The sequence below is a fragment of the Malus sylvestris genome, chromosome 11 (genome assembly GCF_916048215.2).
Source record: "Malus sylvestris chromosome 11, drMalSylv7.2, whole genome shotgun sequence".
Taxonomy (NCBI): Eukaryota; Viridiplantae; Streptophyta; class Magnoliopsida; order Rosales; family Rosaceae; genus Malus; species Malus sylvestris.
This window is the reverse complement of record NC_062270.1, coordinates 2,564,779-2,707,760: the sequence shown is the minus strand read 5'-3', so window position 1 is coordinate 2,707,760 and position 142,982 is coordinate 2,564,779. Positions and strand designations below refer to the sequence as shown.

Genomic DNA, 142,982 nt, shown 5'->3' with positions numbered 1-142,982 from the left:
TAGATGTTCAAACTTGAAAGAACCTGTGCACATGCCAGTGGTCAAGATTGCTGACACTCTCTTTGCTGAACGGATGAAGAACACATTCACTGAATGGCGTGATGGTTTGTTAAACTTGAGAAGTAGTAATGGAGGATTCCAATTTCAGCAAAACTCAAATGATTCCCAACAGTTACAAACCATTTTCTTCAAGATGCGTCCAGCTCTTAGTTTGAAGGGATTCACTTCTCATCAGCTTAGGTTGATTCAAATGGTGGGTTTGGTTTTTACATTTTGATCATCTATCATAAGATTCTCACTTGTAACAATTTAATCTTGGACATGTGATCCATGACATGATCCTAGGTATTCTTTAGTAATTGCCTCAAATAATTCAAAAACTTACTCTATGTCTATTCGCCTTTTCCCTGGTTGTTCAAGGAAAAGTAACTCGAAACCGGGTTTTGAAATTTTTGTTATAGTATTGTTTTACTTTTTATAATAATGCAGAGATGTACTCTATATGCGTAAAAAACATTTTTTCTTCTTCTTAGTCATGGTTTTGTTAAGCTGAATATTAAAATTAACGTTTGCAGGTCATGAGAAAGCATTTCCAAGATCTTTCTTATGTTCAGGTAAATGGTGAAAAGTCGTGTCAACAGCAACTAGTTGTGCGGACAGATTCCGAGGATGACAGGGATTTGCTTCTGGTAAGTAATTTGTGTCCTCCAGTTTATATGATGTGAAATTTTCAAATGCTCTTCAACTGTGAAAGACTACTTAGGATGTTTACTTTGTGAAATAGTTTTCAGACTTTCGGTTATTAGAATTTGGTTGTTTTCTTATTGAAAATGATTTACTTTCTAAAGGTCTTGATGGTCCGAGTTTGGGCCTGGAGTTGTTTTTACTTTTTAGTATTCCAATAAGTCAATCAACAAGTTTTCTCTGGATTTCTATCGTAGCCATCGAAACAACCATTAGAGATATTGAAACTCTTCTTTCTCTTCTTCTTCTAAGTCTTAACTAAAATGTCTCAACACTGTTAATTTCTCGTTAATAAACAAACGGTAGTGTGTATGATAATTACTATCTGGGCATAAATTTTGCATAATGCTGTTGGTGCATTAGGGAGAACAGAAATTATCACCGAAGGAAGTCAGTGTATTTGTTATTGTGTGATGATCATCTACACCTCAGGAGGAATTAAAGTTTTCTGTATGCAATCTTTTGCAGAAAGAGGTTAAGGATGAACATCGTAGGGAAGCAGAGGTGAAAGTTCAAGCTGCAGTTGGGTTTCGTCATGTTATTGACCTTCTTTCCTCAGAACAAAAGTTGATTGTTGGTCACAATTGCTTTCTTGGTACGAGTATTGATGTTACTTTCATAAAAAGGTCAATTTGATTTTATATATTACTAAGATGTCTTCTTGTTGTCATACAGATATTGCCCATATATACAACAAATTCTTGGGACCTCTACCTTCGACTGCTGAGGAATTTGTCTCTGCTGTTAACAAGTATTTTCCACACATCATTGACACCAAAGTACTGTTGAATACAGATAATGTGCTCCAACAACGGATGAAGAAGTCCAGAACATCACTTTCGTCAGCATTTGCTTTGTTATGCCCGCAAATTGCTCTTGGGAAGAAAAGCACTGATTCAGAAGTCCAATTGTGTGTCAAAGTTGAAGTTCAGGTGGATGATTTGAGGTTTGCTTTTTCCATTCTCTGTCCATAATGATATCTCGGCCGTGCTCAATTCATTTAGTTGGTCTCAGTGGTTTCCATTGTCACAGTTTGAATGGAAAAAGATATAGAGTTGAAACCCGACAGATGAAGGAGAGCATTTTCATTAACTTTCATTAATGGCGTAGGGCACTTAGAGATCTGTCTGAAAACGACTAGGCTGGCATGACATTTTTGACCGGGGTTAATTACACATTACATTCTTTAGATGCAACCAACTTTAGAAATCTGTCGGATAACAAGTTCGTATAAGTTTGTCAATTTGTTTCTATTTGTACTTGCTTTACGAGATGTATATACTTGTGCATGCCACGTGGCTCTCTCTCATAGAATAACCATTACATATTGGTTAAAAGAATAACCATTACATACGGAGAAAGATAGTTTTAGTAATGTAACTAAAATTGGCAGTGTATATACAAATGAAAGGAAAAGCAAAGGAATAAGTCTTTCATATCACGATTATCTATTTGCAGGTCCTCCAACTGGAATTCTGGAGCCAAACATGAAGCAGGATACGATGCTTTTATGACAGGCTGTGTCTTTGCTCAGACATGCAGTCATCTCGGAATTGATTTTCAGGCTTGTTTGTCATCTGAAAAGTTGCCCCACAATGAGAAGCTCCAGAAGCAGATCAACCTTTTATACCTCAGTTGGAGTAATGGAGACATTATTGATTTAACCACCGGCAAGAAGAAAGCAATGTCTTCGGGGTATAATAATCACAAAAAGAGGTACGCGCAGATTATGTTTGAGAACATTGCTTTAATATGGGGATTCCCATCAAAACTCAAGGCACGAGATATAAGGGAGTGCATCACAAAAGTCTTTGGCCCGACCTCTGTCACGTCTGTCTACCACTTGGATGAAACTGCAGTATTCATTCAGTTTAGCAAGGAAAAATTTGTCTCTGAATTTCTGTCGTTGAAGGAAACATTAGAGAGAAGTGATGGTCCAGTCTCGGTTTTGCATCCCCTCACGGGACTTTTGGAAGGTGGAAGCACCCGAGCTGCTGATTACGAAACTTACAAAGTAATCTGCAGTTCATCCAGCGCAAAAGTCTTGTTTGCAGACCAGGCGGAGGCAGTTGGTATTAACTGGAAAACTAAATTGGTTGGATTATCTAAGGAAGCATCAGAGACCCTAAAACGAGAGATCTTCGGTGAGAAAAGTGATATGAATCCTGCTTCGAAGTCTGAAAAACTGAGAAGTAACACAGATAATGCGCAAGATGATCCGTTGCGTGGGCGTCTCTCACATTACAAGATCATAGACACTTTAATTACTTCTGAAGGCGATCGAATCAGAACTAATTAGTACCCGGATTGGAGGTTTTGCTGACTTAGTGATTCAAACTAATTCATACAGTTTCTACTTATTGTGACATTGTCTTGAAGCAATCTGCAGGTTCTGTACTTTACTGAGATTTTGGTATGCCGTTAGGAACGTGAGATTAGGAAGAAAAGAAATGTAATTATCTGTACTAAAATGGCATTTTTTTAGCCGATGCTTATATGAATTATTGATTTGATTTATTGCCAGTTGTTTCCAAATCTCATTTGCCTTGAATCCATTGTATCAAGACTTTGGCACTTACGATTATTCACTCTTTTTTATGAACACAAATGAGGTTAGCTGGAAATTATACATTACTTGTGATAACGATCAAGCAGATTCACGGTTTAAACGTATGATGAACGGTTAGTTCACTTTTTTAACGTATGAGAAATATCGATTAGACGAGTGACGTCAATGGATATATGTCTCCGGTCGCTCTCAGGCATCAAAATATCTGAATTATTTTCAGCATGCCTTTTCATTTTTCTTCTGTATCGGCGCATGAACTTCACCTGCATCTCTAGGGCATGAACACGTGTCTCATGGCAGAAGGCCCCACATTTCAATCAATGGATCCAACGGTTGTGATCCATTCATCGATTCCTCTCCCCAGGACCATCTGAGATGATGAGGGGAGCTTTCTGATAGCAATATTGCAGGCTTCCTCTTGATTTTTGAATTTTTATGGGAACCATATATTTTACGTGTGGCTGAAAAGGGAAAACATTCATTTTCACATGAGTTTGAGTAATTTTTCAATATATTCGAAACATGGGTGGTACATAATATGTCATTATATATATAAACAAAAGTTTTATTTTAAGTTTTGCAAGTATCTTTTCATTTGTACAGTGCCATGTAATGTACAGTCTCGTATTTCAAATATGTTGAAAAATCTCTCCAATTATAGCTACAAGAATAAGACCTAACGAGTGTTGACCAATCAAAGATGCTCAGAGTCTATTAATCTTTCAAGCTCCTTGTCATGGCTGATGACCCCATTAAATGGACCTCCCTAATGCTGCTAATTTGAATTAGAGGGTGGACAATGACATTACAACGATCGATATTTAAACTATCTGGGTAATTAGTCGGGAAATATAATCAATCATGAGATTCGAACATAATATTTCTCATTTAAATAAAAATAAATAACATGATGAAATAACAAGTTTAGGTGTATTATAGTAGAAGATTAAAATCAGTACCACGAACGTCTGCAAAAGTAGTCTAATGCTACACTTAACTATAATTTTCATATCATATTATTCGTACCACTTTTTAATAGAAGTAGGACCAACCGACACATATAGATCCCCTTTTTATTATAAAGATGGTACAAATATAGTATGAAAATGTGGTAAAAGTAATATGTTTGAATTGTAAATGAAAATTTTGATTTGATTTGGTATATTAATAACAATGTATTACGAAGAGTTTCACTAAATCATAGAGATTAGCATGGCACCGATCTAATAATTAGTACACTGTTGTTTGCATTTTAAAAATTTTTATCGTGCACTTTTGACAAATGTATTATTTTTTTAATATAAAGTTTCGGCGTGGAAAATAAGATAATAAACTAAAGTATGCAAAATTCATGAGAGGAAGGTAGTCACTGTTCATATCCCAAATCACCAGCCTACCACCCGTGCATGTCCTCCACGTGGCACCACTCAACGGTCTCGATATTCTCCACAGTCGCGAAAGCGACGAGTTTATCGGTTATCACGGGTGATGTCAGGTGAGGTGAGAGAGAAACAAAGACCCTTTCTTGGATCCGGCCGACCTGAAATAGCCGGTCAACATCCACCCCCACCATTTTTGGTTACCCATTTATGACGTTGCTTACACCACGGGTCTTATTATTCTTTATCAACGTCATTTTCTCCTTAATTAAATACAATTTTAAATTTTAAATTTTATTGGTGCCATTAACGACTTTGAGTCCTTTGACAGTGAAAAGTTTCATCACGTTTGAAAAGAATCTCCCAAGTCCTAACACCAAATTTGTACAAACGGATAAGCTTGCATACTCGAGAAAAAGGAAGTGTTATTTTATATCTTGTTATGTTAATCAGGTAGCCTGTTTTTAATTAAAATGTAAGTTTAATTCCGGATAATAGTAACGTTTGGGTTTGAATATATTTGAAATCCTATATACTACCTTGTGTTTAAAATATTTACAAATCGTCAATATTTTCGTTGAAATATTAAAAAAAAATTAAGAATCAATATAGAAGGGGTAAAATACAAACTTCATCCTATATCGCCAAGATAAAGAAAATCAATAAATATCTACAATATTTACTAATACACTACATATATTTTGCGGGAACTCATTTCAAATTTCAAACTTTTGAAATTTTATGAATTTTTTTTTAATTTCAACTAAATCTGAATGAGATATATCACACATTGCAAATTTCTTTAATATTTATGAAGGCAACCGATATCGACGTGTCCACCTACATTTTTATAAATTTGCATATTGATATTTTCACGCATATTGATATTTAAAACGGTGGCTATCCATAATGTTTAATACAACATCTAAATCATAAAATAAAAACTAGTGTCGAAACCAGTTTACGCTCACTAGACGGTCATAAATCATACTACAAGTCACCGGTTATAGTCAGCGGCCAGGTCCCTATAAGATGAACACTATTCATCAACAACTGATACATTGAGGTATAGAATTTGTAGCTTATACGTATCTCTCACTCCCACACTTGTTCTCTGCTTTTATCTACTTCTTTATTTCTTCTTTCCTCTTTATCTTTCATGGAAAGTGAAGAGAAACTAGTAGTTTCTGCAGTGAAAATCGTATCTGATGACCAGCTAAGCAAAAGTTGAAGAACCCTAAGAGTAAAACTCTCACTCTCCTCTCTCTCTCTCTCTCTCTCTCTCTCTCTCTCTCTCTCAATTTTTAGCCTGTGTTTTGATTAAACTGTCATGATAAATTATATTTATTTTTATGAAGTAGTTCCTGTGATAAGTAGATATATTGTTTTAATCTGATTTTTTATGCATATGCATACATTAGGTATATATAAATACATATCTGAGCACATTATATATACATATAAATTTTATAAATTCAGTATTGATTTCACTCACAAATTACCCCTTCATGGTGATGGATGTTGATATTGATCAGTTTGTTTCATGATCAGTACATATTTATTGGCTTGATGAAAAAAAAAAATCCCAGATCATGGTTAATTTTTGGCTATATATAGAGGCAAGTTCTTATGTTTAATTATTTATCTGTTAGCAAAAATTATGCTTATAATAATGAATTAACGGATATTTAAAATCATATATCTATACAGAGTATGGTGTGTGAGTAGAAGAGGAGTTTCACGGCACAAACTGTTTGTCCCCCGCAACTCATGGGCCAAAATCTGACTTCGAGACCGAAAGTTGCACTAAACCGGGTTTGTGCCATTAAATACCTCTTCTACAACTGCGCCAGTATCTATACATATGCATATATACAGAGAGCTTAAGGGGAGGGATCCCCATTTTTTGAAAAAAATGGGGATTAGGTGTGGGGCCCACTTCACATCAATTTTCAACGATCCGAACCGTCTATTTTGTTAGTTTCGATTCATAGATCATCCTTGCAAAAATTCAATTCAATCCGAAACCATTTGCCTATTTAATTATCAATATCAAATTTCATATTTTCTTATATAACAAAGTATTCGTTCATTTCCTTGAACCCAATTAGATGTCTTAAACATTTCCAATTTAGCTAATATTTTGCAAGGATGATCTATGAATCGAGACTAACAAAATAGACGGTTTGGATCGTTGAAATTAGATGTGAAGTGGGCCCCACATCTAATCCCCATTTTTTGAAAAAAATGGGGATCCCTCCCCTTAAGCTTTCTGTGCATATATATATATATATATATGTATGCATATGTATGTATGTATGTATGTATGTATGTATGTATGTATGTATGTAAGGGGTAGTAGACATGCTAATATGCATTGTATATAATATATCAGATTTATATGAGCCTGAATGCGTTACCTCACCCTATTAATTGATGGTTTGCACTGCAGGGATGAATGCATGAGTTTTGTGGCATTAAGGGTGTATAGATGAGATGGGGAATGAGGTTAGAGTTCATATATGTTGACAGAAGAGAGAGAGCACAACCCGCCATCGGCTAAGGAGAGTCTTTACCGTTGCTGGGAGTGTGCTTTCTCTTCTTCTGTCATCATCTCTTACATTCCCATCTGTCAGCACCGTCGTCTGATCTACTTCGATCTAACCTCAAAGTAAGATATTCTCTCACAAAATTAAGGAACATTGTTATCTACAAATATATATATATATATATATATATATATATATAGCTCTATTAAACTAAACATGGTAAATACCAATATTAAACTCAACATGGTAAATACAAAAAATATATATGACAATATTTGAGAATTTCTTATATATTCATTAATCTCCAAAGTGGAGTATATATAGGAGTTACAGTTGATATTACATATGTACTTCAACAATGTGGGACAATAAACTACTATTTACACTTTAACTAATGTATAACTCGCAACACTCCCCCTCAAGTTGGTGCAAAGATGTCATGCATGCCCAACTTGTCAAGCGAGTTGGAAAACACACTATTAGACACAGCCTTAGTAAGAGCATCAACAAGTTGATCTTCAGATCTCACAAACGGAAACATAATAATTCCAGCATCCAATTTTTCCTTAATGAAATGTCGATCAATCTCCACATGTTTTGTTCGATCATGTTGCACTAGATTATGAGCAATCTCAATAGCAGCCTTGTTATCACAATGAAGTTTCATAGCACCTTTTGGGTTTAGACCTAAGATCTCTCAACAATTTTTTCAACCACAACAACTCACATACACCATGAGACATACCACAAAACTCAGCTTCTGCACTTGACCTAGCCACCACTTTTTGTTTCTTGCTTCTCCAAGTAACTAAATTACCACCCACAAACATAAAGTATCTAGATGTAGATCGCCGATCAGTGATAAAACCTGCCCAATAGCACTGGATTATGAGCAATCTCAATAGCAGCATTGTTATCACAATGAAGTTTCATAGCAACTTTGGGTTTAGACCCAAGATCTCTCAACAATTTTTTCAACCACAACAACTCACATACACCATGAGACATACCACGAAACTCAGCTTCTGCGCTTGACCTAGCCACCACTTTTTGTTTCTTGTTTCTCCAAGTAACTAAATTACCACCTACAAACGTAAAATATCCAGATGTAGATCGCCGATCAGTGATAGAATCTGCCCAATCTGCATCTGTATACCCTTCGATATTCAAATGACCATTCTTGGAGAAAACCAAGCCTCTGCCAAGAGCCATCTTCAATTACCTCAAAATACGGGTCACTGCATCCATATGAGCTTCACTAGGTGAGTGCATAAACTGATTTACCATACTAATTGCATAAGCAATGTCAGGGCGAGTGTGAGACAAATAAATTAATCTCCCCACAAGCCTCTGATATTGTTCCTTATGAGTAGGAACTTGATCTGGAAATAAGCCCAGACGATGATTCTGCTCAATCAGAGTATCAACAGGTTTGCAATCTAACATACCTGTTTCAGCTAACAAATCAAGAACATACTTTCGTTGAGACAGAAAAATACCATGCTTGGATCGTGCAACCTCGATTCTAAGAAAATACTTCAATTCACCTAATTCTTTCATCTCAAACTCAGTAGCTAGGTACTTTTGAAGGCGTTGTATCTCCTTCTGATCATCACCAGTCATTATCATGTCATCAACATAAATAATCAATGTAGTTAGCTTACCATTTTGTCGCTTTAGAAACAAAGTATGATCTGAATGACTGTGTATATACCCAAACTTCTTCATTGAACTTGTAAACCTCCAAAACCACGCTCTAGGAGATTGTTTCAAACCATATAAGGCCTTTCGTAACCTGTATACAACACCTTTTCCAGGAGATGTTCCAATACCAGGTGGGAGATCCATATACACTTCCTCCTTAAGATCACCATGAAGGAAAGCATTCTTAACATCAAAATGCAACAGAGGCCAATCATGGTTTACTGCTAAGGACAGAAGAACACGCACAATATTAAGTTTGGCAACATGAGTAAAGGTCTCCTGATAGTCCACCCCATAGGTTTAAGTATAACCCTTAGCAACTAATCTGACTTTATACTGGTCAATAGAACCATCTGTTTTGTGCTTAATAGTAAACAACCATCTACATCAAACGACTTTCTTCCCGTTTGGTAACGGAACCAAATCCCAAGTAGAATTCTTTTCCAAAGCTTCCATCTTAACTTTCATGGCATTAACCCACTTAGGGTTAGACAAAGCATCTTGCAATTTTGTTGGAATTGATACACTAGATAGCTGACATATGTAAGATGCATATAGTTTGGACAAACGATGAGTAGACATATAATTGTTGATAGGATATTTGGCTTTGGCATGCATATCAGGCTCATATTGTACTTTAGGTTTTCCACGATTAGCTCGTGGAGGCAACTGATAAGGAGAAGAATCGTCAGAATTTACTTCATGTGTACCAAAGTGTTAGAAGAATCATCACTGGACGAACCATCATTAGGCAACACATTAGACATATCAGCTGTTGATGCACAAAATCAGCGAAGACTTTGGTACAACAGAAAGTGTCAGGTTTTGTGACCTTCGCTTGGTTGCTTCGGTCACTAGTGAGGATAAGTACGTAAATGAATAGAGACAGAGAAGCAAACACAGGATGTACGTGGTTCACCCAGATTGGCTACGTCCACGGAGTAGAGGAGTTCTTATTATTAGTGAAGGGCTTACACAAGTACAAAGGATCAAGCTCTCAATTTAGTGAGTTCTTGTGAATGATTTAACACAAATGGCATTAGGCAATATTGTGGGGGAATGACCCCTATTTATAGAAAAACTTGTAGCTTTGTCACATTGACATGTGTCATGTTATGATTGGTTCTTGATGTCGACACGTGCTGCGCTCTGATTGGCTTCTAATCTTGACACGTGTCGAGTAGTGATTGGCCTCCTGGTCGGAGGGGAACTCTTCTGGGTCCTTGACAGTATAGCGTTGGCCGGTGCTCGGTAGTTTCGGGATTGGTCAAGTATGGTACAAACAGTGCTCCCCTAAGTTCCCGAGTGAGGGAAACTCCTCGGTTGGGGACTTGTAAGATCCAATCCCTTGAGTAATCACGAAACTTCTAAGTACCGAAGTGTGGTCTGATCTTCATCTGCCCTTCTCTGGAAGTACCTTTCCTCCATCCGGGAATGGTGTATTTAGCTGATGTTGACGCACAAGGTAATGTATCAATTTCACTTGAAGCTTAGTTGTAGTTTCGGGCTTAGTCAAGTGTGATACAAACCCTATAGTAGGAGTCCCCCAAGTCGCCGAGCTAGGAGATCTGCCGAAAGAGGTGACAGACAAGGTAAGCAGTCAAACTTCCAAGTAAGCAACCCAGGATCAGAGGTTTGAGTTCGGCTTCCGGTTGATTGGTCTCCTTCTCCTTGTCTCTCATTCAACTGCCAGGATAAGGAGAAGCAAATGGATAAGAGATGATATGAGATACTTTTGCTTTTGAAGAAGTAACTTTCCACAGGCTTATTCTTGAACTGTGCTGGAGGGTTTTCTGGTGCCCTTCAGAGTATAAGGCCGATTCAAAAATTTGAGGGTTAAAACAAGTCCATCAAATCTAGAGTACGTTCGACCTTGATGATATGGGATACTTTTGCTGTTGACGGAATAATGAATGTGGTATGGAAAGGTGTCGTGCTGTAGTGATCTATTTCAGCTCACCGTTGAACCTTCTGCTTCAATCTTTTGCATGGCAGAAGTGGTGTGCAACCTTTGCATTTAAATGGTCCTTCAGAACATTCCTTCATAGTGACTCATCCACGCTTGGCAGCTTCAGTGTAAAGAGCTAATATCTGATCAACTGTCATGAGGTATTTGCCGGTGGAATTCGTGACCTTGACAACAGTTGAGGATGAGTACTCGAGAGCAATGCTAAGTAAGCAAACAGGCAAAGGCTCCAGGCAGTCAGTTCCAAATTGGAGGTTTGATTTCAGGTTCCGACTGACTGCTCTCTTTCTCCTTGTCCTGCAGGTGTGGACAAGGACAAAGACAAAGACAGGGAGAAAGCATGATATGGGATACTCTTGCTTTCGATCCTGATGATATGAGATACTCTTGTTCTTAGTGTGGCTTATTTGCTGAGGTATTATCGGGGGGAAATAAAGCTGAGTATTTCGAGAGGTTATGTTGAGGTTGCCTTTTCGAATGCGAGAAAGGGTTGAGCATTTTTGCAGGTTTGCCTGTCCGTTGAGGAGGGAGGTCAATGTATATAGGGATTTCCCAATAACAAGTAGTAATGCTATTCCTTTACCCTTCTTGGTCACAGCAATGTAGTGGGAGCTGCCAGCTTCACGTGTTTTAATTTTGTCAGAGCACTTTGAAAAAGTGGTATGTGGTATCTGGAAAGCTGATATTACGTGTGAAGATTACAGACAAGCTTTATCTAAGGAAATCTGGCTCTCGAAGTTCTGAGAGTTGTGCCTCTTCGGTTTTCGAACAAGCAATCCCGTCGAGGATCTGACTCTCGAGATTCGGAAAGCGGTGCTACTCCGGTTTTTGAGAAAGTAATTATGTTGGGAGTCTTTTCTCGAATGTGAGTAAAGGTTGGACGTTCTTGCCAACCTGTCTTGCCGCAAAACACGGAGGTCGACACACATAGGGACTTTCCAGTTGTCAAGCAGTGGTGCTGTTCCTTTACCCTTATGGGTAATAGTAGGGTAGCTGGAACTTCGAAATTCTCGTGCCTAAACTTTGTCAGAGATCTTTGACAAAGTTATATGTGGTACCCGAGGAGTTGATGGTGCATATGGAGAGCGGTGATTGAACAGTAAGATTCACGTGCTTTCTACTTCACCAGAAATCTTCGACAGATTGCCCGTAATTTCCGCAAAGCTGATTGTGCATGTGACAGGTGCTGACGAGGCTGAAAAAGCAGGTGCTTCTTCGATTTCTGAGATCGGCCCTCGTGGTCTCTGAGCAGCCCAGCTTTTGAGAAAGCAAACGCCTCTTCGATTTCTGAAGCTCCGTCGAGTGCAGATTTTTATAGAGGCTGGCATTAAGTTCCACAGCACACTTGAATCTCTACCAGTAGAAGCTCATTTCTTGCACTTCTAAGATCTTGATTTGTCTGACCTCTTCCTTCTTCAACACATTTGAAAATGTCTGGACCCTCCGACCGTCGTTTTGACTTGAACCTTGGAGAAGAGACAGCCACGCCTTCTCCAGACAACATATGGCGCCCATCCTTCATATCCCCTACTGGTCCTCTTACCGTTGGGGATTCTGTGATGAAGAATGATATGACCGCTGCAGTGGTGGCCAGGAACCTTCTCACTCCCAAAGATAACAGACTACTTTCCAAACGGTCTGATGAGTTGGCTGTTAAGGACTCTCTGGCTCTTAGTGTTCAGTGTGCAGGTTCTGTGTCTAATATGGCCCAACGCCTATTTGCTAGAACCCGCCAAGTTGAATCATTGGCTGCTGAAGTGATGAGTCTCAAACAGGAGATTAGAGGGCTCAAGCATGAGAATAAGCAGTTGCACCGGCTCGCCCATGACTATGCTACAAACATGAAGAGGAAGCTTGACCAGATGAAGGAATCTGATGGTAAGGTTTTACTTGATCATCAGCGGTTTGTGGGTTTGTTCCAAAGGCATTTATTGCCTTCGTCCTCTGGGGCTGTACCTGGTAATGAAGCTTCAAATGATGAACCTCCAATGCCTCCTCCTTCTGGGGTTTTGTCAAGTACTGAGGCTCCGGATAACCACCCTCCGGTGCTTTCTCTTTCTGGGGCTCTACCGACTGCTGAGACTTCCCCTAAGCAACCTTTGTGAAGGCTCCCTTTTGTTTGCTTATTTTGACTCATGTATATGTACATATTTGTGGCTTATCGAAAATATTAATAAATAAGCTTTGCTTCATTTCAACATATTGTGTTAAATACACCAAAGCCTTCTTCATAAAGTTCTTTGAATTTTTGCTTTTGTTGAAACCTGTATTGTTGAAGCTTTGTGAGTGAAGCATGTAGTTTGAGGTAGTGTTCCCTTAATTTCCCGAGTGAGGAAAACTTCTCGGTTGGAGACTTGAAAAATCCAAGTCACTGAGTGGTTGTGAGACTGCCGAGTATCAAGGTGCAGTAGCATATGGTGGGAGTCCCCCAAGTCTTCAGGCGAAGAGAGTTGCCGAATGAGGTGTCTAGCTAGTAGTCAATGTCATGAGTAGGAAAACTTCACTTGTTTCTTTTCGAAGTGGTAACCCAGGGCTCTTTCTTCATATATTGTTTTTTGTTATGAAGATGTGTTAGGCCCAAAGAAGTGGAGGCCTAGGCCCTTTTTTCTTTTTTTTGTTTTTTTTTTGTTTTTTTTGTTTTTTTTTGTCGACTGAGTGGGATGTTTTCAGCTGAATCCAAATAGGGGGATGTTTTCAGCCGAATCCAAGGAGGGGGGAAAGCATGACTCATCATCATTTGTCATGATGTTGTTCCCACACTTCATCATCATTTACTACTTTTCCTTTTCTTCTTTCATAATATGCCATCAATGTGTTTAATTTTCTTTTGCTTTGCCTTTCCTTTTTGGCTGGAAAGATTGCCATCTTTCCTCACAATCTGATTTGCTGCAGTCTTGTTGAAGGAAATGTGGGTGTTGGAGCTAGGTAAACCAAGGAGGGTGTCTACGTAGAGGGAGTGGTAGCTCTTCAATATAACACCATTTTCTGTGGCTCAAATCGCAAAACCATCTTCATGAAAGTTGTTCCTTAGCTCGTGAACTACAACATATCCGAATTGGAGATCCATCGGAGCGGTACAACTCCAGAAATTCAGGTATGATGAGTGATTGTTCGTCATTTGTATATCAACGCGTCAGACTTGTTGTGAGCTTCAAAAACTCCATTTTCTCTTGCTCAGATCAACATACTTTCTTCATCGAAGTTGTTCCTTAACTTGTGAACTACAACATATCCAAATTTGAGGTCTCTCGGAGCAGTATAACTCCAGAAATCCAGGTATGATGAGTGACTGTTTATCATTTGTCTGTCAACCCGTCAGATTTGTTGTGAGCTTTGAAACTCTATTTTCTGTTGCTCAGATCGGTATGCTTTCTTCATTGAAGTTGTTCCTCAGCTCGTGAACTACAACATATCCAAAATTGAGATCCCTCGGAGCTGTATAACTCAAGAAATTCAGGTATGATGAATGACTGGTTATTATTTTTCTGTCAACCCGTCAGATTTGTTGTGAGCTTCGAAACTCCATTTTCTATTGTTCAGATCAGCATGCTTTCTTCATTGAAGTTGTTCCTCATCGTCTCTTTCATAACATATCAAAAATTCAGAATGAACTAATGGTTAAATATTTCCAGATCTTCGAAACATCACAGCAGCTTCGAAATCTGCAAGAATCCGACTGTCATGTTTGGAGCTTCAACACTTCAATTTCCGTCGCTCAAACAGAAATGGTTCCTTCTTGAAAGTTGTTCATATGCTCAAGAACTATAGGGTGTCCAAAATTCAGCTCCATTGGAGAAGAGCAGAGGTTGCAGAAATTTGATAGATGAAAGGAGGCGGAAGAGGGAGAGAGAGAAAAAGTCTCTTGGGTTGGATTTCTATTTTGGGGCAGATTCCAATTTTTGTAGCACCTTCATTATTGATGAATTGCTTGTACTTTTGTCCATTATGAAACTTGGGACTTTGGCTTGTTGTTGGATCTATTATAATATGTTTGGGAACATATATAAGTGAATAAATAAGAAGGAAAATTTTGGGCCCTTGTGGGTGTAAAACAAAAAATGGTTATGTTTACCCAAGTGTTTTTGTACAAGGTCAAGGGCATCTTGGGTTTTGTGAACAAAATTTGTTTATTTGGAGCAAGGTTTTGTGTTGAAGCTTTGTAGGTGAAGCTGTGGTGTTGAAGCTTTGTAGGTGAGGCTTTGTAGATGAAGCTTTCTAGGTGAAGCTTTGATGGTGAAGCTTTGTAGATGAAGCGTTGTAGATGAAGCTTTCGAGGTGAAGCTTTGATGGTGAAGCTTTGTAGATGAAGCTTTGTAGATGAAGCTTTGTAGATGAAGCTTTCGAGGTGAAGCTTTGATGGTGAAGCTTTGTAGATGAAGCTTTCTGGGTGAAGCTTTGATGGTGAAGCTTTGTAGATGAAGCTTTGTAGATGAAGCTTTCGAGGTGAAGCTTTGATGGTGAAGCTTTGTAGATGAAGCTTTCTGGGTGAAGCTATGTAGGTGAAGCTTTGTAGGTGAAGTTTTTTTTTGCTGTGTATGAATAGATCTATTGTTTGGATATAAGCCATTGTTTGGTTGTTCCTTTCTTTGTATAGTCTTGTCGACACATACTTAGATTTTGTTTCGTTGGATATATCTGCTTTGAGGTTTCAACACTTGAGTGTTCCATTGCTAGGAATGTAAAAGAGTGAGGGCTAAGTTGGCTAAATTACCTCTTTATTGAATTCATTGCCAAATGGCCTTCATTACATAGGATGCCGAACGGCTATAGCTCAACACTTGTACATCGTGAGTCTATTTGTAGTAGTACTTCAAGTGATCAGCGTTCCATGGATGGCCAAGGGTCTTGCCATCGGAGCTTCTAAGTGTGTAAGAGCCAGGGCGACTGATGCCAATGACTTCATACGGTCCATCCCAGTTTGGACTAAGTGTGCCTTCACTCGGGACTCTGTCGCAGAGTAATCTTTTCTTTAAGACCCAGTCTCCTATTTTGAAAGAACGAGGCTTGACCCTAGAGTCATAATAGTTGGAGATGCGCTGCTTGTAGGCAACATTCCTCAAGTGAGCTTGGTTTCTGTGTTCCTCGACTAAATCCAAGTTGAGGGTGAGTTGTTTGTCATTTTCACTTTGAATGTAGTTCTGGACTCGGAATGTTGCTTGCTCGAGCTCAACAGGGACAACCGCCTTTGTGCCAAAGGCAAGTGAGAATGGAGTTTCTCCTGTTGAAGTCCGATATGAAGTGCGATATGACCAAAGAACTTGGGGTACAAATTCTGGCCAACAGCCTTTAGCTTTGTCCAAGCTGGTTTTCAAAGTGCGCTTGATTATTTTGTTGATGGCCTCAACTTGTCCATTAGACTGGGGATGAGCTGGAGAGGCAAAGCATAAGTTGATGTTGAACTTAGAGCAGAACAACCTGAACTTCTTGTTGTCAAACTGTCGCCCATTGTCAGTGACTATCGCATTGGGAATGCCGAATCTACAAAGGATGTTCTTCCACACGAAGTCTTCTATCTTTGCCTCAGTAATGGTTGCCAAGGGTTCTACTTCGGCCCACTTTGTGAAGTAGTCCACTGCAACGACTGCGTAACAGACTTTGCCCTTCCCTGCCGGCATTGGGCCGATCAAATCAAGTCCCCACTGGGCGAAGGGCCAAGGGCTGATCATAGGAGTAAGAGGCTCTGAAGGGGAATGAGGAATAGTCGCATATCGTTGACATTTGTCACATGAGCGGGATACTTTGATGGCATCCTGGTAGAGTGTTGGCCAGTAATATCCTTGGCGAAAAGTCTTGTGTGCTAGGGACCGAGATCCAGCATGATCTCCACAGACTCCCTCATGTATTTCCCGAAGGACGATTTCCGCCTCGGCAGGCGTAAGACACCTTAAGTATGGCAGGCTAAAACCTCGCTTGTAGAGTTGGTCATTAATGATCAGGTAGCGGGCAGACTTGTATCGAATCTGCTTAGCTTGGACTTTGTCAATTGGGAGGGTGCCATGAGCAAGGAATTTATAAATTGGGGTGATCCAACTATCTTCTTGTTGTAAATTGTACACCTCCGCGACCATGGTGCTTGGTTCTGCCAACAATTCGACATGAATTTTTCTCCCAATCTTGTCTTCCACTGCCGAGGCGAGGCGAGCCAAAGCGTCTGCATGACTGTTTGCCGCTCGAGGAACTTGGGTGATCTGGTAGTGGAAGTGCTTGAGCAAAAGTCGCGTTTGCGCAAGATATGCTGCCATGGAGCTGTCCTTAGCATCAAAGTTGTTGGTAACCTGGTTGACCACTAATTGGGAGTCACTGAAAATATCAATTTGTTTAACCCCGAGGTGTTTGGCCAAACGTAATCCTGCTAGAAGGGCTTCATACTCGGCCTCATTGTTTGATGCCTTGAATTTGAAACGAAGAGCATACTCCATTGATACTTTGTCGGGCGTAGTCAAGACTAGTCCCGCTCCACAGCCCTGTTGGTTGGATGAGCCATCAACATACAGACTCCATGCTGGGGTTGTTGGTTCTATCTTCTGAGCTTCCGGGGGTAATGAAGCCACTGCTTCAGGTGTAGAAGCAATGTCAACCGGATATGTGAAGTCGGCAATGAAGTCTGCCACTGCTTGGCCCTTCTCAGCTGGCTTTGGTTGGTAGGAGATGTCAAACTCACCCAATGCTATCGCCCATTTGATCATTCGTCCAGACGTGTCAGGACTCTGGAGTATCTGTCGAAGAGGGTGATTGGTAAGCACGATGATGGCGTGTGCTTGGAAATAAGGGCGAAGTTTCCGAGCAGACATGACCAATGCTAGAGCTAATTTCTCAATGTTGGAGTATCGTGTCTCCGCATCTTGTAGGGCCTTGCTAGCGTAGTAGACGGGCCGTTCGACACCACTGTCCATTCGAATAAGAACAGAACTGACTGCTGAAGCCGAAACCGATAGATAGATGATGAGAGTGTCACCAACTTCTGGTTTGGAGAGCAGAGGGGCTTTACTCATGTACTCTTTGAGGTTCCTGAATGCCTTGGCACATTCCTCCGTCCATGTAATGTACTTCTTATTTCCCTTGAGTGCTTTGAAGAAAGGAGCACATCTGTCTGTGGCCTTAGAGATGAATCTGGTTAAGGCTGCCACCTTGCCAGTAAGGCTTTGGATGTCTTTTGAAGTTATTGGCTCTTTCATGTCGAGGATTGCTTTGATCTTTTCAGGGTTAGCTTCAATGCCTCGTTGGCTAATCATGAAGCCTAAGAATTTGCCAGAGCCCACGCCGAAGGCACATTTGTTGGGGTTCAACCTCATTCGATACCTCTTTAGAATGGTGAAAGTTTCAGATAGGTTGGTGATGTGTTGGTCAGCATGTTTGCTTTTGACTAGCATATCATCAACGTAAACTTCCATGTTCCTCCCAATTTGTTCGGCGAACATTGAATTGACCAGTCTCTGATAAGTTGCTCCTGCATTCTTTAGGCCGAAAGGCATGACTTTATAGCAATATAGTCCCCTGTCAGTAGTGAAGGCCGTGTGTTCTTGGTCTGAGGGGTTCATGAGGATTTGGTTGTATCCTGAATAAGCGTCCATAAAGCTCAAGAGCTCACACCCTGCCGTAGAGTCTATAAGCCTGTCAATAAGAGGAAGAGGGAAACTATCTTTCAGACACCCTTTGTTTAGGTCGGTGTAGTCAACACACATCTTCCACAAGACCTTTTGAAGCGAAAGACTTTCTTTGGTCGGATTTTTCCTAACAAGGACCACATTTGCTACCCATGTCGGGTAATTGACTTCGCGGACAAAGCCTATGCCTTTGAGTTTTTCAACTTCTGCTTTCATTGCCTCGTATCGTTCAGCGTCATAAGATCTTCGCTTCTGTCTCACCGGCTTGATCTTGGGGTCAATACTCAAACGATGACAGATGACATCGGGAGAGATGCCTGGCATGTCCCCGTATGACCAGGCGAAGACTTCAGTGTTCTCTTTAAAAAAAGATATCAATGCTAACCGAAGGGGTGGTGACAATGTGGTGCCAATCTTCACCATGCGATCTGGATAATCTCTTGAGATAGGTACCTTCTCCAACTCTTCAGCAGGTTGGGCTTGCTGGGTGAAAGAGTCATCTCGAGGATCATCGGGTTGATTGTTGCTATCAGGAAGATCCAAGTTCGCTTCATCTAGGCTGGTCTTTGTGACTTGGTCATGTACAGACAGGGTTTCCTTGGGTCCGGGCAAGTGTTGTTGCTTAACTGAAGTGTTGTAACATGATCGTGCAGTAAGCTGATCTCCTCTGATGTAGCCGTTGCCATGGGGGGTTGGAAATTTCATCAACAGCATATGCGTGGATACCATAGCCTTGAGATCATTGATGCCTGTGCGCCCAAAGATGACATTGTATGCCGTTGGGCAGTCAACCACTAGGAAGTTAGTGGTAATGGTAGCCGTGTAAGGGCCTGTACCAATAGTAAAGGGTAAATGTATGCTCCCTAAGGGTTGCACGATATCACCGGAGAAGCTTATCAGAGGAGAAATCGAGCGATCGAGCAAGTGTTCAGCTACACTGAGTGCCCTGAAAGCTTCGGCAAACATGATATTGACCGAAGCCCCTGTGTCTACGAGGATTCGTCGAACATCAAAGTTGGCTATGTGAGCCTCCACGATCAATGGGTCGTTATGAGGGTAGATGATGCCTCTTTCTTCCTCAGGGTAGAAACATATCGGATCCCAGTTAGGCTTTTGATACTTCCCTCCCCTGATGTCTTCCACGTGAAACACTTGGTGACCAGGCCTCAGAATTCGTTCACTGTTTTTCATGGCCCTATTGGAAGATTCAGATATGGGTGTGCCGCCGCTTATGGAATATATGACATTCACCTGGCGTTGGTTACGGTTATCCCTTTGAGGGTGAAGGAGGAATTGATCAATTTTTCCTTCTCGTGCCAAAGCTTCAATACGATCACGGAGGATGATACATTTCTCGCTATCATGGCCGTTATGCTCATGGTAGCAACAAAACATGCCCGCGTTATTCGGGGGCGTGTAATCTGGGTGCCTCGGCTTTGGCTTTGGTATCAGGTGAGCTATGCTGGGGTAAATGGCCGCGCATGTGGCATTCAAGGGCGTGTATGTCTCATACCTTGGGGTAGGGGGTATCTTGACGCGGGTTTGACCCACCGCATTGACTGCCTGGGGGCGAGCGTTATTGTGGCGATACCCTTGGTTATCGGGATAGTGTCCCTTACTCTTTTTACTGAAAGGAGAGTGGTGAGGATGGAAATCCTTCCTCTTGCCTTGAAATTGATATGTCTGTTGATTCGGCGAAGCATTATGCAAGGCATGGGGAGGTGCCACTGCTGTTTGGAAAGTCGAGGTCTTCTCCTTTAGGTGAGTCTGGCTTCCACCTCCCACTTGTTGATAAAGGATGGTTGTAGGGGGTTTCTCCTGATATGTCTTTGCCTCGGCGGAGGCATGGTTATAAGCCTGCGCCATCACCTCAGAGTAAGTCTTCCAAGTATTGGCATTGATCATGTATTTAAAGAAACAATCACGTAGGCCTGCCGTGAAGGCTTTGAGGGCAGTCTTGTCGTCTGCCTCGGCACACCGGGAGTATTCATGGCTGAAGCGGCCAGCATACATACGTAATGACTCGTCTGGCTTCTGGCGGATAGTGTACAGGTCATCTGCAGAGTGCAAGCGATCGGTTTGGAAAATGTGTTGGGAAACAAATAGTTTCCTCAATTCCTCAAATGAGTCTACCGTCTCAGGTGTAAGACGACAATACCAATTTAGAGCTCCGCCAGAGAGGGTGGAGGGGAAGAGAAGACATCGCTCTTCGTCGGTGTGCATCCGGTATGCCATGGTGGACTCAAAGAGGTTAAGGTGCTCAATCGGGTCCTCTTTTCCAGTATAAAGTTGCAAGCCAAGCTTCTGCTTTGTCTTTGCTTGAAGGGGGGTGTTGAGGATCCTCCTTGTAAGAGGGCCAGGCCTGGGTTGGTTCCAGTCAGGTATTTCAGCCTGACGTTCAGCCTTCAACTTGTTTACTTCCTCAAGAAGTTGTAGGACAAGGGGGTCCTGAGCGGAGTTATGTGCCACTGGAGCTTTCTTTCGTAAATCTCCATCTCCTCTTGGAATTAGGAAGGTTTGATCAAGGGCATGTGATTTTTCCCTGGACTCGCTGTACTGGCTTCCAGGGTATGTCTGTCGGAACACCTTTGAGTCCCCTGTACCCTCATGTCTCTCTAGGACTTGTTGCCCCTTCCCCAAATTGGTGGCCGGCTTGGGCCGTGGCAGGGGACCGAGTCTCTCAGAAATCCTTGGGTCATTAATCTTTGAGCTTATATGGATGGAATTCTCTCGACGTTGCTTCAGGAAATCCCGACAATCGCGAAAGACGGCTTTCGATCCTTCTGCCCCTTCAGCAAAAAGGTGTCTCCCTCCACTTCTCATGGTTCGGGTCGAAGCAACTGGGTTAAGAGAAGCCTCATGTTGATTATCAAGTCGAGGGGTAATCTGTTCCCTATTAGGGATATCTATGTCGAATGCATGTGACCCTCCATGTTGGAGGGCACCCAGTTGATGGTTGACTTCCACGGGGGCAACAAGCTCGCGTGTCTGAGCTTGCCTAGCTTCGTGGAGTGTCTCGAAGAGCTTCTCATATTGCTCCTGGAGGACCTCATTCCTCATTGCTATCTTGTTGTTCTGAGCTTCCAACTCATCGACTTTAGCTTGAAGAAGAACTCGTTTTCCTTCCTTCTTTCGTTGTTTCGCACTATGTGCAAGGGGGGTGTCATTCTGTGTGCTGTGGCTTCCTTCGCTTCCCATGTTGGAGAGGGATACCTGGTCAAAAGAAAGTGTACGAATGATAGAAACCAGCTTGACACAGCTGAAGAGAGTAGGAATAAGTGTCGTTTCCCACAGACGGCGCCAAATGTTGATGCACAAAATCAGCGAAGACTTTGGTACAACAGAAAGTGTCAGGTTTTGTGACCTTCGCTTGGTTGCTTCGGTCACTAGTGAGGATAAGTACGTAAATGAATAGAGACAGAGAAGCAAACACAGGATGTACGTGGTTCACCCAGATTGGCTACGTCCACGGAGTAGAGGAGTTCTTATTAGTAGTGAAGGGCTTACACAAGTACAAAGGATCAAGCTCTCAATTTAGTGAGTTCTTGTGAATGATTTAACACAAATGGCATTAGGCAATATTGTGGGGGAATGACCCCTATTTATAGAAAAACTTGTAGCTTTGTCACATTGACATGTGTCATGTTATGATTGGTTCTTGATGTCGACACGTGCTGCGCTCTGATTGGCTTCTAATCTTGACACGTGTCGAGTAGTGATTGGCCTCCTGGTCGGAGGGGAACTCTTCTGGATCCTTGACAGTATAGCGTTGGCCGGTGCTCGGTAGTTTCGGGATTGGTCAAGTATGGTACAAACATCAGCAGCAGATAACCGATCATCAAAATGTAATTCGTCAAACATACTAACAGGCAATTCACTGGGTACATCTGATCTGTCATCAGTAGAAATAGTTCCGGGAATGACAGGTGATCGATCACTATCTGTAGCCAACTAATTAGTATCACGCAACATAATAGGTTCTGTTCCCAACTCTACCTGTAACACATCATCCATACTATCTATTCGAATCTGCACTTCGCTCTTCCTTTCTCCCTGAAGTGGAGAGTCGGAAGAGAGCTTCACAAAATACGAAATTTTCTCATGGAATGTGACATCCATGGTAATATAAGTTTTTTAAGTCGGATGATGATAACACTTATAGCCTTTTTGATTGTTAGCATACCCAATAAAGACACACCGGAGAGCACATGCATCAAGTTTACTCCGCTGATGAGAGTAGACATGCACATACGCAATATATCCAAACACTTTCAGAGGAAGCTTTAATACAGAAACAAGAGAAACATGTTTTTGTAGCACATCAAACGGTGTCTGAAAATGAAGAACCCTACTTGGAACACGATTGATCAAATACACAGCAGCTAAAACAGCATGACCCCACAAATGATTAGGAACACATTTATCCAACATCAAAGAGCGAGCAACCTCTATTATTTGACGATTCTTCCGTTCAGACACACCATTTTGTTGGGGTGTAAACGGAGTAGTCTGGTGAATAATACCATGATCACAAAAAAAAAACATGCCAAAGTGTGATTTACATATTCTCATCCGTTATCAGACCTGAAGACCTTAACTTTGGTCTGAAATTGAGTAGACACCATTGTACAAAATTCTTGAAGAAGTAACGGAACATCACTCTTATTCTTCATCAAGAACACCAAGTTAATCGAGTACAATCATCAATAAAAGTAACAAACCAACGGAATCCATTAGAAGTAACTTTCGCCAGACCCCATATCAGAATGTATAAAATCAAATGACAAAGTAGCTTTAGAATTACATACAAGAAAGGAAGCACGACGACTCTTAGCCATGACACATGTTTCACACTTAAACTCTGAATCACTACAAGTGTGAAATAAAGAAGGAAATAGATGCTTCATATAACTGAATGATGGATGTCCCAATCGTCGATGCCACAACCAAATTTGATGTCTGTCATCCACTTTAGCTGTAAGATCCCACATCGCCCATGGGAGTGATCCTTAAATGTATATTCCTATCGCTACCTAGCACGAAGCATTTTGAGAGCTCACTGGCTTCGGAGTTCATCGGAACTCGGAAGTTAAGCGAGTAGCGCACAAGAGCACTCCTATGATGGGCGACCCACTGGGAAGTTCTCGTGTGAGTTCCCAGAAACAAAACTGTGAGGGCGTGGTCAAGGCCTAAAACGGACAATATCGTGCTACGGCGGTGGAACGAGCCCGGGATGTGGTGGACCCCGGGTCGGGATGTAACAATTTGGTATCAGAGCCTAACCCTGGCTGTGGTGTGCCAACGAGGACGTCGGGCCCTTAAGGGGGATGGATTGTAAGATCCCACATCGCCTAGGTGGTCCTTAAATGTATATTCCCATCCCTACCTAGCACGAGGCATTTTGGGAGCTCACTGGCTTCGGAGTTCATCGGAACTCGGAAGTTAAGCGAGTAGCGCACGAGAGCACTCCCATGATGGGTGACCCACTGGGAAGTTCTCATGTGAGTTCCCAGAAACAAAATCGTGAGGGCGTGGTCGGGGCCTAAAGCGGACAATATCGTGTTATGACGGTGGAGCGGGCCCAGGATGTGGTGGATCCTGGGTTGGGATGTGACATTAGCACTTAAAACTTGATGATTATTTGAACCGGAAACAACAGTATCCTCCATAGTCAAGATGTACAAACACCCTATTTTTTTACCATAACCAATTATCTTCTGAGTTTGAATGTTTTGAAAATAACAATACGTAGGGTAGAAGTAAGCAGAACAATATAAGATATCAAGAAGTTTTCCTACCGACAAAAGATTGCACTTAACATCATGAACAAGTAAAACACGGATCAGTGATAAGGTTGGAGTTAGAGAGATAGTGCCTTCACCTTTCACAGCGGAAAGTGCTCCTTTTGCACTAGTAATATACGGATCACGAATATAGTCACATAACTCATCAAACACTCTAGGGTCACTAGTCACATGATCAGTGGCCCCAGTATCAATTATCCATTTATTTGTTCCACTAAGATGCATAACAATACTATGATTATATTGAGCCATTGAACAAAATTACGAATAATAAAGGCACAAAAGATACGCAGCTGAATGAAAACAATTTACCAGAAGCAATCACTGTTCACAACACTGTAGCAGAGAATATTCACGGCACTGTAGCAATCACTGTTCACGGCAAAATAGAGGACAACTATTCACGCACTGTAACAAAACGTTGTACTGTAGCGCGACACTATTCACTATTTTTTTTTTCACAGAGGAGATCACGAAAAATGTGGGCACAAAATTAAAGCACACAGGTCACCAAGAGCGAATTTCTCTGATACCATATTAAACTAAACATGGTAAATAACAATATTAAACTCAACATGGTAAATACCAAAAATATATATGACAATATTTGTGAATTTATTATATATTCATTAATCTCCAAAATGGAGTATATATAGGAGTTACAATTGATATTACATATGTACTTCATCAATGTGGGACAATAAACTACTATTTACACTTTAACTAATGTATAACTCGCAACAAGCTCAGCATTCTATATAGTGAATCGGGAAATCACTTAATTTGTGGATATCGTTTAATTCCTATGTAAACCGCGAAAGTCTATTTTCCTTGTGGATTTTGTATTTATATTATGCAGATGATTCTTGGAGCAGTATAATCAGTTGAAGCAAGTATATGTCAGTTTTGTACAAATTATTATTTTGTAAGAATGATGAGAAGAAGTTGAAGTCCTTTTAAAAATGATTGAAATGTTTCTTTTAGAAATGTTTTTTTTTAAGTACTTTCGAGGATTTACTTGTATTTTCACAAATAATTGGTTCCAAAAATATTTTCATCATAAGTGTTTTCTTTCAGTGTATTTGCTTTTACATTTTTTTAATATTAGATCTTATGAATTTATGAATTATTTTGAAGCTCTTGATCAAATATATAAGGTTAGTTTAACTTATTTCTGTCACAGTCAATTGATAAGCTACGGCAGTTTGCTGCTAATTTGCAGGTCTTGTACAACATTGAAATGTTCTTCTGAAACTTGATGTTGTAAACCGCTTAGTGATTGATACAGTTATCTGCTTTGTTGTGAGGGATACTTCTTAAGTTCCATACTCCTGGCTCATCCTCGACGTGAAAAGGAACAGTAAAGACCTGTTTCGCAAAACAAAGATCCGAAACCAGGATCGGAGAGGGAGACCACAAAAAGGGCAATCGAGAGTTCACTGATGTTGTGCACAATTCGATTCCAGGGGAGAAGAACGATGTTGCATATTCTGGTTCAGCATTTCTCCAAGCTTGCTGCCTTGAGTCTGGGCCTGGCAGATTACTTGACCAGCACGGAGTTCTTACTTGCAGAACGTTCTGGTTTGGCTTTGCCTGGTACACAGTTTTTATCTGTACATCAAAAAGGAGTTGAACTGGAATAATGTCAATGGTAATTAGACGCAAGGATCCGGTAAATTTCAAAATCTTGTGCTCATAAGAACTCGTCCACTTTCTTAGTTCTGTTTGTGCATAGCAGGTCGAATTCTTCCATAACTGATTGCACGTACTTATCTGCTTAATACACTTCAGTACCAAACTTGAGAATTTATCCCGATGGCGAAAAGCTTCAAATCTGCGTGTATAAAGGAGGTCAATTATGAAACAGAAGGATTGCAGTGTACTATTCTTGAATACTTCACTACCAAAACTTGAGAATTTCTCCTGATAGCGATGCAATCCGAAAAATTCTCAAGTTCTGCAAAGCAGATAGTTCAAATTCTCTTCTGGCATAGAGGGAGATTAAAAAAGTTCAGAATCTGTAAGTTCTATGAATGTCATCGCTATATCTACTTTCTGCATCTTCTTACTCTCACACCCAAAGAACACACACACACACACACACACACACACACACACACACACACACACACTCTCTCTCTCTCTCTCTCTATCTCTCAAAAACCTTCCTAGTTCTCCTCCCTTTGCCATGGCTACTTTAGCCTGAGAGAGGGAGAGGGTGTGTGTCGAACAGATTTACGGGTGCAAACAGAATCACTCTACAGATCACCCACTGCTCAGTATCGTACCATTAGGAAATATCAAATCAAACTACCCAAGAAACAGAACGGTATAAGAACAATAAGATCGAATAGTATAGAAATCGTTCGTGTGTAACATTCAACTTGTAAACCAGTCAGAAATTAGTCTTCCATTACAGTTGAAATATTCAAGCAAGAAGCTTTTTTGTCCTGGACAAAGTAGAGACCACACAGTTCAACAGAAAGCTTTGAACTCAGGCCAGTGAACTATACAGTCTCTAATCTTCAAACTACAGGATAAAAAAAATAAAAATAAAAAGCAGTGGTAAAGTTAAAAGAATCGAAGAATCCAACTATCTATAAACTCTTCAAATCTGCATATATTTTTCAGTGAATGATGATCTCACACATCGAGCTTGGCTATTGGAATCCTCACAATCCGAAACAATGTCATCAAGGGACAAAGGCAATCTGCTAGAGAAACTCAGACTCGGCTTCACCCTTGGGACGGCTTGAACTTCCGCCTCATTGCTCAGAATCTGCAGAACCCTCCTCATCGTAGGCCTCTCCGCGCTATCAGGGTTAGCACAACTTAATCCGACAAGCAACAGATTTCTCATTTCTTTCACATTAAACTCCCCATTCAGCCGCTTGTCAGCCGCCTCGATAATCCTCCCTTCTGAATGCAGCCCCCAAACCCAATCAACCAAATTCACCGCCTTCTCACTTCCCGGCTCTTTTTCTATTGGCCTCCTTCCACACGCCACTTCAAGGATCACCACACCATAGCTAAAAGCATCAGTCTTTACGGTGGCTTTTCCATATTGAAGATACTCAGGCGCAAGGTACCCCATTGTTCCCGCTGTCGGTGTGGAAACAGGGCTTTTATCGTGATCCATGAGCTTTGCCAGCCCGAAATCACTAAGCCTTGCGTTTAAATTCCCATCAAGCAACACATTTGCAGTCTTTATGTCTCTGTGGATGACCTGCTGCTCACATTCCTGATGCAGATATGCCAAAACAGACACCAATCCGACTGCAATATTCAGTCTCCAAGACCAATCTAACAAGGTACATTGTACAGATTCTTGGTACTGCGCCTTTTCGAGGCTCCCATTAGGCATGAAATCGTAAACAAGAATAAATTCACCCTTCTCAACGCACCAGCCTTGAAGGTGAACCAAATTCTTGTGACGCAAGCAAGCAATAATCGACAACTCAGAGAGGAATTCGGTTTTACCTTCATGGGAATGCTTGGATCTTTTCACCGCAGAAATGGTGCCTGAAGACACAAAAAAGGCCTTGTAAACAGTCCCAAAAGCTCCATGCGCAAGAATCCTACTGGGATGAAACCCTCCAGTGGCTGATTTCAGCTCCTTGTAACTAAACTCTCTTGGCCCTGCCACCACCTCTGCTTTGAAGCTCTTCTGTTTTCTCACCTCCATCCATTTCATCACGGAAACATAACTGAAAACCACCAGCGCCACGCAAAAGAACGCTGGCTCAGCAATCCCAGGTCCCAAACCGAGCCGCCGGTGATGCTTATCCCCTGAACCGGACACGGGAATCCTCGGACTCACCGCCACATAAGTATCGGACACATTGTGTGGCTGCAACCTCGGCATTTTCGCAACAAACCCGAAGGTATGAAAGCTCCAATTCTCAACCAGATGAATTTCCGTGCTCCCCTCCGTCGAGGCTGAAAAACACACGAACATAACCTCCTTCAAATGCTCGGAGAGATCGACGTCCACGCTCAAAACCGGCTTTTCAGGCTTGAAATTCGAGTAGCTCAGATACACTTTAAGCTTTTCTTGGTCGTTCTTGTAATCAATCCAAGCAGTGATCGAATTCCGCCCTTGAAATCGACACCCAGTGAAATCGGATCAGCAGTCTTGATCGAATTGAGGCTCTCAATGTCCAATCCGACGTGATTGTCGTTCGGATCGTCGAAGTGAAGATCGAGCTTCGTGTCAAATTCGACGGCTACGAACTTGTTCTTGGTCAATTGCGAGGAATTGACGAGACCCAGATATCCACCAGGGCTGCCCAGCGTCCAGTTCTCGTGCGAGAGGAAAAACGATATGCCGTCGCCGTAGGAGCTCGGATTGACGTTGGCGATGGAGAAAGCGAACTTTGTGGAGAAAGAAGCAGTGATGTTGGACTCCGGGTCGAAGAACCGAATTGGGTTGTTGTAGATGACGGCACCGGCGCTGGAGGAGGGGACGGTGAGCTCGCGGGTGAGCCCCAAGACACCGTTTCGGATGTGGGAGTCGCCGAGGAAGGTGAGGTTTCGGAAGATCAAAGATGGGAAGTAGAAGTTGACGTTCTCGGCCGAGCCACGGCGGAGGAAGTGAGTTATGAGGAAGAAGACGTCGACCCAGAAAACAAGAAGTTTCTTGGAGACATGAATATGGAGATTTCGAGTTCTGATGGATGGAAACAAATGGGTTTTCGATTTTCTTTGCCAAAGCAAAGGACTTGGAAATTTTGACTGAGAACATGTAGAGAGAGAGAGAGTTCTTGGAGGTTTAGAGAGAGAGAGTTCTTGGAGATTTTGACTGAGAACATGTGGTCACGGTTAAACCACAGCCACGTCAATATTTTATATTATTTTTTTATAAAAATAATAAAATAAAATATATATATATATATATATATATATATAAAATATTGATCTGATTTAACCGTGATCACACAAACAAGAGAGCACGAGGAGGGCACTGAAATGGGAGGGCAGACAATCCAATTCCTTTCGATTTTCTTTGCCAAAGCAGAGGACTTGGAGATTTTGACTGAGAACATGTAGAGTGTAGAGAGAGAGAGAGAGAGAGAGAGAGAGAGAGAGAGAGAGAGAGTGGGGTTTAAACGGTTGGAGAATGGGCGCGTGGGTACTGAGAGAGGGTTTGCAACGGACTTTTCGGGGTGGGGGAATCTCAAAACGACAGCGTATTAGGGAGCCGGGGGCGTCATATTTCAATTAGGGCTGGGTTCGGTTCTTTTCGGTTCGGTTTTTTGCCAAAACCGAAACCAAACCGAAATTTCGGTTCGGTTCGGTTCGGCCCATATTTTTTTCGGTTTTTTTCGGTTCGGTTTCGGTTTTTTTTCGGTTTTTTTTTTTTTTTCCTCCAAAAAATGAAAATTTAGATGTTATCCATAAGAGATTTACAACCCACCAACTGAACAAAACCCACATAAATGTTTCAAAGAATTAGACTTTCTAAGACCCTTTTGGAGCAACAAAGTAAAAACCCAGAAAACTTTACCTTGCAAATCCAACAACCAGAGAAATGAAACCAGGTGGGCCTGCAAATTTTCCCGAGAAACAAACAGAAAAAAACAGGTCCAGTAACCTAAACAAACATCTGAGACAAGTGATATGATTCAGTACTTCTAAACTCCACCTTCTGTTATGAACTTATGTTTGCATACTGCTGTACTTTTTGGCATTGGGTTGTAAAGAACAATTAACAGCTACTTCATTGCTTCATCCAGCATCCCGAAAAATGTAAATGCTTCATCCATAATTTAATCACCAGTGCAGACATGGCGAGACATGGCGAGAGTGCAGAACAAGCAAGCATCACAGTGCAGAACCAAATTATTTTTTTTTCTCAAATCGAAGATCAGATTAAACGCCAAATCCATTAAAGCATAATCAAAACTAAAGTGCTTAACTTGACAGTCGCTAATTTCATTTCAATAACAAAAACACGAACCCAAATGAAATCGATCGAAATCAATCGACGTTTTGCATGATATCCTCTGCGGTGAACTTGGTGCCTTTGTCCTTGTCAGCGGCGGCGCGGCCCTTGGCCTTGCGGTCCTTGTCGAGGCGGAGCTTGGTGATGACGACCTTGGAGGGGTTGATGCCGACATTGACGGTGGACCCGTTCACCTTCTCTCGGGTGATCCGCTCGATGTGGATGACAAACTTCCGGCGGTACACCTAGACAACCTTGCCCTCGCGGCCCTTATAGGTCCCACGCACGACCTGGACCTCGTCGTCCTTGCGCACCGGCATCGATCGGACATCTGGAGGAGAGGAGGCTCGGCGAGAGAGAGGAGGCTCGGCTGCGCTGGGTTGGGGTTACACTGGAAAAGAGGAGGCTGGGAACGAGAGAGAGGAAGGGAATGAAAAAAAATAAAAGGTATGGGTATGGTTGCTAGGGTTAAAGGGTTAAAGGGTTTTGTTAAGTTCTCCAAAAAATAAAAAAACATCTCAGACATCCTGGAGGATCGAACCCGTGCCTTGGGGCTTGAAAAGGTTCACCGAAACCAACTTAGCAACAAGGTATGTTTTGTTATAATTGTATGACTAAACTATTTATAATATTTAAAAAAAAATTAAATATATATATCGGTTCGGTTCGGTTTGGTTCGGTTTCCGAACCTCAAAAACCGAAACCGAACCAGTCAGATTCGGTTCGGTTCGGTTTGACAGTTTCGGTTCGGTGTTTTTTCGGTTCGGTTTTTTTCGGCCTCGGTTCGGTTTGGTTTTCGGTTTTTTTCGGTTTTCGGTTTTTTGAACCCACCCCTAATTTCAATGCTATGGAATTTCATGGTGGATTTTGGTCAGGTTAGGGAACGTATTGTCAATATAATAACATGGAGGAGTGGGTCTCACTCTCAATTATGCATTTTGTCAATTTCTTGCATCAACTGTTAATCTAACACGAAATGACACAAAAATAACATGTTTTTTATCAACTCGTTAACGAATCAGGTCATCTATTAAGAGCCCGTTAACGAATCGGGTCATTAGGTGTCACCCATTAAGAACTTGATAAGACATCCTTTGCTAGATCTTGACATTAGATATAGCAATTTCTTGCATGGCTCGTTAACCCGACAAGAAACGACATGATTCGTTAATGAATTAGGTCGTTATATGATTACCTGTTAAGAACACGTTAAGATAATGGTTTGACACGACAAGACTCATTAAGATATAACAGGATGACACAAACAAGACCCGTATGCCAAGTCTATTCACGAGTGCAACCTTTTTTGATAGTGTGTGAGGTTTATTGCAAGTCATGACTCGTTATTCATTAACGGTTATCAATTCTTTAAGACTAGTTTATCATTGAAGAAAGCTTTCTTTTATCATGAAGGATGAGAAATTTATATTGTTACACTGTTAATCTCAATTAAGAGCGGTAAAGTATAGTGTTTTGTATCAAATTCGATAATTTGACAATATAATGTAACTAGAGTGTTTTCTTAATTAGTTTTGTGCAAAAACACGTTAACCTTGACTCAAAATTGGCTAACCTAAGAAAATTAAAGAATTAAGTACACTTAAGGGCGAGTGAGATATTTTAGGCCCCCAAATCAAATCCTAAACATGCATGGTCCCATGAATGATTAATATAAAGGCAAAGCGTTGAAAAAAAGTAAGAAACTTTTTCAATTTTTATTCAATAGCATTAGCACGTAAGACTGAGTGTTACAAAAAACGAATGATCAAGACTGAAAATATAAGATGTAGTAGTTGTGGAAATCAAACTAACGACTAATATCCTTGTAACATTGAGTGATACATAGCATTAAAATACACTATAAACTTTCTTACTTTTGTTTTTTGGACACGAAGATGAGGATAGAGCTTTGGAATTAGAGTAGAATACATATGGTAGTACCAGGATTTGGTTTTGGCGATTTGGATAATGCCAATAGGAGGCTGGAGGCCATGTGGTTTTATGGGTCAAAGATCCAAATGTAGCCGCCGTTACAATACTTGGGAAGATACACAACACACATTCTTGAATATATATAGCTTTTGAAGATTGCTGAGGTGGCATAAAGTTGGGTGAAGGAGTAGCACACACAAATAAGTGAAAAGGGAGCAAGCAACCATAGGAATCCGGGAGAAGAAACGTTTGCCGAGAAATATCTAGGTTGTCGCCAATTGAAGGCCTCCCAAAGCAGCCACTCCTCAACCCCCAAAACCTTGACCCAAACCAAATATCGTGGATTACTTTACTTTACAAGAATAAACATGATTAATAATAATAATAATAATAATAATAATAATAATAATAATAATAATAATATTAAAACATTCCTCGAGAGATGATACCTGGACCATCAGCTTCAAATCATCTTAAAATCTATATCTGTATGCAAGGGATGTGGGATATTTTGTGCCAGTAGCGTCCTTTTCCTGGTTGGCATCTTTCTTTTAGCACTGGACACCCATAGATCCAAAGTTCCTTAAGTGAAGGAGGCAGACCCTCCTCTGGAATGGATGCTAGCTTTGGACAATTCAAAAGTTGCAGAGATTGAAGGGAGGTGAGGAATTGAAAGCCCTTGCTGCTCAGTTTCTTCAGATTCGGGAAAACACGTATTGAGAGGTTAGTGAGAGATTTGGGGAAGAACGTCTCCATATGTACCATGTCGGGTGGAAACGACACCGTATCCGGGTCTTCACCACTGATCCATAAGTGTCTAAGAGAGGTGAGTCTGTGCAACCCCCACTCCAACTCCCACAATGACTTACAGCTCTTTACCTCATAAATATGAAGTGATGTTAGGTTGGGAGGAAAAGTCAAACCTTCACGGTAGTCGATCCTCAATTCCTCAAGAGAGTTGAGATTGTGCATGTCTTCGGGCAACGCCTCCAATTTCTCGCAATTGTTGATCCGGAGCATTCTCAGGTTGGAGGGTCTTCTCCCCCCACTCAGTCTCGGGATGGAAACAAGACTTCCACATTTGTGAATACTTAGAGTTTGAAGATTGCTGAGGTGGCATAAGCCATCCGGTAAGGATTTCAGATTTTGGCAGTTCCAGATCCTAATATATTCAAGGCAGTGATTGGTGTTGTCGCTGAAGAACCCGTTCGGTGCTATTAAACCCAGTCGTTCACATTCCTCCTCATCTACTAGTGATTTCAAACTTTTGCAATCTCTTATCTCTATTCTTCTGAGATTTTGGGGAATCTGGAATTTTGCAAAATATATCAACGAATCGCACTCTGTAATCCAGATGTCTTTAAGAGAAGGTGGCAGACCAACATCTGGAAAAGAAACTAGACTTGAACATTCGTGTATGCCAAGCTCTTGAAGAGACAACAGCTGATTTAATCCTTTTGGTAGCCTCAAAACATTTTTGCACTTTTTAAACTCCAGACATTCAAGATTGCACTCAAATATTTGCAATTGCAGCAACTCCTCTGCTTCTTCTCCCAATTCCTCAACTAGACGAGAGTTGTCTTCAATTTCCAAACTGCCAAGAGAAGTCAACTGCTGCAATAATCTACCCTCCTCATTCTTCAGTGAAGACGTCACCTCCTCACATCCACTGATCTTCAAATCTCTAACCTTGGTTAATCCCTTCTTCAACAACTCCCTTGTTTGCAGAGACATCACCTCCGAAATGTTTGAAAGGCACAAGGACTCTAACAACTCAAACTCAACCTTAGCAGCTGTATGCACCAACACTTTACAACCGTCAATGTTTAACTGACGAAGTTGTTTGCAGTTGGCAATTGAAACCACTAATTCTTCACATTCAACAATTTTAAGCTTAGCTAAAGAATTGAGGTTCTCTGGCAGTTTACCCTCCAGTTTAGAACATTTTTTTACTAAGAGTGTTTTCAGGCAAGGGAAAGCACCACCTTCGTGATCGGCTTGGAAAGGAAGCCATTCCTTCCAATGCTGCATTTCCACCAACTCAAGAGTCTCTAATACCGGAAAAGGCAACATACGCTCTCCATAAAACTCAGCACCAACACTTTCCACTGCATTCATTCCTCTAATATAAAGTTCTTTGAGTTGAGGCAATTGTCCGAGAGGTGGCAACGACAAACAATTGTTACATTCCTCTAAGTGCACAAGCACCATATTAGAGAACAAATGACCTCCAACCCATGATGAAAATTCCTTGCCGGCATAACTCTTGATGGTGAGCTCCTTGATCTTTCTATGAGGCTGTAACATGTCAAGCACAGCAGATTCCATTTCTCTTGTGTCGCTTGAATGAGACCATTTTAGGACCAACGAATCAAGCCTCGCCTTGTATTTTAAGTTGGCCCTTTGAGCATCCTCGACATCAGTCACATTCTCCAATCCTGAGATGCACAATGTCCCTCGGAGATGCGATAGGGGCCCTATCTCTCTTATTCCTGATTGATCACTTCCACCACTGACCACAAAATTAGGCAAAGATTGGAGATTCACCAAGCTACCTAGTTTTGGCGGCATTCCTTCCAACCAAGATACATCTAAGTTGTTGAGATGGCGCAAATTAATTAGATTACTCATGTCTGCAGGCAATGACTTCAAACCATTACAGCCTTCCAATATCAATGTCTGCAAGTTGTAAAGAGTACTTATCGATTTAGGCAAACTAGTTATAGCTGTGTAGGAAAGGTCAAGATACCGTAGATATCTCAAATCACCAATTGAGTTGGGTAGTTCAGTTATACTATAGCCATTAAAAGAGAGCACCCGCAAGTACTGCAATTTTGGCAATAAGTCAAAAGTAACCTGACGACTTAAGTATCTCCAAAAAGAATCCTTTCTTAGTGGCAGGAAGGTTCGCAAATATTTCACTTCAGAAAATGCCTCAAATCTTTTAACCCCATCAAAATGACCCATGAGGTAAGACGAATGGCGGGCCTTCGGAAAACATCTAAGTTGTACACCATCATCATTTTGCTTATCCTCCAATCTAAAACAAATATCTCCAGCTGCCCATCGTGCTAAATCACCAATGAGGTCATGCATCACATATGTTGAAGTATTTTTGGTTGACTTTTGAAACAATGACCTAGATACAAGCTCCCGAAAATAATCAGCACCTAAATCTTCAATTTGCTTATTATCTTCTGGTCGATGATGAATCAAACCCTCGGCCAACCACAGAAGGATCATTTGCATCTCCCCGAATTCATAGTCATTTGGAAGTATTGAGCAATAGGCAAAGCATCTTTTCAAATGTGAAGGAAGATAAAAGTAACTTAGCCTCAACACTGGAAGTATGTCACGCTCATTTGTGAGACTCCACAACTTGTTGTTCAATATTTCTTCCCATTCGTCTATTTCTTTACAAAGTAGAACACCACTGAGGGTCCTCGCGGCCAAAGGCAATCCCCTACACTTTGCAACAATTTTCTCCTTAAGTAACTCATAGTTTGGTGGTCTGTCGTTGTTAGCATTCGAGAATGCATGCTGCTCAAATACTTGCAAACAAACATCATCCCCCATTGGCTCCAGATTGTGAACCAACGTGGCAGGTCCCATCATTTTTGAAACACCTGTATCACGTGTTGTCACAATTATCTTGCTTCCATGTGCTCCATCTAGAAAAGGGGACTGCAGCTTCTTCCAGTCATCGTGGCTACACGTTTTCCAAACATCGTCTAAAACAATTAAAAACTTCTTCCCTACTAACGCCTTATGCAGATCATTTTGAACCTTATTGTAATCATCTGTGATACATTGCTGAGGTGTGATTGATTGAAGAATTTGCTTCGTCACTCTTTCAAGGTTGAAGTCGTCAGATACGCACACCCAAATGGCTGGTTGAAACATTTGGGTTGCAACCATATCTTTGTGTATTTGTCCAGCAAGTGTTGTCTTTCCGACTCCAGGCATACCGACAATTGCAACCACATTGAAATTGGCAGCCTCCTGTTTCAACAGAAGCTCAACAATCTTCCTTTTGTCATCATCCCTTCCAAACACAGGTCCATCTGGTAGACTGGAACTAGGCGATATATATTGGCGTGCCCTTGTAGTCAACGTCCCAGTATCATTATGCAGATTGAACTTTTCATTTCGTTCGGATATATCTTGTAACCGCTTAGTAATCTTCTGTATTTCTGAGTTCATCTTGAAGTTGAAAACACCATTAGGAATTGATTTCCACACATTGCTGCTTGTGCTGGAATGAGCATGTTGTATCTTACGTTTCAACATTTTAGTATCATATTTGTCCAACACGTCTTCCACATCAAAAGCCAAGTCCCTGAGATCATCGAGCCAGCACTTCAGTGGGTCGCTCCCAGCTGTCAGTTGCCTTTCCTCCGCATCATTCAGTAGTTCTACAATTGCAGACAAGTTGTCACTCCATTTCTTCAGTTTTTTATCGACGCCCTTTAAGAGTCCAAAGTACTTGAAGACGTCGCGATGCGCCAACTTGTCAACCAGCACTTGGAGGAATGACACAAGAAAAGCCTCTGCCGCCATAGTTTCTTGAATTGGAAGTTTGATCCGTTGAAAAAATACCAATCAAGACCCACAAGTAGTCACATCTACACAATTTAAACAGATGAAAATAATTATTTGGGTACACAGGGGCTCCATCAGGTATGTGAGTCGCGTTACGTTTTACTGTCAAATAGTTCAATTACATGATAAGTTCAATTATGTTTTACTCAAAATTGCTTAATTTGAAAGATAGAGCACAAAAGATAAATTCGAGACTACAAAATCATATATTTGTTACATTTTAAATTAACATTGTTAATTTATGACGCAACACGTTACACATCTTGAAACACTTTACACTAGTAATAGGACTAGATGCGTAGCAATAACTTACGTGAAAGTCGTCAAATCATCAGATCAAGAGAACACTTGTTTCTTGGGATCAAGTTGAAGTTGACAACTTTAGCGCAGTTAAGACTGAGTAGTTCCCTGGAAAGCTTGAGCTCTCGAGCTTAAAACTGCACAATCTGTTGACCATTAAACCACATAAATATATATATTTATAGCTGCAATTAAGATGAAAAAAAATGAAATAATTAAATAAAAATAATGGATTTCCCATATAAATATAAGGCCAAATTTTTTTCCGTGATCTTTGTGGTGATACCCTACTTTTAAATAGACTCATGTGGTGAAAAAGCTATTAAATGTAATCTTGTGGTGACATTTGTTATCAATCATAGTCCAAATTGGATTTTTTTCTCATTCTTCTGTCATTTGTAGGGGCAAAATTGTTAAATTCGTTTTTATTGATTCTATCAACCAATCATAAAGCATCATATGGACAAATTTTTTTATTTTTGAAACTTTTAGAGCTACAATAAAAGACTAAATTAACAATAAAATTACAAGGTTTATATTATCGGACTTTCTCTTACCCCTGCACGTGGATGAGATTTTGATACAAAATTTCAATTTGAACTATGATTGATAACGAACTTCACCGCAAGGATCAAGAAAAAATTTAGCCTCATTATAATTGGAAGAAGAACTTACTGCAATAAATTGAAGTTGTCAGATGATCATGAAGATGAAGAGACTGGATTCCATCCGATCTGATCTGATCGTGCATTGGAGTCAAAGAATTCAGATTCCAGAAGACAAAGACTTCAGAGCTCTTCAATAGTTCAATTTGCTATGATAAATCCTCCTCCTTCTTTTATCCATCTCTTCATTGTAGCGGGCATAATTTTGTCTTCTACTTTTTCCTGTGTAATAAAAAACTCTTATCCTGAGCGCACAGCACAAAGCACAAAGCACAAGAAACAGCGCATGGTAGAAAAGTTAAAAAGCCATAGTGCTTTGTAACATAGATTACTTCATTTTGCTTTGTGATAGTAATCAGTTCAGTTTTTTTCTTTTTTTTGTATGCAATTGTAGATAATGTAAAAATCGTCACTATCTGGTTTGGATTGGGTTTTAGCCTTAATCATGGGTTTTAGCTTTAATCAGTGTTTTTATTGTTTTTATTTTAAGAAAATTTCTTCAATACTATGAACCACGAGCATTGAATTTTTCTTTATGGAAGAAGAGAAAGAATTAAATAGAGAAAGAATTTAAGCTTGATCCGCTGACCAATATCAATCAAGGCTCACAAGTAGTCACAGCTGCACAATTTAAGCCGATGAAACTAATTATTTGGGTACACCGGAGCTCAATCGGATATGTCCAAAATTATATATTGTTTACATATTAAAGAAACACTGTTAATTTAGGACACGACAAGTTACACAACTTGAAACTCGGATGGATATAAGACCGGATGTGAAGCAAGAACTTACATGGAAGTCGTCGGATCACGAGGACACTTGCTTCCGAGGATCAGTTGAAGACATGAAGTTGAGAACTTTAGTGCAATTAAGATTTAAGTAGTTCCATGGAAGCTTGAGGCTGGAGCTTATGACTGCACAAAGTGTTGAACATTAAACCACATATATATAGCTGCAATTAAGATGAAGAAAATGAAATAATTAATGAATAAATAATGGATTTCCCATATAGATATAGTTGGAAGAAGAACTTACTGCATCAATTGAAGTTTTCAGATGATCAAGAAGATGAAGGGACGCGTTTCTATCGATCTGATCGCTAATGAAAATCAACAAATCCAGATTCTAGATGACAAAAGACTTTAGAGCTCTTCAATAATTCAATTTGCCATGATAAGTCCCCTGTGACCGGAAAGAAAGTGTTACTTTCCTCTTTATTATTCTCTCTTTACCGTCGTGGGGTCATAATGTTTATGTTATAAAAAATCGTGAGCCACACATCTAGAAGGACAAGAAAAGAAAGCAAAGTTGATAATTTGGCGGTCCAGGAAAACGCATGGCAATTGGTAAGCACTCCCAGGCTCTTTATCCTACCGACACCAGATTTTACCAAAGTTACCACCATGCGGACTGCTTCAGCTTTACCATCGTTTAGTCACAAGGGCTGTAACTAATCTCCACAGGTTACTTGCCATATCCTGAATAGATGTTTAAGAAATGAAAATTGAGCAAGATTTTCACGATAGAGTGTAATATCACAAATTGGGATTATGATTCTCTCCCCTCCTCTTTCCATCCCCTTTCATCACCCCTTCTTATATTCTCTTATTTTGTCTTTCTCTTGCCATAAAAAATTAATATAAGATATTGACGTGGTTTAACTGTGATCGTTCAAATAGGAGGGAAGGGAAGGGAAGAGAAAAAAAAGGGAGAGAATCCTACTCTCACAAATTGTGGGTTATCTTGGGATAAGGTTGTTCTCTTCAAACTACTATGTTTTGGGTCTAAATTCTTCATGTTCTCATAATTTAGATGAATTTAGTGTAATTATCTATCGTTTGTTATTTTGTTTTGGTAGAATCTCGGTACAAGGAAATTTTATTGAAATGAAAAAAGAAGTTACACTTAATGAGAGAATGACATAAATTTTACTCATCTTGACAACGACAATACACAGAAAAAATGACATATAACCAAATGCCTCTAAAACAAAACTTAAAAGATAAGAAACTACAAAAAAACCAATTTTTTAAAAGAATTAGATTTGCGATTGTGTCAGTATTCCACCAACAGCATATGCTAGAAAAGTTGCAATTCCAGCACCCCACAACGATCCACAAACAAGAAAAGTTAGAATGTTGTATTCTTTCTACGAGAATCACTTATCTAGTTTACCATTGAATTAATATTTCAAATAAATAACATAATAACGTCTGAAGAGAAACTTAACATCAAAGAAGAAAAAAAATTAGAAAAACTTTATGTTTTGAATGATTCATTCATTTGACAAGTCTAATATATAACGACCATAAAAAATTTCTATAAAACGAGTGCACTATTGATGTGATATTACATTCCTCGAATAATACAAGGGCAAATTGTGGCACTTTTGATTTCACTTTTTAAAACTGCTGTTCAATCAATTTTATATGTGAAGGGCATGATTCATGCCCTTCATTAATCCGAAAAAACACACTTGATCATTTGGCAGCCCAGGAAAACGCATGGCAACTGTTATTATGTTTTGAATGACTTTCATGTGTACAATTTAAAATGTAAAGAACGCGAAGAATTTTCATAAAATGAGTACACTGTCACTTTAATATGACATGGCTTGAATAATATAAGGGCAATTAGTCACAATAGGCACATTTTGACAAATCATTACACTTTTTATCACACTTTTTAAAAATTGCTCTTTTAATCAATTTTATCTTTGTAACACTACAATGTTTGAACCTTGAGATTACCCAATTGGGAATTTGTCAGCTTTGAGCTTTTACCCAATTGGAAATTTGTAAACTTTGAGCTTACCCAGTTGGTGATTTGTATCAGAAAGTTTTCAGGAATCAACATTTCAGATGACAGAGACTTTAGAGCTCGCCAATAATTCAATTTGCTATGAAAAGTCCTCTTTGCTATGATAAGTCCTCCTCTTTGTGACCAGAAAGAAAAGCGGTACTTTCCACATTTTTCTCTATCTTCATTGTCATGGGGTCATAATTTTTTGCCTTTTGCTTTTATTTTTTCTCTATCTGGTTTGGATTGGTTTCTAGGAGTGCTTTTATTGTTTTAATTATAAGAAAACTTCTCACAAGTTATGAGCATTGGATAATTTGTATTGATTTGAATTATTATTTTTATTTTGACAAAATAAAAAAAAATTATTGTTTTTATTGTGATTTTTAGATTCAGGTTATTCAATAACCATAACATTTAATACTACGTAACATTAAAGTGAAACTCTTGGGAGTGTGCAGCTTTCTACAAGCAAGAAATACTTGTAAATTTTTCAAAAAATAAATTATAACAATGGTCCCTTAATTTTCATCTAATTGGAGTAATAGTCTTTCAACTAAAAATCTATGATTATTTTTTCCTTAACTTCTTAAAATGTTCAGCTACGGTTATTTTCAGTAATTTCGTTAGAACTTCCTCCAAAATGAGTCAACACAAAGCGCAAAAAAAACAAAATTGATAATTTGGCAGACCAGGAAAACGATGGAAATTGGCAAACCCCAGGGCTCTTTATCCTGCCGAAACCAGAATTTACCAAAGTTACCCAACGTGCGTCCTGCTTCAACTTTACCATCATTTAATTTGTGTAATAATTTATAAAAAGGGAAATTGTGCAAGATTTTCATGGAGGGGTGAAAGTATTGTAAGTAGGTGGATTGTCTTGAGAATAAAGTATTTCTCTTCAAATCACTATAAAATAGAATACATTAGATATTATTTGGCATTTTTTGTAGAACCTCGATAGTACAATGATATGAAAAAAGAAATTACATTTAGTCAAGAGAGGACATAAACATTACTCTTTAAAAAAAATACAAAAATAAAAGAATAGAAGACCAAATTCCTCTAAAATAAAATCTAAAAAGTAAAAACGTTTAAAACCAAACAAATTTTAAAAGAATTTTACCCAAAAAAAAAAAACAAATTTCAAAAGAATTAGGTTCTTGTGTCAACATTCCACCAACAGCACATGCTAGAAAAGCTGCAATTCCATTAACCCAAAGCTGCAAGTAGCACATGCACATGCTAGAAAAGTTAAAAAAGTTGTTTTCTTTATATGAGAATCACTTATCTGATTCGCTATTGTCTCAGTATTTCAAATTAGTAACACAATAACGTGTGAAAACAAATTTAACATCAAATAAAAAAAAATTAGTAAAACTGATATTGTGCTTTGAATAATTCACGCGTCTAGTCTTAAAATGTAACGACCATTAAGAATTTTCAAAAATCAAAGACATCCGTTATTAAGAAATCATATTGCTCGAATAATATTAGGGCAATTAGTCAAAAAGAGGGCAAAAATGCAGCAACTACCCAACACAACACAAAGGACAAGAAAGCAAAGTTGATGATTTGGTAGACCAGGAAAACGCATGGCAATTGGCAAATACCCCAGGCCTCTTTCTCGTGCCGACACCAAAGTTACCATGCGTCTTTCTTCAGCTTTACCATCGTTCAGTCACAACCATCTGGGTCGGTCAACCTTTTTTGGTGGGTTCGAGAAGGCTGGGACATAACACGATCACAGTTGCAGAGACTTTGGCTGCTAGGGATGTTCTGTTGGCGGTTAGATCGCGGGATATCAAGAAGGTTTTGATTGAAGGAGATTTGACGATTGTCATTGATGTGATCACGGAAAATGTTGTATTTCTTGGCGTATTAATATAATTGTTGAAGATATCAAATGGCTGGCCGCTTCATTTGATTTTATAAGTTGGAAGCATATTTTTAGGAAAACAAATTTTGTAGCAGATGCCGTCACCTTGTATGGGCATGTGTTAAATAACTTTCATGTTTGGATTTGCTGCGTTCCTTCTGCAACTACTAGTGCCTTGTTGTTTGACTCTAGGCCTTGGGTGTTCCCGAGTTTTTTCCTCTCTTAATTTTATTTTCCTTCTAAAAAAAAATGTGAAGTCTTGAATATGAAGAGAGAGGTTTTATTACCATATGCTGAATTGATATTTAAGAAAGGAAAATTGATCAAGATTTTCATGATGGAGGGAAAGTATTACGAGCGGTGGATTGTCTTGGGAATAAGATCTTTTTCTTAAAATGATTACATTTTGAGTTAAGTTCTTTTCCTTTTCATAATTTAGATGAATTTAATGGAAATTATCTATCATCTGTTTTTTTATTTATAGAACCTCAATAGTACATGGAAATTTTATTGATATAAAAAAAATACACTTAATTAGGAGATGACGAAAACTTTACTACTCTTAAAAAAATACATGAAAAAGAAAACATAAGACTAAGCCCCTCTATAACCGACAAGGATTATCTGCCCTCCTTGTTCCCGTGCCCTCCTGTTTTGTGTGGTCACAATTAAGTCACGGTAACATTTTATATTGTTTTTTTTTTATAGAGATAATAAGACAAAAATGAATAGTAATATAAAATGTTGACGTGGCTTAACCGTGACCACACAAACAGGAGGGCACGGGAACAAGGAGGGCAGACAATCTTTGTCCCTCTATAACAAAACTTAAAAGATAAGACCCTGCAAAACAAACAAATTTTAAAAGAATTAGGTTTGCGATTGTGTCTGTATTCCACCAACAGGCAGCACACATGCTAGAGAGTCACTTATCTAATTCGTCATCGTGTTAGTATTTTAAATAAATAATACAATAAGGGAATAATATGTGAAGAGAAACTTTACATCAAATAAAAAAATTAGAAAAATTGATATGATGTTTTGAATAACTCATTTATGTGTCTACCCTAAAGCGTAACGGTCATGAAGAATTTTCATGTAACGAGTACCCTGTTATTATGATATCATATTGCTTGAATAATATAAGAACATTTAAGTCACATTAGACTATTGATCGAATAATACAATGGCAATTATCACAATAGATACCTTTTGACAAATTGTGACACTTTTCATTACACTTTTTAATATTGCTTTTGCAGTCTGTGAGAGTTCATAGCGCCCTTCCTTAATCAGAAAGAGGGCAGAAATGCAGCAATGACCTAACAACACCCAATGGGCAATTTTTTGAACTTCGAGCTTACCAAATCGGAAATTTGTGAAATTTGAGCTTACCCAATTGACAATTTTTGAACTTGAACTTGCCCAATTGGAAATTTGTCAACTTTGAGCTTACCCAATTGGATATTTTAAAACTTTCATCTTACCCAGTTTGTGATTTGTATCAGAAAGTTTTCAGACCATTCATCATGTCTATGATCCTGTTATGGATTTTTCCCTTGTTGGTCCGATCATAGAGGATGCCGAACAGTTAATACGGATGATCGTTGAAGTATCTGCTTCCCATGCTTGCCGCCAAGCTAACTCGGTTTCTCATAGATTAGCTAGATTTGCCTTCATTCGAGAGGTGCTTGTACTTGGTTTGAGAATCCACCGGTGATCATATGTGATCTTTTGATGGAGGACCTCTTCATTCCTTGTCCTTCCTAGCTTTACCTAGTTTTTTTTTAAGGAAAACTAACGAAAAGTTCAAAAAACCTTTAGTTTTAATAAAAATGACAAATAAAGATGTAAGTGAACAGTACCAAAAAAGGTAAAAATATAATTTTTCGTTAAAAATGAACAGTACCGGAAGTGTTTCGTTAAAACTTTCTTTTTTGAATGAAATATATTGCTCTTTTATAAAATAAAAAAAATAAAAAACTCGTAACATTTAATATCACGTAACACCAAAATGAAATTCTTAGAATTCTCTTGTCTCCTATTTCCCTCCCTCTCCTTCCCATCCTTTAACACTTTACTTTTTGTCTTTATATCTCTATAAAAAATCAATATAGGATATTGTTGTGATTTAATCGTAACGATTCAAGTTGGAGGAGGATGAAAGAAAAAGAGATTAAAAGAAGAAAGAATCATTTTCCAATAATAAAAAAACGCTTTTGTCCTCCTGAGCCACACAACACAAAGAGCGAGAAACCAAAGTTTGGCAGACCAGGAAAACGCATGGCAATAGCCAAAGTTACCACCAGTTGTGCTTCAGCTTTACCATTGTTTAGCCATAAGGGCTGGCTGTAACTAAACCCTAGTTTGTGTAATAAGTTAAAAAAGTTTTATTTTAGAGTAATCATTTTGAAGTCTTGAAGATGAAGATAAAGGTTTTATTAGCAGATATTGAATATATAGATGTTTAAAATGGAGTGACGGTATTACGAGCGGTGAATGACCTTTCTTTTCAAACCACTGCATCTTGTTAGAATATAAGAAATATTTGTATTTTGTCATTTGAGTTGGAATAGGATCCATTCCGGAACAGGATCCGGAAGATTACTTAATCATGTCAATTTATCGTACATCGTACGAATAGAAATCATTTAAAATTGAATATAAATAGTACCTAACAAAAATTGACCGCACGATGTACAATGAAAGGACACGATTGATTAATCTCCAAATTCCCACAAAGAGAATCTGGAGAGGATTCTTGTCCATTTAAGTTATCTAGAGAATGCCACATGTCTTGTTATTAGTCGCTGTTGAGATTTGTATTGAATGAGGATCCTTTTTGTAAAGATCCTGGGAATCATCCAATCACGTCCGTTCATCATACATCGTGCGGTCAGAAATCATTGTAAATTTTTTTTATTAAATAATAAAAAAATATAAAAAAAAATATTTAAAATAAATCAATTAAACATTAAATAATAAATTAAAAACTTAAAAGTCGAAAGGGAAAAACCCTAAACCCTCCCAATTCCAAGCCGCGCCGTTCTTCCTCCCCACCGTCTCACCATCGCCACGTTCATCCCTTTCCTCTCGCCCGCCCCACCCTCTCGAAAAAGGGCTATTCTTTGTTCTCAGCTTAAATGCACCATACACATGGTCTAGAACATAATGTAGTCTTTCCAGATTCATAGTCACCATTTTTTAGAGAAACCCAGAGATTCAACAACAACAACAACAAAGCCTTTTCCCACTAAGTGGGGTCGGCTATATGAATCCTAGAACGCCATTGCGCTCGGTTTTGTGTCATGTCCTCCGTTAGATCCAAGTACTCTAAGTCTTTTCTTAGAGTCTCTTCCAAAGTTGTCCTAGGTCTTCCTCTACCCCTTCGGCCCTGAACTTCTGTCCCGTAGTCACATCTTCGAACCGGAGCGTCAGTCGGCCTTCTTTGCACATGTTCAAAATCACCGGAGCCGATTTTCTCTCATCTTTCCCACAATTTCGGCTACTCCTACTTTACCTCGGATATCCTCATTCCCAATCTTATCCTTTCTCGTGTGCCCACACATCCCACGAAGCATCCTCATCTCCGCTACACCCATTTTGTGTACGTGTTGATGCTTCACCACCCAACATTCTGTGCCATACAACATCGCTAGCCTTATTGCCGTCCTATAAAATTTTCCCTTGAGCTTCAGTGGCCTACGACGGTCACACAACACGCCGGATGCACTCTTTCCATCCAGCTCGTATTCTATGGTTGAGATCTCCATCTAATTCTCCGTTCTCTTGCAAGATAGATCCTAGGTAGCGAAAACGATCGCTTTTTGTGATCTGCGCTAGATTGCTCCGGTCATTAATGTGGATAAGTATATAAATAGATAGAGATAGGAAAGCAAACACAAGATGTACGTGGTTCACCCAGATTGGCTATGTCCACGGAATAGAAGAGTTCTCATTAATTGTGAAGGGTTTACACAAGTACATAGGTTCAAGCTCTCATTTAGTGAGTACAAGTGAATGATTTAGTACAAATGACATTAGGAAATATTGTGGGAGAATGATCTCGTAATCACGAAACTTCTAAGTATCGAAGTGTGGTGTCGTCTTGACTTGCCTTATCTGTCTCATAGGTAGATGTGGCATCTTCTCTGGAAGTACTCTTCCTCCATCCAGGGGTGGTATCTTTAACTGGTGGAGATGCACAAGGTAATGTATCAATTTCACTTGAAGCTTACTTGTAGTTTCAGGCTTGGTCAAGCGCGATACAAACCATGTAGTAGGAGTCCCCCAAGTCGCCGAGCTAGGGGGTCTGCTGAAAGAGGTGACAGACAAGGTAAGCAATCAGAGCTCCGACTGATTGTTCACCTTCTCCCCATCTTGCAGCAGCATGAAGGATAAAGAGAAGAAAAATGAGAAGAGATGATATGAGATACTTTTGCTTTTGAAGAAGTAACTTTCCACAGGCTTATTCTTGAACTGAGCTGGAGGGTTTTCTGGTTTTCTCCAGAGTATAAGGCCGACTGAAGAATTTGAGGGTCAAAACAAGTCCATCAAATCTAGAGTACGTTCCACCCTGCTGATATGGGATACTTTTGCTTTTGACAGAGTAATGAATGTATCGGCACGTGTGCTGTTACGCTTGTCTCCACATGCTTCCTTGTATCCTTCGCACTTGCCCTATCTGTTCCTCAAGCAGATGCGGAATCTTCCCTGGAAACATAAGATGTTGAAGATGAGTACTCGAGAGCAATGCCAGGTAAGTAATCAGGTAAGGGGTTCCAGGCAGTCAGTTCCTGGCTGGAAGCTTGATTCCAAGTGCTGACTGATTGCTCTCTTTCTCCTTGTCTTGCAGGTAAAAACAAGGCCAAAAGAAAAGACAGGGAAAAAGCATGATATGGGATACTCTTGCTTTTAACCCTGATGATATGAGATATTCTTGCTCTAGTATAGCTTGTTTGCAGAGGTATTATCGGGGGGAAAGAAAGCTGAATATTTCGAAAGGCTTCGTTGGGAGTGCCCTCTCAGATATGATGAAGGGTTGAGCATTTTTGCAGGTCTGCCTGTCCGTTGGGGATGGAGGTCGACATATATAGGAGTCTCCCTAACAACAAGTAGTAATGCTATTCCTTTACCCTGCTTGGTCATAGCACGGTAGTGGGAGCTGCCAGTTTCACATGTTTTAACTCTGTCAGAGCACTTTGAAAAAGTGGTCTGTGGTATCTGGCTCTCGAGATTCGGAGAACGATGCCTCTTCGATTTTTGAGAAAGCAATCATGCTGGGGGTATGACTCTCGAGATTCGGAGAGCAGTGTCTCTTCGATTTTTGAGGAAGTAATCATGTTGGGAGTCTGGCTCTCGAGATTCGGAGGGCGGTGCCTCTTCGATTTTGGAGCAAGCAATCTTGTTGGGAGTGTTGTCTCGAATGTGAGTAAAGGTTGGGCATGTTTGCTAGTCTACCTTGCCACGAAGCACAAAGGTTGACACACAGGGACTTTCCAATTATCCAGTAATGGTACTGTTCCTTTACCCTCTCTTCGATTTTGAGAAAGTAGTCATGTTGGGAGTCTGGCTCTCGAGATTCGGAGGACGGTGCCTTTTCGATTTTGGAGCAAGCAATTTTATTGGGAGTGTTTTCTCGAATGTGAGTAAAGGTTGGGCATGTTTGCTAGTCTACCTTGCCACGAAGCACAGAGGTTGACACACAGGGACTTTCCAATTATCCAGAAGTGGTACTGTTCCTTTACAGTTGTGGGTAATAATATGGTAGCTAGACCTTCAAAATTTATGTGTCTAAACTTTTGTTAGTGCTGTTTCTTTGCTATTCTTTTACCTTTCTTGGTCAGAGCGATGTAGTGGGAGCTGCAAGCTTCACGTGCTCAACTTTGGCAGAGAACTTTGGCAAAGTTATTTGTGGTCCCCATGAGCTATTGTTGCGTGTGGGAAGTGGGTGATTGAACAGTAAGATTCATGTGCTTTCTACTTCACCAGAAGTCTTCGACAGAATGCCCATAATTTCTGCAAAGCTGAGTGTGCGTGTGACAGGTGCTGACAAGGCTAGAAAAGTAGGTGCCTCTTCGATTTCTGAGATCGGCCCTCGTGGTCTCTGAGCAGCCCAGCTTTTGAGAAAGCGAGCGCCTCTTCGATTGATTCGGAGAACGATGCCTCATCGATTTTTGAAAAAGCAATCATGCTGGGGGTCTGGCTCTCGAGATTCGGGGAGCAGTGTCTCTTCGATTTTTGAGAAAGTAATCATGTTGGGAGTCTGGCTCTCGAGATTCGGAGGGCGGTGCCTCTTCGATTTCGGAGCAAGCAATCTTGTTGGGAGTGTTTTCTCGAATGTGAGTAAAGGTTGGGCATGTTTGCTAGTCTACCTTGCCACGAAGCACAGAGGTTGACACACAGGGACTTTCCAATTATCCAGCAATGGTACTGTTCCTTTACCCTCTCTTCGATTTTTAAGAAAGTAGTCATGTTGGGAGTCTGGCTCTCGAGATTCGGAGGACGGTGCCTCTTCGATTTTGGAGCAAGCAATCTTATTGGGAGTGTTTTCTCGAATGTGAGTAAAGGTTGGGCATGTTTACTAGTCTACCTTGCCACGAAGCACAGAGGTTGACACACAGGGACTTTCCAATTATCCAGAAGTGGTACTGTTCCTTTACCCTTGTGGGTAATAATATGGTAGCTAGACCTTCAAAATTTATGGGTCTAAACTTTGTTAGTGCTGTTTCTTTGCTATTCTTTTACCCTTCTTGGTCAGAGCGATGTAGTGGGAGCTGCAAGCTTCACGTGCTCAACTTTGGCAAAGTTATCTGTGGTACCCATGAGCTATTGTTGCGTGTGGGAAGTGGGTGATTGAACAGTAAGATTCATGTGTTTTCTACTTCCCCAGAAGTCTTTGACAGAATGCCCATAATTTCCGCAAAACTGAGTGTGCGTGTGACAGGTGCTGACAAGGCTGGAAAAGGCTGGAAAAGTAGGTGCCTCTTCGATTTCTGATATCGGCCCTCGTGGTCTCTGGGGAGCCCAGCTTTTGAGAAAGCGAGCGCCTCTTCGATTTTTGAGATCGGCCTTCGTGGTCTTTGAGCAGCCCAACTTTTGAGAAAGCAAACGCCTCTTCGATTTCTGAGATCAACCCTCGTGATCTCTAAGCAGCCCAGCTTTTGAGAAAGCAAACGCCTCTTCGATTTCTGAGCAGGCGCCTCTTCGATTTCTGAAGCTTCGTCGAGTGCAGATTTTTATAGGGGCTGGCATTAAGTTCCAAAGCACACTTGAATCTCCACCAGTAGAAGCTTCATTCTTGCACTTCTAAGATCTTGATTTGTCCGACCTCTTCTCTCTTCAACACCTTTGAAAATGTCTGGCCCCTCCGACCGTCGTTTTGACTTGAACCTTGTTGAAGAGGCAGCCCCGCCTTCTCCAGACAACATATGGCGCCCATCCTTCGTCTCCCCTACTGGTCCTCTTACCGTTGGGGATTCCGTGATGAAGAATGATATGACCGCTGCGGTGGTGGCCAGGAACCTTCTCACTCCCAAAGATAACAGACTACTTTCCAAACGGTCTGATGAGTTAGCTGTTAAGGATTCGCTGGCTCTCAGTGTTCAGTGTGCAGGTTCTGTGTCTAATATGGCCCAACGCCTATTTGCTCGAACCCGCCAAGTTGAATCATTGGCGGCTGAAGTGATGAGTCTCAAACAGGAGATTAGAGGGCTCAAGCATGAGAATAAACAGTTGCACCGGCTCGCACATGACTATGCTACAAACATGAAGAGGAAGCTTGACCAGATGAAGGAAACTGATGGTCAGGTTTTACTTGATCATCAGAGATTTGTGGGTTTGTTCCAAAGGCATTTATTGCCTTCGTCTTCTGGGGCTGTACCGCGTAATGAAGCTCCAAATGATCAACCTCTGATGCCTCCTCCTTCTAGGGTTCTGTCCAGTACTGAGGCTCCAAATGATCCCCCTCCGGTGCCTTCTCTTTCTGGGGCTCTACCGACTGCTGAGACTTCTCCTAAGCAACCTTTGTGAAGGCTCCCTCTTGTGTGCTTATTTTGACTCATGTAAATGTACATATTTGTAGCTTATCGGGGATATCAATAAATAAGCTTTCCTTCATTTCAACGTATTGTGTTAAATACACCAAAGCCTTCTTCGCTAAGTTCTTTGAATTTTCTTTTGTTAAAGCTTGTATGTTGAAGCTTTCTGAGTGGAGCATGTAGGTTGGGGTAGTGTTCCCTTAATTTCCCGAGTGAGGAAAACTTCTCGGTTGGAGACTTGGAAAATCCAAGTCACTGAGTGGGATCGGCTATATGAATCTTAGAACGCCATTGTGCTCGATCCTGTGTCATGTCCTTCGTTAGATCCAAGTACTCTAAGTCTTTTCTTAGAGTCTCTTCCAAAGTTTTCCTAGGTCTTCCTCTACCCCTTCGGCCCTGAACCTCTGTCCCATAGTCGCATCTTCTAATCGGAACGTCAGTAGGCCTTCTTTGCACATGTCCAAACCACCGTAACCGATTTTCTCTCATCTTTCCTTCAATTTCGGCTACTCCTACTTTACCCCGGATATCCTCATTCCTAATCTTATCCTTTCTCGTGTGCCCACACATCCAACGAAGCATCCTCATCTCCGCTACACTCATTTTGTGTACGTGTTGATGTTTCACCGCCCAACATTCTGTGCCATACAGCATCGCCGGCCTTATTGCCGTCCTATAAAATTTTCCCTTGAGCTTCAGTGGCATACGGCGGTCACACAACACGCCGGATGCACTCTTCCACTTCATCCATCCAGCTTGTATTCTATGGTTGAGATCTCCATCTAATTCTCCGTTCTTTTGCAAGATAGATCCTAGGTAACGAAAACGGTCGCTCTTTGGTATTTCTTGATCTCCGATCCTCACCCCTAACTCGTTTTGGCCTCCATTTGCACTGAACTTGCACTCCATATATTCTGTCTTTGATCGGCTTAGGCGAAGACCTTTAGATTCCAACACTTCTCTCCAAAGGTTAAGCTTTGCATTTACCCCTTCCTGAGTTTCATCTATCAACACTATATCGTCTGCGAAAAGCATACACCAAGGAATATCATCTTGAATATGTCGTGTTAACTCATCCATTACCAACGCAAAAAGGTAAGGACTTAAGGATGAGCCTTGATGTAATCCTACAGTTATGGGAAAGCTTTCGATTTGTCCTTCATGAGTTCTTACGGCAGTCTTTGCTCCTTCATACATATCCTTTATAGCTTGGATATATGCTACTCGTACTCCTTTCTTCTCTAAAATCCTCCAAAGAATGTCTCTTGGGACCCTATCATACGCTTTTTCCAAATCTATAAAGACCATGTGTAAATCCTTTTTCCCATCTCTATATCTTTCCATCAATCTTCGTAAGAGATAGATTGCCTCCATGGTTGAGCGCCCTGGCATAAACCCGAATTGGTTGTCCGAAACCCGTGTCTCTTGCCTCAATCTATGCTCAATGACTCTCTCCCAGAGCTTCATTGTATGACTCATTAGCTTAATACCCCTATAGTTCATGCAATTTTGTACGTCGCCCTTATTCTTGTAGATAGGCACCAAAGTGCTCATTCGCCACTCATTTGGCATCTTCTTCGTTTTCAAAATCCTATTGAAAAGGATCTTCATTCAAAGTTAATTATTATATTTTGCCTCTATCATTTGTTCATTAAGGATTTCTTTCTATTCCACATTTGTTGTGCACACCATTTCAGTTGAAGTTGAAACACTCACCCGAAAACAACAAATGCAGAAGAGTTAGTGATAAAAGACTGTCCCAGAATCATGTCAAAGTATAGTGCATCCGATACATAATAACCAGTCGTCCCACTTCCATCACCATATTGGAAAGTATAACTGCACTGATTACTCTGCGGAGAACATTCAGTTGACGAAGTTTGAACTGAGGAAGTGCACATTGGGTCTGTACATTCAAACACCAAAAATTTCACCAAAATTGGGTTTTTTGATCAATTTGAACAAAACCCAGATGAGATTATATGCAAATTTTGAAAAACAAAGAAGAACCCAAAATCCAGAATGTCGGAAAAAATAAGATTTGGGAATTTAATCATCTAAACCTCATCTCTCAATACTTCCCATTCCCCAGCGCATTCCCACCCAACCATCCCAACCCAATCTAGATTAGTCCCACTCCCTCCTGACCATACCCAACTGAAACCTTACACACCCATCTCGGATTGTGGTTCCAGATTGTACAACCCATAGAATACATGGATTGCTTTTCATGGCCATGGCAGTGCTGGAACTCTCCGGTGCCAACAGTAGTGCAGAGTTTTCCATAGTGGAATGATCAATCGATGGTTTTTTCCTTCTTGATAAATATATGACTTGTGCTTGGTGGAGGAGTTGAAGGATTTGGGCAGCGGGCATGCATGGCGAGAACGGCGGTGGTGTGAATAAGTCAGAGAAAGAAAGAGAGAAGGAGAAGTTTTTAATTTATTTTTTAATGTTTAATTAATTTATTTTTATTTTTCTAATATATTTCTTTATTATTTAATTAGTTAGTTATAAGGGTAAAGTTGTCAATTTATTAACAAAACTTTGACTGAAGAGGTTATGTGAAAGTGAATTAAAATGTGAGGGAGTGTTAGTATAAGGCCTAATCAGATAAATGGTTCCCGTAGTCATAAGATATTCGGATGATAGCCACTGTGGTACAAAAATTCAGATTTAAACCCCTATGGTCACAGTCTGTTAGGATTTAAACCCCTGTGGTCTAAGTCTGTTAGGATTTATGCCCTTCTGTCATTCCTCCATTAGGTTTAGGTTGGCCAAATTGGATAAATGGTCCCCGTGGTCATAAGGAATTCGGAAGATAGCCCCTGTGATCCAAGTCTATTAGGATTTATGCCTAAAATTAGAGGTTCTGTCATAGGTGGAGCAGAGTTTCTCTGAGTATCTATCAATAGAAAATATCTTACAATAAAAAGAGGGGGTGGGGGGGGGGGGGGAGAGAGAGAAGATTTCAGTTTATGGTAAAAAAATTCATTCATCTCAGTTATTTCACAAGAAGAAAAAGACGAAAACAGAGGATCTGTTGAATTTCAAATAGTTAGTTTCACCAATAGGATACGAAGACTTACTTCACATTTACAATTACACAAAAAAACTATTTATCTCAGAGAGGTTTACGTAAAATTCTAAGAAAACGCCAACTATTACTGTCTTATTTGTCAAAGAAAAATAGAATATGTTATAAAGAATTAATTAATCTGTTGGATATTCGGGAGTCAAAAACTCATTAATTTTATAAAGGCATTTTTAATTATTTGATTTATTAGATCTTGAATTTTAATGAATTATGTGATTTATTAGTTCCACCTCGTTCTGTCGCGTCTCCTCAGAGAAACTCTGCTCCACCTGTAAGCTTAGCGGATAAATGACAAAACCTCTAGTTTCAGGCATAAATCCTAACAAACTTAGACCACAAGGGTTTAAATCCGAATATTTTTTACCATAGGGACTATCTTCCGAATACCTTATGACCACGGGGACCATTTATCTGATTTTGCCAACCTAAACCTAATGGAGGAATGACAGAAGGGCATAAATCCTAACAGACTTAGACCACATGGGTTTAAATCCTAACAGACTGTGACCACATGGGTTTAAATCCGAATTTTTTTACCACAGGGGCTATCATCCGAATACCTTATGATCACGGGGACCATTTATCCGATTAGGCCTTAGTATAATATTTCAAATGTGATAGGGGTTTTGTGAAACCTCGATAAACTTCAAGGGGTGTTTATGTAATTAACCCTTCATTGCTAAGTTTCTTCATTTCAGTTGTGTTCGAATTATTTTCGTTCCCATAATTAGCTTAGTCTAGATTAGCTATCATTTATCATTTTTTTTTTTAAACCTCACTAATAAAAGAAAATTTTATGATATGAAAGGAAAAGGTTACACCTAATTAGAGTGTAACATAAATCTTAATTCTCTAAAAAAATTACACAAAAAAAAAATGAAAGTGTTATTGATACTTCAAAAATCTCATTTTACACTCCTTATAAATGTATTTTTCCTTCAAAATATAGAAAGTTAGAAGTGTAGAATGATAATTTTAAAATGCTAATAATAATCCTCAAAAATAAAAAACATAAGACCAAAATCCTCTAAAACGAATCCTTAAAAGTAAAAACTTACGAAACAACTTTGGAAAAAAAAATAACTTACAAAACAAAAAAGGTTATAAAAACTTAGGTTGGTCATTGTGTCAGTATTCCACCAACAGCATGTGCTAAAAAAGTTGCAATTCCACTATTCCAAAGTTGCAATACCACTTTTACCCATCACAATCCAAGGACAGCAATTCCACGAACAGCACATGGTGGAAAAGTTTAAAAAGTTGTTTTTTTTTTCCTACAAAAATCACTTATCTAGTTAGTTACTGTTCTAAATAAACAACACAATAACGTGTAAAGGAAAATTTAACATCAAATAAAAAAATATTAGAAAACTTGATATCATGTTTTGAATGATTCATTCATGTGTCTAGTCTGAAGTGTAATAACGATGAAGAATTTTCATAGAGCAAGCACACAGTCATTATGACATCACATTGCTCGAAATGAAATTACCACAATTGACTAAATTACTTTGTTGATTAATTTTATCTATGAAAAATTAATACTATCCTTCATTAATCAGAAGGGGAGCAAAAACCACAGTAACGCTCTAACGACAAACAATGGGCAATTTTGAACATTGAGCTTACCCAATTGGCAATTTGTGAAACTTGAGCTTACTCAATTGACAATTTTTGAACTTTGAGCTTACCCAATTGGCAATTTGTGAAATATGAGCTTTACCCAATTGAAAATTTTGAAACTTTGAGCTTACCTAGTTAGTGATTTGTATCAGAAAGTTTACAGACCATGCATCAGGAATGAATAAATTCAATGGATCCAAAGTATATAGCTTAATTGTAGGATCTATACAATGGATCTAAAGTTTATGTGTGCCTGTACAGTTCTTCTACTAAAAGATAACGAAGACTTACTCAAAACACTATTTTTCAAGTTGATATCAAAGTTTGTTCGGAAGAATACCATCTCTCCCCTATAAAAAAAAAAAAAAAATCAACGAAAAGTCCAAAAATACTTTAGTTTTAATGAAAATGGATAAATAAAGATGTAGTGAATAGTATAAGAAAAAAATAAAAATGTGATTTTTCGTTAAAAGCGAACAGTTATGTGAGTGTTTCGTCCAAACTTCCTAAAAACACCCTCGCTGCACTCCTGAATCATCAGTGCTACAACTTGAACGAAACTACTTATCTCACCCATCAAATCATATCTACGCCACCACAAAATCTTCCATCACCGATGCACGTATTCTATCTCACAAAATCCCAATAGTTCTTTATGGGAGATGGTGACACATCAAAACGGATCCTCTAAAAAACAGCAGGACAGAGCAAGAAATACTAATGGTGCTGACAAGTCCATCTACAAATACGATCATTGCGGAGAAAATGGTCACACCAAAAGCCAATGCTTTGAACTCATGAGGTTTCCATAATGGTTGGACCACTATCGTGATCCTCAGAAGAAGAATTCCAAGATGACCTCCACTTTTGCAGTTATTGAAACAAAGGTTAAAGGATAATGATGATGCCACTAGGAATGCCTCTGCATTGGTAGCCGCTGCAAGTAATGGTGGTAAGATTTTAAATAAGTGTGCATCTGTTTCTAACAGTGCATGGATAATTGATTCCGGTGCTACGGATCATATGACATTTGATTCTAGACAGGTCTCACTCCGTAAACCATCCTCACAAAAGTTTGAATTCTGTTTTAGTTGTTCCATCTTTGGATTATAACCTTCTGTTAGTTGCCCAAATAACCACTGCCATATTTTTGTTGTTGAAATTGTTGGCCTGAATTTTGTGTATTTAAGGACATCCGAACAAGGCAAACGATTGGTTGTGGCGTTAGGCGAGGGAAGCCCTATTACTTGGACTTAATGTCAAATAATTTGAGCAAGTTGCATCAAACTTTGACAGTGGATGAATCTGAGAAGGAGAAGAGAAAATCTAACGTCTGGTTATGGCATCGACGTTTGGGGTAATGGATCCTTCGGGTTTATCAAGAGATTCAGGTTCTCCACATTGATAATGGAGGAGAATATTTGAGTTCTGAATTTCGGTAGTATTTATCAACACATGCAATTGCTCATCAAACCACTAGTCTTGGGCCCCGTTTGGGATTGAGGTGATTTAAAAAAAAGCCACTGTGAAAAAAAGCTGAGGGTCATTTTTGTGTTTGGTAAACTGAAAAAAATGGCTTATTTTGGAAGCTGCTGTGAGAATAAGCTGAAAATCAAAGGAAAAGCTGAAGCTGCTATTTGCTGCTTTGAAAAAAAGCCAGTTTTTTCAAAGCACACGGAGCTACAATGCTTCTTTAATGAAAAGACACTATCATCCTGTTTTTTTTTCCAAAAGCACTTTCACAAAAAAGTTTACCAAACACTCTACTGGCTTTATTTCACAGCCGCTTATTCTCACAGCACAGCCGCTTATTCTCACAGTAGCTTTTTTTCAAAGCACAGCAATACCAAACCAGCCATACACCCCAGCATAATGGGGTAGCAGAGCGGAAGAACAGTTACTTACTGGAGGTTGTTCGGGCTTCATTGATCGAAGCTCATATGCCGTTGTCCTATCGGAGCTCATACGCCAGTCCATTGACTAGAGCAATGTCCTATTAAGCCTTTATTTTTAACAAACGATGGTATACTCCACAATAAATCATCTAAACTACGAAGATGAGAGAAGATTCGAACTTGGGTGCAAAAATGTGAGCCCAATGCTCTAGTCAACTTAACTTGAACCAAGTCTCCGGCTTTTTAAGTGCAAATTTTGTAATCTAACCTAGTGTGGACTTCTCTTGGTCTCAAGAGAAGGAAACTTTAATTTTTGGAAAAGAAGCATATGATTCGATGTCCAATGTTTCGGTGTATGATGGTGAATAAGCAGATTGACCAAAAGAGGAAGAATAAAGGCAATAAAGATTGCTGCATATATACATAATCTTACAACTCCACCGTACCAAAATATATTCTAGCATTCACTTATCATCCTTGAGAAGAATGAGGTTAAAAGTAGAACTAAAACCAGTGCCGGCTAAAGTGGCGGCGCCAAAGAAACAAGAAAGCAGCAGGAGTGCTGACTAAATTACTCAATAGCTAAGGCAGTTGCCCTTCAGCCAATGGAACTTGTTACTATTCTTAACTGCAATCACTCTGCCAATTATCTGAGACAACAATTACATTTCGGCTTGAAAGGGTGTCACCTGCTCAAGAAACAGTTCACCAATAGACTTTGAAAATCTGCAACGGGATATAAAAACCAATTATTACATGTATTTTGGGTTTGATAGGCGGTACTAAAGGCAAACATTACCTCTTCTTGATCCAAAGCTCTTATTACTGAAGAATATACTGAACAGAGTTTAGAACATTCCGCTGTTGCTTAGTTGATGCTTTCGGAGCAAGAGGACTGCAAATGAGTATATCGGAACTCAGTCCAGCAGCATCTAAAAATTGACTAGCCAAAATGCCAATGCAACAGCTACAGAGACCATGGCTTTAAACCATACAAGGACCTTCAGAGATGCAGCAAAAGCTTTCTGGGGGGAAGATCGTCTCTGGGTCTGCTCTATTCTAGCAAGAAACGCAAAAGCTTTTACCGTACAAAACAAGAACCAATTCTAGAGGAGCGCAGCCGAGTTGATAGTTTCAAAGGGTACACAATCTATGCCATTCCCTAAGATACACATCGCTAAGATGATTGGGATGCTCTATAATTTGAAGATCATATTTCATATATAAGAATTAAGAATTGAAAAACATACCTTGACCATGAAGGAATAAATTTACTATTTGATATGACACTGTCGGCATCGACATTTTCATCATCTGATTCTTTGTACGGAGAGAGGTCATAAGACTGCTCTTGACTTGTAACACCAATTCAATTCTCCATTTCTCTGTCTAAATTGCTCAGTACCTTACATATCGTAGGAAGTATCAGCACGAGGCTTTATAGATTTGAGTTTACAATCTCTTGCACTTAGACGAGTGTAGCCTTCTTTCCTATATTGCAATATAAAGATAGCAAAAGGGAAAGCCTCATAATAGTTAAAAACCAAGAAGTTTAAAGGTCCTATGCAAACTACAACAACAGAGGATTGTAATTCATGCGATGCTCACAGTTTATCACTCTGCTCAGCCTATGCAAGTAAAAAAGCACACTACTTATGCAAGTAGATCCTAAGATATGTTGGGTATCGATTGTTAAAAAGTCATCAGCATTTACCTTTGATTTACATCCATAATCACTCAAGGCCTCATGGAACGCTTCGTGGACAATACTTTCTCTTCCGGCATTGCTTACTGAAATCCTTGAAGTATTAGGCTGAGTCTCCAAAATATTTCTGGAATTGTCAAATTCCCTTTCTTCCTCCATTTTCTTATTTTCCGTTCATTCTTAGATTTCTTACCGCCAGGGCCTCTTCCATCCTACACAAGAAAGCACAATATAGAATGTGATATCTAACATTGTGCAAAAATAGATATAATGAAATGAGGCAGAGCAAAAAGAATCATACTTTTTCAGCAGGTAACTTGTCTTCATGTTCTCTCTGCTGTCTACGTGCTTCAACACGCATTCTTTTCTTTCCTTCTCTTTCCCTTCCTCTTCTTCCCTTTGTCTCTTCCTTGATGCCATATCAGCCTCTTTTTTCTTCCTCTCCTTTTTTTTTCTTTTTCTGCAGCTCCAACTGCTTCATATTGTCCTGCTCCATTTTTGACCGCTCAGGTTTCAAGGCTTCCTTCTTTATCTTGCATTCATTCTCTTTCGTTTCTGCAAGATGCTTTGCAGCTTCAGCTGCCTCCAGGGCCTTCACTTTGATGTCCCTCCTCCCTGAAAGTAAGCACAAATAGGTTAAAATACTGAATCAAGTCATTCGAGGAAACGAAGAAACAAAGAAAAGAAAAATATCGCAGAATGCTCACAAGACATTCACAATGACACAATCAGAAAACAAATGAATCACTATCAAGCTCCTTATGACAAGATGAAATCACCTGTTAATATTTATGGAGGATATTAAGGCAACTCAATTTTCATGGGACTTTCAAATATGCACTTTATTTTACTCGATAATCCCAATCATGCATTACTAATTTACAACTCCAAACCAAATATTCCTTAATTCAGTAAAAACGAGACCATCAGCCGTACTGTAACTCAGTTTAGACATACGATTACGATCCACACTCAAAAAACAACCATATGGAATATGTACATGTAATGCAACATCCAAAGTTCAAAGATTTAAGATTACTAGTAAGAAGCTGCTTGTTTCTATTGAACAAGTGGAATGAAAGAAGTCATGCTGGACACAATATTGTTACGCTTCGGCTCCTGCTCTGACAAACTTGGACCACCTTTTCTCAAACTGGTTTTTCCAGATAGTTTTGGTTTACTGAACCTGTTATGAAGTGATCCAGTGGTCCTCTTAATATCGTTTGTTTCCCATGACATGCTCAGGCTCTCCTTATTGTTATATCTTCTCTTGCTGCTGTTTTGGACTCCAAGCCTCTGTTTGGAGCTTTTATGAGTGCCCGTAAAGCTGAACTCAGTGTTCACGGAATTTACACCAAGTCTATCTGCATATGGTTCAGGTTTAGAAACTGATGCAGCAATGCACGGAAGCTCCGGATTAAGCTTCCCAAAGTTTTTCGCAACTGGAGACATATGGTTTCTTAGTAACTATGACCATCCCTTAATTGCTTGACAGCACCATTCATGGTCCTCGTATCCACACCCTCTAGAAGCCCAGTTGGAACAGACCTGGCAGAGGTTTGGAATATTATGCAACTTAAATGAAGCAAAAGAGTATGTTAGCATGCAGGCAGGTTGGCACAGCTGCTCCAGAATGCTGGCATGTTCAGCTGTAATGCTTGGAAGGTTCCACTAGTCAAAGCTATTTCCCTCTCCAGCAATGCTTGTTGGATCATCATCTGTTTGCACAACGAACCCCTCAAGCTCTGGCTTTGGATCATCAGAACCAATCAAATCCAAGGATTGGCCATGTGGAGATCCAAAATTACCCGTCCCTTCAAGATCAAATCATTTCCTGCATTTCTTTCCCACCTCCCCAGATTCCCAGTTTTCCAAGTCCTTTGCCTCCAAGGTCAGGAAATCATACTCAAATTCAACAGCACTATCCTGCTCACTCAACTCAATCTTAGATCCCACGGGCTCCAAATACACTAGTGTTGCGAGGAATGTTGGAGAATAAACCTGGGCCTAGAAATAGCCATGGTTGTCGTCGTCAAACATTGGCTCTCAGAGCAAGGCCTCCCAAAGCAGCCACTCCTGAAATGAAACCCCAAAATCTTCAGCCAACTGAAGGACATAAATAAAAACCTAATATTGTGGATTACTTTACAAGAATAAAGATGATTGATAATAATCTAAACTACACTAATAAAACTCTGTTGTCAACAAAAAGAGAATAAAAAGATAATTCTGTCTTCTATCATAAAATAAAATTATGAACAGTAAAGTAAATTTACTCAAGTTAAATTTTACAGTTTTTTTTCAAACCCTCACCCAAAAATAATCCTAACATCCTTTATGTTTGAAAAAATAAAATATAAACAATAAAAATTCTCTCCATAATCCACATTTCTTTTTTCTCTCTTTCTCCTTCCCGTTTTAAAATAAAATAAAATTTATTTTTTACATACAAAGTGTGAGGCATATGCTAGTAATAATAATAACTAACAATTGGCACACACGCTCCACGTGTGCAACTAAATTTGTTTTTAATTTTACTACAACTTATTATTAATGAGCACAGAAGACAACTCAAAAAAAAAAAAGACAAATAAAAAAAAGGAGAGAAGGTAGAAGAACGTGAGAAATGTAGAGAGAGGAACAGGAGAAAAGTGGAGTATATTTATTTATTTTTTAATTTTAAATAGGATATGCTATAATAATCTCGACTAATTAATAAAATTCTTTTTGTTAATCAAAAGAGGGTGAAAAGACAAAATAATTTTTTATCACACAAAAAAATAATGGGCAAAAATGTAATTTCACATGTCCAAATTTTACCTTTTTTATTGAAGCCTCTAACCCTAATATTAAGGTCATCTCCAACCGATGGCTAGCCAGAGGGCTCGTTTTAGCCCTCTGGCCCTCCAAGATTCTCCAAGATATTAATATTTTAATGAACAGTACAGGGCCATATTTGCCTCCGTCTCCAACCGAGGGCCAGAGGGCCAGAGTGCTCGTTTTAGCCCTGTCACAAAAAACTGTCTCCAACCGAGGACCAAAGGGCCATAGGGTCAAACATAATTTATTATTTAAAAACTACAATTTAAATTCAAATCTAACGGCTAGGTGACGTCAACATGATGTCAGCTAGCCGTTGGATTTGAATTTTTTTTGCTATAAATATGGTGGATATTGGGCTATAATTCACACAACTTTAAATTCAATCTATTTCAATTCAATCTCTTGCAATTCAATCTCTTTCAATTCAAGTTTGCAATGAATTCCAACTTTGGATCTTCATCCAATTCCAATTGGGGGTCCTCATCCAATTCCAAATTGGAAGCAAAATGGGCGCAAATGAGACGAGAAGATGAGGAGTCTGATGAAGAAGCTGAAGTAAGGCGCAACACACAAATTGTTTCATGTTACTTAATTTAATTTAATGTTGTATAAATGGCCTAGGAAAAAAAAATAGAATTGAAAAAAATTATGAAACAAATTTTGTGAAATAGAAGTTATAGGAAATAAAATATGAATCAAATTTTGTAAAATAGAAGTTATAGGAAAAAAATAGAATTTAAAAAAAAATTGAAACAAATTTTGTAAAATAGAATTGAAAAAAAATATGAAACAAAATTTGATTAATATGAAAAGGAAAAAAAAAAGGGAAAAAAAAAAGTTAAAAAAAAAAAAAAAAAAAGGCCTAATAATACAACGGCTACTAGCCGTTGTATTAAAAAACATTCAAACTATTAGTGTCGGTTATAACCGACACTAATAGTAGAACTATTAAAAAAAAAATAAAACCTGTTTAATGTTGTCGGTTTTAACCGACAGCAATAGAAAACATTAAAAAAAAAAAAAAGCCAGCCCGGGGCTGGCTGGCTGGCCGAAAGCAGCCAGCCCTCCAGCCCTACAGCCCTCTCCGATCCCGTGGGGCCCCCCCAGATTCCAGAGCCCTCTGGCCTAGCCCTCGGTTGGAGACGGTTTTAGGGCTATTTTCGGCCCTATGGCCCTCTGGACCCTTCGGTTGGAGATGGCCTAAATAAAAAACAATCAAAAACAAAAACCTCCCAACCCCCACGTTCTCTCTCCCTCTTTTCTTCTTATTTTCTAAAAAACTATGTTCATACACACAAAGTATGTAGGTAAACACTAGTAATAATAATAAAAACATTCCTTACTTGGACCTAGAGATTGGGATCGAATCGACCATCAGCTTAAAATCACCTTAAAATCTATCGTATTTTAGGGATGTGGGATATAAATATAAAAAAAATCTTCAGCCAAATGAAGGACATAAATAAAAAATAAAAAATAAAAAAATATTGTGGATAATAATAATAATAACAAAACATTCCTTGAGAAGATGATACCTGGGCCTAGAGATTGGGATCGAATCGACTATCAGCTTCAAATCGGCTGCCAATCTATCTCTATTTTAGGGATGTGGGATATTTTGTGCCAGTAGCGTCCTTTTCCTGGTTGGCATCTCTCTTCTAGCACTGGACACCAATTGATTTCAAGTTGCGTAAGTGAAGGAGGCAGACCCTCATCTGGAATTGATGCTAGCTTGGGACAATCCGAGAGTGTAAGAGATTGAAGGGAGGTGAGGAATTGAAAGCCCTTGCTGCTCAGTTTCTTCAGATTCAGAAATCCTTCTATTCTGAGATGAGCGAGAGATTTGAGCGTCTCCATCCGTACCATGTCGGGTGGAAACGACACCGTATCCGGGTCTGTACTACGGATTCCCAACATCCTAAGAGAGGTGAGTCTGTGCAACCCCCACTCCAACTCCCACAATGACTTACAGCTCTTTACCTCCCAAATCAAAAGTGATGTTAGGTTGGGAGGAAAAGTCAAACCTTCACGGTAGTCGATGGTCAAATCCTCAAGAGAGTTGAGATTGTGCATGTCTTCGGGCAACGCCTCCAATTTCTCGCAATCCCTGATTATGATCAGGCTCAGGTTGGAGGGTCTTCTCCCCCCACTCAGTCTCGGGATGGAAACAAGACTTCCACAGCTGTAAATAGTTAGCCATTGAAGATTGCTGAGGTGGCATAAGCCATCCGGTAAGGATTTCAGATTTTGACAATTCCAGATCCAAATATATTCAAGACAATCATTGGTGTTGTCGCGGAAGAACCCGTCCCCTGCGATTAGCTCCAGTCGGTCACAATTCTCTATCTCAAGGTGTTTAAGTGTCCTGGGAAGCTGGCCACTCAATGATAACGACGTCAGAGATTCACATCCATGGATAATCAAGTACTCAAGACAACCATGAGAAGACGACGACCAAGAAGAACCAACAGCCTCCTCATCTACTAGTGATTTCAAACTTTTGCACTTCCTTATCTCTATTCTTCTGAGATTTTGGGGAATCTGGAATTTTGCAAAATATATCAACGAATCGCACGATGTAATCCGGATGTCTTTAAGAGAAGGTGGCAGACCAACATCTGGAAAAGAAACTACACTTGAACATTTGTGTATGCGAAGCTCTTGAAGAGACGACAGCTGATTTAATCCTTTTGGTAGCTTCGAAAGATTTTCGCACTTTTTTAACTTTAGATATTCAAGCTTGCACTCCGATATTTGCAACTCCTCTGCTTCTTTTCCCAATTCTTCAACTAGACGAGAGTTGTCTTCAATTTCCAAACGGCCAAGACAAGTCAACCGCTGCAATAATCTACCCTCCTCATTCTTCAGTGAAGACGTCACCTCCTCACATCCACTGATCTTCAAATCTCTAACCTTGCTTAATCCCTTCTTCAACAATTCCCCTGTTTGCAGAGACATCACCTTCGAAATGTTTGAAAGGCACAAGGACTCTAAGTACTCAAACTCAACCTTAGCAGCTGTGTGCACCAACACTTTACAACCGTCAATGTTTAACTGACGAAGTTGTTTGCAGTTGGCAATTGAAACCACTAATTCTTCACATTCAACAATTTCAAGCTTAGCTAAAGAATTGAGGTTCTCTGGCAGTTTACCCTCCAGTTTAGAACATTTTTTTACTAACAGTGTTTTCAGGCAAGGGAAAGCACCACCTTCATGATCGGCTTGGAAAGGAAGCCATTCCTTCCAATGCTGCATTTCCACAAACTCAAGAGTCTCTAATACCCGAAAAGGCAACATACGCTCTCCACAAAACTCAGCACCAACACTTTCCACTGCATTCATTCCAATAATATAAAGTTCTCTGAGATGAGGCAATTGTCCGAGAGGAGGCAACGATAAACAATTGTTACATTCCTCTAAGCGCACAAGCACCATATTAGAGAACAAATGACCTCCAACCCATGATGAAAATTCCTTTCCGGCATAACTCTTGATGGTGAGCTCCTTGATCTTTCTATGAGGCTGTAACATGTCAAGCAAAGCGGATTCAGTTTCTCTTGTGTCGCTTGAATGAGACCATTCTAGAACCAAAGAATCAAGCCACTCCTTGCATTTTAAGTCAGCCTTCTGAGCATCCTCGAAATCAGTCACATTCTCCAATCTTGAGATGCACAATGTCCCTCGGAGATGCGATAGGGGCCCTATCTCTCTTATCCCTGATTCATCACTTCCACCACACACCACAAAATTGGGCAAAGATTGGAGATTCTCCAATCTACCTAGTTTTGGAGGCATTCCTTCCAACGAAGATACATTTGAGTTGTTGAGATGGCGCAAATTAACTAGATTACTCATGTCTGCAGGCAATGACTTCAAATCATTACAGCCTTCCAATATCAATGTCTGCAAGTTGTAAAGAGTACTTATCGATTTAGGCAAACTAGTTATAGCTGTGTAGGAAAGGTCAAGATACCGTAGATGTCTCAAATCACCGATTGAGTTTGGCAGCTCAGTTATACGATAGCCATTAAAAGAGAGCACCCGCAAGTACTGCAATTTTGGCAATAAATCAAAGGTAACCAGACGACTTAAAAAATTGTAGGTAGAACCCTTTCTTAGTGGCAAGAAGGTTCGCAAACATTTCACTTCAGAAAATGCCTCAAATCTTTTAACCCCATCACAATGACCCAAAAGGTAAGACGAATGGCGTGCCTTCGGATTAAGTTGTACACCATCATCATTTTGCTTATCCTCCAATCTAAAACAAATATCTCCAGCTGCCCATCGTGCTAAATCACCAATGAGGTCATGCATCATATATCTTGAAATATTTGCAGTTGACTTTTGAAACAATGACCTAGATACAAGCTCCCGAAAATAATCAGCACCTAAATCTTCAATTTGCTTATTATCTTCTGGTCGAGGATGAATCAAACCCTCGGCCATCCACAAAAGGATCATTTGCATCTCCCCGAATTCATAGTCATTTGGAAGTATTGAGCAATAGGCAAAGCATCTTTTCAAATGTGAAGGAAGATAAAAGTAACTTAGTCTCAACACGGGAAGTATGTCATGCTCATTCGAGAGACTCCACAATTTGTTGTCCAATATTTCTTCCCATTCGTCTATTTCTTTACGAAGTAGAACACCACCGAGGGTCCTCGCGGCCAAAGGCAATCCCCTACACTTTGCAACAATTTTCTCCTTAAGTAACTCGTAGTTTGGTGGTCTATTGTTGTTAGCATTCAAAAATGCATGCTGCTCAAATACTTGCAAACAAACATCATTTTCCATAGGCACCAAATTGTGAACCAGCGTGGCAGCTCCCATCATTTTTGAAACATCTGTATCACGTGTTGTCACAACTATCTTGCTTCCTTGTGCTCCATCACGAAAAGGGGACTGCAGCTTCATCCATTCACCATAGCTACACGTTTTCCAAACATCGTCTAAAACAATTAAAAACTTCTTCCCCGCTAACTCCTTATGCAGATCATTTTGAACCTTCTCGTAATCTTCTGTGGTATATTGCCGAGATGTGATTGATTGAAGAATTTGCTTTGTCACTCTTTCAAGGTTGAAGTCGTCAGATACGCACACCCAAACAGCTGGTTGAAACATTTGGGTTGCAACCATATCTTTGAGTACTTGTCCAGCAAGTGTTGTCTTTCCGACTCCAGCCATACCGACAATTGCAACTACATCGAAATTGACAGCACGATGCTCTTGTTTTGACAGCAGCTCAACAATCTTCCTTTTGTCCTCCTCCCTTCCAATCACAGGTCCATCTGGTAGGCTAGAACTAGGCGGTATGTGTTGGCATGCCCTTGTAGTCAACGTCCCAGTATCAATTTTCAAACCGAGCTGGTCTTTTCGTACAGATATCTTTTGTAAACGCTCAGTAATCTTCTGTATGTCTGAGTTCATCTTGAAGTTGAAAACACCATTAGGAATTGATTTCCATGCTTTGCTTGTTGCGCTGGAATGAGCATGATGTATCTGACGTTTCAACATTTCAGTATGATATTTATCCAACACGTCTTCCGCATCAAAAGCCAAGTCCCTGAGATCATCGAGCCAGAGCTTCAGTATGTTGCTCTCATCCGCCAGTTGCCTTTTCTCCGCGTCAATCAGCACAGCTCCAATTGCAGACAAGGTGGCAATCCATTCCGTCAGTTTCTTATCGACGCCTTTTACGAGTCCAAAGTACTTCAAGACGTCACGACGCGCCAACTTGTCAACCAGCACGTGGAGGAATGACACAAGAAAAGCCTCTGCCGCCATAGTTTCTTGAATTGGAAGTTTGATCCGTTGAAAAAATACCAATCAAGACCCACAAGTAGTCACATCTGCACAATTTAAACAGATGAAACTAATTATTTGGGTACACGGGCTCCATCGGGTATGTGAGTCACGTTACGTTTTACTGTCAAATAGTTCAATTACATGATAAGTTCAATTACGTTTTACTCAAAATTGCTTAATTTGAAAGACAAAGCACAAAAGATAAATTCGAGACTACAAAATCATATCTTTGTTACATTTTAAAATAACATTATTAATTTATAATCCGACACGGTACACAACTTGAAACACGTTACACTAGTAAGAGGACCAGATGTGTAGCAATAACTTACGTGAAAGTCGTCAGGTCGTCAGATCAAGAGAACACTTGTTTCCAGGGATCAAGTTTCAGTTGAAGTTGAAAACTTTAGCGCAGTTAAGACTGAGTAGTTCCCTGGAAGCTTGAGCTCTCGAGCTTAAAACTACACAAATTGTTGACCATTAAACCACATAAATATATATATAGCTGCAAGGCCTGCAATTAAGATGAAGAAAATGAAATAATTAAATAAAAATAATGGATTTCCCATATAAATATAATTGGAAGAACTTACTGCATTAAATTGAAGTTTTCAGATGATCATGAAGACGAAGAGACTTGATTGCATCTGATCTGATCTGATCTCGTATTGGAGTCGAAGAATCCAGATTCCAGACGACAAAGACTTCAGAGCTTTCAATAGTTCAATTTGCTATGATAAATCCTCCTCTTTCTTTTCTCTATCTCTTCATTGTCGCAGGGCATAATTTTGTCTTCTCCTGTTTCCTCTGTAATAAAAAACTCCTGTCCTGAGCGCACAGCACAAAGCACAAGAAGCAGCACATGGTAGTCACAGCTGCACAATTTAAGCAGATGAAACTAATTATATGGGTACAGAGGAGCTCAATCGGATATGTCAAAAATTATATTTTGTTTACATTTTAAACTACCACTATTAATTTAGGACACGACAAGTTACATAACTCGAAACTCGAATGGATATAAAACCGGATGTGTAGCAAGAACTTACATGGAAGTTGTCGGATCACGAGGACACTTGCTTCCGAGGATCAGTTGAAGACTTGAAGTTGAAAACTTTAGTGCAATTAAGATTTAAGTAGTTCCCTGGAAGCTTGATCTCTCGAGCTTAAGACTGCACAAAGTGTTGAACATTAAACCATATATATATAGCTGCAATTAAGATGAAGAAAATGAAATATTTAATGAATAAATAATGGATTTCCCATATAGATATAGCTGGAAGAAGAACTTACTAAATTAATTGAAGTTTTCGGATGATCAAGAAGATGAAGGGACGCGTTTCCATCGATCTGATCGCTTATGAAAATCAACAATTCTAGATTCCATATGGCAAAAGACTTTAGAGCTCTTCAATAATTCAATTTACCATGATATATCCTTTGTGGCAAGAAAGAAAGTGCTACTTTCCTCTTTATCCCCTCTTTACTATCCTTGGGTCATAAATTTTTGTTATAAAAAAATAAAAAAAATAATGTTAAGATTATTAAGGAGGTGTATTCAATTGGAATTTTAAAGGATTTTAATTCTTTTAATGAATCTAGGGGTATTCAATTGAGATTTTAAATGATTCTCTGAAATTCTAAGTGTATTCAATTAGAATTTTAAGATAGTTTATTAAAATCCTTAGAAATTCAGGTGTATTCAATTAAGATTTTAAAGAAGTTTATAACATTCTAAGTGTATTCAATTAGAAATTGATTTTAAAGAATTTGAGAAAGTTGAGGAATTAGAGGGAATTGGGAAGATTTCGTAGTGTATTTTAAGCATTCACAAATCTCACATCTTCCCATGAGATTTCGAGGGAATTGAACCAAAATTTTATATAGAATATCTACAAATCAATTAAACTCCATAAAAATCCATAGATTTATAAATTCATTAAAATCTCTCAAATTCTCAATTGAATACGCCCCTAAATTTGTAAATTAAAAAAAATGTTTAATATAAAAATTAATTAGAGTTAAATTAAAAATACATAACAGAATTTAAAATATATGATGAAAGTACATCATAATTTAAGATGAGGAGTAAAAATGCAACTTTTATCGTGAGCCACACGGTTGGAAGGACAAGAAAGCAAAGTTGATAATTTGGCAGATCACGAAAAAGCATTGGAAATTGGCAAACACCCCAAGAGCTCCCTACCGACACTAGATTTTACCAAAGTCGCCACCATGAGTCCTGCTTCGGCTTTTCCATCGTTTAGTCACAAGGGCAGTAACTCCACACTTATACTTACCATGTCCCGAAGATTTTTTTAGTTAAAATAGTTCTTCAAATTTGCATAATTCATTATTTTGGTTTTTAAGATTTGAAATTAATAGAATTGATTCTTGAAATTGTCCACATTAATGGTCATTCTATGAAAAATATTCATTAAATAAGAATAAAATGACAAAAATATTTTCAATTTTTGTCAGATCATTTTGGCCTATTGTTTATTAAATTAAATGTATTTTTATCATTTTGATTCTTATTTAACATAATGTTTCACGGAATAATCAAAATGATTGATGGTAGACAATCTTATAGACCACTTATATTGATTTCAAATCTCAAAAACAAAGTGATGAGTTATGCAAATCTCAGAAAATATTTTGGCTAAAAAGCCTATCCCTTGAATAGATGTTTAAGAAATGAAATTGAGTAAGATTCATGATGGAGTGAAGTTTTTACAAGTGGTGCATTGCCCCAGTATTTCGGGTTTAAATCCTAGTTCTTTTCATAATTTAGATGAATTTAATGTAGATTATTTATCGTTTGTCATTTTATTTTGGTAGAATCTCGATGGTACAAGAAATTTTTTTGATATAAAAAAATAACATAAACCTCACTTTTCGAAAGAAAAAAAATACATAGATAAAAAAATAAAAGACAAAATCTCTCTAAAACAAAATATAAAAGATAAGAAAGCTACAAAACAAACAAATTTTAAAAGGAATACGTTTGCGATTGTGTCAGAATTCCACATGCTAGAAAAGTTGCAGTTCCACTATCCTCGTGACAATCCACGTACAACAAAAGTTAATAAGTTATATTCTTTCTAGAATCACATATCTAGTTTACCATTGAGTCAATTTCAAATATAACACAATAATGTGTGATCAGAAACTTAGCATCAAAGAAAAATAATTAGAAAAACTTTTATGTTTTGAAAAATTGATTCATGTGCCTAGTCTTAAGTATGTAACGACACTAAAACAATATACAACTATCATGATATCACATTTCTCGAATAATATAAAGAAAATTAGTAACCGACTTATTGCGAACATCCTTTGACAAATGATGGCACTTATAATTTCGCTTTTTAAAATGGCTTTTTCTAATCAATTTTATAATATACTAGCAACGGTGCCCGCGCGTTGCTGCGGGTTTTAAAACTGTATAAAACATGCAAAAAGTTTTAAATAGATATGATATGCAATACTATTTAGATATATGTTGAAATTTGTTTACAATCATATGGATCGACGGTTGTATTGCCATTGTTCTAATATTCCCATCTTTTACAAATTTGATATCCCAAGTGTCCTTAACTGAAAGAAAAGATAAAAGTGGTTCTATTGTTATTGTTCTAATATTCACATCTTTTACAAATTTGATGTCCTAAGAGTTCTTAACTAAAAGAAAAGATAATAGTTTCTTTCTCACCGAAATCTATCAATTTGAATCAAATGTACCTAAGAAGTATAGATAGCATACTTTGTAATTTTTGCAAGCTGGACACCTGCAATATTAATAGTGACATAATTTCTTCCTAAGCCATCAGAAAAACCAAAATTGAACAGAACTTCCTCCCCACTCCTCTAACCAAATAAAAGAAGTAATGGTTCTCTTTTGAAACCTCTAATCACATGACACAGAACCACACAGAACAGAAATAAAAAAATAAAAAAACAAAAAAAAACTAAACACATTAACTCTTGACAAAAACTTATTACAGAAGAATGGAAAGTCACTGAAAACACAAATCACCAATGAAAAAAATGAGGAAACAAATCAGCAACCTAACTTATATAGCATTAGGATGAACCATGCTAATTTGTTCATAACTGATCTGTCTCCCTACATTTTTCAAACTTGCAACCACATATAGTATTATAACATAATGATCAAACAAACAAAACAGATTAATTCTTAAGCACACATTAAGTCTCGAGCATGGAAAGGCTTTGGTTTCTTGCAAAATAATAGAAAATAAAATAAGAAACCCGTTGGAAAAGTTGGCAATAGATTGGTTAAAAAACAATTTAAAATACTTTTGTATGACTTGGTGATTCTAAACACTATTTGTTTCCAGATGAAATTAAACATTGTAAAGAAACATGCCCCAAATCAGCTGAAGAACTCATAATAGAAAATCTACTTTGCAATTTATCATAACCTTTTCCATCACAGAACATGGATTCTATAATGTTGGTTGAATAGGTTGGAGCATACCTCGTAGTTTGTGCAAGCTAGAATCACATTGTTATAACACAATGAAAAAATTGGGGTCAAACCTGTTATGAAACAACATTTTAATTAAACGAATGAATGTGGAAATGAGCTGGTTAAAGTATGTTCATTTTTTAGCTGGATACAGGTGACATAATGGATGTTTGTTAAAATTATCGACATCACAGATATGCACATAATGAGGAGTGGTAACATACCTTGTTATTTTTGGAAGCGAGAGAGATGTAGAATGTCAATAGTGACATAAATTTATTGTCAGAGATTTTAAAAACTACAGGAAAGTTGTAATCACATGATACTGTAATTAAATGAGAGAAATCCATAGTGTAGAGAAGGAAAAAAAAATTTGTACACAGCAAGTTCATAGAAAGACCTATCGGTTAAAAACGGGAAATAACGAAAAAAAGAAAATTATCATTAGGAAATTAGGGCAAAATCTTGGTCAGGCAACGTAAGGAGTTAGGTTTTAGAGGAGCCATCATTGTTCAACATTGGTTTAAAGGTGTTTCAACGCAGAAAAAAATGTAGAGGGATATAAATGTAACAGAAAAGTAACCAAAGTAAGTAGCACTATTTACAATGAACTGAAAATGTGAAACATGTTGTAGAAAGCGATGCAAGTGATCATATTTTTTTTTTAAATTGTAAAAATAGCAACAAATGATGTTCAGAGATGGATCATATATGCCTTATTTAGTGTCTTTGTGGTATACAGATATATGAATCCGTGAGTTGTTTGTGGTTTGATTTTTAGCAGCATCATCATGTCCATGTTTTCTCTTCAGATGAACTGATTGTTACCAATATATAAACAAACAGTTTCTTCTTTTCACCTGTTGTAAATAGATGGTAAACTACCTAGTTAATCATTTAAGGACTTAAGATGGACATCCAAAAGTATGAACCTACATGTTTTAATCATAGATATATTTCGCCAGTATCCTTTGATTGAGGAGAAGAAGATAATATGAATTGTACAATTGTTTAACCTATCGAACTAATAATAAGAATGTTGGATAGATAGATTTAACAATTTTGGTTGCAACATCTTTGATAATACCTTTGGATGTCCAACTAAATCCATTTATGGGTAAGGAAGTAGTTAATCATGTATTAAGACCAGGTGAAAAGCAGACATTGAAGATGTACGTCAGTAATAACCAGTTCCTCGGAAGAGAAGGGTTAGCAAAAACTTAATTTAAGCGGCAAACATATATGGAAAAAGCAATAAATTATAATTTTTTAAATAAACTACTGATTGTTACAGGAATGTACCTCCATATGAAACAAAGTAGGTGATCAACTGTGCAAGCAAGCGAGATTCAACAGGCTGATTACCTAGTTTGTAGAAAAAAAAGAGATTAGCATTAACATGTTTTTAAGTAAATGTAATATTTTTATACACATTTTATAAATTTAAATCCAGACGGTTACATAATCACAAAGAAAGTATAGCAAATGTCGACAATGTACATGTATTGTTCAAGCAAGGATTCAATAATTTAAAAACATAACGTTTTCGTTGCATAATATCATTAATAAAGAAATTTATTGAATAATTGAATAAGAAATACAAAAATGCTTTAAGAAAACAGGAAAAATTCAAAGAGAGTATATCAATGTGGAGACAAAAAATGGAAGAAAATTTAACCAGTGTTTCTATGCATATATGAAACAGTCTAACACATTATAAAGTTGGAATAATACAAAAGAATCTATAATGTGGGCAAAGTTAAAAAAAATAGTTGTATTAAAACATAACCAAGTTTAATGTTTGTTTTGTACATTATCTTTGGCTTGCTTATATAATTCATTGTGTATAGACAAAACGTAGGTAAGCATAACAGTTAACAGTTTCACTGTAAATTTTGAAGGACATCTTTAAAGACTATATTTGCAGTATAATTTTTTACATCATTTTCTCCATGAGATATTAAAATTTTGAGACATTTTCTTGATGTTACTCTAGATAATGCAACGTATAGCTGACCATGGTTAAAAACTGGCTCAAGAAGATATAATCCTACTTGTCTCAAAGATTGTTCTCAATGACTGAAGGTGATGGTATACAGTTGATTGACTCGTTTCGGATGAAGACAACTGTGAACATTTCTAAGCCAAAAGCTGTTGTGATGTTTGTTAGAGAGATTTTCCCATCAAATCTCTCTGACACAGCGGAAACAGACTGCACGTGCTGCCTCTTCCGTTCTGATTCATTATCTGCAAAATATGCATCTATCGAACACCAGAAGTCTAACTATAGAACATTATCTTAACGGAAAACAGAAACTACAAAATTTGAACTTTGATCTAAAAGTTATTCATCAATTTCTTTATATCTTTTGAATAAGAAATTATTGCATAAAATGAATGTATCCTGTTCACCACAGATTAGTAATCAATTCTAATTTGGTCTATATATATATATATATATATATATATATATATATATGTATATGTATATGTATATGTTGCCATTGTCCTAACAAATGGATCTCTTAAAACTCGATATGGAGCATTCTTCTCTTCCCATGTTTGTAGGATATATTACATGGAGATGACCTTCTCTGGCAATTCTATAGGACGTGATCAAACTTTTGTGCGTTTTCCTCTGTGATTTGTTTCCTTTGACTATCTTAAATGTATAAGAAAGATTGAAAAAGATAAATGTATATTAGATAAAAGCTTGATGAAACGTAAGAAAAAAATACCTGTCCATCCGAACTCCATCTTATATAGTTAATAGATACATATGAATCATTTCCCAAAGCTTCATGAAATAATGACATGCTTAAGTTTCCTATCATGTCAGTAAGAGTAATTTAATCTAGAAGAAGAGCCACCTTTAAGGCCATTGAGCATGCTTCAAGATCGCACACTAAAATTCTTCGAAACCAATTTTGTCATGGAACTAACATCTCACAATCCTTTGGCCTTTCTCCAACGTCAATTTCAATGTTGCATGAAAAAAGATCAGTACTTTCTATAATTATATCTTAAAAGTTCATAATAATAAAAATCAGAAATGATACGCACCTTGTCACTCTTCCAATGACTTCACTGATGGCATAGTCATTAAGTATCCAATCACATCTAGTGCCAATTCTCCCTTCCCCTTGGCACGGTGTTTCTATTTCAATGACATCACTCCTGTCCCACAAACCCACATTTTAAGTTTTTTCAAGATTAGAAATCAAAACCAAGGTTGCTGTTTATTTCGTTAGATCATGTTCTAAAAATTTAGCTGTATAATGCCTCATCCCTTAGCAAAGTTGAGAGAAAAGCTTTTCCAACAAAAAAGTAACGTCTTCTTGACAATCATGACTACCTAACCACAATGCCCACTGTCCAATCAACTGAGAAAACAGAAGGGTCCAATGGAGGTGTTCCTTTCTCTGCTCATCATCCCAGATCTCTTTAAGTGTTGTTTCATGGTGCATCTCAGAAAGATATCAATCACAAAAGGCCAAACATAACTATTACCCTAAAAAAAAAAAAACATAAAAAAAAAGCCTCACCTCTGTATGCCTATATGAATAATTCCCACATAGAGGCACATTAAGATCATCCGGCTCCGCCGTCTCCAAATTCTCTTATCTTTTTCCTCCTGATGAAGCCGTTTCCTCAAAGTTCTCGACGTCATGGCGCTTGCTAATCCTATATAATCAGACTGCATTTCCAAACAAATCATCTCATCAGTCGCGTTGTTATGAGCCAAATGCAGCATCTTTCACACACTGGTAAACAAACCAATACCAGATTCTCTCGAAACTTAAATTAAAACTAACACACACATATGCATAAGCACATTACTTACACTCTAACCACTAAATAAGTGCAATTTGACACTAATCCACAACTGCTTACAGTCCCGTAGCTAACAATATATACACATACATATCTATATGCACAGAAACATGAAGATTTCAGAAAATGAAACATAAAAACAAAGATGGACAATGTAGGACATTGTAGGACAGTGTAGGCAAAGTTTTGGTAGCTGGGTGAAAACAAAAACAACCACTAATACAATCAAGTAAAATAAATGCAAACCAAGAACATGTAGAAGTATATAAATGCAGAAAAGAAAACAAACCTCTTGTAGAAGTGATGAGAAGGAATGAAAAACCAGAACACCACCTGTTCAAAAATACAAAAATGAAAAGAAAAAAAATCAGTCTTCAAAACTCTGTGCAAAATAGTGAATTTGTGTTATCATCATATTATCCTCACCATTATCATTATCACTACCCTCCTGCAATTCCTTGTTCTCCGATTTCAAATCACTCTAATTCTCATCCCAGTACTTCTATAATTCTCAAGTCACAAAATTCCAGTAAGAGTATGCCGAAACACAAAATCAAAATTCAATTTCATTTTGCACAAAGCAACTTAAAGATTGAGACTTTTATTTACTTCTACAATTATACACACTTTTGAGCCCTAAATTTTCCCGGAAACAAAAGAAAGTGAAAGAAGTCATACCTGGTTCGAGAGGGCTTGCAAGCTTCTATACAAAAACCCTAAAATTTGAACAACAACGTTTCCTGAAATAAAAAACTAAATCAGATCAAACAACCACACAAAAAATACCAAAAAAACAACAGAATACTCAATACAAAAAGGCAAAGGCTTGAATTTTATACTAATCTATTTGGAAATTTTCTTCTTAACCAAACAAATGATCAAGAAGTTAATGAAGCAAAGCACCTGAAACGCATGATCGGTTCCTGGAAAACGGCGGAGAGAAATAGAGAGAGTACGTTTTTAGATGATCGGATTGGATTTGAGGCAAGAGAGGGAGAGAAAGAGAGAGGAAGAGAAGCAGAAAGGCGATGGAACAAAATGGAAGACGCTGGAAGGGTCTTCCTTACCAACAACGATGACACGCGGAGACTACGTACAAAGGGTAGCCAAAACATCCACCGATGACGGACACGTGGAATCAATGGGCATAAGCGGCATTTCAGTGCCCCAAAAACCAAAGAGAGGAACAATCGGAGGAAAAAGCCAGGGACAAAAGCGTCCCATCACTGGTCATCCACAGTATCACCTGATTGGGTTTTAGTATATAGAGATATAGAGATATGTGAAGCTTTGTAGCGCCCTTCATTTATCTATAAAAGGGGGCAAAAATGCAGCAACCACCTTAACACAACACAAAGGACAAGAAGACAAAGTTGATCATTTGGCAGACCAGGAAAACGCATGGCAATTGTTCCTATGTTTTGAATGACTAATTCATGTGTATAGTCTAAAAGTGTAACGGCCATAAATAATTTTTATAGGGCAAGTACGCTATCATTTTGATATCACATTGCTCGAATAATACAAGGGTAATTAATCACAATAGACATGTTTTGACAAATTGTATCTGTGAGAAGTTATATAGTTTCCTTCATTAATTGGAAAGGGGGTGAAATATGAGCTTACTCAATTGACAATTTTTAACTTTGAGCTTACCCAATTGGAAATTTGTCAACTTTGAGCTTAAGCAATTGGAAATTTCTAAACTTTCAGCTTACCCAGTTGGTGATTTGTATCAAAAAGTTTTCAAATATGCTGTTTTTTTTTTTTTTTTTTTGTGTGAGAAAGCGTCCTTTTAGACATCTTCCATCCGATATGAGGCCCTATACTAGTCGGTGTAGCAAATTTGTGGTGGAGATAGTATCAAATCATTCCGCTGATGTTTCACTCAAGTTTTGCATTTGAACATATTACATTGATTTATTCTTGAACTGGTTTTTTTTTTTTTAATTTATTTTTTATCGAAACCGTAGGATAATTTATACTAAATTCATATGAACTATAGAAATGGGTAGAGATTCGAATTTCGGTACAAAAAAGTGACCACACCGCGCTAGTCAACTTAACTTAAACCAAGTATGCGGCCTTTTAAGTGCAAATTTTGTAATCTAACCTAATATGGAATTCTCTATACTAGTCGTGTAGCAAAGCTATACATGTTTCAAGAGTTGCAAACTATTATTTTTGGAAAAGAAAAGTATGATTCGATGTTCAATCTTTTGGTGTATGATCGTGAATAAGCAAATTGACCAAAAGAGGAAGAATAAAGGCAATAAAGTTGCTCTATATATACATACTCTTACGACACCCCCATACCAAAATACATATATTTCTAGCATTCACTTATCATCCTTGAGGACAACGAGGTTAAAACTAAAACCAGTGGCATTCGAAGTGGCGGTGCCAAAGAAACAAGAAAGCAGCAGGAGATGCTGACCAAATTACTCAATAGCTCAGGCAATTGGCCTTCTGCCAATGGAACTTGTTACTCTTCTTAACTACAATCAGTCTGCCAATTATCTGAGATAACAATTACTATTCGGCTTGAAAGGGTGTCGCCTGGTCAAGAAACTGTTCACAAATAGACTTTGAAAATCTACAATCAGTCTGCCAATTTTCTGCAGCTCCAACTGCTTCATTTTCTCCTGCTCCATTCTTGTCCTTTTCCTGGTTGGCATCTCTCTTTTAGCATAAGACACCCACAGATGCGAAGCTGACTAAGTGAAGAAGACAGACCCTCCTCTGGAATGGATGCTAGCTTTGGACATCTAGAGAGTTGCAGAGATTGAAGGGAGGTGAGGAATTGAAAGCCCTTCCACATCAAAGGCCAAGTTCCTGAGATTGTCGAGCCAGAACATAAGGAACCTATTAGGGAACTTAATAGGTTCCTTATGTTTATTCTCATGAAAAGTGGGAACGACAAGGAAATTCTGTGTAGTTAGATCCAAAGGTCACATGACGATGGTAATTCTGTGTTCAGATGATCACTTATGTCCGCGTCCGTACAATGATCAGCATCTCGTCCTCATTAATATCGTCCATCAAGTATTCAGTAAAACCCAACCATCAATTCCGACAGATTCATTCCTATCACTGCCGTCTTGTCTTAAGTGGATGTGGTCCTAAAATTAGTTTTTCACCATCAGTTTCTTTCTGATGATCAATGACTGTTGCCTGCTACTCCTCCACCTCCAGTTTCCTGCTGCGGGGTTCCGAGGCCTCCATTGGTGTAAGAAATTTATATATGTTCCAAGAGTTGCAAGCTTTAATTTTTGGAAAAGAAGTATATGATTCGTTGTTCAATCTTTTGGTGTATGATCGTGAATAAGCAAATTGACCGAAAGAGGAAAAATAATGGCAATAAAGATTGCTATATATCCATAATCTTACAACACCTCCATACCAAAATACATACTTTTCTAGCCTTCTCTTATCATCCTTCAGGAGAATGAGGCTAAAAGTAAAACTGAAACCAATGCCGACCAAAGTGGCGGCGCCAAAGAAAAATCAAGGCAGCAGGAGATGCTGACCAAATTACTCAATAGCTCATGCAATTGCCCTTCTGCCAATGGAACTTGTTACTCTTCTTAACTACAATCACACTGCAAATTATCTGAGATAAGTTACAACAGACTCCTATATATAAAAATTAAAAAATTAAAAAAAAAAGTTCTAGACGTTTCAGCTACATTTCGGCTTGGAAGGGTGTTGCCTGCTCAAGAAACTGTTCACAAATAGACTTTGAAAATCTGCAACGAGAAATAAAAACCAATTACTACAAGTATTTTGGTTTGATAGGCAGTAACTAAAGGCATTTTACATTTCGCAGAAGGAAAATTGCTCCTTTAACAACCAAACTGGCAGCGTAAATGTAGTTTAGAGCATGGAGAGGAAAAATGAGAATAATCAATAAAGGTAAACATTACCTCTTCATGATCAAAAGCTCTTATTACTGAGGAATATACTGAATAGAGTTTAGCACATTCCGCTGTTGTTTAATTGATGCTTTTCGGGCAAGAGGACTGCAAATGAGCATATTGGAACTTAGTCCAGCAGTATCTAAAAATTGACCAGCCAAAATGCCAATGCAATAGCTACGAAGATCGGGACTTTAAACCATAAAAGTACCTTCAGAGATGCAGCAAAAGCTTTCTGGGGGGGGGGGGGGGGGCGAATATCGTCTTTGGATCTGCTCTATTCTGGCTAGAAACGGCAAAAGCCAGGCAGTTTTTACTGCACAAAACAAGAACCAAACAACAGATATTTTATAGCGCAGCTGAGTTGACACTTTCAAAGGGTACACAATCTATGCCTTTCGCTAAAGATACATATCACCAAGATGATTGTGACGCTCTTTAACTTGAAAATCATATTTCATATATAACAATTGAAAAACATACCTTAACCATGAAGGAATAAATTTACTATTTGGTATGACATTATCGTCATCGTCATTTTCATCATCAGATTCTTTGTATGCAGAGATGTCATAATACTGCACTTGACTTGTAATGCCAAGTGAATTCTCCATTTCTCTGTCTAAATTGCTAGGTACCTTAAATATCACAGGAAGTATCAGCGAGAGGCTTTACAGACAAGGTAAAAGTGCACAACAGCATGCAGCTATTCATGAATAAGAAACTTTCTAAAGGTGGTTCAGACTTGAGTTTACGATAAGCTATTAGGAGTTTTAAAAGAAGAGAACTCTTGCACTTAGGCGAGTGTAGCCCTATTTCCTGGTATAAAGAAGGCCTCAAAATAGGTTCAACCCAACAAATTTAGAGGTCGTATGCAAACTTCAACAACAGAGGATTATAATTCATGCTATGCTCACAGTTTATCACTCTGCTCCTGCCTATGCAAGTAAAAGCACTCAACATATGCAACTAGATCCTAAGATATGGCGGGTATCGATTGTTAAAAAGTCATTAGCATTTACCTCTGCTTTATATCCATAACTACTCGAGGCCTCATGGAACTTTTCGTGGATAATATTTTCTCTTCCGGCATTGCTTATTGAAATCCTTGAAGTACTAGGCTCAGTCTCCAAACTATTTCTGGAATTGTCAAATCCCCTTTCTTTGTCCATTTTAGATTTCTTACCGCCAGGGCTTCTTCCATCCTATACAAGAAAGCCCAATATAGAATGTGAAATCTAACATTTTAAAATATATATGAAATGAGGCAGAGCATAAAGAATCATACAGTGGAGTGGTTTTTCATTTCTTTCTCTAGTTTTTCAGCAGGTAACTTGTCTTCATGTTCTCTCCGCTGTCTACGAGCTTCAACATGCATTCTTTTTCTTTCCTTCTCCTTCCTTTCTTCCTATTCCCTTTGTCTCTTCTTTGATGCCATATCAGCCTCTTTTTTCTTCCTCTCTTCTTCTTTCCATTTTTCTGCAGCTCCAACTGCTTCATATTCTCCTGCTCCATTCTTGACCGCTCAAGTTTCAGACCATCCTCTAATTGCTTGACAGCACCATTCATGGTCCTCATATCCACACCCTCTAGAAGCCCAGTTGGAAGAGACTGGTAGAGATGTGGAAAATTATGCAACTTATATGGTCCTCATATCCACACCCTCTTGACCTTCCATAAAACGCCTGACCAATATCATAAAGTTTCTTTCTCGAGCAACTATGACTATCCTCACTCGTCAAAGCTATTTCCCTTTCCAGCAATGCTAGTTGGTTCATCATCTGTTTGCATAACGAACCCGTCAAGCTCAGGCTTTTGTATCATCAGAACCAATCAAATCCAAGGATTGGCCATGTGGAGATCCAAATGGTCCCTTCAAGATCAAACGATTTCATGCATTTTTTTTTCCCACCACACCAGATTCCCAGTTTTTCCAGTGCTCTGCCCCCCACGCCAGGAAATCATATTCAAATTCAACAAAACTATCCTGCTCACTCAACTCGATCTGAGATCCCATGGGCTCCAAATAAACTAGTGTTGCGAGGAACGCGAGAGAAGAAACCTTGGCCCAGAAATAGCCATGGTTGTTGTCGTCAAAGAATCGCCCTCAAAGCAAGACAGAACCAGCTCTACTGTGTGAGCCAAATGAAGGTCTCCCAAAGCAGCCACTCATGAAACCCCGAAAATCTTCAGCCACATGAAGGACATAAATTTAAAAAAAATAAAAAACAAATATTGTGGATAATAATAATAATAACAAAACATTCCTTGAGAAGATGATACCTGGACCTAGAGAATGGGATCGAATCAACTATCAGCTTCAAATCGGCTGTCAATCGATCTGTATTTTAGGGATGTGGGATATTTTGTGCCAGTAGCGTCCTTTTCCTGGTTGGCATCTCTCTTTTAGCATTGGGCACTCAGAGATGGTAAGTCGCTCTAGTGAAGGAGGCAGACCCTCCTCTGGAATGGATGCTAGCTTTGGACAATTCCAGAGATGCAGAGATTGAAGGGAGGTGAGGAGTTGAAAGCCTTTACTGCTCAGTTTCTTCAGATTCGGGAAGCCTTTTATTGTGAGGTGAGTAAGAGATATGGGAATGAGCGTCTCCATCCGGACCATGTCGGGTGGAAACGACACCGTATCCGGGTCTTCACCTCCGATCCACAAGTATCTAAGAGAGGTGAGTCTCTGCAACCCCCATTCCAACTCCCAAAATGACTTACAGCTCCTTACCTTCCAAATTTCAAGAAACGTGAGGTTGGAAGGAAAAGTCAAACCTTCACGGTACTCGATCCTCAATTCCTCAAGAGAGTTGAGATTGTGCATGTCTTCAGGCAACGCCTCCAATTTCTCGCAACTGGTGATCTGGATCTCTCTCAGGTTGGAGGGTAGTCTCCCCCCGCTCAGTCTCGGGAAAGAAACAAGACTTCCACAATCTTGAATATATAGCTTTCTCAGATTGCTGAGGTGGCATAAGCCATCCGGTAAGGATTTCAGATTTTGGCACTTCCAGAGATTAAGGTATTCAAGACAATAATTAGTGTTGTCGTGGAAGAACCCGTCCTCTGCGATTAGCTCCAGTTGTTCACAACCAAGTATCTCAAGGTGTTTAAGTGTCCTGAGAAGCTGGCCACTCAATGATAACGACGTCAGAGATTCACATCCTTCGATCTTCAAGTACTCAAGACAACTATGAGAAGAAGACGACCAAGAAGAACCAACAGCCTCCTCATCCACTAGTGATTTCAAACTTTTGCACTTTCTTATCTCTATTCTTCTGAGATTTTGGGGAATCTGGAATTTTGCAAAATATATCAACGAATGGCACTCTCTAATCTCGACGTTTTCAAGAGAAGGTGGCAGACCTACATCTGGGAAAGAAACTAGACTTGAACATTCGTGTATGCGAAGCTCTTGAAGAGACGACAGCTGATTTAATCCTTTTGGTAGCTTCAAAAGATTTTCGCACTTTTTTAACTTTAGATATTCAAGCCTGCCCTCCAATATTTGCAACTCCTCTGCTTCTTTTCCCAATTCTTCAACTAGACGATAGTTGTCTTCAATTTCCAAACTATTAAGAGAAGTCAACTGCTGCAATAATCTACCCTCATTCTTCAATGAAGACGTCACCTCCTCACATCCATTAATCATCAAATCACTAACCTTGGTTAATCCCTTCTTGAACAATTCCCCTGTTTCCAGATACATCACCTCCGAAATGTTTGAAAGCCACAAGGACTCTAATAACTCAAACTCAACCTTACCAGCTGTATGCACCAACACTTTACAACCGTCAATGTTTAACTGACGAAGTTGTTTGTAGTTGGCAATTGAAACCACTAATTCTTCACATTTAACAATTTCAAGCTTCGCTAAAGAATTGAGGTTCTCTGGTAGCTTACCCTCCAGTTTAGAACATTTTGTTATTGACATCCTTTTCAGGCAAGGGAAAGCACCACTTTCGTGATCCAGTAAGAAAGGAAGCCATTCCTTCCAATGCTGCAATTCCACAAAATCAAGAGTCTCTAATACCCGAAAAGGCAAGTTACGCTCTCCATAAAACTCAGCACCAACCCTTTCCACTGCATTCATTCCTCTAATATAAAGTTCTTTGAGTTGAGGCAATTGTCCGAGAGGTGGCAACGACAAACAATTGTTACATTCCTCTAAGCGCACAAGCCCCATATTAGAGAACAAATGACCTCCAACCCATGATGAAAATTTCTTCCCGGCATAACTCTTGATGGTGAGCTCCTTGATCTCTCTATGAGGCTCTAACATGTCAAGCACAGTAGATTCCATTTCTCTTGTGTCGCTTGAATGTGACCATTTTAGGACCAACGAATCAAGCCTCACCTTGTATTTTAAGTTGGCCCACTGAGCATCCTCGACATCAGTCACATTCTCCAATCTTGAGATGCACAATGTCCCTTGGAGATGCGATAGGGGCCCTATCTCTCTTATTCCTGATTGATCACTTCCAGCACTGACCACAAAATTAGGCAAAGATTGGAGATTCACCAATCTACCTAGTTTTGGAGGCATTCCTTCCAACGAAGACACATCTGAGTTGTTGAGATGGCGTAAATTAGCTAGATTACTCATGTCTGCAGGCAATGACTTCAAATCTGAACAGCCTTCCAATATCAATGTCTGCAGGTTGTAAAGAGTACTTGTCGATTTAGGCAAACTAGTTATAGCTGTGTAGGAAAGGTCAAGATACCGTAGATATCTCAAATCACCAATTGAGTTTGGCAGCTCAGTTATTCTATAGCCATTAAAAGAGAGCACCCGCAAGTATTGCAATTTTGGCAATAAATCAAAGGTAACCTGACGACCTAAATAATTGTAGGGAGAACCCTTTCTCAGTGGCAAGAAGGTTCGCAAACATTTCACTTCAGAAATTGCCTCAAATCTTTTAACCACCTCATACTCACCCATAAGGTAAGACGAATGGCGTGCCTTCGAAAAACATATAGGTTGTACACCATCATTATTTTGCTTATCCTCCAATCTAAAACAAACATCTCCAGCTGCCCATCGTGCTAAATCACCAATGAGGTCATGCATCACATATTTTGAAGTATTTTTGGTTGACTTTTGAAACAATGACCTAGATACGAGCTCCCGAAAATAATCAGCACCTAAATCTTCAATTTGCTTATTATCTTCTGGTTGATGATGAATCAAACCCTCGGCCATCCACAGAAGGATCATTTGCATCTCCCCGAATTCATAGTCATTTGGAAGTATTGAGCAATAGGCAAAGCATCTTTTCAAATGTGAAGGAAGATAAAAGTAACTTAGTCTCAGCACGCGAAGTATGTCATGCTCCTTTGACAGACTCCACAACTTGTTGCTCAATGTTTCTTCCCAATCATTTATTTCTTTACAAAGTAGAACGCCACCGAGGGTCCTCGCGGCCAAAGGCGATCCCCTACACCTTGCAACAATTTTCTTCCTAAGTAACTCGTAGTTTGGTGGTCTGTCGTTAGCATTCAAGAATGCATGCTGCTCAAATACTTGCAAACAAACATCATCCTCCATAGGCTTCAGATTGTGAACCAGCATAGCAGCTCCCATCATTTTTGAAACATCTTTATCACGTGTTGTCACAATTATCTTGCTTCCATGTGCTCCATCTATAAACGGGGACTGCAGCTTCTTCCAGTCACCGTGGCTACACGTTTTCCAAACATCGTCTAAAACAATTAAAAACTTCTTCCCTGCTAACTTCTTATGCAGATCATTTTGAACCTTATTGTAATCTTTTGTGGTACATTGCTGGGATGTGATTGATTCAAGAATTTGCTTTGTCACTCTTTCAAGGTTGAAGTCGTCAGACACGCACACCCAAACGGCTGGTTGAAACATTTGGGTTGCAACCATATCTTTGAGTACTTGTCCAGCAAGTGTTGTCTTTCCGACTCCAGGCATACCGACAATTGCAACAACATAGAAATTGGCAGCCCGATGCTCCTGTTTCAACAGAAGCTCAACAATCTTCCTTTTGTCCTCCTCCCTTCCAATCACAGGTCCATCTGGTAGACTAGAACTAGGCGATATGAGTTGGCGTGCCCTTTTAGTCAACGTCCCAGTATCAATTTTCAAACCAAGCTGGTCTTTTCTTTCGGATATCACTTGTAATCGCTTGGTAATCTTCTGTATTTCCGAGTTCATTTTGAAGTTGGAAACACGATTAGGAATTGATTTCCATGCTTTGCTTGTTGTTTTGAAGTTGGAAACGCGATTAGGAATTGATTTCCATGCTTTGCTTGTTGTGCTGGAATGAGCATGTTGTATCAGACGTTTCAACATTTTAGTATGACATTTATCCAACACGTCTTCCGCATCAAAAGCCAAGTCCCTGAGATTATCGAGCCAGAGCTTCAGTGCGGTGCTCTCAGCCATCAGCTGCCTTTCCTCCGCGTCATTCAGAACCGCTTCAATTGCAGACAAGGTGTCACTCCATTTCTTCAGATTTTTATCAATGCCCTTTACGCGTCCAAAGTACCTGATGACCTCGCGATCTGCCAACTTGCAAATCAACACTCGGAGAAATGCCCCAAGAAAAGCATCTGCGGCCATAGTTTCTTGAACTGGAAGTCTGATCCGTGGAGCAATACCAATTAAGATTCACAAGTAGTCACAGCTGCACAATTAAAACAGATGAAACTAATTATTGGTATGTTCAATTAGTTCAGTTACATGGTATGTTCAATTACGTTTTACTTAAAATTGCTTAAGTTGAAAGACAGAACACGAAAGATAAATTCGAAACTACAAAATAATATATTTGTTACATTTAAAATAACATTATTAATTTAGAACGTGACACGTTCCACAACTTGAAACACATTACATTATTAATTAATAAGACCAGATGCGTAGTGAGAACTTACGTGGAAACAGATCGTCAGATCAAGAGAACACTTGCTTCCCGGGATCAAGTTTTAGTTGAAGTTGAAAACTTTAGCGCAGTTAAGGCTGAGTGGTTTCCTGGACGCTTGAGCTGTTGAGCTTAAAACTGCACAAACTGTTGAACATTAAACCACATAAATATATATATATATATATATATAGCTGCAAAGCCTGCAATTAAGATGAAGAAAATGAAATAATTAAATAAATAATGGATTTCCCATATAATTATAAATGGAAGAAGAACTTACTGCATTAATTGAAGTTTTTAGATGATCATGAAGACGAAGAGACTTGATTCCATCTGATCTGATCTGATCTCGTACTGGAGTCAAAGATTCCAAACGACAAAGATTTCAGAGCTTTCAATAGTTCAATGTGCTATGATAAATCCTCCTCTTTGTATTCTCTCTCTCTTCGTTGCCGCGGGGCATAATTTTGTCTTCTGCCTTTTCCTCTGTATAATAAAAAACTTCTGTCCTGAGAGCACAGCACAAAGCACAAGAAACAGCACATGGTAGAAAAGTTAAAAAGCTATAATGCTTTGTAACATAGATTACATTATTTTGCTTTGTGAGTAATCAGTTCAGTTTTTTTCGTTTTTTGTATGCTATTGTAGTTAATGTAAAAATGGTCGCGATCTGGTATGGATTGGGTTTTAGCCTTAATCATGGGCTTTTTTTTTTTTTTTTAAGTCAATTGATTTGAAACCCCCTGAATTTTAATTAATTCTACTAGAAGTGTTTTTATTGTTTTTATTTTAAGAAAATTTCTTCAATACTACGACCTATGAGCATTGAATTTATTTATTTTATTTATTTATTTATTATTAATTTTTATGGAAGAAGAGAAAGAATTTAAGTTTGATCCGCTGACCAATACCAATCAAGGCTCACAAGTAGTCACAGCTGCACAATTTAAGCAAATGAAACTAATTATATGAATGCACCGGAGCTCAATCGGATATGTCAAAAATTATATGTTGTTTACATATTAAAGAAACACTATTAATTCAGGACACGATAAGTTACACAACTTGAAACTCGGATGGATATAAGACCGAATGTGTAGCAAGAACTTACATGAAAGTCGTCGGATCACGAGGACACTTGCTTCCGAGGATCAGTTGAAGACTTGAAGTTGAGAACTTTAGTGCAATTAAGATTTAAGTAGTTCCATGGAAGCTTGAGGCTCGAGCTTATGACTGCACAAAGTGCTGAACATTAAACCATATATATATATAGCTGCAATTAAGAAGAAGAAAATGAAATAATTAATGAATAAATAATGGATTTCCCATATTGATATAGTTGGAAGAACTTACAGTATCAATTGAAGTTTTCGGATGACCAAGAAGATGAAGGGACGCGTTTCCATCGATGTGATCGCTTATGAAAATCATCAAATTCAGATTCCAGATGACAAAGATTTTAGAGCTCTTTCAATAATTCAATTTGCCATGATAAGTACTCTTGTGACCAGAAAGAAAGTGATCGCTTATTAAAATCAACAAATCCAGATTCCAGATGACAAAGACTTTATAGCTCTTTCAGTAATTCAATTGGTCATGATAAGTCCTCTTGTGACCAGAAAGAAAGTGTTGCTTTCCTCTTTATTGTTCTCTCTTTACTGTCGTGGGGTCATAATGTTTATGTTATAAAAAAAAGCTAATCGGGACTAAATTTGTAAATAAGATTTACAAGCTAAATAATGTAGCATTAATAAGGATAAACACTTTTATCAAATAATAGTCCAATTATTAATACGGAGAAGGAAGAGAGGGGCCAGAATGAAGAAGGGGATATTTTTGTTTTTTTAAATACTTTTCAAAATTAAAAAAATAATATTTAATATAGAAGTTACTTAGTCATTTAGTATTGTGGTCTAGTGGTATTCCTCTTCACTGGTAAGTGAAAGGTTTTAGGTTTGATTATATCCAAATGTGAATTTGAACCATATTATTACAAGTATATTGTGAGGCTAAGTTCATCATTCTTTTAATGTAGATAATATCAATTGTTCAAAATATATATATATATATATATATATATATATATATAAGTTAATTAGAGTTGGATCAAAAGACACATGACATAATTTAAGATGTATAATGAACGTAGATCATAATTTATAGTAATGAGCAAATTAAAATGTACTATTTATCGTGAGCCAAGGACAAGAAAAGAAAGCAAAGTTGATAATTTGGCAGAGACCAAGAAACGCATGGCAATTGGTAAACGGACAAGGATTCTCTCCTTCTTTTTTCCAAACACTTCCATCATTTCCTATTTGTGTGGTCATGGTTAAGTCATGTCAATATTTTATATTGATTTTTTATAGAGATAATAAGACAAAAAGACTTAGCTTAATCGTGACCACACAAACAAAAGGATGATGGAAATATATGGGAAAAAAGGAGAAGAGAATCCTTGTCCTTGGTAAACACCCCCAGGGCTCTTTATCCTACCGACCCCAGATTTTACCAAAGTTACTACCATGCGGATTGCTTCAGCTTTACCATCGTTTAGTCACAAGGGCTGTAACTAATCTCCACAGGTTACTTGCCATATCCTGAATAGATGTTTAAGAAATGAAAATTGAGCAAGATTTTCACGATGGAGTGTAATATCACAAATTGTGGGTTATCTTGGGCTGAGGTTTTTCTTTTCAAACTATTATGTTTTGGGTCTAAATTCTTCTCTCTTCTCATAATTTAGATGAATTTAGTGTATATTATCTATCGTTTGTCATTTTGTTTTGGTAGAATCTTGGTGGTACAAGGAAACTTTATTGAAATGAAAAAAAAATTACACTTAATGAGAGAATGACATAAATTTTACTCATCTTGATGACGAGACACGAAAAAGTGACATATGACCAAATGCCTCCAAAACAGAACTTAAAAGATAAGAAACTACAAAACAAACCAATTTTTTAAAAGAATTAGGTTTGCGATTGTATCAGTATTCCACCAACAGCATATGCTAGAAAAGTTGCAATTCCAGTATCCCCACGACAATCCACGAACAAGAAAAGTTAGAACGTTATATTCTTTCTACGAGAATCACTTATCTAGTTCACCATTGAGTTAATATTTCAAATAAATAACATAATAACGCCTGAAGAGAAACTTAACATCAAAGAAAAAAAAAATTAGAAAAGCTTTATGTTTTGAATGATTCATTCATTTACTTAGTCTAATATATAACGGCCATGAAAATTTTCCATAAAACAAGTACAACATTGATGTGATATCACATTCCTCGAATATTACAGGGGCAATTAGTCATAGACTCATAGAAGACAACTTTTGACAAATTGTGGCACTTTTGATTCACTTTTTAAAACTGCTGTTCAATCAATTTTATATGTGAAGGTTCATGCCCTTCATTAATCAGAAAAAGAAAGAGGAGGGGGGGAGGTGGGATTGCAGGAACCACCTAACAAAACACACGAAGGTCAAAGAAACAAACTTGATCATTTGGCAGATCAGGAAAACGCATGGCAACTGTTATTATGTTTTGAATGACTTTCATGTGTACAATTTAAAATGTATAAAGCACAAAGAATTTTCATATAACGAGTATACTATAACTTTTTGTTTTTTTGAACGAACGAGTATACTATAACTTTGATATGACATGACTTGAATAATATAAGGGTTGTTAGTTAGCACGTTTTGACAAATTATTACACTTTTGTTCACACATTTTAAAAATTGCTCTTTTAATCAATTTTATCTTTGAAATGTGAATATTGTCCATCTTTAATCAGAGAGCATCATTAATCAGAGAGGGGGTGAAATATGAGCTTACTCAATTGACAATTTTTGAACTCTGAGCTTACCCAATTGGGAATTTGTCAACTTTGAGCTGGTGATTTGCATCAGAAAGTTTTCAGACTATGCATCCAGATTCCAGACGACAAAGACTTAATTTAGAGCTCTTCAATAATTCAATTTGCCATGATAAGTCCTCCTCTTTGTGACCAGAAAGAAAGCTGTACTTTCCACTTTTTTCTCTATCTTCATTGTCATGGGGTCATAATTTTTTGCTTTTGCTTTTATTTTTTCTCTATCTGGTTTGGATTGGTTTCTAGGAGTACTTTTGTTGTTTTAATTATAAGAAAACTTTTTACAAGACAATTTTTGAACTCTGAGCTTACCCAATTGGGAATTTGTCAACTTTGAGCTTACCAGTTGGTGATTTGCATCAGAAAGTTTTCAGACTATGAATCCAGATTTCAGACGACAAAGACTTAATTTAGAGCTCTTCAATAATTCAATTTGCCATGATAAGTCCTCCTCTTTGTGACCAGAAAGAAAGCTGTACTTTCCACTTTTTTCTCTATCTTCATTGTCATGGGGTCATAATTTTTTGCCTTTTGCTTTTATTTTTTCTCTATCTGGTTTGGATTGGTTTCTAGGAGTGCTTTTGTTGTTTTAATTATAAGAAAACTTTTTACAAGACAATTTTTGAACTCTGAGCTTACCCAATTGGGAATTTGTCAACTTTGAGTTTACCCAGTTGGTGACTTGCATCAGAAAGTTTTCAGTTGAAGTTGAAAACTTTAGTGCAATTAACAAAGTGTTGAACATGAAACCATATATATAGCTGCAATTAAGATGAAGCAAATGAAATAAATAACGAATAAATAATGGATTTCCCATATAGATATAGTTGGACGAAGAACTTACTGCATCAATTGAAGCTTTCAGATGATCATGAAGATGAAGGGACTTGTTTCCATTGAACTCATCTGATCGCTTATGAGTTATGAAAGTCAACGAATCCAGAACCCAGATGACAAAGACTTTAGAACTCTTCAATAATTCAATTTGCTATGATAATTCCTTTTTTTTTTCTTTCTTTTCATTGTCGTGGGGTCATGATATTTGTCTTTTACCTTTTCTTTATCTTTTATATTTGTTTTCTTATACGAGCTTCAGCTTCAGCTTCATCCTGCCGGCACTAGATATTACCAAAGTTACCACCATGCGGACTGCTTCAGCTTTACCATCGTTTAGTCACAAGGGCTGTGACTAATCTCCACGCTTTACTTACCATATCCTGAATAGATGTTTAAGGAATGAAAATTGAGCAGGATTTTCATGACGGAGTGAAATATCACAAATTGTGGGTTATCTTGAGACAAGGTTTTTCTCTTCCAACTATTGTGTTTTGGGTCTAAATTCTTCTCCGTTTTTCATAATTTAGATGAATTTAGGGTAGATTATCTATCATTTGTCATTTTGTTCTAGTAGAACCTCGGTGGTACAAGGAAATTTTATTGATATTTAAAAAAAAGTTGCAACTAATGAGAGAATGACATAAACTTTACTCATCTTGATAAAGAAAACACACAACAAAAAGTGCATAAGACCAAACGCCTCTAAAACAAAACCTAAAAGATAAGAAGCTACAAAACAAACAAAATTTAAAAGAATTAGGTTTGCGATTGTGACATAAACTTTACTCATTTTGATAAAGAAAATACACAACAAAAAGGACATAAGGCCAAACGCCTTTAAAACAAAACCTAAAAGATAAGAAGCTACAAACAAAGTTTAAAAGAATTAGGTTTGCGATTGTGACATAAACTTTACTCATCTTGATAAAGAAAATACACAACAAAAAGGACATAAGACCAAACGCCTCTAAAACAAAACCTAAAAGATAAGAAGCTACCAAACGAAAGTTTAAAAGAATTAGGTTTGCGATTGTGTCAGTATTCCACCAACAACACATGCAAGAAAAGTTGCAATTCCGGTATCCCCACGACAATCCACGAACAAGAAAAGTTAGAAAGTTGTATTCTTTCTACAAGAATCACTTATCTAGTTCACTATTGAGTTAATATTTCAAATAAATAACAGAGAAACTTAACATCAAAGAAAAAAAAAATTAGAAAAACTTTATGTTTTGAATGATTCATTCATTTGTCTTGTCTAAAATATAACGGTCATGAAGAATTTCCATAAAACGAGTACACCATTGATGTGATATCACATTGCTCGAATAAGACAAGGGCGATTAGTCACAAACTCATAGTGGACAACTTCTGACAAATTGTGGCACTTTTGATTTCACTTTTTAAAACTGCTGTTTAATCAATTTTATATGCGAAGGTTCATGCCCTTCATATATTAATCAGAAAAAGGGGGCAAAATTGCAGGAACTACTTAACAAAACACAAAGGACAAGAAAACAAACTTGATCATTTGGGAGACCAGGAAAACGCATGGCAACTGTTATTATGTTTTGAATGACTTTCATGTGTACAGTCTAAAATGTAACCGATGCGAAGAATTTTCATAGAGCGAGTACATTGTCGTTCTGATATGACATTGGTTGAATAATACAAGGATAATTAATCACAATAGGCACATTTTGACAAATCATTACACTTTTGATCACACATTTTAAAAATTGCTATGTTAAGTGAATATTGTAATATGAGCTTACTCAATTGACAATTTGTGAACTTTGAGCTTACCCAATTGGGAATTTGTCAACTTTTGAGCTTACCCAATTGGAAATTTGTAAACTTTGAGCATACCCAGTTGGTGATTTGTATCAGAAAGTTTTCAGACTATGCATCAGGGCTGTGATATGTGCTGTTTTTTTTCAGAAAGCGTCCTCTTGGACATCTTCCATCCGATACGGATACAAGGCCCTATACTAGTTGGTGTAGCAAATTTGTGGTGGGGATTGAAACTATCATTCCGCTAATGTCTCGCTCAAGTTTTGCGTTTAAACATCGCGTTACATCGAATTATTCATGAATTTTTTTGTTTTTTTGTTTTTTTTAACAAACCATAGAATAATTTATACTAAATTCAACTTGGGTGCAAAAAAGTGAGCACACCGCTCTAATCAACTTAACTCAAATCAAGTATGCGGCTTTATAGGTGCAATTTTGTATTCTAACCTCATATGGACTTCTCTATACTAGTTCGTGTAGCAAATTTATATATGCTTTCAAGAGTTGCAAAGTTTTATTTTTGGAAAACAAGTATATGATTCAATGTTCAACCTTTTGGTGTATGATCGTGAATAAGCAAATTGACCAAAAGAGGAAGAATAAAGGCAATAAAGATTGCTTTATATATACATAATCTTACAACACCCCCATACCAAAACACATACATTTCTAGCATTCACTTATCATCCTTGAGGAGAATGAGGTTAAAAGTTAAATTAAAACCAGTGCATACCAAAGTGACTGCGCCAAAGAAGCAAGAAAGCAGCAGGAGGCGATGACCAAATTACTCAATAGCTCAGGAAATTGGCCTTCTGCCAATGGAACTTGTCACTCTTCTCAACTACAATCAGTCGGGAAATTATTTGAGATAACAATTACATGTCAGCTTGAAAGGGTGTCGCCTGCTCAAGAAACTGTTCACAAATAGACTTTGAAAATCTGCAACGAGAAACGAAAACCAATTATTACAAGTATTTTGGTTTTGATAGGCAGTAACTCAAGGCATTTTACATTTTGCAGAAGGAAAATTGCTCCTTTAACAACCAAACTGCCAGCACAAATGTAGTTTAGAGCACGGAAAGGAAAATGGAGAATAAAGGTAAGCATTACCTCTTCTTGACCAAAAGCTCTTATTACTGAAGAATATACTGAGTAGAGTTTAACGCATTCTGCTGTTGTTTAATTGATGGTTTCGAGGCAAGAGGACTGCAAATGAGCATATTGGAACTTAGTCCAGCGGTATCTAAAAATTAACTAGCCAAAAATGCCAAAGCAATAGCTACTAAGACCATGGCTTTACACCATAAAAGTACCTTCAGAGATGCAGCAAAAGCTTTCTGGGGGGAAGATCGTCCCTGGGTCTGCTCTATTCTGGCAAGAAACAGCAAAAGCCAGGCAGTTTTTACTGTACAAAACGAGAACCAAACAACAGATTATTTTAGAGCCCAGCTGAGTTGACAGTTTCAAAGGGTACACAATCTATGCCTTCTAAAATACATATCACCGAGATGACTGTGATGCTCTATAATTTGAAGATCTAAACCATATTTCATATATAACAATTGAAAAACATACCTTGACCATGAAGGAATAAATTTACTATTCGGTATGATATTGTCATCATCGTCATTTTCATCATCTGATTCTTTGTATGGAGAGATGTCATAAGACTGCTCTTGACTTGTAATGCCAATTGAATTCTCCATTTCTTTGTCTAAATCGCTCGGTACCTTAAATATCACAGGAAGTATCAGCACAAGGCTTTACAGAGAAGGTAAAAGAGCACAAAAGTATGCAGCTATTCATGCATAAGAAAGCTTTCTACCAGTGGTTCAGATTTGAGTTTACAATAAGCTATTAGGAGTTTTAACATAAGAGAACTCTTGCACTTAGTCGATTGTAGCCTTCTTTCCTATATTGTGGTAACGATAGCAAAAGAAGGCCTCAAAAGAGTTAAAACCCAACAAGTTTAAAGGTCCCATGCAAACTACATCAACAGAGGATTATAATTCATGCTACGCTCACAGTTTATCACTCTGCTCCAGACTATGCAAGTAAAAGCACTCAACATGCAAGTAGATCCTAACATATGGTGTGTATCGATTGTTAAAAAAAAAGTCACCAGCATTTACCTCTGCTTTATACCCATAATTACTCCAGGCCTCATGGAACTCTTCATGGACAATACTTTCTCTTCCAGCGTTGCTTATTGAAATCCTGGAAGTACTAGGCTCAGTCTCCGAAATATTTCTGGAATTGTCAAATCCCCTTTCTGCCTCCATTTTCTTATGTGGCGTTTCATCCTTAGATTTCTTACCGCCAGGGCCGCTTCCATCCTGCACAAGAAAGCACAATGTAGAATGTGATACCTAACATTGCAAAAAGAAAAAGATATAATGAAATGAGGCAGAGCATAAAGAATCATACAATGGCCTGGCTTTTCATTTCATTCTCTACTTTTTCAGCAGGTAACTTGTATTCATGTTCTCTCTGCTGTCTACGGGCTTCAACACGCATTCTTTTTCTTTCCTTCTCCTTCCTTTCTTCCTCTTCCCTTTGTCTCTTCTTTGATGCCATATCAGCTTCTTTTTTCTTCCTCTCTTCTTCTTTCTTTTTTTTCTGCAGCTCCAACTGCTTCATATTCTCCTGCTCCATTCTTGACTGGTGAAGTTTCAAGGCTTCCTTCTTCATCTTGCGTTCATTCTCTTTCTTTTCTGCAAGACGCTTGTAGCTTCAGCTGCAAGAGAGCACAAATAGGTCAAAATACTAATTCATTCGAGAAAAAGAAAGAACAAAGAAAAGAAAAATATCCCAGAATGCTTATAAGACATTCACAATGATACAATTAAAAAACAAATGAATCACTATCAAGATCCTTACGACAAGTTGAAGTCACCTATAATTTTTTCTTTTGAAGGATAATAAGGCAACTCAATTTTCATGGGACTTTCAAACATGCACTCTAATTTTTACTCGATGATCCCAAGATATGCATTACCAATTTAAAGCTCCAAACAAAACATTCCCTAATTCAGTAAAAACAAAACCATCATCCATACTGTAACCCAGTTTAGACATACGATTATTATCCATACTCGAAAAACAATCATATGGAAATGTACATGTAAGCAACATCCAAAGTTCAAGATTAAGATTACTAGTAAGAAATTACCTGTTATAACTGCAGCTGCTTGTTTCTGTTGAACAAGTGGAATGAAAGAAGTCATGCTGGACACGATATTGTTACGTTTCGGCTCCTGCTCTGACAAACTTGGACCACCTTTTCTCAAACTGGTTTTTCCAGATAATTTTGGTTTACTGAACATGTTATGAAGTGATCCAGTGGTCCTCTTAATATCGTTTGTCTCCTTATTGTTATATCTTCTCTTGCTACTGTTTTGGATTCCAAGCCTCTGTTTGAAGCTCTTATGAGTGCCTGTAAAGCTGATTTCAGTGTTCACGGAATCTAGACTAAGTCTATCTGCATATGGTTCAGCTTTAGAAACTGATGCAGGAGGGTTTGAAATCTCAGTAATGTCAGCAAGGGGTACTCTTTGTATTGAGCTATTTAATGCATCTGAAACAATGCCATCTTGGAAAATATCAGCTACCTCATCTGCATTCTCATTTTCTTCACTGATGCAGGGAAGCTCCGGATTTAAGCTTCCTCGCTTCCTTGAACTGCTAGTCCTTGAACCAGTTATATCCCAAAGTTTCCCTACTGGAGACAGATAAGGTTTCTTAGTATCCCAACTAGATTGACAACTATGATTTAATAGGCAATCAGAATAGGACCTTGCATAAAACACCTGGCCAACTTCCTCACTCGAGCAACTATGATCATCCCTTAATTGCTTGGCAGCATCATTCATGGTCCTCATATCCACACCCTCTAGAAGCCCAGTTGGAACAGACTGGTAGAGATTTGGATTATTATGCAACTTATATGAAGCAGAAGAGCATGCAGTAGCTGCTCCAGAATGCTGGCATGTTCAATTGTAGTGCTTGGAAGGTTCCACTCGTCAAAGCCAACTCCCTTTCCAGCAATGCTTGTTGGTTCATCATCTGTTTGCATAACGAACCCCTCAAGCTCAGGCTTTGTATCATCAGAACCAATCAAATCCAAGGATTGGCCATGTGGAGATCCAAATGGTCCCTTCAAGATCAAATCATTTCCTGCATTTCTTTTCACCACACCAGATTCCCAGTTTTCCGAATCCTCTGCCTCCAAGGCCAGGAAATCATATTCAAATTCAACAAAACTATCCTGCTCACCCAACTCGATCGAGATCCCACGGGCTCCAAATACACTAGTGTTGCGAGGAACGCAAGAAAAGAAACACATGAAAATATTGGAAAAATATTTAGATTCCGATAAATATTAAAAAATTACTAAACTGACAACATGAAACTTGTGAAACATTATGAAAGAATATGAAACACATGAAAAGATTTTTCTAATTATTTTAGCCGTTGAATTTAAATTTGAACTATTAAATCTTTTAATTTTCTCCTTCTGTACATATAATCTTTTTATCTATAGAATTTAACAAAATAAAGCGAAACTAACCAATAGATATAGTAGAAGAAATGCAAAAAGGAGAAAACAAAAAGGAAGGGAATGTTTTCATTCTTTACAGTTAGATTATTAGATCTTTTCCGTTGGATTTAATGAATTTATAAATATAAAATTAAAAGAAAAATACACATATATGGTGGGCCAACCCACTAACCCGGAAGGAATTATGGGCTAAATTTGCTATAAAACTCATATTTGCCTCAAGGTTGAAACAACTTGGAATAGGTTTGGAATCTAAAATTTAAGTTTTACTCTAATAGTTAAAGTAGATCTTACATGAATAAAGATGATAATCTCTACTAATTAATGAAATCCTCTTTGTCAACCAAAAGATGATGAAAAGACAAATTAGTCTTCTATCACACAAAAAAAAAATGATGGGCAATAATGTAATTTCACAGGTCCAAATTTTACTGTTTTTTATTGAAGCCTCACCTACAGATGATGTTAAAATACCTCCAATATTAAAAAAAAGAAAAAACCAAAAAAAAAACCTCTCACTCCCCTCACGTTCTCTCTCTCTGTCTCTCTCCCTCTCTCCTTCTCATTTTCTAAAAAAATGTGTTGATACACACAAAGTGTGTAGGCAAATGCTAGTAATAATAATAATAATAATAATAATAATAATAATACTCTACTTTACATGAAAATAATAATAAAACATTTCTTCAGAAGATGATACCTGGACGTAGAGAATGGGATCAAATCGACCATTAGCTTCAAATATCTTAAAATCTATATCTGTATGGAAGGGATGTGGGATATTTTGTGCCAGTAGTGTCCTTTTCCTGGTTGGCATCTCTCTTTTAGCACTGGACACCCAGAGATCCAAAGTTGCGTAAGTGAAGGAGGCAGACCCTCATCTGGAATGGATGCTAGCTTTGGACAATTCCAGAGTCTAAGAGATTGAAGGGAGGTGAGGAATTGAAAGCCTTTGCCGCTCAATTTCTTCAGATTCGGGAAGCTATGTATTGAGAGATGAGCGAGAGATTTAGGGAGGAGCGTCTCCATGCGGACCATGTCGGGTGGAAACGACATCGTACCCGGGTCATCACCATAGATCCCCAACTTGCTAAGAAAGGTGAGTCTGTGCAACCCCCACTCCAACTCCCACAATGACTTACAACTCTTGACCTTCCAAATATGAAGTAATGTTAGGTTGGGAGGAAAAGTCAAACCTTCATGGTAGTCAATTCTCAATTCCTCAACAGAGTTGAGATTGTGCATGTCTTCGGGCAACGCCTCCAATTTCTCGCAATAGATGATACAGATATTTCTCAGGTTGGAGGGTCTTCTCCCCCCACTCAGTCTCGGGATGGAAACAAGACTTCCACATCTTTCAATATGTAGCTTTTGAAGATTGCTGAGGTGGCATAATCCATCCGGTAAGGATTTCAGATTTTGGCAATTCCAGATCTCAATATATTCAAGGCAGTGATTGGTGTTGTCGTTGAAGGACCCGTCCTCTGCGATTAGCTCCAGTTGTTTACATCTGTATGTCTGAAGGTGTTTAAGTGTCCTGAGAAGCTGGCCACTCAATGATAACGACGTCAGAGATTCACATCCATCGATAAACAAGTACTCAAGACAACTATGAGAATAAGACGACCAAGAAGAACCAACAGCCTCCTCATCTACTAGTGATTTCAAATTTTTGCACTCTCTTATCTCTATTCTTCTGAGATTTTGGGGAATCTGGAATTTTGTAAAATATATCAACGAATCGCACGATGTCATCTCGATGTCTTTAAGAGAAGGTGGCAGACCAACATTTGGGAAAGAAACTAGATGTGAACATTCATGTATGCCAAGCTTTTGAAGAGATGACAACTGATTTAACCCTTTTGGTACCTTCAAAAGATTTTTGCACTTGTTTAACTCTAGACATTCAATCCTGCACTCCAATATTTGCAATTCCTCTGCTTCTTTTCCCAATTCTTCAACTAGAGGAGAGTTGTCTTCGATTTCCAAACGGCCAAGAGAAGTCAACTGTTGAAATAATCTACCCTCATTCTTCAATGAAGATATCACCTCCTCACATCCATTAATCTTCAAATCTCTAACCTTGGTTAATCCCTTGTTGAACAAATCCCCTGTTTGCAGAGACATCACCTCCGAAATGTTTGAAAGGCACAAAGACTCTAATAACTCAAACTCAACCTTAGCAGCTGTATGCACCAACACTTCACAACCGTCAATGTTTAATTGACAAAGTCGTTTGTAGTTGGCAGTTGAAACCACTAATTCTTCACATTCAACAATTTCAAGCTTAGCTAAAGAATTGAGGTTCTCTGGCAGCTTACCCTCCAGTTTAGAACATTTTTTTACTAAGAGTGTTTTCAGGTAAGGGAAAACACCACTTTCATGATCCAGTTGGAAAGGAAGCCATTCTTTCCAATGCTGCATTTCCACAAACTCAAGAGTCTCTAATACCCGAAAGGGCAAGTTACGATCTCCATAAAACTCAGCACCAACACTTTCCACTGCATTCATTCCTCTAATATAAAGTTCTTTGAGTAGAGGCAATTGTCCAAGAGGTGGCAACGACAAACAATTATTACATTCCTCTAAGCGCACAAGCACCATATTGGAGAACAAATGACCTCCAACCCATGTTGAAAATTCCTTGCCGGCATAACTCTTGATGGTGAGCTCCTTGATCTTTCTATGAGGCTCTAACATGTCAAGCACAGCAGATTCCATTTCTCTTGTGTCACTTGAATGAGACCATTTTAAGACCAACGAATCAAGCCTCGCCTTGTATTTTAAGTTGGCCCCTTGAGCATCCTCAACATCAGTCACATTCTCCAATCTTGAGATGCACAATGTCCCTCGGAGATGCGATAGGGGCCCCATCTCTCGTATTCCTGATTGATCACTTCCAGCATTGACCATAAAATTAGGCAAAGATTGGAGATTCACCAATCTACCTAGTTTTAGAGGCATTCCTTCCAACGAAGATACATCTGAGTTGTTGAGATGGCGCAAATTAATTAGATTACTCATGTCTGCAGGCAATGACTTCAAACCGTAACAGCATTCCAATATCAATGTCTGCAAGTTGTAAAGAGTACTTATCGATTTAGGCAAACTACTTATAGCTGTGTAGGAAAGGTCAAGATACCGTAGATATGTCAAATCACCAATTGAGTTTGGCAGCTCAGTTATTCTATAGCCATTAAAAGAAAGCACCCGCAAGTACTGCAATTTTGGCAATAAATCAGAAGTAACCTGATGGCTTAAATAATTGTAGGCAGAACCCTTTCTGAGTGGCAAGAAGGTTCGCATACATTTCACTTCAGAAAATGCCTCAAATCTTTTAACCCCATCATAACGACCGATAATGTAAGACGAATGGCGAGCCTTCGGAAAACATCTAAGTTGTACACCATCATCATTTTGCTTATCCTCCAATCTAAAACAAATATCTCCAGCTGCCCATCGTGCTAAATCACCAATGAGGTCATGCATCACATATTTTGAAGTATTTTTGGTTGACTTTTGAAACAATGACCTAGATACGAGCTCCCGAAAATAATCAGCACCTAAATCTTCAATTTGCTTATTATCTTCTGGTTGAGGATGAATCAAACCCTCGGCCATCCACAGAAGGATCATTTGCATCTCCCCGAATTCATAGTCATTTGGAATTATTGAGCAATAGGCAAAGCATCTTTTCAAATGTGAAGGAAGATAAAAGTAACTTAGTCTCAACACAGGAAGTATGTCATGCTCATTTGAGAGACTCCACAACTTGTTGTTCAATAGTTCTTCCCATTCGTCTATTTCTCTACGAAGTAGAACACCACCAAGGGTCCTCGCGGCCAAAGGCAATCCCCTACACTTTGCAACAATTTTCTCCTTAAGTAACTCGTAATTTGATGGCTTGTCGTTAGAATTTAAGAATGCATGCTGCTCAAATACTTGTAAACAAAAATGATTTTCCATAGGCACCAAATTGTGAACCAGCGTGGCAGCTCCCATCATTTTTGAAACATCTGTATCACGTGTTGTCACAACTATCTTGCTTCCTTGTGCTCCATCATGAAAAGTGGACTGCAGCTTCTTCCATTCACCGTAGCTACACGTTTTCCAAACATCGTCTAAAACAATTAAAAACTTCTTCCCCGCTAACTTCTTATGCAGATCATTTTGAACCTTATTGTAATCTTCTGTGGTACATTGCCGAGATGTGATTGATTCAAGAATTTGCTTTGTCACTCTTTCAAGGTTGAAGTCGTCAGATACGCACACCCAAACGGCTGGTTGAAACATTTGGATTGCAACCATATCTTTAAGTACTTGTCCAGCAAGTGTTGTCTTTCCGACTCCAGCCATACCGACAATTGCAACTACCTCGAAATTGACAGCCCGATGCTCTTGTTTCGACAGCAGCTCAACAATCTTCCCTTTGTCCTCATCCCTTCCAATCACAGGTCCATCTGGTAGACTAGTACTCGGCGATATGTGTTGGCGTGCCTTTGTAGTCAATGTCCTAGTATCAATTTTCAAACTAAGCTGGTCTTTTCTTTCAGATATCTCTTGTAATCGCTCGGAAATCTTCTGTATTTCCGAGTTCATTTTGAAGTTGAAAACACGATTAGGAATTGATTTCCATGCTTTGCTTCTTGTGCTGGAATGAGCATGTTGTATCTGACGTTTCAACATTTTAGTATGATATTTATCCAACACGTCTTCCGCATCAAAAGCCAAGTCCTTGAGATCATCGAGCCAGAGCTTCAGTGCGTTGCTCTCAGCCATCAGTTGCCTTTCCTCCGCGTCATTCAGAACCGCTCCAATTGCAGACAAGGTGGCACTCCATTTCTTCAGGTTTTGATCGACGCCCTTTACGAGTCCAAAGTACTTCAAGACCTCACGTTGCGCCAACTTGTCAACCAGCACTTGGAGGAATGCCACAAGAAAAACCTCTCCCGGCATAGTTTCTTGAATTGGAAGTTTGATCCGTTGAGCAATACCAATCAAGACTCACAAGTAGTCACAGCTGCACAATTAAAACAAATGAAACTAATTATTGTATACAAATTTATACAATTCCATAACCGTCCAACCGGCTATACAGGGGCTCAATCGGGTATGTTAAAAATGAAACACTTTTTACATGTTAAAATACTAAAGTAGGACTCTACAAGTTACACAACTCGAAACTCACATGGATATAGGAGCAGATGTATAGCAAGAACTTACATGGAAGTCGTCAGATCATGAGGAGAGGACACTTGCTTCTGAGGATCAGGTTTCAGTTGAAGTTGAAAACGTTAGTGCAATTAACAAAGTGTTGAACATGAAACCATATATATATTTAGTTGCAATTAAGATGAAGAAAATGAAATAAATAACGAATAAACAATGGATTTCCCATATATAAAGATATAGTTGGAAGAAGAACTTACTGCATCAATTGAAGTTTTCAGATGATCATGAAGATGAAGGGACTTAGGGCTGGTTTGGTATTGCTGTGCTTTAAAAAAAAAGCTGCTTCTGCTTTCCTGTAATTTCCCAAAAAAAAAAGATGAAAATTTATAACAATCATCCAGTTAACTAGGAAGTGGGTAACTTCCAAATCAAAAATAGAAGAAAACCCAGATGCCATTGCCTATTTTTATCCAAAAGGAAAATTCACAACAATTATCAAGTCCAACTAGCAACTGGGTTATCTTCCAAATCAAAATTAAACAACACCCAGATGTTAAAAATTGCTTCTTTCTATCCAAATTAAAGAGCAAGTCAAATGCATTAGCCTCTAAGCAAAGTGGCAGATCTCAAATGGTAACATCACACCAATTGTCCTAAGAAAAATTAATCTAAACATTTCCTAAAAGGAAGAATAGAAACAGAGAGCCTGTGAGACCCTCTTCAATTCCAAATACTCGTTCAACATAATCCAAAAAAAGGTAGTGTGTTTAAGAAACAAACAAACAGAGTACATAAACAAAAATTAAAAATAAAAAAGGGCAGAAAAAGAAGAGGTGTACATAAACAAACAAAAGAAGAGGAGTACATAAACAAACAGTGTGTGTTTAAGAAACAAACCAACATCATCACTGCACCAACTCAGGAAAACATACATAAGGATTCGACGTAACTGTGGAGTGCCGGCTGTCGACTACCTGAAGCCCTCCCCCTCCTCCTTTACCCGGGCTTGGGACCGGCAATGTAAGATAAACTTACATAGGCGGAGTTACTCAGGAAAACATAATCTAAATAATTAAACAACTTAGATTTATTAGAATCAGACAACACTGTTCCAATTTAACTTCTCTTTGGTTAAAGTGAGGACCTTTATGCTGGAGATCTACAATTCCATTTTCATTTATCAAATTTTGATCAAATAACGCAAACAGTTTGCATCTCAGTTAATTAAGAGTATGTATCCATTGAATCCCCTCTTCCCCACTATTGCTTGTGCCAAAGAAAAAATAGCACCAATGACGGCAGCCTCGGTTATAAAACATAAGTACAACAGCGTTGTCACACGAAACTATTGTTTGTAGTTGTAACTGGAAAACAACGACATGGTTATCGACATGTAGAAAATTTGCTTAACGTAGAAGTAAAGGATTCGATGGTTCAGATTTCGGATTTCTGGATCTTCTGACTGAAGAATATTATACATTGGTGTTACATCTAATTTTAGAGCAACATAATCCTAAATATATAATCCAGACATATATTAAGAGCAACACTATCGTTGCCAATCAAACCCAAAGAACTGAAATTGCTTCATGGATCTCATGATAATAATTAGAACCTTATTTCAATAATTAGGACCTTAATTCAAACCCCAAAACTAAAATTTAGAGAATTAATTCAAACCCCAAAACTGAAAATTAGAACATTAATTCAAACACCAAAACTGAAATTGCTTCAACGATGGGGGAGAGAGAGAGAGAGAGAGAGAGAGTTATGTTTACCTAATCGATGAGATCGAGCCTGTGTTCGCCTTCACTGGTTCGTTGGTTGCCAAATAAACCCTGTTTCAGAAAACCCCAAAAAAATCGATTCATCATCCATGTTAGCTGCTAGAACCAAACCTTGAATTAAAATTAAACTACAAAAATAGAAGCAAACTGAGAGAGCAGCCAAACCCGAACCTACCTAAATTAAATTAATTAATTACAGCAAATATATTCAAGCAAATCGAGTATGCTCGGTCTGTACCTGGTACCTGGTACCTGGAAGGCGACGACGGTGTGGCGCTGAGACTGACGGAGAGAGAGGAAAAGGAGGAGGAGGAGGAGGAAGAGGTGCAGCTGCAGAAGGGAAGACGGCGTGCAGTGTTTTGCGAGAGAGAGGAGAAAAGAGGGCAAGGTTGGAGAAAAGGAGAGGAGAAATGAGAGCAAGGTTGGCAATTGAAAATTTCATTAAAACGTCACTGTAGCTCCGTGTTTTCAATTTGTAAGCTGTTTTCTGAAGCTTCTTTTTGCAGCTTCCATTTTTGACTTTTTTTCATGTGAAACTTTGAAATAAAATTATTTTAAGATGTTTATCAAACACTAAAATCCCTACTAGCTTTTTTTTCATTCCAGTTTTTTTTTTTTTTAATCATCTCAATCCCAAACCGGAGCTTATTTCCATCGAACTCATCTGATCGCTTATGAAAGTCAACGAATCCAGATTCCAGACCACAAGATACCTTAGAGCTCTACAATAATTCAATTTGCTATGCTAATTCCCTTGACCATCGTTTAGTCACAAGGGCTGCAACTAATCTCCACGCTTTACTTACCATATCCTGAATAGATGTTTAAGGAATGAAAATTGAGCAGGGTTTTCATGAAGGAGTGAAATATCATAAATTGTGGGTTATCTTGGGATAAGGTTTTTCTCTTCAAACTATTGTGTTTTGGGTCTAAGTTCTTCTTCGTTTCTATAATTTAGATGAATTTTGGGTAGATTATTTTTCATTTGTCATTTTGTTCTGGTGGAACCTCGGTGGTACAAGGAAATTTTATTAAAATGAAAAAAAAAAGTTACACCTAATGAAAGAATGACATAAAATTTACTCATCTTCATAACGAAAAAACACAACAACAAAAAAATGACATATGACCAAACGCCTCTAAAACAAAACTTAGAAGATAGAAGCTACAAAACAAACAAATTTTTTAAAAGAATTAGGTTTGCAATTGTGTCGGTATTCCACCAACCCACGACAATCCACGAACAAGAAAAGTTAGAAACTAGGTGGGCACTGGGCCGGGACGAAATTTGGAGAGACTTGATTTAAAAAGGAAACAAGACAGGCCAAGTACACGGATTTTTTATTTTTTTGGGAAATTACCGTAACGAAGTAAATCACATCGGTTCATATGAAAACTGCATTTAGTTCATGAGCTGCAATGCTCTACAAAATTTTGTACGTTAACAAGCACTAAACTTTTCAATGACAACCAACTTCCCCAATAAATTAAATCCAGAGCTTACTAGTTCTCTACAAATTATAACCAAACATAGCATTATATTAACATCCTTAATATCAAATAAACTTCAAATAACCAAAAAGACAACTAATTTCATAACAAGCAAAATAAAAACAACCCAGAAAATAACAAACAATCAAAACCCAGAAACAAAACACCTAAAAAAAGAACAAAGTTTCAATTTTTCAGAGAGGAAAAAGAAAGAGAATTGAAATGGAGAGGCTCCCAATAGTTGAAGACCTCGTCGCAGTCGTGTATGATGTTTGATGTGGCGCTCATGTACCTCAGCATTCTCAGAGCCACCAGCGGAAAGAACCACCCAAACCCTTTGTAGACGGCGAATGCGAACAGGTACGGCGAGATTGGCTGCTCCATCGGGAACTCATCGACGACCCTGTCGTCGGCGCACCACAAAGCGTCGCCAGCGATCGAGGCCTGATGATGATGGCAACGGACGGAGCGAGGAAGACAGGAGCGAATCAGGAGGAGAGATCGAGGTCTGATGATGATGGTGGCGGCGAGAGAGGAAAGGAGATTCAAGGAGGAGAGATCGAGGGAGGAGAGATAGAGAGGGGAGAGTTGAGTGAATTGGGTGAGAATGGAATGGAGTCTTGGGAGTCCCGGACAAGAATAAGAGGGAGAGAGTGAAATCAACGGTTATTTTTCTTTACCCGCCCCGCCTCGTCCCGCTTTGTATTGATAAGTTTTGGACCCATTCCGAATCTTAATTACCCGTCCCGACCTGAGTTTTCTATATCCGGTTGCCCACCCTCTTGTATTCTTACCACGAGAATCACTTATCTAATTCGCCATTGAGTCAATTTTTTAAATAAATAACACAATAACACGTGAAGATAAACTTAACATAAAATATATATATATATATATATATTAGAAAAACTTTGTTTTGAATGATTCATTCATTTATCTTGTCGAAAGTATAAAGGTCATAAAAAATAGGGATAATAATTCTAGCCGTTAAAATCGATAACAGTGGATAACCACCCGAATAGATTGGATTTGGATGTGATCGGGTATATTTTGTATATGGGGAAAAACCGTGAGTAATATTCGGTTTTGGTTTTGGTTTTGGATACGGTTATAGAGGTCCCCAATCCATATATGTCCCCGAATCTTAATCGAATTATATATAATATAATTGTATTATAATATATATATATATATATATATATATATATTATTCACTAAATCTATTACCTTGATAATACAAAAGCTGCACTGTGTGAGTTGCATTTTGTGGGTAAGTTAAAAAGTTTTGATATTAATCAAAATCTATGAGAATCCAGACCAATAGTACTTATAGGAGATATCAAAGATTAGCCAACATTATAAATGTCTAGCTTTAATTTTTATGCTCCACAAGATCCATTCATTAAATCATTTTATACATCAAATATTTAATGACGAAATTAATATTTACTAAATTATTATGCATCAATTAAACGAATAAAATTTTTGTATTGATGAATGAGTATAACCGTTAACCGATGGGGAATCTGTTACTCGATGGGTATGGTTATGGATAATACCTGATGATTAATTGGCGATTATGGATATGATTAATTTTTGTGATTATGGGGATAAATATAGTATTTCCGTCCCAAACCGAACCATTGACATCCCTAATAAAGAATTTCCATAAAACAAGTACACCATTGATGAGGTATCACATTGCTCGAATAATACAAGGGCAATTAGTCACAAACTCATAGTGGACAACTTTTGACAAATTGTGGCACTTTTGATTTCCCTTTTTAAAACTGCTGTGTAATCAATTTTATACGCGAAGGTTCATGCCCTTCATATATTAATCAGAAATAGGAGGCAAAAATGCAGGAACTACTTAACAAAACACAAAGGACAAGAAAACAAACTTGATCATTTGGCAGACCAGGAAAACGCATGGCAACTGTTATTATGTTTTGAATGACTTTCATGTGTACCGTCTAAAATGTAACGGACGCGAAGAATTTCATAGAGCGAGTACATTGTCGTTCTGATATGACATTGCTTGAATAATATAAGAATAATTAATCACAATAACACGTTTTGACAAATCATTACACTTTTGATCACACATTTTAAAAATTGCTCTGTTAAGTGAATAGTGTAATATGAGCTTACTCAATTGACAATTTTTGAACTTTGAGCTTACCCAATTGGAAATTTGTAAACTTTGAGCTTACCCAATTGGTGATTTGTATCAGAAAGTTTTCAGACTATGCATCAGGGCTGTGATATACGCTGTTTTTTTTAAGCAAGCATCCTCTTGGACATCTTCCATCCGATACGAGGTCCTATACTAGTTGGTGTAGCAAATTTGTGGTGGGGATTGAAACTATCATTCTGCTGATGTCTCGCTCAACTTTTGTGTTTAAACACCCTGTTACATCGAATTATTCACGAATTGTGTGTGTGTGTGTGTGTTTTTTTTTTTTTTTTTTTTTTTGTACAAACCATAGGATAATTTATACTAAATTCAACTTGGGTGCAAAAAAGTAAACACACCGCTCTAGTCAACTTAACTTAAATCAAGTATGCGGCTTTATAGGTGCAAATTTTGTATTCTAACCTAATGTGGACTTCTCTATACTAGTTCGTGTAGCATATTTATATATGCTTTCAAGAGTTGCAAACTTTTATTTTTGGAAAACAAGTATATGATTCGATGTTCAATCTTTTGGTGTATGATCGTGAATAAGCAAATTGACCAAAAGAGGAAGAATAAAGGCAATAAAGATTGCTCTATATATACATAATCTTACAACACCCCCATACCAAAATACATACATTTCTAGCATTCACTTATCATCCTTGAGGAGAATGAGGTTAAAAGTTAAACTAAAACCAGTGCATACCAAAGTGGCTGCGCCAAAGAAGCAAGAAAGCAGCAGGAGGTGATGACCAAATTACTCAATAGCTCAGGCAATTGACCTTCTGCCAATGGAAATTGTTACTCTTCTCAACTACAATCAGTCGGGAAATTATTTGAGATAACAATTACATTTCAGCTTGAAAGGGTGTCGCCTGCTCAAGAAACTGTTCACAAATAGACTTTGAAAATCTGCAACGAGAAACGAAAACCAATTATTACAAGTATTTTGGTTTTGATAGGCAGTAACTCAAGGCATTTTACATTTTGCAGAAGGAAAATTGCTCCTTTAACAACCAAACTGCCAGCACAAATGTAGTTTAGAGCACGGAAAGGAAAATGGAGAATAAAGGTAAACATTACCTCTTCTTGACCAGAAGCACTTATTACTGAAGAATATACTGAATAGAGTTTATTGCATTCTGCTGTTGTTTAATTGATGGTTTCGGGGCAAGAGGACTGCAAATGAGCATATTGGAACTTAGTCCAGCAGTATCTTAAAATTGACTAGCCGAAAATGCCAAAGCAATAGCTACTAAGACCATGGCTTTAAACCATAAAAGTACCTTCAGAGATGCAGCAAAAGCTTTCTGGGGGGAAGATTGTCGCTGGGTCTGCTCTATTCTGGCAAGAAACGGCAAAAGCCAGGCAGTTTTTACTGTACAAAACAAGAACCAACAAAAGATTATTTTGGAGCCCGGCCGAGTTGACAGTTTCAAAGGGTACACGATCTATGCCTTTTGCTAAAATACTTATCACCGAGATGAATGTGATGCTCTATAATTTGAAGATCTAAACCATATTTCATGTATAACAATTGAAATATACATACCTTGACCATGAAGGAATAAATTTCCTATTTGGTATGACATTGTCATCATCGTCATTTTCATCATCTGATTCTTTGTATGGAGAGATGTCATAAGACTGCTCTTGACCTGTAATGCCAATTGAATTCTCCATTTCTTTGTCTAAATCGCTCGGTACCTTAAATATCACAGGAAGTATCAGCACAAGGCTTTACAGAGAAGGTAAAAGTGCACAAAAGTATGCAGCTATTCATGCATAAAAAAGCTTTCTACCAGTGGTTCAGATTTGAGTTTACAATAAGCTATTAGGAGTTTTAACATAAGAGAAATCTTGCACTTAGTCGATTGTAACCTTCTTTCCTATATTGTGGTAACGATAGCAAAAGGGAAGGCCTCAAAAGAGTTAAAACCCAACAAGTTTAAGGGTCCCATGCAAACTACAACAACAGAGGATTATAATTCATGCTATGCTCACAGTTTATCACTCTGCTCCAGACTATGCAAGTAAAAGCACTTAACATGCAAGTAGATCCTAACATATGGTGGGTATCGATTGTTAAAAAGTCACCACCATTTACCTCTGCTTTATACCCATAATTACTCAAGGCCTCATGGAACTCTTCGTGGACAATACTTTCTCTTCCGGCATTGCTTATTGAAATCCTGGAAGTACTAGGCTCAGTCTCCGAAATATTTCTGGAATTGTCAAATCCCCTTTCTGCCTCCATTTTCTTATGTGGTATTTCATCCTTAGATTTCTTACCGCCAGGGCCTCTTCCATCCTGCACAAGAAAGCACAATCTAGAATGTGATACCTAACATTGCAAAAAGAAAAAGATATAATGAAATGAGGCAGAGCATAAAGAATCATACAATGGCCTGGCTTTTCATTTCATTCTCTACTTTTTCAGCAGGTAACTTGTATTCATGTTCTCTCTGCTGTCTACGGGCTTCAACACGCATTCTTTTTCTTTCCTTCTCCTTCCTTTCTTCCTCTTCCCTTTGTCTCTTCTTTGATGCCATATCAGCTTCTTTTTTCTTCCTCTCTTCTTCTTTCTTTTTTTTCTGCAGCTCCAACTGCTTCATATTCTCCTGCTCCATTCTTGACCGGTGAAGTTTCAAGGCTTCCTTCTTCATCTTGCGTTCATTCTCTTTCTTTTCTGCAAGACGCTTTGTAGCTTCAGCTGCCTCCAGGGCCTTCACTTTGATGTCCCTCTTTCCTGCAAGAGAGCACAAATAGGTCAAAATACTGAATCAATTCATTCGAGAAAAAGAAGAAACAAAGAAAAGAAAAATATCCCAGAATGCTCATAAGACATTCACAATGGTACAATTAAAAAACAAATGAATCACTATCAAGATCCTTACGAAAAGTGGAAGTCACCTATAAATGTTTTTTTTTTGAAGGATAATAAGGCAACTCAATTTTCATGGGACTTTCAAACATGCACTTTATTTTTTACTCGATGATCCCAGATATGCATTACCAATTTACAGCTCCAAACAAAACCATCATCCATACTGTAACCCAGTTTAGACATACGATTATTATGCATACTCGAAAAATAATCATATGGAATATGTACATGTAAGCAACATCCAAAGTTCAAGATTAAGATTACTAGTAAGAAATTACCTGTTATAACTGCAGCTGCTTGTTTCTGTTGAACAAGTGGAATGAAAGAAGTCATGCTAGACACGATATTGTTACGTTTCGGCTCCTGCTCTGACAAACTTGGACCACCTTTTCTCAAACTGGTTTTTCCAGATAATTTTGGTTTACTGAACCTGTTATGAAGTGATCCAGTGGTCCTCTTAATATCGTTTGTCTCCTTATTGTTATATCTTCTCTTGCTGCTGTTTTGGATTCGAAGCCTCTGTTTGAAGCTCTTATGAGTGCCTGTAAAGCTGATTTCAGTGTTCACGGAATCTAGACTAAGTCTATCTGCATATGGTTCAGCTTTAGAAACTGATGCAGGAGGGTTTGGAATCTCAGTAATGTCAGCAAGGGGTACTCTTTGTATTGAGCTATTTAATGCATCTGAAACAATGCCATCTTGGAAAATATCAGCTACCTCATCTGCATTCTCATTTTCTTCACTGATGCAGGGAAGCTCCGGATTTAAGCTTCCTCGCTTCCTTGAACTGCTAGTCCTTGAACCAGTTATATCCCAAAGTTTCCCAACTGGAGACAGATAAGGTTTCTTAGTATCCCAACTAGATTGACCACTATGATTTAATAGGCAATCAGAATAGGACCTTGCATAAAACGCCTGGCCAACTTCCTCACTCGAGCAACTATGACCATCCCTTAATTGCTTGACAGCATCATTCATGGTCCTCATATCCACACCCTCTAGAAGCCCAGTTGGAACAGACTGGTAGAGATTTGGAATATTATGCAACTTATATGAAGCAGAAGAGCATGCAACTGGAGTTTGCATGCAAGCAGATTGGCACAGCTGCTCCAGAATGCTGGCATGTTCAATTGTAGTGCTTGGAAGGTTCCACTCGTCAAAGCCAACTCCCTTTCCAGCAATGCTTGTTGGTTCATCATCTGTTTGCATAACGAACCCCTCAAGCTCAGGCTTTGTATCATCGGAACCAATCAAATCCAAGGATTGACTACGTGGAGATCCAAAATTACTGGTCCCTTCAAGATCAAATCTCATTTCCTGCATTTCTCTTCGAGCACAAGTCATATGTTCAGCATGTCCTATTGTAAGATGATTCTCAAGAGTTAATGAAACAGTGTTCTTTTCTATGCATTGACTTCGTGAATCAACGATAATGCTTGGCGGATGTGCTACTCCTGTTTCCTCCATCAAAGAATTTTGAGACCGGCCACCAGTCTGCTTCATCAAACTTAAGATTGATTCTTCAAATTCTTTATCCATGAAAGTGAAAGGTGCATTCCCACTTGTATTCCCGCATCCCAAGCTGATTCTACCCTGTCAGACACAACCTTATGCATTAGAAAAGATCAAATAAAAATAGAAGAACAACCCGTCTGATATAAGAGAACAAGTATACAGAAAATCTCAAATAAAACAAAACTACTAAATAGAATAACATAGATGTAAGTGCCACAGCTTAGCCGAGAGAGAGAGAGAGAGAGAGAGATCACTACACAATAGAAGGGTACCTCTGTCATCTGTGCCTTAGGTGAAGATTCAGACCAATCTATCATGTGGTGATCCTCATTTTGATGTGTTTCTTCGACTGAGATTCTGCTGACATTTGATTTCACAACATCCTCCTGGGAAACTGAAAGTCCTTGAGATTCTAGCATGGCCTTTGGACGATGTTCTACACTTCCCAAGTTCCCACACGCAGAATCTCTACTGACAGTGTAAAAGCCATGTTCTCTCAAGTCCAAGGAAGCAGACAAGCAATCAACTGTTTTATGCCCAATCTTTCTTCGTTTATGCTGAGGGCATGAACCCTCCAAAAGAAAGTGATCTCTTGCCTTTGCTTCCTTCTTTTGGCAACTTTCATTAGTGATATGAGAAAAATTAACCGATTCCAAGGGTTGATTTGCATGGTTAGACAGCCGAGGTGATATGCCAATAGAACCTGCAAGTGTACCGCCAGTTTTTCTGGCATTACTGGCTGAATCACTGACATTCAAAGAGCTCTCCTGTTGGCCAGAGCTTCTAGATCTTGCAGTTCTACTAGAGGAGATAGCAGTGCCTCTTTCCTTGCTTTGAAAATCACCTATTTTTGCCTCTTCCACTTCGCAAGCACTTGTATCAGGAGGTTTGACTACGTTCAGTTCATCACTAGTTTCACCCTGTCAAACACAACCTTTTGCATTATAAACGATCAAATAAAAGTAGGCAAGAAAATTACGAGCACAATTAAACAGAAAATCTCAAATAGAAGAAGACTACTAAACAGAATATGGGCCACCACTTAGCCGAGAGAGAGCAAGAGAGAGCAAGAGAGATCACTGCATAACAGAAAAGTAAGTACCTCTTTAATCTGTGCCTTGGGTGAAGATTCAGAGCTCTCTATCATGTCTTGGTCCTCATGTCGAGGCTTTTCTTCAACTGGACTTCTACTAAGAATTGATTTTGCAACATCCTCCCGAGAAAGTGGGCCTTGAGATTCTAGTGAGGCCTTTGGACTGTGCTCTACGCTTCCTGTGCTTCCACACAGAGACTCTCTATTGCCACTTTCTAGCAGAGTACTAGTACCTCCATCATTATGATCATAGGATGCCTCTTTTACTGATATGACAGCATTTCCATTAGAGATACTTTTAGAATCCTCTGCAGGGGATTCAGATAAAGCACTCTGGAGGTCCTTTCCTTTGACTGAAACTTCTGGATCCCCGAGAAAATTCATCGGCAAGGATGAGTTACAGTTTTCTTGGTAATCAACAGTCATTCCTTCGTCCCGTATATCTTCAGTGTGCATCACGGAAAGAGAACTTTTCTCTGATGACCTTCGCTGCATCCCCTCTTTAAGAGGAGTATAACATCCATTCCTACAGGACTCTTCCACATCATCAAAATTAAGTTGCTTGGGATTCACAAACACATTACAATCAGCTGGCTGCCTTGAGGCTAAAACTTCCACTCCAACTTTAAGCCCAGTACCATCCAATTTTGATCCAGAAACTTCAACCAATACATCAGGATCAATTTCAGTTTCTCCACCAGTTGCAGCTTTAACAAATTCACTGGTTTGCGTACAAGGTACCTCTTTTACCATAGTACTTGACACATCCTGGTGCCTGATTCCTGCAGACCCACGAGTCATTTTCTCTGACAAATGCTTGCTGTTGTTGTTGTTACCTGTCTTTCTACCAGCATAGTGATCTGCATCATTTTCCTTGTCTGAAGAATCTGTTGAATTCTCTGCCCACAGATCTAGATCACATTGAATTGGAACAGACCTTCCAGCAGATATTTGAGTTCTCTGTGAATCATGAGACTTTTTAGATGCAGCATATGTTGACTGATTAATTCTTTGACTGGATGTATTGGCGATGGCACCTTTCACTATTTTTTCAGTCCTACACACAGCTTGTGACCCAGTACTTCTGAAGACATACTCCCCAGAAGAATCCTCCTTACTTGAATGCTTTTCCCCATTTACTGCACAAAACTCAAGATTACTTTGAGCAGGTAGAGACCTTAAAATGGACACTTGAGACCCATGTGCACCATGGAAATCAGGATCTCCTGTAGTCCAACTTAAAGGCTGAGGTGGCTGTGTTGACGTACCGCTGGAATGATGGATTATACTGCCATCACCCTTCACAGAAACACAGGAAGTATCTATCTTCGGAGAATTGTTAACATCATTTGGGTTTCGGGAAGAACTTCTGGATCTTGTTATTCTGCCACTGTAATCACTGGTTCCCTTGCCCCAGCACTCCCCCACTTTTGTTTTCGCTTCACAGCTTCCATCAATAACATCACAAGATTTCACCACTTCCACCATTTCATCAACATGTTTCGGTTGTTGCAATGAATTTCTGACACCATCTTCACTTATGCTGTTAGATAAATGCTCCAACTTGGACATTTCATCAAGACGATTAGGTTCTTGACTAGCACTTCTAGATCTTGTTGTTCTCCCAGAGTACATGCTGCTTCCCTTTTTCTTGATAAAATAATCACCTACTTTTGCTTCATTCTCTGGGCGACAATCATTAGTGATATGAGAGAAATTAACCAATTCCAACTGTTTATTTACATGGTTGGACTGCTGAGGTAATATGCCAATAGAATCTGCAAGTGCACCGCCACTTTTTTGGTCAATACAAACCGAGCCACTGACATTCAAAGACCTCTCCTGTTGACCAGAGCTTCTAGATCTTGTAATTCTACCAGAGGAGATGGTAGTACCTCTTTCCTTGCTTTGAAACTCGCCTATTTTTGCTTCTTCCACTTCACAAGCATAATCACTTGTCTCAGGAGGTTTGAATAAGTTCAGTTCATCAACATGGTCAGACTGTAGGGAAGATATCGCACACCCAATTGTTCCACTAGCATACCCAATACCATTGTTCTTGTCCAGTGAAAAGCATTTTTTGGCACTGTTGCGAATTTCCAAAGCTTTTTGTCTGGATTTGGATCTCTGAACTCTAGCCAGTGATAGAGCTGGGTCATGGTAAATGTCAGAGGTTCTTGCATCCCTGTGATCTTCAGGAGATGTATTACTCAGATCCTCTTTTCTCGGATCTTGAGGAACACCGTTGGAGGAACATGCGGCATTACTAACAGGGCATTGTGGCAAGATTGATACCCCATCTCCTGCACCTCTAGCTGCTGATAGAGCTGGATCATGGTAAATGTCTAAGATTCTTGCATCCCTCACATCTTCTGGAGATGTAACACTAGGATCCTCTTCCCTCACATCTTGAGGAACGCTTTTGGAAACACGCCAAGCATTACCTACGCAGCACCGTGGCAAAACTGACACCTCATCTCCAGCACCAAAACCTTTGTCCAAACCATGAAGTTCAGTGCACAAACCATTTGGTAGCTCCCCACTGTGAGTTGTGGGAGCTGGCTTGTCAAACACAGAACAGTGACTACTAAAAGGGATCACAGGCAGCGCGCCACGGAGTGGAACTCCGGAATTCAGCTCTTGTTTTTTCAACACTGTGAAGAACAAATCAAAAGATACTTAATTAAGCATGCACATAAGCACAAGGACATTGTACGTGCATACATACATTACACATACAGCATAAATGTGTGCTCGCGCGCAGTATTCCTTGCCATATTCCATTAATGAATCTTTTGAATTGCAAACATATCCCAAATATAAAAATTATAAGCAGGCAAACAGAGGATTAAGAAAGCCATAACGGTCCAAATTACACCAATAAAAAATGCAATGCAGACAACCAAAGTTTCATTTCTTCGTCATCTAAAAACGTAATTCCCACTAAAACCGAAGCAAAAAAGTTAACAATATTATTCAAACCATGCCCTCAAAAAGTACACAAACACACAATGCAATGTGCAAAGCCTAGGTTTCATTTCTTCATTATCCAATAACGCAATTCCCCCCAAAACCTAAACAAAATAGCAAATTTGAAATCGAAAGCAGCAGAGTTCAATATTTTTGTCCAAACAATGTGGAAAACCTAGGTTTCGTTTCTTCATCATCTAAGAATGCAATTCCCCCTAAAACCAAAACAAAATAGAAAAATTCGCAGTCGAAAGCAGCAACATTCAACATTTTTATCCAAACAATGTGGAAAACCTAGGGCTTCACAGAAATGATAAAAAAAGGAAAATACACTCTCAGGGACTGTTTGGTTGAAATTAATACAAAAAAACACATGGCGGGGTTGAACTGACGGAGATTAAGGTCGGAAAGTAGTACCATTGTTGGGGTCGGTGGAGGAGCAAAGCCAGGGAGGAGGGGCGATTCCGTCTATTAGGCATTTGGAGGCGAGGTGTTGCTCGAAGAGTAAAGTCTGCTGCTTTGCTTGGTTAACAATCCATTTCTTCCGCTCGAAGATCTGCACCAACAGCTTCTCCATCGTCGCCGATTTCAAACTTCGACCATGGATTCAGATTCACCGAGTTGCAGAAAGAGCTACAGAGAGAGGAGAGAGAGAGAGAGAGAGAGAGAGAGAGAGGGAGATGGGTGTTTTTAGCGCGGCTTGGTTTTCAAATTTTCTAAAACAAGTGAAGTGGTCCACCAAGCCCAATAACAAGTACCCAAAACCCAAGCCCACGACCCGCCTCCGAACCCACTCCCGGATGCTCCGTCTTCTTCCCCAAACCCCAACTCTCTCTCTCTGTTCGACTGTCAACCAAAACCCTAAAGCCCTCCTATTCCCGGACAAGGCTTCTCTATCTCTGCAACCAAACACCACTCTCCGGTCTCATTTCTCTGTCCACATCCAATGCAGCCGAACGACGGCGTTCGGTTCACTTCGTCTCCCTCCGCCAAAGTCCCACGCCCTCCCGAACATCGACACGTGGACCTTCCGTTTCTGTTGGCCAGAACCAGAAACTCGTTTGCCCAACTCATCGACTCGCTCAGGACTCGTTCACCTTTCCCGAAGCTCCGTCCTTTGCCTATTCTCTGCTCGGCGTCGCTGTCGCTGAGTCGGTCCCCCAAATCGGCGGAGTCCGAGTCGCGGAACCGGAATGCGGACCGGAGCCAGTTCGTCGGGAAGTCGCCGCTTTTATGCTCGGTGTCGCTGTCTCTGGCTCGACCGGACGACACGACTCAGTCGCAGCAGAAGGGACACTCTTCGAGTCGGCACGATGAGGAGAGGGTTCTGATAAGCGAGGTGCTGGTGAGGAACAAGGACGGGGAGGAGCTGGAGAGGAAGGACCTTGAAATGGAGGCGTTGGCTGCTCTCAAGGCGTGCCGAGCGAACTCGGCGCTTACTGTGCGGGAGGTCCAGGAGGACGTGCATAGGATCATCGATAGCGGCTATTTCTGCTCCTGCATGCCTGTCGCTGTCGATACAAGGGACGGCATCAGATTGATCTTTCAGGTATCCACATTGTATCTGCATTGTTGTGGAATTGAATTTAGTTATCTGTTTTTCGTTTTTTATTCTAGTGAAGAACTTTGACAAGCATTAGTCTTTATTAATCGCATTCGTTTTGCATTCACTTTTTTCGTCAAATTTATGTTCTTTTAGCTGTGTTTATGATCTTATGCTAATTATCAAGCCGACCGTGCATTGTTGTATTATGGTTTGGGGTTGAATCTGAATGTCCCGTGATCATTTCAAATTTTTCTTAGAATCCGCGTCTTTAAACTAAACGAGTGATTTGGCTCCAAGAAAGAAAATTGAAAATAGAGAGTTAGCATTCATTGATTTGTGTAATTGTTTCGTAGGTGATAAAAACTCGGGTCATAATAATGTATCGAAACATGTTTCCTATGGGACGTAAGTATGACTGATAGTATATATTCTTTGACTGGAGCTAGGTAAAACCAAACCAGGAATTCCAAGGGCTAGTATGTGAAGGAGCAAATGTTCTTCCAGCAAAGTTTCTGAAGGATGCCTTCTGTGATGGATATGGTTGGTTTTTCTTCATTGCTCTTACATGGTTACGGGTGTGTGTGTGTTTGTGCATGCATATGTTACTGAAAGATCATTTGCACCTCTCTGGTGGTGCCACTTTCATGACATGGGAGGCCTATATTGATTTTCGATTTTGGTGTCAAGTTGTGCAGGAAAAGTTATTAATCTTAAGCGTTTGAATGAAGTAATAACTTCCATCAATGATTGGTACATGGATCGGGGACTTTTTGCTATGGTTGGTTACTCTATCAGTTTTCCAATTATTTTCTTTATAATTTCAAAATGTATAAAGTTGGAATTATTTTTTCTAGTGCTTTAGAGTGTAGATTTGGTTAAGTTAGGATTCTACTTTCCCTTGTTTGCGGTCAAGATTTTTCTTAATAGTATACAATTGTTTTCTTGATTACATTATAGGTTTCAGCAGTTGAGGTTCTCTCAGGTGGTATTCTTAAGTTACAAGTATCAGAAACTGAGGTCAATAATATCTCCATACGATTCCTTGACAGGAAAACGTAAGCTCCTGCCTTAACTAAGTTTTCATTTACACATAAACTTGAAACTAGAGTTTTCATGGAAAGGTGGCAACTACTGCATTTCTTCACTAATTCTTCTTTTCTCTTCTTAGGGGTGAACCAACCATAGGGAAGACAAAGCCCGAAACAATACTTCGCCAACTTACTACCAAGAAGGGCCAGGTACTGTTGCATACACAAAGCAATAATTTTTAGTTGATATTCGGGAACAGTGTGCTTACATGTCAGGATTTCCTATGTAGGTCTACAGTATGCTACAGGGGAAAAGAGATGTGGAGACCGTATTGACTATGGGACTTATGGAAGATGTTAGCATCATACCCCAACCAGCAGGTGGAAAAGAAAATTTCAGTTTTATTATTTTAGGCAAATAATTTTGTTTGAAATTATATTTCAGAATGTTAGGTTATGTTCAATTTTCATAATAGTCAGTCCCTAAGAATGTTGCTTATGCAGAAACTTATGGAATCAAATATTAACAAATAGAAACATTATCTGGTGCATAATATTATAAAATTTTCTGGTGTTGCAAATTCTGTGAAGCAGACTTGTATACACTGTGATGGAGTACTCTATAGTCTTAGATAGGGGTTAATGTTCAACAAACCTATTAGTTGAACAAGTGGAACTTTTCTGTTAGTGAGGGGTAACAGCCTACTGTGATTGTCCTCATTTCGGTAGGATTCTGGTAGCCCTGAATCCTAATAGTCACATCAATATGGTCATCCGTGGTAGACTGCTGTCTCTGATTGTTCAACCCTTTGTAGGACTAATGATGTCCGACATTGGCATTTATACTTATGGCCCCATCTGTATCTGTAGAAATGATGCTAATTATTTATACATGTTTGTGTGATGATATTGATTGTAATTGAATGCTTTAAATAATGAAAATTTGTAGATGCTGGTAAGGTTGATATCACAATGAATGTTGTTGAGCGACCAAGTGGAGGGTTTTCTGCTGGTGGTGGTATATCAAGTGGGTAAGTCAAGTTAGTGGAAAATACAAATTGAAATCTTTGAGTTTATGTTTCAGATATTGTGGTACAAAAATCTTAACTTCTATTCTTTAATTTCAGAATTACAAGCGGCCCTCTATCAGGACTCATTGGAAGGTAATCTTACTGCACATGTAGTTTTCCAGTTTTAGATGCTTCCCTCTATTCCTTTCTCCAGTTTACATGCTTCATTCTTTTTCTGTTCCCCAGTTTGCATGCTTTCTTCTTTTTCAGTTCCCCAGTTTACATGCTTAATATTGTCGACATAGTCGGATGAGTTATTCATGATGTTATGTGTGTGCATTAAGTATATTCATGTAATGGAACTTGTCTACATCTAAGGCGCAAATTATGTGTTTGGCAAATTAAATGTGGGTGGATTAGGTTCTGATTTGACTTTAATCAGAAATTGATAATTATCTAGTTTTGTGCCTTTATGGATTGGAACGAAGCATGTGAAGCTTTCGGACCATTTGCATCAGTATGAAATCTTTTGTTGACAGACTTAACATAGGGAAGAGCCTGGCTTTCTGAAACTTAAAATGGTAAAGATGTAGGTGAACAAAAATTTTAGACTGATACTCGAAGGGAGTACCTGTACAAGATTATGTAGCATCAGAGCTTACTAAAACTGGTTACGGTAATTAACCCTTGCGAGTTGATGGTAATACAGCTGTGTGAGTATTTAACAATTTGCATTGTAACATTTAAATACTTAGATTGTCAGGGTACTAACAATCCTAACTGTTTAACGATGGTGGTGCTGCTTTTTTAACGTATAGGTCTCCTTATATGCATTTATATTCTTTGCTTTTGCAAAAATATTTATTTAATTATCTGATATCTAATTATTTTAGTTCTTTTGAAAAAGGAAATGGTAATCTATTACTATCAATGTTATGATTGTCATATATTTCTGCATGGACCTAAAGACATACATGTGTCACTGCACAAGTAGTGTTTGCTTTGCCCAAGTCAGCTAGTGTTCCACTCGATTTTTGAAATTTTAAGACTTCATCATTACAGTTTCCCTTAAGTTTTTTGTTTGTCTTGCAGCTTTGCATATTCTCATAGGAATCTCTTCGGAAGAAACCAAAAGCTAAATGTTTCTTTAGAGAGGGGCCAGATAGACTCAATTTTTCGCATAAACTACTCAGATCCATGGATTGCGGGAGATGATAAGCGGACATCCAGGACCATAATGCTTCAGGTAGTTTAATGTTATATTGTACCAAGTATTATCATATGGTCCTTCTAACTACTTCAAAATTCTCGATGCTTAGACCCTTGACTGATTCTTCTTCTGCTAGAATTCCAGAACCCCTGGAACACTCATCCATAACCAACTAGATGGTAGTAAGTTGACCATTGCTCGCATCACGGCGGGTATTGAGTACAGCCAACCAATAAGACCAAAGTTGAGTGGAACAGCTGGGCTTATCTTTCAGGTACTTGTGGTTTTATCATCGCCCCTGTGGTTAGGCTTTCTGTGTTTGCTTGGATACCTTTTAAATTTTTAATACTCTGTGGTTGTCACTTGTAGGGTTCCTTATAAGATTATGTTGACGTGCTTGTGTTTTATTTATACTTACAACTGCCATATTCTGGACTATTGTTCCAGCATGCTGGTGCTCATGATGAGAAAGGAAATCCTATTATCAAGGATTTCTACGGCAGTCCTCTAACTGCAAGGTACGTGAGTCTCAAATCAGATAATACCAAACCAATTCAGTTCGGTTTCTTTTCTCGGTACAAATTTAGTTTGGTTGCCATATCTTAGTATAAATTTTTCTGTGATCCGTACTTCTAATCTTCTAGCTCTTTGTTTACCATTTCTCTGTTGTAGTGGCAATACCCATGATGATATGCTACTTGCTAAACTTGAGAGTGTCTACACGGGTTCTGGTGACCATGGGTCGTCAATGGTTAGTCAACCTGAGTGTGTTCACAATTGTAACCCGCACCATTCCTTTTTCTGATCATCCACTGTATTTTGATACTCATTTTTGGGTCCTCTTGCAGTGTGTATTCAACACGGAACAAGGACTTCCTGTTTTGCCTGAATGGTTGTATTTCAACAGAATAAATGCTCGTGCGAGGAAAGACGTTGAACTTGGCCCTACTCGTGTTCTTGCAAGGTATGACCAATCTGTATTTGTAGACAGTCGGAGCAATCTACTCACAAAACATATCTTTCCCCCAATCCTCCCCCACCTCGCTATTGTAATTGTAGCTTTGAAGTCAAGCTAATGATACTCTCATTTGGTTTTTGACTTTGATATGCTTTGCTCTGCTAGTTTGTCTGGTGGCCATGTGGTTGGTAACTTCCCACCGCATGAAGCATTTGCGATCGGTGGAACAAATAGTGTAAGAGGTTACGAAGAAGGTGCTGTGGGCTCTGGTAGATCTTATGCAGTTGGCTCTGGAGAAATTTCTTTTCCAATGGTATGTAGTGTAAACGGCCTTAGTAAATGAAGTTCCCCGTTATCTCTAGCATGCACTCACAACATCTAATACTCTATGCAACTGCCTCCCCCCCCAATTATTCATGTAAATTTGTACACTTTGAAGAGAGAATTGATTCCTTGATCCGTCATCATGTCCTGGTCTGTTTTCACAGATAGGGCCGGTTGGAGGAGTCATTTTTGCTGACTATGGCACCGATCTTGGGTCAGGCCCCACCGTGCCTGGTATGTCGCTCTTTAGTTTAAATTACTGTTCACAATTGGATCCTTGGAACGATCACTTATGCATACATGTTCAGACTGTTGTCCGCATCTGAATCACCTTTGATTATCAGCTTTGCCATCTGCTCCTCACAGGCAATGTTCTTAGAGGTTGTTATATTCTGTTTTGATCAGGTGATCCCGCAGGGGCTCGGCTTAAGCCTGGAAGTGGGTACGGATATGGAATTGGCATCAGACTGGACTCACCGTTGGGGCCTCTTCGCCTTGAATACGCATTCAACGATAAGCATAGAAAGAGATTTCACTTTGGCATCGGACATCGGAATTAGACCTGTAAATGAGTCTGGTTTATTGAGTTTGGGTCGGGTTCAACCCGACCCATTAACACCTATTAACAATTTTTTTTTTTTACATAAAGTTTATTTTTTGTTATTAAGATTTTACTAAAATTACTAAAATATCCTCAACTAACGGGTCTAACGGGTTGATCCAAAATAATCCGTTATTTAACAGGTTCACCCGTTAGCGACCCAATCCGTTAAGCATCCATCCAAATACAAATATTAACGGGTTTGGTCGGATCGGGTTAACGGATTGGGTCCAAAATGCGAGGCGTAATCGGAACTAGGGCATTTTGTTATCTTTTACGTGCTGCTTTTCTTCGCCTGGTGTTTCAGTTTTCATCTTATTATTTTCGTGTTTGCCTAACACTTTACCTCACCAAGCAACTAAGCCAGGCCACCAAACGGGCCTATTGGGATTTAGATACTTGGGTTGACCCCAGCCCAATTCGAAATAAGAAAGTTCAAAACTAGATTTCCCCATCTCAATTTGCATTTTTCATGGTGTGTTTACTTTGCTAAACCGTAGTTAATATCGAAACAAAGAGTTTGATTTTGATTACGGAGTGTTTATGTATTTTCATAGGAAATAAGGAATTCGACACCTATTTTGGAGGAATTACTGTTTGGGAGATGATATCTTGATTAACAACAAAATTTTATCCTACTAAGTGAGGTCGGCTGTATGAATCTTAGAATGTTGTTGTGCTCAGTTTCGTGTGAAGTCTTCCGTTAGCTCTAGTACTCCATGTCTTTTCTTAGAGTTTCTTTCCAAGTCTTCCTAGGTCATCTTTTCTACCTCTTTTTGTCTTGAGTCTTTGTCTCATAATTGCATCTTATAACTATATTATTTGTAGGTCTTCAGTTCACATATCCAACAATCTTAATTGATTTTTTCCTCATCTAATCTTCAATTGTGGCTACTCCTTTTACCTCTAATAACCTCATTCTTAATTATGTCCACGAAGCATTCTTAGGGAGATGATATCTTGATTCTCATAAATACAAAATAAATGATACTTAGTGATAAAGAAAAATGAATTACTGGGATTGAAAATAAAAAATTTATCAATTGTGAGAATTGAATTTAATGGCTAAAACACATATCACTGAGTGTTACTTAACATTGAAGCCACACCCACAATTTGGAAAGAAAGGAATGGGACTTTGGAGCTAGAAAATAAGATATAATGGCATGAAAACAATCATCCATACTGTCCCCTCCTAACCCTTGTTATTGCTCGCAGATGACAGATATCAATTATTTGCTTGTAAGTAGTGATGCTAATGATAGTCACTTTCGTGAACGTGGGTGGCTATCAATCTAAATGCAAGTGAATCTGGCGATGAATTAATTGTGCACGAGAGTGACTATCGGTTACTAATACAAGTGAATTTGATAATGCACCAATGACTGACAATCACATATGCGCATGTTCTTATTAGGTAGCCCACCTTATACATGTCCTTCCTTCTATATTATTGAAGGTCCCACCATCGAGATGTGACTTTGAATGCCATTCATTCATCCACCCTCTCCACTTGTACTCGAAATGCATATGGGAACTAGTAAGTATCTAGGTACCAAATTGGAGTATGATGTGGGTGGCCATACTGCTCTGAAATTGCAGCAAATTTGTTTCCCTCTATTTATGTTCCTTCTTCTAACAGTTGCCATACAAAACGTGACATAGAGATCATCTATAAGCATAAGAAAAACATTGAACACCTTAATGAACAATCTACCCATGTAACTCATGAAATGTGGGTCGAGGGAATCACCTCGCCTAATAGGTTCAGTCGAACAAAATCTTACTTACAATCAGCACATGATAAGTGGTATAGATACAAGATGATATATTATTGGTGACACAACAATTCTTTCTAGTCGAATTGAAGCTAATTATCAAATCATTCCATTTCATGTTTACTACATCGATAAAACGTAAATAAAGGTAACACTTGCATAATCTATTATATATCCGCGATGAAATCCAAAATTTCTGCAAATTAACAAGTTTGCTTCAATCTAATATCGATCATAAGCCATCTCCATCTTTAATTGGATGGCCACAAGTCTTGTTCTTCTGTTTTTGCCATCAATTAGCTTGTCACGACTAGTACTATTTATGATATATTTTTTTAGGAGAAAAAAAAAGGAACTAACTATTTTTCTAGTTGATACGAGAATTTAGTATGCTTTGATGTATTATATACCGAGATCTTAGTGATTAAATTCTTGGTTAAGAATTCAATCACTAAAATATAATGACTAGAGTTTGCGCCAATCTAATATCTATCATAAGCCATCTCCATGTTTAATCTGGATGGCCACAAGTCTTGTTCTTCTGTTTTTGCAACAGTACTCTGTATAGTATTTGTTTGGGGAAGCAAAAGGAGCTAACTATTCTTCTGGTTCAATTTTTAAATTTAAGGACTAAAACTTCTCGATGTAAAATACACTAGAGCATGCTAGAATTTTTGCTTTCTTGTTATACTAATTAATTAATCAATTGACTCACGACAAGATATTTTGACAAATGCCAATACCAGTGTCGGCTCAATACGTAGACAATGTTTAATTTACCCATACTATGTATAAATGAGAGAGAGAGAGAGAGAGAGAGATAGAGAGAGGGAGAGGGGGGGGGAACAGTAACGTTGTTGTAGTGTTGTTATGCATGTAAAAGCATGAAACAAGCAAACAGAGATGAGATGAGGACAATCTCTCTATCTCTCTCTGCTCGTTGGAAGTCAAGTTAGCCGACCATGGCCCGCCCATCAAAGCAAATGCTGGGTTTGGATCCAAACCATTTGTTTCCCAAAACCACAGAAAATTATAACCAAAATAATATCATTGTATATATTCTTATAAATTATTAAAAATGATATAGTAGCTTCTGTGCATGCAAATTGCAATGGATGGTTGTACAATGTACAATCTCTCTCTCTCTCTCTCTCTCTCTCTCTCTCTCTCTCTCACACATGAATGAGGAGCAGGAGGAATGGGATTATGGGGGACAACCTCCACAACCCTAATTACCAACTTTGTCTTTTGCCTTATTTTTCCTTTCTTTTCTTATCCTTCATCACAGTGAGTATCTTGGGTTGTTGAGATGTAATTTTCTTCTTTTTGCACATATAGCTGGTAGTATTTACACATAATTGTATGAAAAATGCTAAGGAGATAATTTTTTTAGATCATATTTTATAAACTACATAATATTTGATGATTAGACTCAACACAAAAATCCCATAACAGACTTTTTTTTTAATGATTTAAAGAAGAAATACAACCATCAATGACCACATCATGTGGTCTAGAAATATAGTCTAAATAGATAATCTCTCTAGCATTACCCCGTTTGTATACTGTTCAATAAATGACTTGTCCTTTCAAGTCCCAAGATTATCTCTCTCTCTTCTTTAGCATATTTTGTCACTGTTTAGTCACACCTCACAAGTGATTTCTTGTCTCTCCTTTTTACTCAGTTGGGTTGCTTTATCAACCTTGATTTTTGACATATCTTTTAACCCTACGTACTCGAGAGCAAACTTAGCACTCAAATTTTCCGGTCAATTATAAAAGTTTGATTCGTTTACTATTGGTGTCATATTCAATTTTTAGCCTCATTAACATTGCGGTTTTCTGTGTTAATAATACTAATCCATATAGATAAAAATTTACATATATTTACACAAAATACTACAATATCAATAACATAAAAGTTTTTCTCCTCCACCCTCACACTGCACTTCTCCTTTTTGAGTTGGTGATTTTGTTCAATAGGTCTCCACTCTCCACCTTATCATTACCTTTTGGTCCTCTCTCTCTCTCTCTCTCTCTCTCTCTCTCTCTCTCTCTCTCTCTCTCTCTCTTCTGTGCGTATACTGTATACTATATTAACCCAATCCCAGCAAAACCAATCCATTCTCTCTAAAGCTAGCTCCCCCCAAACCTCTCACCATATCATGACAGATCCCTACCCTAATTACTTCAATAATGGTTGGTTTAGTATCAACCCTCACCACCACTTCTCTTCCACCTCCACACCTTCCTCTATTAATCCATATAATTATCACCCTCCTAATTATGGAGATTACTACAATTTCTGCTCATCAAACAACTTGATCAACAATATTAACAATACCCTTTTCACTAATCACCACCACCAATGTTCATCACCTCCCTCTCCTCCTCTACGAGAAGCCCTTCCCCTCCTCAGCCAAAGCCCTTCAAGAAGTCACCACCATGAAGACATGCAAGAATCAGCTGCTGATGATGATCATCAGAACTTCTTGATCTCTTCTAGGTCTGATGATATTGTTGATCATGAAGAAGAAGATGATGAAAATGTTACTGTGGCTTTACATTTAGGGCTTCCAAGCAGAGCCCTATCTTCAGCTGATTTAATCTCCAGGCTTCCTTCCCCAGAAATCTCATCAGATAAAGAAGCAGATGTTACTGTTGCTTCAGCCGGGTATGCACCAAACAGGCTCAACAAAGGACAGTACTGGATCCCTACTCCTGCTCAAATTTTAATTGGTCCAACCCAGTTCTCATGCCCTCTTTGCTTCAAGACCTTCAACAGATACAACAACATGCAGGTACAACAATCTCTCCAGATCTCTCTCTCTCTCTCTCTCTCTCTCTCTCTCTCTATATATATATATATATATATGTATATAATTAGCCTTCATATATGTCTGAATTGTATGTGGTTTGTTCCATGATTTCTCAAGCTAGAGGGAAAGAAAAAAGTAGTTTGAAAATTTAAATAAAATAAAATTAATAAGAAAGTGTTTACTTTTTGTTTTCCTTCCTCCTCCATCTCTCCCATCACTTTCTGCATCTGATCATTTTTCTTTTGATTTTTTCTGAGAAAGAAGAAACCCATTCCTATCTATCTTTGATTTTTGTACACTTCTTTTTTAGCTTGATTTTAGTCTTTAACTTTTATTATATGGGTCCTAGGGTTTCCCTTTTTTTCTCTTCTTGTAACTTTAAATCATTTTACTTTGTTTTGTTTTGTGTGTCCAGTTTTGCACTTTGTATAAACAGCAATCTTTTTGCATGATTTGTGGGTTTCTGGGATTTAAAAGAAATAAGAATAAATTAATCTACCTGGTCCAAAAACTGAGTCTGAGGATATTATTATGATCAGCTATCTGCAACCGCCCTTTATGTGATTGAACTACACAGAAGCAATTGTGCTTTTTGCACCTTGAAGTTTGTGTCTCACACATTGGCAGGTGTGTCAAACCGAAGATATCCCTTGTTCTTCCTGCTTTCAGACGATCTTCCTCAGTGCCCGAGGAACAAACAACATCTTAGTATCACAAAACTCTGTATTTTTTTTTTTTTGTTCAATTACTATTAAATTCTTTGTTTATGAATACACAAAGATTTGTGCTCTTTGTGTCTTTGACCTACCTATTTGAATCTCCATATGGCCTGTTTTTTTCTTCTGTTTTAGATCATATATATATATATATATATATATATATATGCAATTATACATGCAAGCAAGCACATAACATGAGCTAGAATACTAGATCAATTTGGAAAAAAAATAAACCCAAAAATGAAAAATAAATTCAAACTCCAATTTCTATGACATTATATTTGCTTTATCTTTTCATTTTCAAACACCATGACCCATGTATGATGTATGTTTGTCTTATAAAAGCATAAATTACAAGTGATATTCAAAGAAGTCTTAAAAGAATCAACATTTTAAAGACACCCGAATCTTATGCAAAACAAATCCAACTTTTATGCAACCAAAGCTACTTCCTTCAAATTTTCTTCCTGGTCAGGTGGAAGTGGCCTTTTTTAAGTTGTCCCTCAAGGCAAAAGTTGTATGATATGAATTAACTTTATACATAGATGTTAAAGTTCTCTTCTAAGTGTGTGACAACCAATAATAATGAGAAATGCTCGATCTAATCAACCAGTATTATTTGTTCGAAGTGAATGAAATACCACGATTGCTTTGGAAAAAAAAAATGAATTAGTTGGCTTCTTAAGTAATCTCTCAATCACTTTGAACCGTAATAGCAGTAGATTAGAAGTATTTTTCGACAGTACTATTGCTATAAAGCTGATTAAATTGTTTATGTAGATGCATATGTGGGGGCATGGATCTCAATACAGAAAAGGGCCAGAATCTCTAAGGGGAACACAACCAACAGCCATGCTTAGACTGCCTTGCTATTGCTGTGCCCCAGGCTGCAGAAACAATATTGACCATCCAAGGGCAAAGCCTCTCAAAGACTTCAGAACCCTACAAACCCACTACAAGAGAAAACATGGGATCAAACCCTTCATGTGTAGAAAATGTGGCAAGGCTTTTGCAGTGAGAGGTGATTGGAGAACTCATGAAAAAAATTGTGGGAAGCTTTGGTATTGCACTTGTGGGTCTGATTTCAAGCACAAGAGGTCCCTCAAAGATCATATCAAGGCATTTGGACAAGGTCATGCAGCTTATGGAATTGACTGTTTTGAAGAGGAAGATGATGCAGCTTCTGAAATTGAGGAAAACGACTCCTTCCATTAGTGAGTTTTTTTCTTTGGAAAACCTTGACAGTACAAGGGGGAGTTTGTGTGCTTGGTTTAAACGTTTTTTTTTTTTTTTTTTTTGGTGAATTACAAGTCGTAAAACTCTAAAAATTGCATCTGGAAGCTAAGCTATGTATTTTTTTCCTTTTCTTAGTACTATTTCTTTGAGTTTCTTCTTCCTTTTTTTTAAGACTTCCTTAATTAGCAATGGTTCCTAAAACATCAATGATAAACCAAATTCCTGTAATTTCACTCTCCCTTTTCATGCACAATTTCATTTTTATCTATATAGTGCACTATATATATGTGCATATATATATATATATATATATATATATGAATATCCCACTTTTATTTTATCTGAGAAAATGTAGTTATAACTCTTTAGTGGATAGGACTAGCTAGGAGTTGGTAAAACCATTTGAGAAAAGAAAGTGCATAAAAGGTTTAGCAGGCTGAAGTCATAGATATGCAACTCAGAAGATTCCATGTGTATTCCTCAAAGTTTCTCATGGATGTACATTAGTCAATACACTGCATCGGTAGACAGTGAAACAACCATATGCTCTATTTATTGATTACCAAAAAAAAAAAACTCTGCAATTTATTATTAACTGGGAAAAGTAATCAAAATGAGAATGAGTCTTAGCGCAACGAAAAAATTGCTCATTTGTGATCAAAGAATCATGGGTTTGAGTAGTGGAAACAACTCATTTGCAAAGCAAGGATAATGTTGCGTACGATAGACGTTTCTCTTATAACTCCTGCAAAGTGGGGAACCAGATATGAATTAAAAAGTTAATCATACATTCTTCCTTTGGTCGATCTCCTTATAGAAATTTTAGTGGGTGTAATACAAAATAGATTTAAGTATTCTTTAGCTAACTAAACCATTAATACATGATGTAACCCTAAAAAACTATGGATACCTTAATACTAACCCTAAAATGATGAATTCCTAAAGTTCCAGCAATTGAAAGGAGGAGGGATTTGTTATATTTGTTTCTTATCTTACATTCAGATTTTTCTTATTAAAAAATATGTATGTGAAAAAAGTTGGAGAGACGTTACAAACATCAATAACATTCAGAAGATCGAGAAGATCGAAAAGAAGTAAGTTTCTATATATCCATAGGACGATAGATTATTCATGCATCGCGATCATAGTGTGTGCTTAACTCTATGTCCTCTAACTCCTCAATTGCTCCTTCTGTAAAAGTCTAAATTATTTCTTCCAAACTTAATAATTTGAATTATGTCTAACATAAAATGCAACTGTGGAGAGGAGCTGTATTAACTATTGACCTACAAAGACATCACAGTGTAGACTAGAACTAAATTCAGATCAAATTATTAGGCTCATACGGGAGGGAAAGAGAGGAGCAAGAGAGACAGAGAAAGGTAGATGTGCTATTAATTATAAACAGTGTAGTACTAGCTAGCTTCTTATCTTTTGTAGCATTTTTTTATCATAATTATATATACCACAGACTACAGAGGTTGGAAGGGATATAATGGATCTTGTTGGCAGCTTTATGAATTGAGAGAGAGAGAGAGAGAGAGAGAGAGAGAGATGTGTCTGCAGTCAAAGAGCTTGTAGAAAGAGGCTCCTGAAATGTCATTTCACGCTGCAAATATAATCAGAGCATGTACTGTTTGGTGGGTTCAGAGTGTGCCCCAATTTGGTGAGAAGAAATTTCTTGACACGTCCGTACAAATGAAAACACGATACAATATTATTTTAATATTTTCTGCGTTGTAACCAAAAACAAATAACTTTTTTCACCTAATAATATATCATTCACACGCTAGATCACAAAATAACAAAACAATATACTCGGATCACAAAAATTGTTCTCTCAACTCAGCTTCACATTTTTATTTTTTTTTCCATCCTCCCTCTTCCAGCTGACCTATCTAGCTACCTCTACACCTGTCTTTCACTTTATGATGATGAGGTAAGTTTGCCAGTCTTTGACAGTTACTATGATTTCGTTGTACCTCTGCAGTGGATTTAACAGAACGTAAATACGTACACTAATTAATAGTAATTAGTTATTTAATTGTCGATCTGTCTGTGTGATTCTTTTCTTGTTCTTTTTGTTATAAATCCAGTGTTCCGTCACGGCGTCACCCACTGACTCACAATACAAATCACCATTTTGCATGCATCCGTAAAACCGTGAGACATCATGTTCTTCATTCCATATTCCCATGTCTTGTTTTATACAACAACTTCTTTTCATATTTACTATTGTTTTTCGTTTTCTTCGAAAATACAATCCAACTCCTCAAAAGAAACAGAGACTTGCATCCACTGTGGTACTGCATGTTTTCTCTATCTCTCTTCTCACGCTAATTAGAGAGTTTAATGAGTATGATTTCGACTATTTTATATATATCAAACTATAATTTGTTTAAAGTAATTGTATAACACCAAATTATGCTTATTTGTTTTTTGTTGTTGAAAATAAACTTAGTCCCCACCAAACTTTCATTAAAATACGTACAAAAATGAATATAACTATATATAAGGTAAATGCTAGTCCCACAATGCACCTAACGTATGATTATGTTAGTTCTCTCTATACATACATACGGTAACATATGAATAAACTTCTTTTCCTTGATTCTTTTTTCCCTTCTCCTTTTTCAATTAGAATTCTCTCCCATCCAAATCTCCCCCCCCCTCTCCTCCCCTCCTCTCTCCTCCTTTCTCACTTTTCTCTTTTTCTTTCTCTCTTTATAAAAAAAGACAATACAAAATGTTGACATAGCTTAATCGTGACCGTTCAAATTAAAGATGACTAAAGGGGAGGAAAATTTAGAGGAGATAAAATCATCCTCTCTCATTTTTTGGTTTTAAAGCCCCACTATTTGAACTCAACTGCAGTTAAATCGCATGGTTGCTTAGAGCTTATATAGTCAATTTCCAAAAAGGCCATTGTATAACCAATAGCTGCAACGAATAAAATATTCACAATTTGTAAAACGATGTTCGAGTCTCTTAAGAGCTCACAGATAGAACTTGTCTCTAAAAATCAGTTTATAAGAAATATAGTGTTCAAAAACTCTTAAACCATTTTAAGATATGTTATTTTTTCGACGGGAGACAAGTCAAAAGAATGAGAGAGAAAAATATAGGTTAAGATATTCGAGTTTCACTAAAAAATGAGAGAGAAAAAATAGCAGCTCAAGTCAAAAGAATCAATTCTATTAGCATGCATGGCCAGCACAAAGGGGACAACTTTGTCTCCCTATTAGCTCTGCTATAGTTTTAGGTCTCAAAATATATACAAGCAACCAAAATTCTTGTCTCGGAAACGAGATAGATTGATTGGCTAGGATTCAAACCTTATGAAGTAATAGTAATTTACTTTACAAGATGCGAGGTTTATTTTGGGGATGGATAAACTACTAGATACAACTTTGTCTTGGACCCTTGGTATATATGTATGTAGTTGATTGTGATTAGTGAATCGTGTAAGCAAGATTGAACTCAGTTTATGTGGTAAAGGATCCCCATGCATGAGGAAGGATAAAGATGGGGGCGAAAACTAATCGTCTTTTTACATGTTTATCAGCCAAGTCTGTAAGGAAGAAAAAGGGTGATTGTTGTCCACACACTTCTTTTTATCTTTCGCATAACCGTCTCAATCTTCAGAAGTCGTATCGAATGAATTGAAGAAGATTAGGAACATAAATTAAAAGAAGTGTGTAACAGGTGTGTAAAAATAAATGTGTGAATAACATCACCCAAGAAAAATTGAAGAATCAACCTAGTTAAAGTAAAGAAATAGAAGTACTTTCACCTACAAAGATTCTTCATAGATATTGCAAACTTAGGTTTCATTTGTTGCCAATATTATATAGATCATTCTTACAAAAATAATAAAATTTTGGTCCATCTTTGAGTTTTATTATTTTTTTAATATTTAGTAAATGAATAGTTCCTCTCTAAATTTAAAGAGTGACGATTTATTTTGCTATAATATAAACTCTTTCATAACATCTTTTGGAGATGAATTTTGTAGTTTGACTATTTGAAATAGAGTTTTGTTGGTTGTTTTATAGCATCTTTTGGAAATGCTCTAAAACCGTTCATTTTTTTACGTTTTTATTCATATTGATCATTCTTCCAAAACTTCGGTCAAATTGGCTAAACCAATTCATGTTTGACGATTGTTAATTTAGCCTATAGAAGCCAAAATTAGAAGAAAATATGACAAACTGCTACTAAATTAAAAGAAACGTTGTTGGTACAGACAGAACATGCATGGAAAACACAAAAGAAAAGTCGGAGTAATTAAAAATAGCAGTGGCAGCAGCAGCAAAGTTGCTGCACCTGCACACTTGCTCACTAGAATGTTTTTAACTTTTAATGCTTTTTTTGCTACCCACAAAACAGATGCATTGTGTAGGATTTGGATTTAGCACCAGAACTTAGCATAGGTGACTATTGGCTATAGCTATGGCAGCAGCACTATTTCTACGGTCATTGAACAGAAACCTTACCATTCATGATTCATCAAGAATATCTAAAGGACTCACAAGCATTACTATTGCTTCTTTGTCATGATCATGAACATTATATTCCCACGTGTTTTAGCCTAAAGTTTCCATGTAGGCTATGGTCCATGTACATCAACACATATGTTAAGAGAGTAACACCTTAAATACAATGTTTAAAGTTTAAAATAATATAATCAGTCGTTCATGTGCATTTAAATAACTGTAAAATATTAATGTTTAAATAAGAGAGACATCACCCAAATTGTGTGCATAAGAGATTCTCTCTTCTAACAAATGACAAACATGTTCATTTGTCTTTGAGACATTTTTAAGCAGTTGGCTTTGGTTAGTTCTAGGATGTTCATTACCAATAAAGCTTTTAGTTAAAAACTTGATTTTGGTTCCTTCCCCACTCTGGACAAGGATTGTCTGCCCTCCACTTCCGGTGTCCTACCCGTGCCCTCCTGTTTTGTGTGGTCACGGTTAAGCCACGTTAACATTTTATATATATATATATATATATATATTTATAAATATAATAAGACAAAAATAAATAATAATATAAAATATTGACATGACTTAACCGTGACCACACAAACAGGAAGGCACGGGCAGTGCACCGAAAGTGTGGAGGGCAGACAATCCTTGTGGCTCTCCTTTACCCAATTAAAAAATCTTTTAGTCTTTTCTTCTCTTTTGCTTTGATTGGAGTTTCTCACTAATTTCCCCCCGTTTTCTCTTCAACTTCACAAATCAAATAAAAAAAGCTTACTATCAGTTACAGATAGGACTAGATAGCTTTTAATCCCATGTTGTGCAGACGAACTGTGTATATATATTTTTTTTGTTCCAAAAATTGCATTTCCAAGAAAATACAATGATTTCCTTAAAGGTAATTAAGTGATGATGAGATTGAAGTCTCTTCATTTCAATTGAGTACTCAACAAAATTCAAAACTATAAGAATGTATTTGTTGCATCGGATTATCTCAGATTGAACTAGCATCAGAAATTAAGTTAGACTGACTTATAATAGACTAAGTTTGACTAATTTAATGAAACGTTTGGTGCATTATCGGACAAAAAAACAGGATTTTAATATTCTATTATTAAATCTATATATACAATACTTTATCATTAATTTAATCTAATCTACTAATTTATTATTATTATTTTATCATTTTCCCTTTTGCTAGAATCATCTTCTTCCATCATTTTTATCTTTGCCCGTTGCCTCCCTCCCCTCTCCATTTTTTCTGCCTTTTTCTCCCTCCTTTTCTCAGTACCACCGTCTCCCTCCCCTCTATCTTTTTTGTCCCGTTTCACCCCCAATCACTACTCTACTTTCCTCCCTCTGTTACACACGCGATTGGAATTATCATCACAGGAGACTTGCCTCCCAAATTCTCGATTCCCCAAAAAACCCCAACTCATCCCTCTCAAGCTTAGGATCGCCAATTCGAGTGGCGGCCATGGCGATTTTCCTGTTCAGCTCCTTCTCTCTCTTCCCTTTGTTTTTCAATCCAAATCCCTCCCTCTCCTCCCTCCACCTCTTTTCCTGGCCAATCACTGGGCGGTAATTGGAACCGAGTTCTAAGAGTTTAAGTCGCGGGGGCTGCAGTCAGTGAAGAAGGCTGCTTGCGACGGATATGGAGAAGACAAGAGAGCGGCGAGATATAGTCCTGGCTAATACCATACTTTCGGTCGGGATTAGTTAGCGCCAGTTAGCGAGGCCCAGAGTCGAGGCGAGTACGAGCTAGCGTCATCAAAGCTAAGCCTTTGCTGCGCCAAACACTGGACTACACTAGCTATTAATCTAGTCCAATCCAGTGAGAACTAAGGATGTCAAATAACCACACCCTAATGGGTTTATGGAATCTCCTAAAAGTCTTTAGGTTGGTTACGATTTGAGATTTTTCTAGTACAAATTTGAGATTATTTCGTACTAGAAAAATTCAAAATATATATTTTAGAATTTGAGGTTATTTCCGAATCTTTCATGTTCGGAGTTCAAAGATTAAGTAATTCGGGTTGTCGAAGAGAAAGATATCTGGACCCTTAATTAACGTGAGTTAGACCTACAAAATAGGCTAATGAGGATTGTAAAATTTAAAATGAGTGATCCAGATCATTTAATCCGTCGACTCCAAACACAGAAATTTGAAGAGAATCCAGGCTCCACTTAATTCATGTTATTGGCCAGTCTATTCTAGAATTTTCGTAAAACTTGAAGTGTTGTGCTTTGCAGTTTGCACGTCACAGCATGGTGCATACAAAAGCTATCAATTATGCTAACTTTCATTTGTTGCCTTGTCTCTCTCTCCTTTCCTTTTTTCATGCCTTTTTTTTAATTACATGTCTTTTCCTTTGTTTGCAACATGTTATGATCGATGCCAAGCCTAAAGCATCAAAATAATAATGCTTGATCAAATCCATAGCACAGGTCATGGAATCTGTTGTTGGAGTAAATGTATGTACCTCATCTTTAAGGGTCGGGATTATATCCGGATCCTCAATTCTCTGCATTTTTCGATGGGTGTTGGCACGATTGCCGACCCACCATGCCCACACCGTCGTCTTCCGACCTCTGGTTGTCCAAAACTAGAACCAAGTTCTCCCAGAGAGAGAGAGAGAGAGAGAGAGAGAGAGAGAGAGAGATGAATAAGAAAAAGGAAAAAAGAAAGTTAATTAATTCCTAGTCCTTCGATTTTCGGTTGAACAGACATATTTGGATCGGATCCAGAGAGGATCTTATTCCCATACTTAAGGCATGCTTGGATGGGAATTTGATTCATAGTCTCTTTTAAGATTTCAGGAGAAGAACTTGTGCATGGGCGGCTGCATGCAGCATTCATCTAACAAGGTGTGACTGAGATAGGTCACACAGACACATGATCCAGCTACTAAACACAAGATTTTTTCGCAATTCAGAGAACAAAGTTCTCTAACTTCCAATTTAAGCAATCTTGCTCAAATTTGGTTATTAAGAAACACTAATCCTACTTACAAATGATATAGAGGCAATTGACCAATTTAACTCACACCTAATCTCAGTAAAAATCATGCGATGCTATACTGGCGGATGCATTGAGGGGCAACGGGAACCAGCTGATCCCTGAACTTCAGTGAACGTCAATGGATACCTTGGGTGCTGACCCTCCAAATTTCGGTGAATGACCATGGATACCTTGGGTGCTGCTTTTTTGAAGATTAAAGTTGGCTTCATACATACCCTTTAACTGTTTGATAAAATATCTAAAAGAAGAGTGAATGAAATGCAAATCTCAGTGAATAACAAAGCATCATCATTCTTGGACAAACATATTAATGGATGCAATGATATCAAACATTGTTAGTGTGTTTCTTTGTTAAGCATTCATATAGGAGCAACCTTGGAACGTGTTAGTTACCCTTGTAAATGAGGCATTAACAAGTGTGCCGTATGTCTTTCCAAATCACTTCAGACGTACCAAGACTCGATGAAATAGCAAGATGCATGCTATTTCTGGTAAAAAAAATATCGTGTGCTATTCTTACTGACCCTCCTAATATTATTTATTGGATCCACCACTGGTTGTATACAACCAGTGTCACGGCAATCTCTCCTATTAAAGGCCATGAGTATCATTATATTACCTTGCAAAGCATAACCAACCAATGCAACCTGTTAGACACTTGAAATTCTCGTGTAAATGAAAGAGTAGACTTTATTGAAGAAATCAAGTTCCATACACTATTTTACATCCTTTTAATGGACAAGTACATCTCTCTTATACCGAGTATGAACTCCTATCTTCGGGGACGGTCACAGTAAAACCTTCTTTGTGCCGAACCCATATGAGCTATCAACGCGCAGGTCTAAAAACAGTACAGGTATTCAGTGCCAGTTACTCGTCATGGGAGTACAGAGTTGAACAACGACAATACTATTGGGCAGGACCCGTAGAATGCAGCTACAAGCTCATCTCCTGAGGCAGGCTGATCTCAAGAAAATATAGGCTGCAAAACAGGCAAGGAGAAAGTTATCTGATATAAGCAAAACTTATAATATCACACCCACAGGCTCTAACTTCTTGTTCTAGATATTGAATCTGATTGAAATTAAACAGCGATATACTTTGAAAAAATCCTTCTTAAAGAGCTCTTTCGCTAAGGCCCAACGCTATATATGCACTTGTAACAGCGACAGACTCAGATATTTTTCATTAATTATAATATTTATAACGCCAGTGTTACCTTGCAGACATGAAGGCCATTCCCAAAAACACGGCCTTGACTGCTTGCTTCTGCCCCGCATAATCAAACGCCAAGGGCAGCATCTCATGCAGAGTTAGAAAAGCCATCACTCCACCAACTGTGTCACAACAAAAATAAATGGTAACTAAATTTTCATACAAAGTAATCTGCTTTAGATGAGAACCATTGATTTGCAAACCTGATCCCAGCAGGCCTTCAAGAATTTCAGGACTCAAGCTGCTCGGAAATAGATAGGCTGTAGCAAAAGTGACACAAATTAACAAGTTGCCTTCAAGAATTTCAGGACTCAAGCACCTATTTTACATCCACCCTACCCTTTAAGACTGGTAAAAGAAAGATATCTAAAGGTTGTTTTGACAGTTTGCATACCTACAATTACGACACCCAAAGGCTCAGCGAAACCAGAAAGCGTTGCTAATTTGAATGCCTGCCATTTGCTGGAACAAGCAGAAAACCCACCATTCAATAATTTTATCATTACTTTGCACAAGAAAATGAACAAAGCATAGAAGTCATGTCTAGAAATGGGCACCAAAAGAAGTTTTTTTATTATTCATAGAAATTGAGTAAAAACTTTCGAACTTATTAAAGATAATAGTTATTTTAAAATGAGTGAAAATTTTCATTGTTTCCCCACATCATAAGTACTTCAAGTGCTGAAATAGACGATGCCTTCATAAATTCTCACCTCTGAGTTGCAAAGTACACAGGAAGTGCCACAGCAACGCCCTAGAATAGAAAAAGTTGTTACCATATAATAAACAATGAAATAATAGTTCTACAGTCCAAACCCAAACTTTATATCAATCCATGGCAGAGTGCAAGCAGTTAGGGTAACACAAAACGGTACAAGATATAGAGAATATACCTCTGGGATGTTGTGTAAGGCAATGGCCAAGGCCAAGTTGACACCAACACGAAGGCCCTACAATGAATTATGGAATAAGCAGGAATTGTATGCGACAATTAGCATCAGCTGTAATTATAGTCCGCAAACAGATATGTAAAGTATTCTTGCTGCATCTATAATCACCAATCCCATAGATGAAAAGACTATGCAAATCAAAAGTAATATGAACTATGACAAAAGATACATATAAAGCAGGATCAGTAAGAATCTAATCAAGTTCAACTTGTTTTAGATAACAAACAAGAGCAGATTTAGAAAAGAGTTCCAAACTAGACACCGCAACTTCAGAAGTTGTGCTTCAAGAAGAAAGCACCATATTTTCAATACAACATGAATTTTTTTAGCAGCAGCTGAGTGTCCAAGAACATATTAACTTGTTGACAATAACGCTAAAAATGCATCACAAGGAAGAAAAGAAGAAAGTTTTACTAACTGGAAAACAATAGATCTGATTTAGGTCACCAAGAATACCAAATAGTTGGTAACAAAAAATAAATAAATTAAAGGTCATAGCAACGTCACATTCTGTTTTCAACAACATTTTTTAAAATAACTAAAATGAAAAGTGCATTAATATTTCACATCCTGAATTAAAGAAACTCTGATCATAGATGAAAACACTTTTTCATCTATCTAATTTAAACTAGAATTAACTAAATACTCCAAGTCCAAGTACAATGAAAACTTAAGCTTGAGTTACCTTCATTGATCCAAGAAACACAGCCATTCCTTCTGGAAAATTGTGTAAACTTATGCCTGCATTTCAATTGACCGGATGTTCCATTTCAGAAGGGATAAAGTATACAAAATAAGCATATTTCTGAAGTGTTTGCTCAGACTTTATTACAAAAAAAAAAAAAAAAAAAAAACTCCAGAAACTAGAAACTAAAAAGCATCGCTACTACAAACATAAGAAAATTAACTAATATTTCCAATTCCACAAATAAGTAAAGATTAATTTCATTTTCTAATTCAAAGAACCGTCTGGATCTGGAAGGTGATTTAAACATCTCAATAAAGTAGTAATACCTATTGCTGTTACTATCCCACTGAAAAAAACTTGACGTCGATGCTTTTTCAAAGTGTCCTTGCCCCCTTCATCTCCACTTTTCTGTTGTTAAGGATATTGTCTTACGGTCAAACACACCTTCAATATTCTGGGTGGACGTGTAATCCCCAGTCATATGTAAAAGTATCCACAACATGCTAAATTAGGAGGAGAAGAGATAATCAATACCTTTGAAATAGGAGCAAGAGTTGGTTCTGGGATAAAATTGGCAATGATAGCAAAGAATATGACACCTCCAAAAAACTGCACCGCCAATAAATTTTAATCCAATTCTTAGAGGAAACAGGGACAACACATGTCATAAAACTGATGCATTCAAACCAGAGTGAATCAGAATTTGAGGGCGGAGCCAGGGGGTGGCTACCATGAGGTATAGCCAGCTGTTGTAGAAAATATACCTACATTTTACCTATATTTACTGGCTCCAGCCATATAAATAAATAGTTGCCTACCCATTAGGAACTTCCTGGCTCCGCTATTAAATCAGATCAACATTGAAGTACATGACTTACCCATAGGTTGGCTTTTAAAAAGCCAATTGAGTTTATAGCGTTGTGAGCCAAATCTAGGAATGATATGCTTAGCATCAGACCTGCTGCAAAACCCTGCAGACAGAACATCAGAGGTTTAGATGGATCTTGGTTCCCTAAGCACATCCTGACTATATCACATCAATTCAATAGGATCACAAAATGACATCAATGTCAGATGGATATTTGCTAAGTTAAACATAAAGAGTAACATTTATTGTAGAGTAAAATACATTGGCGACATGTACATATCGGCTGGAAGGGAGAAGAAGATGTAAGCAATTAAGTCAACACAATGATTCAATCTTCCGAAAGGAAGAAAATGACATTAGCAGACAGAAAAAACAAGTCGGCATTTGAGGAAATGAAATCGGAGCACCTGTAAAAGCCCGAGCTTCTTCAAATTAGGAGTTTCATTGACAATTACTAAAAGTGCACCTGTTCCACATTCCATGGTTCAGAATTAGGCTCCAGATCATAAACTAAGCATTGAGGTGAACATGATAAATTAAAGAACTCCATAAGAAGCATGAGCGAAAATCCTTTTTTTCGCACCAGGATCAATACCAAAAACTTGCACATAAAACAATCGGAACAAATCCTAGCAATTCCATCATCATCAATTACAAGTTAACAACCTTAGAACTCAATTTCACAATAACTTGATGGAGCGAATTTGCTCTAAAAACGTCAAATTGAACCTTTTTCGAAAACAAAGTCAATTGAGCTGCATTTCGATATCTTTGTCTATCCGATCAATTCTAGTATCATAAGTTAATACCATTAAACCTCTATTCCACAGCAACTTGATGGAGTCAATTCGCCCCGTAATCGAAATTATAAGAAGCTAATTTAACCAGCCCCAGCCCCAGCAAAGCGATCAATATTAACCATATTTCCATCAAAAGATTCTAAATTTCAGAAAAAGTCAAACAAAGGAAACAAATTTGAATCCAAACCCCAAAAGTTAGAAAAATCCAGAAGCAAATTTAGATAACCATTCTAGATAAAATAAACAAGAACAACAAAATTCAAATAAATGGGGTAATTCAAATGTGAAATTGCTGAAATGGGCAGCTGAAATTTCAGCAGAGCATGAACAAGCACGAGTCTTTATGTACTGACCGAGTGAAGTACTGAGTCCACCCACGAGTGAGAGCGCAAGAGCCACCAACACCTGAGAATCCATGGAGGAGCTTTTGACCCACCAGTCCAAAAAGCTCCAAGATTTTTGGATTGAAGAGAGTTTGACGGAACTATGACTGAAATTGAGAGTTAACGGTGGAGCTGATATGGTTTAGAGAGAGAGAGGAGAGAGAGGGAATTGAGTTTCTTTCTCTACATTTTGTCTTATACGGTATAAGTTATCCCTAACCTTGGCTTGTGCACATGATCATCCAATCCATACTTCAATGGAAGGGCCTAATTCCTATATTTTAGGGGCTATTGGCCTTGGCTAGTATTGCAAAGGGCATCACGCGACGAATCAATGCCTACATTAAAGAAGAAATTTTCATAACGATTGCAGCAAGTTTGAATTTTTTTTCTTTATACAGATATGTATAGTTAGAGTCGTGTTTTTTTATACAAGAATTCATAATTACGTTTATCATTTCTCCCTCCTCATTCAATATCATATTCCACCATCATCATCGCCATCCAACAATTTATATTACAAAAAATAAAGTTTTAACGAAACATTTTTGGTACTGTTCACATTTAACGAAAAATCACATTTTTACCTTTCGTTGGTATT

The 142,982-nt window shown here is 38.2% G+C and overlaps 8 protein-coding genes, 5 long non-coding RNA genes and 2 pseudogenes across 47 annotated transcripts in view; 7 read left to right on the top strand and 8 right to left on the bottom strand.

Annotated features, from left to right (window-relative positions):
• Positions 1–3,261, top strand: part of LOC126591057 (poly(A)-specific ribonuclease PARN-like) — a 4,560-nt gene extending 1,299 nt beyond the window's left edge. Inside the window, exons 3-7 of the mRNA XM_050256616.1 lie at positions 1–253; positions 576–689; positions 1,213–1,339; positions 1,420–1,690; positions 2,203–3,261. The exon at positions 1–253 is cut by the window's left edge and continues 79 nt beyond it. Coding sequence (XP_050112573.1) covers positions 1–253; positions 576–689; positions 1,213–1,339; positions 1,420–1,690; positions 2,203–3,043 — 1,606 coding nt within the window. The 3' untranslated portion in view covers positions 3,044–3,261. The remainder of the gene's footprint in view (positions 254–575; positions 690–1,212; positions 1,340–1,419; positions 1,691–2,202) is intronic.
• A 2,437-nt stretch (positions 3,262–5,698) lies between these two features.
• LOC126591062 (uncharacterized) lies at positions 5,699–14,880 on the top strand. 2 transcript variants are annotated; one of them, XR_007612240.1, is made up of 7 exons: positions 5,699–5,935; positions 6,403–6,507; positions 7,145–7,363; positions 13,815–14,005; positions 14,090–14,187; positions 14,271–14,368; positions 14,544–14,880. It is a non-coding gene; the product is annotated as an uncharacterized LOC126591062 (long non-coding RNA). The 2 variants fall into 2 exon arrangements; XR_007612239.1 differs by having other exon boundaries at positions 13,804–14,005.
• An 11,771-nt stretch (positions 14,881–26,651) lies between these two features.
• Positions 26,652–29,131, bottom strand: LOC126589231 (probable L-type lectin-domain containing receptor kinase S.7; annotated as a pseudogene).
• Positions 29,132–30,160: 1,029 nt separating this feature from the next.
• On the bottom strand, positions 30,161–30,625 carry LOC126591060 (60S ribosomal protein L26-1-like; annotated as a pseudogene).
• Positions 30,626–32,365: 1,740 nt separating this feature from the next.
• LOC126591056 (putative disease resistance RPP13-like protein 1) lies at positions 32,366–39,078 on the bottom strand. Of its 5 annotated transcripts, none has more exons than XM_050256615.1 (6): positions 38,801–39,078; positions 38,558–38,679; positions 37,773–38,007; positions 37,111–37,234; positions 32,645–36,820; positions 32,366–32,514 (listed from the first exon to the last, which is right to left on the bottom strand). In XM_050256615.1, the coding sequence occupies exon 5, from the start codon at positions 36,753–36,755 to the stop codon at positions 32,676–32,678; it is 4,080 nt and encodes a 1,359-aa protein (XP_050112572.1). In that variant the 5' UTR covers positions 36,756–36,820; positions 37,111–37,234; positions 37,773–38,007; positions 38,558–38,679; positions 38,801–39,078; the 3' UTR covers positions 32,366–32,514; positions 32,645–32,675. The 5 variants fall into 5 exon arrangements, with proteins under 5 accessions (XP_050112572.1, XP_050112568.1, XP_050112567.1 ...); XM_050256611.1 differs by having other exon boundaries at positions 37,111–37,243; positions 37,773–37,984; XM_050256610.1 differs by having other exon boundaries at positions 37,773–37,984.
• A 13,322-nt stretch (positions 39,079–52,400) lies between these two features.
• LOC126591065 (uncharacterized) lies at positions 52,401–54,288 on the top strand. Its single transcript, XR_007612242.1, has 2 exons — positions 52,401–53,072; positions 54,172–54,288. It is a non-coding gene; the product is annotated as an uncharacterized LOC126591065 (long non-coding RNA).
• Positions 54,289–55,919: 1,631 nt separating this feature from the next.
• On the top strand, positions 55,920–56,439 carry LOC126591066 (uncharacterized). The gene is made up of 2 exons (XR_007612243.1): positions 55,920–56,154; positions 56,393–56,439. It is a non-coding gene; the product is annotated as an uncharacterized LOC126591066 (long non-coding RNA).
• A 1,051-nt stretch (positions 56,440–57,490) lies between these two features.
• LOC126591054 (putative disease resistance RPP13-like protein 1) lies at positions 57,491–68,895 on the bottom strand. 3 transcript variants are annotated; one of them, XM_050256606.1, is made up of 10 exons: positions 68,724–68,895; positions 68,480–68,602; positions 68,024–68,305; positions 67,763–67,891; positions 63,161–67,474; positions 59,842–60,878; positions 59,104–59,417; positions 58,812–59,014; positions 58,348–58,588; positions 57,491–58,247 (listed from the first exon to the last, which is right to left on the bottom strand). In XM_050256606.1, the coding sequence occupies exon 5, from the start codon at positions 67,407–67,409 to the stop codon at positions 63,198–63,200; it is 4,212 nt and encodes a 1,403-aa protein (XP_050112563.1). In that variant the 5' UTR covers positions 67,410–67,474; positions 67,763–67,891; positions 68,024–68,305; positions 68,480–68,602; positions 68,724–68,895; the 3' UTR covers positions 57,491–58,247; positions 58,348–58,588; positions 58,812–59,014; positions 59,104–59,417; positions 59,842–60,878; positions 63,161–63,197. The 3 variants fall into 3 exon arrangements, with proteins under 3 accessions (XP_050112563.1, XP_050112564.1, XP_050112565.1); XM_050256607.1 differs by having other exon boundaries at positions 68,024–68,237; XM_050256608.1 differs by lacking the exons at positions 68,024–68,305; positions 68,480–68,602.
• A 2,013-nt stretch (positions 68,896–70,908) lies between these two features.
• On the bottom strand, positions 70,909–76,826 carry LOC126591061 (uncharacterized). 5 transcript variants are annotated; one of them, XR_007612238.1, is made up of 10 exons: positions 76,663–76,826; positions 76,438–76,499; positions 76,186–76,261; positions 76,049–76,092; positions 75,471–75,622; positions 74,989–75,102; positions 74,796–74,886; positions 72,150–73,290; positions 71,935–71,996; positions 70,909–71,221 (listed from the first exon to the last, which is right to left on the bottom strand). It is a non-coding gene; the product is annotated as an uncharacterized LOC126591061 (long non-coding RNA). The 5 variants fall into 5 exon arrangements; XR_007612235.1 differs by having other exon boundaries at positions 71,935–73,290; XR_007612236.1 differs by lacking the exon at positions 70,909–71,221 and adding an exon at positions 73,980–74,172 and having other exon boundaries at positions 71,849–73,290.
• Positions 76,827–78,023: 1,197 nt separating this feature from the next.
• LOC126591052 (uncharacterized) lies at positions 78,024–117,465 on the bottom strand. Of its 24 annotated transcripts, XR_007612233.1 has the most exons (12): positions 117,157–117,465; positions 113,779–116,423; positions 112,949–113,596; positions 111,440–112,754; positions 110,787–111,023; positions 95,550–95,615; positions 80,965–81,005; positions 80,699–80,881; positions 80,160–80,314; positions 79,888–79,992; positions 79,686–79,781; positions 79,093–79,508 (listed from the first exon to the last, which is right to left on the bottom strand). XR_007612233.1 is itself a non-coding variant. In XM_050256599.1 (11 exons), exons 1-10 carry the CDS (start codon positions 117,314–117,316, stop codon positions 94,241–94,243), a joined length of 5,610 nt encoding a protein of 1,869 aa, XP_050112556.1. In that variant the 5' UTR covers positions 117,317–117,465; the 3' UTR covers positions 93,682–94,020; positions 94,192–94,240. The 24 variants fall into 24 exon arrangements, 17 of the variants coding, with proteins under 17 accessions (XP_050112555.1, XP_050112549.1, XP_050112552.1 ...); XR_007612228.1 differs by lacking the exons at positions 79,686–79,781; positions 79,888–79,992; positions 80,160–80,314; ... (1 more) ...; positions 80,965–81,005; positions 95,550–95,615 and adding exons at positions 94,192–94,287; positions 94,395–94,486; positions 94,657–94,811; positions 95,214–95,417 and having other exon boundaries at positions 79,093–79,361; positions 79,449–79,508; positions 110,677–111,023; XR_007612229.1 differs by lacking the exons at positions 79,888–79,992; positions 80,160–80,314; positions 80,699–80,881; positions 80,965–81,005; positions 95,550–95,615 and adding exons at positions 94,395–94,486; positions 94,657–94,811; positions 95,214–95,417 and having other exon boundaries at positions 79,093–79,361; positions 79,449–79,508; positions 110,677–111,023.
• LOC126591063 (uncharacterized) lies at positions 82,253–99,076 on the top strand. The gene is made up of 2 exons (XR_007612241.1): positions 82,253–82,557; positions 98,942–99,076. It is a non-coding gene; the product is annotated as an uncharacterized LOC126591063 (long non-coding RNA).
• On the bottom strand, positions 97,245–105,135 carry LOC126591055 (putative disease resistance RPP13-like protein 1). Its single transcript, XM_050256609.1, has 5 exons — positions 104,840–105,135; positions 104,593–104,652; positions 103,072–103,167; positions 98,343–102,662; positions 97,245–97,391 (listed from the first exon to the last, which is right to left on the bottom strand). The coding sequence occupies exon 4, from the start codon at positions 102,596–102,598 to the stop codon at positions 98,396–98,398; it is 4,203 nt and encodes a 1,400-aa protein (XP_050112566.1). The 5' UTR covers positions 102,599–102,662; positions 103,072–103,167; positions 104,593–104,652; positions 104,840–105,135; the 3' UTR covers positions 97,245–97,391; positions 98,343–98,395.
• Positions 117,466–117,540: 75 nt separating the features above from the next.
• Positions 117,541–123,482, top strand: LOC126591058 (outer envelope protein 80, chloroplastic-like). Its single transcript, XM_050256617.1, has 16 exons — positions 117,541–118,288; positions 118,732–118,825; positions 118,981–119,063; positions 119,243–119,340; positions 119,454–119,523; positions 119,604–119,694; positions 120,263–120,344; positions 120,441–120,476; positions 121,416–121,569; positions 121,670–121,807; positions 121,981–122,051; positions 122,206–122,284; positions 122,382–122,497; positions 122,657–122,804; positions 122,980–123,049; positions 123,221–123,482. Exons 1-16 carry the CDS (start codon positions 117,686–117,688, stop codon positions 123,373–123,375), a joined length of 2,088 nt encoding a protein of 695 aa, XP_050112574.1. The 5' UTR covers positions 117,541–117,685; the 3' UTR covers positions 123,376–123,482.
• Positions 123,483–127,110: 3,628 nt separating this feature from the next.
• Positions 127,111–130,196, top strand: LOC126591059 (zinc finger protein WIP2-like). Its single transcript, XM_050256618.1, has 2 exons — positions 127,111–127,995; positions 129,513–130,196. The coding sequence occupies exons 1-2, from the start codon at positions 127,360–127,362 to the stop codon at positions 129,945–129,947; spliced, it is 1,071 nt and encodes a 356-aa protein (XP_050112575.1). The 5' UTR covers positions 127,111–127,359; the 3' UTR covers positions 129,948–130,196.
• A 7,953-nt stretch (positions 130,197–138,149) lies between these two features.
• On the bottom strand, positions 138,150–142,597 carry LOC126591340 (zinc transporter ZTP29). Its single transcript, XM_050256997.1, has 12 exons — positions 142,352–142,597; positions 141,606–141,664; positions 141,209–141,301; positions 140,865–140,939; positions 140,657–140,738; positions 140,328–140,383; positions 139,586–139,642; positions 139,406–139,446; positions 139,087–139,154; positions 138,896–138,952; positions 138,697–138,814; positions 138,150–138,459 (listed from the first exon to the last, which is right to left on the bottom strand). Exons 1-12 carry the CDS (start codon positions 142,413–142,415, stop codon positions 138,414–138,416), a joined length of 816 nt encoding a protein of 271 aa, XP_050112954.1. The 5' UTR covers positions 142,416–142,597; the 3' UTR covers positions 138,150–138,413.
• Between the last annotated feature and the right edge of the window lie 385 nt (positions 142,598–142,982).

Coding starts and splice junctions, on each gene's coding strand:
- LOC126591058 (XM_050256617.1), top strand. CDS start 117,686: ATGCAGCCGAACGACGGCGTTCGGTTCACTTCGTCTCCCTCCGCCAAA. Junction 121,570..121,669: donor CCAGGACCATAATGCTTCAG/GTAGTTTAATGT, acceptor TTCTTCTGCTAG/AATTCCAGAACCCCTGGAAC. Junction 122,805..122,979: donor GAGAAATTTCTTTTCCAATG/GTATGTAGTGTA, acceptor CTGTTTTCACAG/ATAGGGCCGGTTGGAGGAGT.
- LOC126591059 (XM_050256618.1), top strand. CDS start 127,360: ATGACAGATCCCTACCCTAATTACTTCAATAATGGTTGGTTTAGTATC. Junction 127,996..129,512: donor ACAGATACAACAACATGCAG/GTACAACAATCT, acceptor TTGTTTATGTAG/ATGCATATGTGGGGGCATGG.
- LOC126591056 (XM_050256615.1), bottom strand. CDS start 36,755: ATGGCGGCAGAGGCTTTTCTTGTGTCATTCCTCCAAGTGCTGGTTGAC.
- LOC126591054 (XM_050256606.1), bottom strand. CDS start 67,409: ATGGCGGCAGAGGCTTTTCTTGTGTCATTCCTCCACGTGCTGGTTGAC.
- LOC126591340 (XM_050256997.1), bottom strand. CDS start 142,415: ATGGATTCTCAGGTGTTGGTGGCTCTTGCGCTCTCACTCGTGGGTGGA. Junction 139,643..140,327: donor TGTTTCTTGGATCAATGAAG/GTAACTCAAGCT, acceptor AATTCATTGTAG/GGCCTTCGTGTTGGTGTCAA. Junction 138,815..138,895: donor TGAAGGCCTGCTGGGATCAG/GTTTGCAAATCA, acceptor GTTGTGACACAG/TTGGTGGAGTGATGGCTTTT.
- LOC126591055 (XM_050256609.1), bottom strand. CDS start 102,598: ATGCCGGGAGAGGTTTTTCTTGTGGCATTCCTCCAAGTGCTGGTTGAC.
- LOC126591052 (XM_050256598.1), bottom strand. CDS start 117,316: ATGGAGAAGCTGTTGGTGCAGATCTTCGAGCGGAAGAAATGGATTGTT. Junction 110,586..110,676: donor AAATGAAAAGCCAGGCCATT/GTATGATTCTTT, acceptor TTTCTTGTGCAG/GATGGAAGAGGCCCTGGCGG. Junction 109,982..110,381: donor ATTATGGGTATAAAGCAGAG/GTAAATGGTGGT, acceptor GTGATATTTAAG/GTACCGAGCGATTTAGACAA.